Here is a 144,179-nt window from a genome sequence, read left to right as displayed (position 1 = left end):
TAGGTGTCAGCTTCACATGATCCAGCGCGACCAGTTCGAGCGGCCTTTTGGTGATGATAGGCCGCAGGGGAGCCCGCTGACTGTCACGGTCCTTCCTGCGCAGACTACATGGACCACACTCCCGACACCACTTCTCAATGGTTCTCTTCATGCCAATCCAATAGAACCTCCCTCGGAGCAGCTTCTCTAGCTTCCTCCATCCGAAGTGTCCGGCTCCATCATGGTAGGCTCCCAGAACCATGGGCGCATCTCGCCTGGGCACCACTATCTGCCACACCAATTCATGAGTACGTGGGTCAATGCTCCTCCTGCACAGCTTGCCATCATGGATAAACAGCTTGCTTCTCCCCTTCCACAGCTGTTGGGTTTCTTGTGGGTCGTCTGGGCCAGGGTGCAACCCAGCCTGCGTCAAGAGCTCCTTCACCTGACGGACCGCGGGGTCACTATCCTGGGTTTCTGCCCATCCGTGGTGGGGCAGGGGATTCAGCGTGGCATCCGGTTGGTTCTTGTGCCTGTTCTTCACATGGTGAGAGTTCTGAGTGGCTTTGGGGCGATGGAAGGCAGGCAGCTCCACCTCTTCAAGTGCCTCCCGGTCTTCTCCCACTTCTGGTAAATTGGGCATTCGGGACAGAGCATCGGCATTGGCATTCTGGTGTCCTGCCCGATATTTGATGGTGAAATCATAGTTGGACAGCCGGGCCATCCACCGCTGTTCCAAAGCCCCGAGTTTGGCAGTACCCAGATGCGTTAGCGGATTGTTGTCCGTGAAGACGGTGAATTTCGCGGAGGCCAGGTAGTGCTTAAACCTCTCTGTCACTGCCCAGACAAGGGCAAGGAATTCCAGTTTGAAGGAACTGTAGTTGTCAGGGTTCCTTTCCGTGGGACGGAGTTTCCTGCTGGCGTAAGCGATCACTCTTTCCTTGCCTTTCTGGACTTGAGACAGCACGGCTCCTAGTCCCACATTACTGGCATCTGTGTACAGCACAAATGGTTGGTCGTATTCGGGGTAAGCCAGTACCTCTTCTCCCGTCAGTGCCGACTTCAAACAGGTGAAGGATTCCTCCAGCTCTTCGTTCCAATCAAAGGGGGTGTTCCTCCCCTTGGTCTTCTTTGGTTGGCCCACCAACAGGTTTTGCAAGGGTGCGGCCTTCTTGGTGAAGTCCTTAATGAATCTCCGGTAATAGCCTACCAGCCCGAGGAACTGCCGGACTTCGTGGAGGTCACTGGGCTTTGGCCAGTCCTTAATCACTGTGACCTTGTCGGGGTCTGGGGCCACTCCTTCAGCGCTCACCACATGGCCCAGGTACTGCACTTTAGGTTTCAGCAGATGACACTTGGACGGTTTCACCTTTAAGCCAAAGTTGGATAGGGCTTCAAACACCTCGGCCAGGTGCTTCAGGTGGTCTTCGTAGGTCTTAGAGAAGACAATGACATCATCCAAATATAGCAGCACGGTTTCAAAGTTCAGGTGTCCCAGGCAGCACTCCATCATCCTCTGGAACGTTCCGGGAGCATTGCACAATCCGAAGGGCATGTAGTTGAACTCACAGAGACCCATTGGCGTCGTGAAGGCCGTCTTCTCTTTGTCCGCCTCCGCTACAGGAACCTGCCAGTACCCACTGGTGAGATCTAAGGTAGAGAAGTAGTTAGCAGATTTTAAGGCAGCCAGAGACTCCTCTATCCTGGGCAGTGGGTATGCGTCCTTATGTGTAATGCGATTCAACTGCCTGTAATCAACACACATCCTCATTGTACCATCTTTCTTTTTAACAAGGACTAACGGAGCTGCCCAGGGGCTACAGCTGTCTCTCACCACCCCAGCCTCCTTCATTTCCCGCAACATGTCCTTGGCACACTGGTAATGAGCTGGGGGTACAGGGCGATATCTCTCTTTTATGGGTCGGTGATCTCCCGTGGGGATGTGATGTTTGATCCCTTTCACCTGCCCAAAATCTGAGGGGTGTTTGCTGAATATCTGCTCGTACTCGTGTACCACCCTGTAGGCCCCCTGTTTTTGATGGGATGGGGTAGAGTCAGTGCCCACATGCAATTCCCGACACCAGTCCTTCGAGGGCTCTGCAGAACCTTTGTTCTCCGCCAAGTTTGACGGGACCAAGGGTTCAGGTGTCTGTATCACATTATTATTGACAGTGAACAATTTGGCGAGCGTGGTATACTTGGTGAGGTGAACCTCTTCCTCCCCACAATTGAGGACACGTACGGGCACTCTCCCCTGACGGACGTCGACCACCCCCCGGGCTGTCAGAACAGTAGGCCTATTGTCTGAATATACGGGTTCTACCAAGGCCTGGTAGTCCTTACCCCTGAGGCCTATGGCTGCTCGACACCATATTAACATTTCACTCTTGGGGGGTATCGCGATGGGGTTTGAATCACTCACAGTGACACGACCAATCTCACCACCAGTCAGCTCTACCTGCTGTCTCTGCATCAGAGCTCTGATTTCCTTCTGCAGGGCACGTTGCTCACTGTGGCCAGCGGTTTCTGCCACCTGTTGCAACAAAACAATCACTTCTGCAAGACAATTTTCTATAACATTAGTACCAAGAGTCATCATGGGATTACATTCTCGGCGATCAATATCAACAATCACAATCCCTTGGGCTTTCAATTCCACCCGCCCCACTTTGATGGTGACCTCCTTATTCCCCACTTGTGGCAACGGCTGACCATTACTGGCGATTATGGTGAAATCATCGTCAGGGCCACGAGTAATATCAGCGTCCTCCCAATACCGTTTGTAGAGCACGTAAGGTATAGTCGTCACCTGAGAACCGGTGTCCAGCAAAGCATTCAAGGGGATTCCATCAACCACTACAGGGAGAACTGGTCGTCCTCCAATATACTTGGTTCTCCAATGCTGCGGGCCGGACCGTCCTACTCCTGGGGGTTGGCCCTTTGCCCCAGGGGTTGCTCGTTTAAAGGACAGTACCTTGCAAGATGGCCCACCTGGTGACAGCGGCGGCAGATGGGTCGTCCATCCTGGTGGAAGCGATCGTCGGGCCGGCTCCTGGTCGGCGGAGTCCTCCTCTGTCGCATCCAAGGGACATCCTCCGGGCTGGAAGCCAACTGGATCTTCTCTTTGGGGGCCTCCTGTAGGGACTGCACCGTCCGGGCCAGGGCAGCAACGCTCTTGGTTAGCTCTTGCATCTGGAGACGGAGTCCTGCAGGGGAGTCGTCCTCGAAGCTCTGGGCGTCGGCCTCCGCGGCAACTGGGGTATCCGATGCCACCTCCTGGTGGTATGTGAGAGCGGGGCGCCTGGGTGGTACTGCGCGGCTGGGCTGTCGCTCCTGCAATGCCTGGATAGCTTTATCTTTAAACTGTGCAAAAGTCAAGTCTGGATTTTGCATGGCCAGGAAGTGCAATTGGCCCCGCTGGTGACTGCACAGGAGCCCCTCAATGAACCGCTCCTTCAGGATTTTATCCTCATCCTGCACGCTGCCGGGGTCACTCTGCTTAATGGCCCGCATCGCTTCCTGGAGATTAAGGGCATAATCCCGTAAGCTATCCTGTGGCCTTTGTTTGCATCCATAAAAAGTCAGTTTAATTTCCGTAGCAGTGCGAGTATCAAAGGTGGCTTTAAGCTTGGCAAAAATCTGTTGTGCAGTTTCTTTATCCTCAGCGGGCCAGGATTTCAATTCTCTCAGAGCCGCCCCAAAGAGTTGACCGGTTATCATATGGACCTTCTGAGGCTCGGTTAGGGGATAGAACTCGAGCAGGCTGCAGAGCCCCTCTTTAAAGTCAGTGAACGTATGCGACTCCCCAGAGTATCGCGGAAGCCAAGCCGCTCCGGGCAGGTACGGCATAGAGAAGGGCATTATGGCTTTTGTGTTAGCGGCAGCGTCCGGCTGGTTGGGAGGAACAGCGGGTTCTGCGGCTATCGGTGGTGGTATTAGGGCCGCGGCTCCGTCCGCTGCGGGGACCGGAGCTGCCCCTGCGTCCGCGGCTGCGACCGCCACCTCCTCTCCTCCCGACTCAGACATGGCTGTCCCTTCCTCCCACGAACCTGCTGGAGGTCGGAGTTCCTCTTCCGGGATTGGCGCCTTACCGCGCTTTCCGTTCCGCGCTTCTTTTGGCTGATTCCGCCCACGTAGCTAAGGCTCCTCCCTCCGTGCGCGGCAATGGCGAATTTTGGCGGTAAATGGCAATACACAGTCTTTTCAATAAAGTACAATTCAAGCGCAATAAATCACAGTTCCAAGGCACACATGACCTGATTCTTCAGGCTTAAGTAGATCCTGTTCGTGACGCCAAGTTAGAGCGCCCCCACACCGCCGCAGGGCCGAGGGGTACCCGGAGCCGGGCCTCTGGGTCTCAGTCCTGGGGTTGTCACGGTGGCTAGACCCGGTCCGTGGCCCTGTCTGTCAGTGGGGGACGTCCGGTGCAATAAGTGATGATGATGGTGCAGTTGTGGGGTGCAAGTCGCGGTAAATAACGAAGACACCAGGTTACAGTCTCTTTACCTCTTTACTGAAGGTTTTGGAGACCTCAGTCCAGAGCGCTGTTAACTGGGTTGTCAGAGACCGGCCGGTCCAAAGGCACATCAGGAGTTCTCTTTACAGGTGGGAATCAGTGTCTACCTTCTAGCGCTGAGTGTTGTAGTTCTTCCCTGCTGAGCTCCCGGGATAGTCCTCACAACTGTTTCTGTCTGTCTCTGATGTTCGTTTTCTCCGTCCTCCAGATGATATGGTAGGACGCACCCGTATGACGGGGTAGGCCTGGAGTTCTTCCGGGACCCTAGAGTCACCCCTCTCCCACAGCTGCCTCCGTTGTCTGCTTAGGTGTTCAGTGAGACAGCCAACCTATAATTGGCTGTCCGGCCGTGGTTTGCAGTGTACTTAAAGTCTCTTACTTGCTCGGCGTTCCGGCCACCGACTGTTTGCGCCTCAGAAGGATGTTGCCTCGGTCTAACAGCACGACTCCTTCTGGTATTAATTCCTCTTTGCTGTATTCCCGTTGTTCACTGGTTTGTTCTGCTCTGAGGAGTCTGCCAGGATCCCATCCCTGACAGGTCCTCTCACTAGCTCTTCCCAGCTACTTCTCCCTGTCTTCCTGTCCAACCCCCAGTTTTACCATAGTGTGAGGAGTGGCCTACTAGATAGGACCACCCCCCCTGGTGGCCGGAGTGTGAAGTGTAGTGAGGTGTTACCTGGTCAGAGAAACTCCTTTAGTGCAATCAGACGTACCATAGCTCCCCATAGTGGCGGAGCCACAGTACTGCAACAACCAGGACTCTGGGGTGCTGCATGTGCACCATTTGGCGGTGTCTTCTGAGAAGGCTCCAGAAAATATGCAATGTGATAGAATTCTGTCCAGAAGCGAACGGCAGAATTTTAGGCGAAAAAATGGGTTGTGCTTCTATTGTGGTGATTCAACTCATGTTATATCAGCATGCTCTAAACGTACAAAAAAGGTTGATAAGTCTATTTCAATTGGCACTTTACAGTCTAAGTTTATTTTGTCTGTGACCTTGATTTGTTCATTATCGTCAATTACCGCGGATGCCTATGTCGACTCTGGCGCCGCTTTGAGTCTCATGGATTGGTCCTTTGCCAGGCGCTGTGGGTTTGATCTAGAGCCTCTGGAAGTTCCTATACCTCTGAAGGGTATTGACTCTACACCATTGGCTAGTAATAAACCACAATACTGGACACAAGTGACTATGCGTATGAATCCAGACCATCAGGAGACGATTCGCTTCCTTGTGTTGTACAATCTACATGATGTTTTGGTGCTCGGATTGCCATGGTTACAATCTCATAACCCAGTTCTTGACTGGAAAGCAATGTCTGTGTTAAGCTGGGGATGTCAGGGGGCTCATGGGGACGTACCTTTGGTTTCCATTTCGTCATCTATTCCCTCTGAGATTCCGGGATTTTTATCTGATTATCGTGATGTTTTTGAGGAGCCTAAGCTCGGTTCACTACCTCCTCACAGAGATTGCGATTGTACCATAGATCTGATTCCGGGCAGTAAATTTCCAAAGGGTCGTTTATTTAATCTATCTGTACCTGAACATGCTGCTATGCGAGAATATATTAAGGAGTCCCTGGAAAAGGGACATATTCGTCCTTCTTCATCTCCCTTAGGAGCCGGTTTTTTCTTTGTATCTAAAAAAGATGGCTCTTTGAGGCCGTGTATTGATTATCGACTCTTGAATAAAATTACAGTCAAATATCAGTATCCTCTGCCACTGCTGACTGATTTGTTTGCTCGAATAAAAGGGGCTAAGTGGTTCTCTAAGATTGATCTCCGTGGGGCGTATAATTTGGTGCGAATTAAGCAGGGGGATGAGTGGAAAACCGCATTTAATACGCCCGAGGGCCATTTTGAGTATTTAGTAATACCTTTTGGTCTTTCAAATGCCCCTTCAGTCTTTCAGTCCTTTATGCATGACATTTTCCGGGAATATTTGGATAAATTCATGATCGTGTATCTGGATGATATTTTGATTTTTTCGGATGACTGGGATTCTCATGTCCAACAGGTCAGGAGGGTTTTTCAGGTTTTGCGGGCTAATTCCTTGTGTGTGAAGGGTTCTAAGTGTATTTTTGGGGTTCAAAAGATTTCTTTTTTGGGGTACATTTTTTCCCCCTCTTCCATTGAGATGGATCCTGTCAAGGTTCGGGCTATTTGTGATTGGACGCAACCTTCTTCGCTTAAGAGCCTTCAGAAATTTTTGGGCTTTGCTAATTTTTATCGTCGATTTATAACTGGTTTTTCTGATGTTGCTAAACCTTTGACTGATTTGACCAAAAAGGGTGCTGATGTTGCTGATTGGTCCCCTGCTGCTGTGGAGGCCTTTCGGGAGCTTAAGCGCCGCTTTTCTTCCGCCCCTGTGTTGCGTCAGCCTGATGTTACTCTTCCTTTTCAGGTTGAGGTCGATGCTTCCGAGATCGGAGCTGGGGCGGTCTTGTCGCAGAAAAGTTCCGATTGCTCCGTGATGAGACCTTGTGCGTTCTTTTCTCGAAAATTTTCGCCCGCCGAGCGAAATTATGATATTGGTAATCGGGAGCTTTTGGCTATGAAGTGGGCTTTTGAGGAGTGGCGTCATTGGCTTGAGGGGGCTAGACATCAGGTGGTGGTATTGACCGATCACAAGAATTTGATTTATCTTGAGTCTGCCAGGCGCCTGAATCCTAGACAGGCACGCTGGTCGTTGTTTTTCTCTCGGTTTAATTTTGTGGTCTCATACTTACCAGGTTCTAAAAATGTGAAGGCGGATGCCCTTTCTAGGAGTTTTGAGCCTGATTTCCCTGGTGATTCTGAACCTACAGGTATCCTTAAGGATGGGGTGATATTATCTGCTGTTTCCCCAGACCTGCGACGGGCTTTGCAGGAGTTTCAGGCGGATAGACCTGATCGTTGCCCGCCTGGTAGACTGTTTTTTCCTGATGATTGGACCAGTAGAGTCATCTCGGAGGTTCATTCTTCTGCGTTGGCAGGTCATCCCGGGATCTTTGGTACCAGGGATTTGGTGGCTAGGTCCTTCTGGTGGCCTTCTCTGTCTCGAGATGTACGAGTTTTTGTGCAGTCTTGTGATGTTTGTGCTCGGGCCAAACCTTGTTGTTCTCGGGCTAGCGGATTGTTGTTATCTTTGCCTATTCCAAAGAGGCCTTGGACTCACATCTCTATGGATTTTATTTCTGATCTCCCTGTTTCTCAGAAAATGTCTGTCATCTGGGTGGTGTGTGACCGTTTTTCAAAGATGGTTCATTTGGTGCCCTTGCCTAAGTTGCCGTCCTCTTCCGAGTTGGTTCCTCTGTTTTTTCAAAATGTGGTTCGCTTGCATGGTATTCCGGAGAATATCGTTTCTGACAGGGGGACCCAGTTCGTTTCTAGATTTTGGCGGGCGTTCTGTGCTAGGATGGGCATTGATTTGTCTTTTTCGCCTGCGTTCCATCCTCAGACTAATGGCCAGACTGAGCGAACCAATCAGACCTTGGAGACTTATTTGAGGTGTTTTGTGTCTGCGGATCAGGATGACTGGGTTGCCTTTTTGCCGTTGGCGGAGTTTGCCCTCAATAATCGGGCTAGTTCTGCCACTTTGGTTTCTCCTTTCTTTTGCAATTCGGGGTTTCATCCTCGCTTTTCTTCTGGTCAGGTGGAGTCTTCGGATTGTCCTGGAGTGGATACTGTGGTGGATAGGTTGCATCGGATTTGGGGACAGGTGGTGGACAATTTGGAGTTGTCCCAGGAGAAGACTCAGCATTTTGCTAACGGCCGTCGTCGTGTTGGTCCTCGTCTTCGTGTTGGGGACTTGGTGTGGTTGTCTTCTCGTTTTGTCCCTATGAGAGTTTCTTCTCCTAAGTTTAAGCCTCGGTTCATCGGCCCGTATAAGATTTTGGAGATTCTTAACCCTGTGTCCTTTCGATTGGACCTCCCGGCATCTTTTTCTATCCATAATGTCTTCCATCGGTCATTATTGCGCAGGTATGAGGTACCGGTTGTGCCTTCCGTTGAGCCTCCCGCTCCGGTGTTGGTTGAGGGTGAATTGGAGTACGTTGTGGAGAAGATCTTGGACTCCCGTGTTTCCAGACGGAAACTTCAGTATCTGGTCAAGTGGAAGGGCTACGGTCAGGAGGATAATTCTTGGGTGACAGCCTCTGATGTTCATGCCTCTGATTTGGTCCATGCCTTTCATAGGGCTCATCCTGATCGCCCTGGTGGTTCTTGTGAGGGTTCGGTGCCCCCTCCTTGAGGGGGGGGTACTGTTGTGAATTTGGTTTTTGGGCTCCCCCGGTGGTCGCTGGTGGTACTGGACTTGTGTGCTTCACTTTCTCTGTTCACCTGTTTCCATCAGGATGTGGGAGTATCCTATTTAGCCTTGCTGCTCAGTTATTCTAGTGCCGGCCATCAATGTAACCAGAGCCTTTCTGTTGCATGTTCCTGCTTCTAGACTACTATCAGCTAAGTTGGACTCTTTGTCCTAAGTTTGTTTGCATTTTTGTTCCAGTTCACAGTTATGTAATGTTTCTGTAGCTGGAAGCTCTTGTGGGCCGAAATTACCACTCCGGTGTCATGAGTTGACACATGAGTCTTAAAGTAATTTCTGGATGGTATTTTAATAGGGTTTTCAGCTGACCGTGAAGTTCCCTATTGTATCTTCTTACTATCTAGTAAGCGGACCTCGCTTTGCTGAACCTACCTTCATACTGCGTATGTCTTTTCCTCTGAACTCACCGTCAATATATGTGGGGGGCTTCTGTCTCCTTTTTGGGGGAATTTCCCTAGAGGTAAGCCAGGTCTGTTTTTTCCTCTATTAGGGTTAGTTAGTTCTCCGGCTGGCGCTGGGCGTCTAGGGATAAAACGTAGGTACGTCACCCGGCCACTGTTAGTTGTGTGGTAGGTTTAGCTCACGGTCAGCTCGAGATTCCATCACCCAAGAGCTAGTCTGTTATTTAAGTTCTCTGACGTTCCCTTGCCATTGGGGATCATGACAGGGACCCACACAGCGACGGCGGTTGGCAAAGAGCTGAGCCCTCTCTTGTGACAACTTCAAATTGTCCACCACATGATTCCAAATCTGATGCAACCTATCCACCACAACATCCACTCCAGGACAGTCAGAAGGCTCCACCTGACCCGAGGAAAAACGAGGATGAAACCCCGAATTACAAAAAAAAGGAGAAACCAAAGTAGCAGAACTAGCCCGATTATTAAGGGCAAACTCGGCCAACGGCAAAAAAGTAACCCAGTCGTCCTGGTCAGCAGAAACAAAACATCTTAAATAAGTCTCCAAGGTCTGATTAGTTCGCTCGGATTGGCCATTCGTCTGAGGATGGAAGGCCGACGAAAAAGACAATTCAATGCCCAACTTAGCACAAAAGGTCCGCCAAAATCTAGACACAAACTGGGATCCTCTGTCAGAAACAATGTTCTCAGGAATGCCATGCAAACGAACCACATTTTGAAAAAACAGTGGAACCAACTCGGAGGAGGAAGGCAACTTAGGCAAGGGCACCAAATGAACCATCTTAGAAAAACGATCACACACCACCCAGATGACAGACATTCTCTGAGAGACAGGGAGATCTGAAATAAAATCCATGGAAATGTGCGTCCAAGGCCTCTTCGGGACAGGCAAAGGTAACAGCAAACCACTGGCACGAGAACAGCAAAGCTTAGCCCGAGCACAAATTCCACAAGACTGCACAAAGGAACGCACATCCCGCGACAAGGAAGGCCACCAAAAAGACCTGGCCACCAAGTCTCTGGTACCAAATATTCCAGGATGGCCCGCCAACACCGAAGAATGAACCTCGGAGATGACTCTGTTGGTCCATCTATCCGGGACAAACAGTCTCTCCGGTGGACAGCGGTCAGGTCTATCCGCCTGAAACTCTTGCAGCACACGTCGCAAATCTGGGGAGATGGCAGACAAAATCACCCCTTCTCTAAAAATACCAGCCAGCTCTGAATCTCCAGGAGAGTCAGGCACAAAACTCCTAGAAAGAGCATCAGCCTTCACATTCTTCGAACCCGGCAGGTACGAGACCATGAAATCAAAACGAGAGAAAAACAACGACCAACGAGCCTGTCTGGGATTCATCCGCTTGGCCGACTCGAGATAAATCAAATTCTTGTGATCAGTCAAGACCACCACACGATGTTTAGCTCCCTCGAGCCAATGTCGCCACTCCTCAAATGCCCACTTCATAGCCAACAGCTCCCGATTACCGACATCATAATTCCGCTCGGCAGGCGAAAACTTTCTTGAAAAGAAAGCACATGGCTTCATCACAGAGCCATCGGGGCTTCTCTGCGACAAAACAGCCCCCGCTCCAATCTCGGAAGCATCAAACTCCACCTGGAAGGGAAGTGAGACATCTGGCTGACATAAGACCGGAGCCGAAGAAAACCGACGCTTCAGCTCCCGAAAGGCCTCCACAGCCGCAGAAGACCAATTAGTCACATCAGAACCCTTCTTGGTCAAATCCGTCAAAGGCTTAACAACGCCAGAAAAATTAGCTATGAAGCGACGGTAAAAATTAGCAAAACCCAAGAACTTCTGAAGACTCTTAACAGATGTAGGCTGCGTCCAGTCATGAATAGCCTGAACCTTGACTGGGTCCATCTCAATAGTAGAAGGAGAAATAATGAAACCCAAAAAAGAAATCTGGACTCCAAAAAGACATTTTGAGCCCTTCACAAATAAAGCATTGTCACGCAGGACCTGAAAGACCATCCTGACCTGCTTAACATGAGACTCCCAATCATCCGAAAAAAACAGAATATCATCCAGATACACAATCATAAACTTATCCAGATATTCACGGAAGATGTCATGCATAAATGACTGAAAGACTGAAGGAGCATTAGAAAGTCCAAAAGGCATCACCAAGTACTCAAAATGGCCTTCACGCGTATTAAATGCAGTTTTCCATTCATCACCCTGTTTTATACGCACAAGGTTATACGCACCACGAAGATCTATCTTGGTGAACCAACTAGACCCCCTAATGCGAGCAAACAAATCAGTTAACAATGGCAAAGGATACTGAAATTTGACCGTGATTTTATTCAAAAGGCGATAATCAATACAGGGTCTCAGGGAACCATCCTTTTTAGCCACAAAAAAGAATCCTGCACCAAGAGGGGATGAGGACAGGCGAATATGTCCCTTCTCTAAAGACTCCTTTATATAACTCCGCATGGCAGCATGCTCCGGCACAGATAAATTGAAACGTCATCCCTTAGGAAATTTACTACCAGGAATCAAATTTATAGCACAATCACAGTCCCTATGAGGAGGTAGAGAATTGAGTTTGGGCTCCTCAAATACATCCTGGTAGTCTGACAAAAACGTAGGGACATCAGAAGGAGTGGACGAAGCAATTAACACCACAGGAGCGTCACCATGAATTCCCTGACAACCCCAACTTGACAACGACATAGCTTTCCAATCCAGGACTGGATTATGAGTCTGCAACCATGGTAGACCCAACACGACGACATCATGCTAATTATGCAGTACAAGAAAGCGAATCACCTCCTGATGAACAGGAGTCATGCACATGGTCACTTGTGTCCAGTACTGAGGTCTATTCGTAGCCAATGGTGTAGAATCAATTCCCCTTAGTGGAATAGGGAATTTTAAAGGCTCCAAATCAAAACCACAGCGCCTGGCAAATGACCAATCCATCAGACTCAGGGCGGCACCTGAATCTACAAAAGCATTAACCGGGTAAGATGACAGGGAACAAATCAGGGTAACAGACAAAATGAACTTAGGCTGTAAAGTACCAATGGTGACAGATTTATCAACCTTTTTTTTGCGCTTAGAGCATGCTGAGATAACATGAGCTGAGTCACCACAGTAAAAGCACAACCCATTTTGCCGTCTATAATTTTGCCGTTCACTTCTGGTCAGAATTCTGTCACATTGCATAGATTCAGGTGTCTGTTCAGAAGACACCGCCAAATGGTGCACAGGTTTGCGCTCCCGCAAACGCCGATCAATCTGAATGGCCAGAGTCATTGACTCATTCAGACCTGCAGGCGTAGGGAACCCCACCATGACATTCTTAATGGCTTCAGAAAGACCTTCTCTGAAATTTGCAGCCAGGGCACACTCATTCCACTGAGTAAGTACCGACCATTTCCGAAATTTCTGGCAGTACACCTCTGCTTCATCTTGCCCCTGCGAGAGGGCCAATAACGTTTTTTCAGCCCGGTTCTCAAGATTAGGTTCCTCATAGAGCAATCCAAGGGCTAGAAAAAACGCATCTACACTAAGCAATGCAGGATCCCCTGGCGCCAATGCGAAGGCCCAATCTTGAGGGTCACCACGCAAAAAGGAAATGATAATCTTAACTTGCTGAACGGCATCACCAGAGGAACGAGGTTTCAAAGAAAGAAACAACTTACAATTGTTCCTAAAATTCAGGAACCTAGATCTATCTCCAGAAAACAACTCCGGAATAGGTATTCTAGGCTCTGACATAGGACTGTGAACAACAAAATCCTGAATACTTTGAACCCTAGCAGCAAGATGATCCAGACTGGAAGCCAAGCTCTGGACATCCATGTCAGCAGCTGAACTCAGAGCCACACCAAGATTAAGAGGAGGAGAGAAGCTAGCCACAGCAGCTAGACACACGGCAAAAAAAAATAAATTTCTCAAGGCTTCTTTTCTCCTGCTTCTGCCATGCAATTAACACTTTACGGGCCGGCTGTACTGTTATGATCCTTAGTGGCTGAGGATCACGAATAGACCAGCAAGTGAATAAACTAAGGACAAGCTCTAGGGAGATGGTAACTGGACTGATCGCAAATCTGAACCTATCCAACACAACTAAAGGTAGCCGGTGAACGTGCCTAAATAATTCCTAGATGTCTCGAGCCAGCCTGAGGAACTAGCTACCCCTAAAGAGAAAGAAAGACCTCGCTTGCCACCAGAGAAATAATCCCCAAAGATATAGAAGCCCCCAACAAATATTAACGGTGAAGTAAGAAGAAGGCACATACGTAGGGATGAAATCAGATTCAGCAAAAGAGGCCCACTAGTACTAGAAAGCAGAAAATAGAGCAGGGGTCTATGCGATCAATAAAAAACCCTTACAAAATATCCATCCTGAGATTTCAAGAACCCACGCACCAACTAATGGTGAGTGGGGAGAAACTCAGTCCACTAGAGCATCCAGCAAGCGAGGGAATCACATTTTAGCAAGCTGGACAAGAAAACATGATAAACACTGCTGATCAAAAATGAGCAAACAAAACTTAGCTTGTCCTGGATGGACTGGGAGCGAGGTAGTCAGAAGGAATCTGAGTAGCACTGATTACATCGACAGCCGGCAACAAGTGGAAGTAAAACAGAGCTATATAGGAACCTCCCAGAGGATAACGAACCAGCTGATAGCCAGAGACCAGCAGGATAACAAACAAAGCCACCAGGGGGAGCCCAAAGCAAAAGTCACACCATACCACCAGTGACCACAAGAGGGAGCCTGAAAACAGAGTTCACAACAGGATCCGTCGCGTCCGTCATTCCATAGAATGGCCGCCTATGGGCGACGGATCCGTCGTTACCGTCATTTCGGCGGATCCGTCGCCCCAATCCGCTTTTTCAATTGCGCATGCTCCAAAAAGTAGATACTTTTCCCAGACAACCCCCAAGTAACGGATCCGTCAAAAAAACTGATCCGTTAGAACTGTTTTCTCAACAATTGTGACGGATCCGTCGATCCGTCACTATGTCGGAGCTGACTGACGCCAAACAACCGAAGTGTGAAAGAAGCCTTAGGGGTGTGTTGGGGTTAGGGTTGGAGTTAGATTTGGGGGGTTTCCACTGTTTAGGTACATCAGGGGGTCTCTAAACGCCACACCCAATTTTGCGCTCAAAAAGTCAAATGGTGCTCCCTCCCGAGCTCTGCCGTGCACCCAAACAGTGGTTTACCCCCACATGTGGGGTATCAGCGTACTCGGGATAAATTGGACAACAACTTTTGGGGTCCAATTTCTCCTCTTACCCTTGTGAAAATAAAAACTTGGGGGCTAAAAAAATCTTTTTTGTGGAAAAAAAAAATATTTTTTATTTTCACAACTCTGCATTATAAACGTCTGTGAAGCACTTGGGCATTCAAAGTTCTCACCACACATCTAGATAAGTTCCTTGGGGGCTCTAGTTTCCAAAATGGGGTCACTTGTACAGGGTTTCTACTGTTTAGGTACATCAGGGTCTCTGCAAATGCAACATAATGCCCGCAGACCATTCTATCAAAGTCTGCATTCCAAAATGGCGTTCCTTCCCTTCCGAGCTCTGCCATGCGCTCAAACAGTGGTCCCCCCACACATGGAGTATCAGTGTACTCAGGACAAATTGGACAACAACTTTTGGGGTCCAATTTCTCTTGTTACCCTTGTCAAAATAAAAATTTGGGGGCTTAAAAATCTTTTTTGTGGAAAAAAAATTTTATTTTTATTTTCACGACTGCATTATAAACTTCTGTGAAGCACTTGGGCATTCAAAGTTCTCACCACACATCTAGATAAGTTCCTTGGGGGTCTAGTTTCCAAAATGGGGTCACTTGTGGGGGGTTTCTACTGTTTAGGTACATCAGGGGCTCTGCAAACGCAACATAACGCCCGCAGACTATTCTATCAAAGTCTGCATTCCAAAATGGCGCTCCTTCACTTCCGAGCTCTGCCGTGCACCCAAACAGTGGTCCCCCCCCACACATGGGGTATCAGTGTACTCAGGACAAATTGGAAAACAACTATTGGGGTCCAATTTCTCTTGTACCCTTGTAAAAATAAAAACTTGGGGGCTAAACAATCTTTTTTGTGGAAAAAAAAAATATTTTTTATTTTCACGACTCTGCATTATAAACTTCTGTGAAGCATTTGGGCATTCAAAGTTCTCACCACACATCTAGATAAGTTCCTTGGGGGGGTCTAGTTTCCAAAATGGGGTCACTTGTGGGGGGTTTCTACTGTTTAGGTACATCTGGGGCTCTGCAAACGCATCATAACGCCCACAGACCATTCTATCAAAGTCTGCATTCCAAAACAGCGCTCCTTCCCTTCCGAGCTCTGCCATGCGCCCAAACAGTGGTTTACCCCAACATATGGGGTATCAGCCTACTCAGCATAAATTGCACAATAAATTTTGGGGTCCAATTTCTCCTGTTACCCTTGAGAAAATAAAAAATTGCAGGCTAAAAAATCATTTTTGAGGGAAAAAAAAAGGATTTTTTATTTTCACGGCTCTACTTTATAAATTTCTGTGAAACACTTGAGGGTTTAAAGTGCTCACCACACATCTAGATAAGTTCCTTAAGTGGTCTAGTTTCCAAAATGGGGTCCCTTGTGGGGGGGTTTCTACTGTTTAGGCACATCGGGGGCTCTCCAAACACGACATGGTGTCCGATCTCAATTCCAGCCAATTCTACATTGAAAAAGTAAAACGGCACTCCTTCTCTTCCAAGCTCTGCGGTGCGCCCAAACAGTGGTTTACCCCCACATATGGGGTATCGGCGTATTCAGGAGAAATTGCACAACAACTTTTGTGGTCTAATTTCTCCTGTTACCCTTGTGAAAATAAGAATTTGTGGGCGAAAAGATCATTTTTGTGTAAACAAATGCGATTTTTTATTTTCACGGCTCTACTTTATTAACTTCTGTGAAGCACTTGGGGGCTCAAAGTGCTCACCACACATCTAGATAAGTTCCTTAAGGGGTCTAGTTTCCAAAATGGTTTCACTTGTGGGGGGTTTCCACTGTTTAGGCACATCAGGGGCTCTCTAAACGTGACATGGCATCCGATCTCAATTCCAGCCAATTCTGCATTGAAAAAGTCAAACGGCGCTCCTTCTCTTCCAAGCTCTGCGGTGCGCTCAAACAGTGGTTTACCACCACATATGGGGTATCGGCGTATTCAGGAGAAATTGCACAACAACATTTATGGTTAAATTTCTGTTTTTACACTTGTGAAAATAAAAAAAAAATGGTCCTGAAGTAAAATGTTTGCAAAAAAAAGTTAAATGTTCATTTTTGCCTTCCACATTGTTTCAGTTCCCGTGAAGCACGTAAAGGGTTAATAAACTTCTTGAATGTGGTTTTGAGCACCTTGAGGGGTGCAGTTTTTGGAATTGTGTCACACTTGGTTATTTTCTATCATATAGACCCCTTAAAATGACTTCAAATGTGATGTGGTCCCTACAAAAAAATGGTGTTGTAAAAATGAGAAATTGCTGGTCAACTTTTAACCCTTATAACTCCCTAACAAAAAAAAATTTTGTTTCCAAAATTGTGCTGATGTAAAGTAGACATGTGGGAAATGTTATTTATTAACTATTTTTTGTGACATATCTCTCTGATTTAAGGGCATAAAGATACAAAGTTTGAAAATTGCAAAATTAAATTTTTTTTTTGCCATATTTCTGTTTTTTTCATAAATAATCGCAAGAAATATCGAAGAAATATTACCACTAACATGAAGTACAATATGTCACGAAAAAACAGTCTCAGAATCAGCAGGATCCGTTGAAGCGTTCCAGAGTTATAACCTCATAAATTGACAGTGGTCAGAATTGTAAAAATTGGCCTGGTCATTAAAGGGCCACTGTCACCCCCCTCCAGCCGTTATAAACTAAAAGAGCCACCTTGTGCAGCAGTAATGCTGCAGTCTAACAAGGTGGCTCTTTTAGTTTTTGATTCAGTTATTCCCTCAATAAAGCGTTTTAAAATTTGTACAAAATAACCTGTCCTTAGACCTGGAGGCGGTCCGAAGCTTCCTCGGTGAATCTCCCAACGGCCGTCACTCTTCTCTTCTGGGGATGTGGTCGCCGCCCCCTGCGCGCTGTTTCTTCTTAAATCCGGCGCCTGCGCTGTGCGTGCCTGCCTGGGGCAGGCACAGTCTTCATTGTCCGTCATAGGTCAGATCCAGGGTGCCTGACTGCTCCTGTGCCGGCAGTGCGGCCACCCTGTTGCTGAATCCCCGCCCCGCACTGTGTTATTCATTATGCACAGTGCGGGGCTGGGGTTCCTGGGCATGCGCACTGCGCTGTTCAGACGCTCCCCCGGTCCCCCGCCTTCCAGCGTTGCCGTAATATACAGGTTTCCTTGCCAGCGTTTGGAATGAAGCAGCCGCAAATAACAACGCTGGAAGGCGGGGGAGCTGGGGGAGCGTCTGAGCTGGGGGAGCGTCTGAACAGTGCAGTGCGCATGCCCAGGAACCCCAGCCCCGCACTGTGCATAATGAATAACAGTGCGGGGCGGGGATTCAGCAACAGGGTTGCCGCACTGCCCGCACAGGCGCAGTCAGGCACCCTGCATCTGACCTATGACGGACAATGAAGACTGCGCCTGCCCCAGGCAGGCACGCACAGCGCAGGCGCCGGATTTAAGAAGAAACAGCGCTCAGGGGGCGGCGACCACATCCCCAGAAGAGAAGAGTGACGGCCGTTGGGAGATTCACAGAGGAAGCTTCGGACCGCCTCCAGGTCTAAGGACAGGTTATTTTGTACAAATTTTAAAACGCTTTATTGAGGGAATAACTGAATCAAAAACTAAAAGAGCCACCTTGTTAGACTGCAGCATTACTGCTGCACAAGGTGGCTCTTTTAGTTTATAACGGCTGGAGGGGGGTGACAGTGGCCCTTTAAGTACCAAATTGGCTTTGTCACTAAAGGGTTAATAATCCTTCCCAAACTCCACATTCGACAATAAGACAGATTCTTGTCCCATAAGTCTGTTGCGTTTTGTTTACCAGGGACATCAGCACTGCCTTTTGTACCTTGTGGTGAAGCAGCAGTACTATGCCGTGTGGCAGAGGATCCCATACTCGCGGCTCTTACAGCACTCTCGGCTCCTAAGATAAATGAAACTGTATCCAGGGCTCTTACTGTTAAGACCCCATAGTCTCACTGCCTAACAGTAGATAATCTCCCTCTGTGATGAGGAAGAAACCTACCTTTTCTCTAGCCATGGAATATGGTTACTCCCACAATGGCAGTCTGAGTGTATAAAGATCCCTGAGAAGATTGCCTCTTGGGATATGTATGTGCGTATATGCATATATGGACAAATAAGTTGACATACTTATAATGTCTGGACTAATGACTCATATAAATGCAGTTTCGAATAATTTAAAGTGTCGGAAGATTTTTACTAACACCACCACCTTCATCGATTCAGAGTCCAGACTCCCTGTGTCTAACATCAGTAAAACAGGAGTGATGATCCACGTTTCTCTTTCAGCGCTTCTAATGAGAAGCCTGACGTTGGTAATGGCAGGAGATATTACCTGCCGGATGGTGTATTCCTTAGTTTCAATAATATATAACCCTTACTTGGGGTTAGACATCTAAGGGTACCGTCTCACAGTGGCACTTTGGTCGCTACGACGGTACGATCCGTGACGTTCCAGCGATATCCATACGATATCGCTGTGTCTGACATGCAGCAGCGATCAGGGACCCCGCTGGGAATCGTACGTCGTAGCAGATCGTTTGGAACTTTATTTCGTTGCTGGATCTCCCGCTGTCATCGCTGGATCGGTGTGTGTGACACCGATCCAGCGATGTGTTCGCTTGTAACCAGGGTAAACATCGGGTTACTAAGCGCAGGGCCTCGCTTAGTAACCCGATGTTTACCCTGGTTACCATCGTAAATGTAAAAAAAAAAAAACAGTACATACTCACATTCCGATGTCACGTCCCTCGCCGTCTGCTTCCCGCACTGACTGTGAGTGCCGGCCGTAAAGCACAGCACAGTGGTGACGTCACCGCTGCGCTCTGCTTTTACTTTACGGCCGGCGCTCACAGTCAGTGCGGGAAGCAGATGGCGAGGGACGTGACACCGGAATGTGAGTATGTACTGTTTTTTTTTTTTTACATTTACGATGGTAACCAGGGTAAACATCGGGTTACTAAGCGCGGCTCTGCGCTTAGTAACCCGATGTTTACCCTGGTTACCCGGGGACTTCGGCATCGTTGGTCGCTGGAGAGCTGTCTGTGTGACAGCTCTCCAGCGACCACACAACGACTTACCAACGATCACGGCCAGGTCGTATCGCTGGTCGTGATCGTTGGTAAATCGTTTAGTGTAACGGTACCCTAAGGATTTGGAACAGACGTGATGTGCGTACATCCCAATGCTGTGCCATTATCCATGTACTAACTGTTATTGGTTTGATCTTCCCGCAGTCCAGGGCCTCTGTCCTGCAGGTCTCCTTGTAGTACGGTAAGCTGGTCTGTAACCAAGACTTAACCTGAGCCCAGGAGGACCGATGAAGGAACAGTCCTGTGTTATAAGCACATGCAGCTTATTATTGGTCGGTACAGTCCTCATAGTGTGGTGGCTGTGGCTCTCACCATATTTCACAGGGCAATAAGGTTTTCTAACCCTATTCTGGGGCTGTGATGTCTATAAGTATCTATCACAATAAATAACTTGCTGTGGTTCATTATTGGTATTGGACTACAATGGGTGAATTTCATTCTGTTTCTGATGCTTATTTCGTTTACCACATTCATACTGAAATTGGCCATTATAGATGTATATCAGACACTCACTACGGTGATTTTCTTTGCGGATCTCTTTAGATATCTATGGTTTTCTCTTCGCCACGACAGCACCCACTGAGAGAGGGGATCCACCCCTAGGAACAGGAAACCCTATGGAGAGATAAAAGGGGCGGTCCCCCTCGCTCCCACAGTTTGGTTTCCTGTTCCTACGGGAATCCATGGAGAGAAGAGGATACCTATCCTGGATGCCTCTTGCGCAGTTTACCTTGAGGACGGCAAGGGCTCCAGAGCTGGAAGCAGCGTTGGGGGTCCTGGCTCAGCTTCCCCCCTCTGCTGGCAGATGCTGTGAGGCCAGGACGGAGAGGTCGTCTGGCTCACAGAAATTCATCCGGCCGGTCTGCAGGGAGCAAGCGCTCAGGTGGGGTGTCATCGCGCTGTTCTCGGCGGGTGCACAGCGTGGGGCTCCAGTGTATTTTCCCCCGGAAGTAATGCCTAGAACTTCCGGGGTGAACGAGGAGACAGCGCCTGCACAGTCGCACACAGTTTGGCCGCGACCCGGAAGCAGTGGGCACTTCCGGGTCTAACAGGAAGAAGATGGCGGCCCCCATGTTGAAAAGGACGCCGGCACTGATACTCCGGCGTCCAATATGGAATCTGCACAGGACCCTGCGATGTCTTCTGTAGAAGTCTCCGCAACCATTCCACGCAGCCGTACCAGCAGCAGTTGCTCTAAACAGAGCGGATCTTCCAGAAAGAGCACCAAGGAGAAAAGGTCGGACCGAGCTACTCCTCAGCCTATGCCTCAGTCTCCTCCTTATATGAAAAAAACCTGGCACTCAACTTATTATATCTGGAGATATGTTTTATTGTCAGCAACAAAAACGTTTCGGTCCCAAAACGGACCTTCCTCAGTTACGTTAGAAGTAGAGGATTGGAGAAAGATGTGCCCGTGTAGGCAAGTGATAAATGGTTTCCATGAGGATGCAGACCTTAGGTCTGTGTGAGGCTGAGTGGGCAATGCCCTTGCAGAAGTGGCTTTACTGACGCGGTGTACACCGCAAGCAAACGCATGTGCTTAAAAACACATGCGTTTACATAGACAGCAATACATTTTTTTGCCGCGAATAAACTTATGTGTTTTTTTGCGGCAAAAAAACGCCGCTAGAAATTACTACAGGTTGCATTTCTGCAACTAAACGCACATGTCAAAAAACGCATGCGTTGCCGAAAACGCGTCAAAACGCATGCTAAAAAAACGCATGCATTTTTTAGCGCTAAAACGCTGCAGATCAAAACGCAAGTGTGAAACCAGCCTAAGCCAGAGATGTTTTCTTCCAGAAACTAAACAATTAACAATTAGAAATAAGGTACAGTCAGTGATAGATAAACCTCTAATTTCCTTAAGAGAAGGCATGTCCCTTCTTGGCTCCTTCACGTCATGCATTCCGGCTATCCCATGGGCTCAATTCCATTCTAGGTGTTTACAATATACAATTTTACAAGAGGAAGAAAAATTACAGGGTCGTTTAGAGGGTAAAATTTCCCTTTCTGGAGAGGTAATCCAATCCCTGACCTGGTGGCTAGAACCAAATCACTTGGTTAGTGGGGTCCCCTGGGTAGTTAAACCCTCAAACACAATATTCACGGATGCTAGTCCTAGTGGTTGGGGAGCACATTTAGGAGACCGACTCAGGCGACTCATCTAATAAGAGAGAGCTAAAAGCTGTCTATCATGCCCTATGTGAATTCCTTCCGCGGCTACACGGAACACATACCAGAATTTTGTCAGACAACATGACATCAGTGGCTTATATCAATCATCAAGGAGGAACAAGATCGGGAACTCTCATGTCTATAGCCGACGACATCCTAACTATGGCCGAGGAACATGTTCTGTCCCTATCAGCACTACATGTCAGAGGAGTGGACAATTCAAAAGCAGACTTCCTCAGTCGTCGTACCCTCCACCAAGGGGAGTGGGTTCTCAATCATCAAATATTCAAAATGATAACCGTGAAATGGGGTATACCCGAAATAGATCTCTTCGCTACAAGAGACAACAATTAAAAAGATTTGCTTCAATATTCCGAACCGACAATCCCGATATTCTCGATGCCCTCCAAGTTCCATGGACATTCCAAAAAGCGTATGCTTTCCCTCCATTGATACTTCTTCCAACGGTAATCAGGAAGATAAGGGAGGACAGAGCGAATATGATCCTAATTGCTCCATTTTGGCCAAAGAGACCATGGTTTTCCCTGCTCAGGGCCATGTCGATCTCAGACCCATGGATTCTCCCAGAGGATCAGGATCTTCTCTTCCAGGGGCCCTTCAACCACCCTCATGTGAATGGACTACGGTTGACAGCCTGGAATTTGAGAGGCAGCTGTTAAAACTTAGAGGTTTCTCTGATAAAGTGATTAATACTCTATTGTTAAGAAGAAAAAAATCCACTATATCTATATATGTAAGGGTGTGGAAAATTTTTTTCTAAGTCTCTATCCATCGGCCTTGTCGAATGAAATTCCTATTTCTACTATTTTAGAATTTCTCCAGAGAGGACGTGATTTAGGCCTTTCAGTTAGTACGTTAAAAGTACAAGTTTCTGCTCTAGGGGCCTTGTATAGTCACATTGCGGGTGACAGGTGGGTAGCCAGATTTATTTCAGCCTGCCAGAAGTCAGAATCAGTTCAAATTCCCCACTTACCTCATTGGAATGTTAATTTAGTCCTTGAAGCCTTGACAGGTCACCCGTTTGAGCCACTACACTCAGCTCACATTAAACACGTTTCCCTCAAGACTGCTCTTCTTGTCGCTTTAGTGTCGGCGAGAAGGGTAAGTGACATACAGGCATTATCAATAGATCCTCTTTTTCTGTCAATATTTCCAGATAGAATTGTCCTGAAAACAGACCCTTCCTACTTACCTAAAGTATGCACTAAATTTCATAGATCTCAAGAAATTCTTCTTCCTTCCTTCTATAATAACCCTACAAATCAGGAAGAGGAAAGGTACCATACATTAGATGTGAGAAGGGCTGTAATAGCTTATCTGGACAGAACTAGCGCCTGGAGGAAGAGCAGGGCTCTCTTTGTTTCCTTCCAGGTTCAAAGAAAAGGAGCTGGTGTTACAAAAGGCACGTTATCACGATGGATTCGGGAGGCAATATACCTGGCCTATTCGTCTAAAGGGGAGAATCCACCTGAGACTGTAAAGGCACATTCCACCTGGGCGATAGCTATATCCTGGGCTGAACGAGCAGAGGTTCCAATAGAACTAATAGTCTTCTCCTACTACCTTCTATAATCACTATAGACTGGATCTATCTGCGTCCACTGACTTGTGTTTCGGTAGATCAGTTCTTAACAAGATAATCCCTCCCAAATAACTATCTCTGAAAGACTCTCAGTGGGTGCTGTCGTGGCGAAGAGAAAACACCGGATTACTTACAGGTAATACTCTTTTATAGAGCCACGAGAGCACCCCTTCACTTCCCTCCCTAATATATTAGTTTTACATATGAGCACTGTTAGGGGTGATTGGTTCTTGTAGTTAAACATACTTAAGTTAAGTAAAGATAAATTCTGATATAGAATTACCTACTAAAACTGGTGGGCGGTTCCTCGCAATCTCTGTAACCCAAACTGTGGGAGCGAGGGGGACCACCCCTTTTATCTCTCCATAGGGTTTCCTGTTCCTAGGGGCGGATCCCCTCTCTCAGTGGGTGCTGTCGTGGCTCTATAAAAGAGTATTACCGGTAAGTAATCCGGTGTTTTTCTGATCTTTCAGATCATTTATATATCTAGTCTGGTTTTTGCCTGGGTCTTTGATTCCTGGGCTTCTGTACCCACCCTGGAAGAGTTTCTTTGGTATTCTCCATGGTGCTGTCCTGAGGGACGTAATGGAAAAAGGGAAATAGACCTACCGGTAATTCGGTTTCCAGGTAGTCCCCCTCAGGACAGCACCCTTAGTTCCCTCCCTTATGTTTCTCTTTTTAGGCTTGTACGGGATTAATCTATCGGCAGATCGTTCGTCCTTTGGGTCACCATGGCTCGAAATTAAGATGAAGCCATTAAATGTTTATTATGTACAGAAATTTACTGCACACTCTATTCTGGTATGATGCAAAAAAAGGTTTATGCCAAATTTATTCAAAAACAATATACAAAAGGTTGCCACATTGAAATTCGTAGAGAGAACCCAACGTTTCGACCCTCCCGGGTCTTATTCATGGGGTTACTGTGATCCTGGATACATATATATAACAGTGGCAGTGGTAGAGGGTATGCAAACGATCCCTTCCAGGCATAACCTTGTTGCTGGGCCAGATACAGTCTGTGTGTCCCGGGTAGATGGAGCCTGATTGAAAAGGGCCGTCACGTAATGGAATGGCCTGTGGTAACTTGTGTCCTGCTGCGGTGTCAGCGGCGCTCCCGCGCCCTGCTGTAGGAGTTCTCCTGGTTGTGAGGTCTTGGCATTTGGCATAAACCTTTTTTTTTGCATCATACCAGAATCGAGTGTGCGGTAAATTTCTGTACATGATTGACTAGACCACACGGTCTGTTTACCAGCACCTCCTTGTCCCTGACCTGAGTGCACACCATTATGCCTACATTAAATGTTTATTACACATGTGTTTGTAAGGGCATGTTTAGACTATTTATTTCCATCCTTCGGTGGTACTTTGAAAAAACACTGGAGGGTGGAGGTGGGAGGGTCCTTTTAACCTATGATCCTGTCCCGCTATAGGTCAAGGAAGGACGTCCTCCATGGTGCTGTCCTGAGGGACTACCTGGAAACCGAATTATCGGTAGGTCTAATTCCCTTTTTTCTTCAACTCTACCCACTGTGGAGGCCAATCCAGCACCTCCAATGAATAATTTCCTCGCCAATCTCGACATATGGTTTGGGTCGTCATCCTGCTGGTACACGGTCGTCTTTTTCATATGCATAGTACTCGAATGTACAAAATTACTCGTTTTGTAGAATACTCACATATAGCTCATCATTGAGACCACCATCAATCCTGGTCAAGTAACCAATGCTGTGAAACAATCCCAAATCATCAGGCTTCCTCCACTGTACTTGAGAGTTCCTTCAATTTCTCAATCCCTTAGCCCCTTTCTTCCAAACCCATTTGTACCCATCATAGCCTAGTCTATTGACTTTTGTTTCATTGCTCCAAATCACCCGTTTTCAATCGTCTACTGTCCACTTTTTATGTACTTTCACCTACTTGGTTATCATCTCCATCCCTCCTTAACACTGACAGATGTGGCTTCAGAGGCAGAGATGGTGGGAAGGTGTAATTAAAGGTTTGGCAGCACCATGACACACCAAGCACCTGTTCTTTGAACAGTCAGTCTGTGCTGATCCTTTAATTCTGTGTTGAGTCCATTTATTTGGAGGAACTTGAAGGAAGATGTCTGCTGTCTAACACTGTGCAGAAGCGGCGATACATTTGTTACCACCATGGTTGGACTAGTTTAAGGTTTTTTTTTTTAATTTTAAACACCATAAAAAAAAAATTGGATATCTTGTGCTTCACCTATTTGAATTGAACATTTATTGCATCTGCAGGAGCAGAAACTACATGGGCAAGCCGACTTCAGAAGCACGCTGTCGTATATAAAGCCCACCAATTTGTCATTTTGGAGGTATAAGCAAAAGTAGCCACAGAAAGCATGCCATATTCACACATTCATGTGTTTTGGCTGGTGTACAGAGAGACCTCGGGTTGCCCACACGTTTTCTGACCCATGGATGTATTAATGTCATTTAAGTGTAACCTCATGTGGCAGAATTGTATCTACAAACCCCATTTGGACAGCAGCTGCACAAATGTCTACACTTAGAGGACATTTGCAGTGCAAAATCCACACAATTGTGCTAACAGATCAGACCTCATCCTTTACATCACAAAGGGTAAAATACAAGGAATTATCCACAGTAGATATTGACAGACTGTGAAGAGGGAAAGCGCTGGTCACTTCATCCCGCAGGTTTGCTATGAAACATCACCCTGAGATTTCTTAATATCGTGCACAACACTGATGCTGAAAAACAGCAGATTTTTTCCTTATGGATAGGACACTTCACTTTCACCCTGTGGGACCATAGTCTGAATGTACTCTTGAGTTTTACACCGTTTGGCTAATTAGAAGTTGAATTTAGGATATGTTTTATCACCATTTTCACAAGTATGTTGATATTAGGGCAAGCTTTTCCTTGCTGAACCTGAGAGATAAAGCTTCCTATTATGCTACATTCACATGTCTGGATGTAGCAGTCTGGTATACATATATGTATACATATAGGAGGATGGCAGGTTCAGGTCAGGAGCCCCGCGACCGCTCCGTACTCTGACCATGATACACGGATGTGTGACCAAGACCTTAGTTTTTAGCTATCAGGCCTATTGGAAGCAGTTGAGACTATCAGAGTCTGGATCGCTCAACAAAAACTTCAGAGTAGATGTTGAATCTATTACTTTCTTTGCTCTGAAAATACTTTATGTATATTCTCAGAGTTATAAAACATATTTTACATTATACAATTATGAACAGATCACAATCCTCAGTAAAGTCCGTTGTACATCTGCCAACCGATTATTCCAGGCACAATCCTTCCGCTGCTCAACCATTATATTATGTAATGGTCCCGATGAAAGTTCTACAAAGTCCTGGGTACAGAGAGATTCTGCATCACATGGAAATTCTGTCGGAGTGAACGCCAGCTCCACAGCCCTGCATGTGTGACATCCGGTGTGATCATTTCCTGCGATACCTGAGAAATAAAATGTAAATCATTAGAACCCCGACTAAATAAAAAAAGACATTCATCTTGGACATGCGAAATGTATATATAAGGGCTGATTCATTAAGGACTTTAAGCTAAGATTCTGATGTAAAACCTCTTAATAAGCTGGAATATTTTTCAATAATTTGGAAATTGTGCAAATATATTACAGCATTTGGTGTTTTCACACCAGTCCTGACCAGCTATGCCAATATGGGAGTAGAATGGGTGGAAGGCAGTGTGGTTACACCCACCAGTTAAATTTATGAAAGTCACACCACTTTAGTGGCATAACGTCCTCCAGTCACGCTAGTGGAGTACATTTCTGTCAGCGCCTCTCAGTGAATTAGGCCCATAAGTACAGCAGTGAGCCTATTCATTAAGATTCACACAAAGGAATTTTGTGGATATCATCCGTGCTGCTGAACAAATAGAAGTTCGGACGTATTGAAGAAAAAGATTGGTGGCTTTATATCAATGTGTTTCGAAGTCTCTGGAGGGGGGATAGGATCCTGTACAGGATCATCCACGGAAAGTGACTTGCTCATCACAGCAGATCTGCTGCGCTGCGTGGAGTGGCTGCTGGACTGGCATCTCTGCGGCCTGTGGTAGCGATGCTGCCTAGGCTGATAGTCAGTATATATTTATTACACACAAAAACTGACTATCAGTTCCAAACAGAAAACTGGTGTCTACAGGTGCTTACTAGGAGTAACCATATACATACATTGCTAAAAAATAAAGTTGCATTATTATTATTATCATCTTTTCTTTTTATCTAGAGCAGTAATGCAATTCAAATTTCATGTTTACGTGCTATAGCACTACAGAGTGGAATTCCAACTTTATGTAATCTAGCTTGATGCCCCATGGTCCTACCGAGGGCTGGTACAGAGTATACGGCCCCTGGAGGAAGATCCTGTTCCGAGGACAAGACACCAGATTCTTCAGAAACAGAATGGACAGCGGCAAGACGTGACACTTGAGGGAGCGGCGAGATACAAGGTCCGACTGCAAAAGGGCCAAAAGTAATGGTAGAGCAAAAAGCATGGGGGGGGGCATGATTGGCTTCGCACCAGCAGAAGATGGCCTTCAATATATAGTGCTAAAATGTGAGGAGGCGGCGGGTTCCTTGCTCTCATCATGGTCTGGATGACCTGATTGGAGAAGCCACCGGACCTCAGTACCGCGGCTTCAACAGCCATGCTGCTAAAGGGCCCTGCGAAGAGATCTGGAAAATCCTGGATTTTTCACAGAATGTCCACAAGGAGGTTGACTACTGCCGCGTACCAAGGACTTCTGGGCCAACCTGGAGCCATGAGTATGATGGGCGCTTGATCTTCTTGACCAGTCTGTGGATCAACAGCAGAGGAGGAAATCAGTATGGGAGAAAGAACTGGGACCAGGGGATCGCCAGCACGTTGCAAACGACCGCTAGGGGATAATGAGATCTGGATACAACCTGGGGAACTTTGTGGTTCAGTCTGGACTACAGATTGAAGTCGGGAGTTCCCCTTTGGAGGGAGATCTCGTTGAAGACTGTCGGGTTCAGGGACCATTCACCTGTATCGAGGCCCACTTAGCTGAGTAAGTTGGTGAATTAGTTGTCCACTCCAGGGATACGTACTGCTGAGATTGACTGTACGTTCCGTTCGGCCCATGACAGGATCTAAGACATTTCTGATATCAGCGCTCTACTTCCTCCTTAGTGGTTTATGTAGGCCACCGCCATGGCATTGTCGAATTGGACAGCAAGCAAGAAGGTTCTGCCAGTGAACAAGAGCCAGGTAGATTGTTCTAGAGTTCCACAATCGGTAGGTCTTGAAAAACTACTCCCCAACCAAACAATATTCCATCCATTCTTACAACCTCCCAACGCATTGGCAGAAATGATCTTCCAAGTTTCCACCATCCCAGGGACCTCTTGAACCTGAGCGAAGTGTGACAAGCCAGTCCAGAGAACGAGTGGACTTGTCCCATCTTGATAGTAGAAAGGGCTATAGAGGGTTTGTGTGCAACTGAGCAAAAGGGACTGCTTCCATTTAGGCTAGCATCTTGCCCAGGATAATCATGCAGAACCAGAGAGAGAATCCCACATAGTAGTGGGCTGAGTACTTTTCTTCAGGCAGAAAGACTCTTGCCCGTGTAGTGTTGAGAGTGTCCAGAGTGATCTGCAGACTCTTGCGGCAGGCTGCTGTGGATGGAGCTTTGCTCACGATGTCATCCATGATAGTTGCCATTACTTTTGTGAAAACCCTGCTTGCTGTAGCTAGCAAATGGCAGAACTGTGAACTAAGGGAAATCCCTGGACTTTGATTCAGAGGAACCTTGAGTCTCCGCACCTGTATGTCTCACGGCTGTTAGGCAATCCATGCATGTGTTGCGGTTGTCGAACAAGCAGGCAATTCATGCATGTGTTGCGGACCGTGAGACATGCATGCGCGGAGACTCAAACATATTATTCGAGCATGCCAAAGACATTAAGTTAGCACCCGAGCGTGCTCCTTATAAGCGCACGCTCGCCCATCACTAGTAGATAGGCATTTTGAACGTCCACTGAGCATAGGAACTCCTCGGGCTCCATGTAGGCTATTACTAAATGATGAGACTCCATGCTGAAGTGACAGACGAACATGGCTGGTCAAATGATTTGAGGTCCAGGATGAGGCAAACTGAGCCACCCTTCTTTGGGACCACAAACAGGCCTGAATAAAAACCCGAAAAGCGTTATTGCGGGTAAACGGAAATGGTGACATCAACTTTGTGGAGCAAATCGATAGCCTTGAAGAAGCTGGGAATGAGAGAAAGTGTTTTTGGAGGGCGGCACTCAAAAAAAAAAATGTGTTGGGGAGCGTAGCTATAGGGGATGACGTCCAGGACCAAAGCGTCGTCAATGACAGAGAGCCACTTGTCCCGGAACCAAAAGAAGGCAGCCTGCCCACTGTGCGAGGTTTCACAGGTATGGGCGCCCAGTCATACCAAACAGAATCTGTTGGATCAGGGCCTGGAGGACCTACACTGGTGGGTTAAAGCAGAGGTCCCCAACCTTTTTTGCACCAGGGACCGGCTTTAAGCCAGACCAGTTTTCCATGGCCCGGTGGGGGTGGGGCAGGGGCGGGGCTTTGGTCATATGGGGGTGGGGTTATGGAGGGATGGAGCTTAGTGCATACTTATCATATAATTATGACATTTATAATGAGAATGTGATTCAACTTACCATAGGTTCAGGAATGAGTGGGAGCACCATGCTTGTTTCCCTGGTGCTCTGCACCATTATTGCCCCATAGCTGTGCCATATAGTGCTCTGCACCATTATTGCCCCATAGCTGTGCCATACAGTGCTCTGCACCGTTCATAATTGCCCCATAGCTGTGCCATATAGTGCTCTGCACCGTTCATAATTGCCCCATAGCTGTGCCATACAGTGCTCTGCACCATTATTGCCCCATAGCTGTGCCATACAGTGCTCTGCACCATTATTGCCCCATAGCTGTGCCATACAGTGCTCTGCACCGTTCATAATTGCCCCATAGCTGTGCCATATAGTACTCTGCACCATTATTGCCCCATAGCTGTGCCATACAGTGCTCTGCACCATTATTGCCCCATAGCTGTGCCATACAGTGCTCTGCACCATTATTGCCCCATAGCTGTGCCATACAGTGCTCTGCACCATTATTGCCCCATAGCTGTGCCATACAGTGCTCTGCACCATTATTGCCCCATAGCTGTGCCATACAGTGCTCTGCACCATTATTGCCCCATAGCTGTGCCATACAGTGCTCTGCACCATTATTGCCCCATAGCTGTGCCATACAGTGCTCTGCACCATTATTGCCCCATAGCTGTGCCATATAGTGCTCTGCACCATTATTGCCCCATAGCTGTGCCATACAGTGCTCTGCACCATTATTGCCCCATAGCTGTGCCATACAGTGCTCTGCACCATTATTGCCCCATAGCTGTGCCATACAGTGCTCTGCACCATTATTGCCCCATAGCTGTGCCATACAGTGCTCTGCACCATTATTGCCCCATAGCTGTGCCATACAGTGCTCTGCACCATTATTGCCCCATAGCTGTGCCATACAGTGCTCTGCACCATTATTGCCCCATAGCTGTGCCATACAGTGCTCTGCACCATTATTGCCCCATAGCTGTGCCATATAGTGCTCTGCACCATTATTGCCCCATAGCTGTGCCATATAGTGCTCTGCACCGTTCATTATTGCCCCATAGCTGTGCCATATAGTGCTCTGCACCATTATTGCCCCATAGCTGTGCCATACAGTGCTCTGCACTGTTTATTATTGCCCCATAGCTGTGCCATATAGTGCTCTGCACCGTTCATAATTGCCCCATAGCTGTGCCATACAGTGCTCTGCACCGTTCATAATTGCCCCATAGCTGTGCCATATAGTGCTCTGTACCGTTGCCCCATAGCTGTGCCATATAGTGCTCTGCACTGTTTATTATTGCCCCATAGCTGTGCTGCTGCTGCTGCAATAAAAATAATAAAACACATACTCACCTGTCTTGCTTGCAGCTCCTCGGCGCCATCTTCCCGGCGTCTCTCTGCACTGACTGATCAGGCAGAGGGCGGCGCGCACACTATATGCGTCATCGCGCCCTCTGCCTGCAGTCAGTGAGGAGAGATAGACGCCGGGAAGATGGAGACAGCGGCGCCCGGCGTGTGGAACCAGGACAGGTGAATATGAGATACTTACCTGCTCCCGGCGTCCCGCTCCTTCCCCCGGACAGCTGCTCTTCGGTGCCGCAGCCTCTTCCTCTGTCAGCGGTCACCGGCACCGCTGATTAGAGAAATGAATAGGCGGCTCCGCCCCTATGGGAGGTGGAGCAGCCTATTCATTTCTCTAATGAGCGGTCCCACGTGACCGCTGAACAGGGGAAGAGCTGCGGCGCCGCGGACCGGCTGAAAAACCCCAACGGCCCGGTCCCGGTCCGCGGACCGGCGGTTGGGGACCTCTGGGTTAAAGGGGCTGGCTAGAAGACAAGTATCCTCTATCCCTGGCGGGCTGGAGACTTGTAAAATTAAACTTAAAAAAAACCAAAACAATTCTTTATTGATAGAGATTTACAAACATACTGTATATTAAAATCCAGAGATGACGAATTCCAAGATGGAGAACAAAAGGACACTGAAACAGACTGTGTCAAAAATACAGTTTTGAAATTACTTGTCAAATATCGCTGTGCACAATTAAAAATTATTGTAAGAACTCGCTGCTCAAGAGAGAGTCTAGATAGGTTATAATATATATATATATATATATATTTTCAAATCCCACCAAGGACAGCATCTGTAAAGAGTTTGTATGCTTTCCCCGTGTTTGCGTGGGTTTCCTCCGGGTTCTCCGGTTTCCTCCCACATTCCAAATTCTTAAATAGGTATATATCATATAAGAAGGTAAAGAAATAGGTGTGGAGCATTAATATTCTCCTAGCATCAGTAGAAGACTCATATGATTTGAGCACAGAGGCAATCAAACAGTATTGTGCAAAGTAGCAATGAGGTATTTAGTAGACAAGTGCTGAAGGGCTCAAAAATCATCATGCTCATAAGCTGCACAGCTGGAAAGTTTCAAGTGTGTCTGGAGAGGAGGAGCCATGAAAAAGTAAAGAAATCAAATTATTAATTATAGGCAAACCCAATCCAGACATAGTTCACACATGAATGTATACAATGGTAACCTGGCCCACAATGTCAGCAGGGTAGAAATGGAGTATTAAATCAAAGCAGCACGTAATATAAACTGGACAGTCAATGACAAGCATATAGGATATGGTTCTGGTCAGCGTCACCCCTTGACGTATATTTCAATTTATCTTCCTCACAATGAGTCTGATTAACTGCCAGAATCAAACTGTCCACCATATTTTGTAGTTTTGAGATGTGTTCGGAGTCCAGATCAGAGTGACTCGGAGTCTGACTCCAGAAAAGCCGGAGGGTCAGACGAAGGAAAGAGCGAGAGAGGGATGCCATACTGGAGGACGCCAAAGGCTGGTGCGTGCCTGCTCTTGCGTGATTCTACTATATTGGGGTTGAGGAACCGGAGGGTCCGGGTTGCCCAGGAAAGTGGATGGGCTCCCTGTGGCGGTAGCATGATTGGTCTCTGTTATAGGACGACTGCCCTAAGTCTGGAACACTTTGGTTAGGTTGGTGACTGGGAGTGAGCTGTGGCCTACTCAGACGGAGGTGGCATGCTCGCATTGCAAGCAGTGGGAGGCCCCTGTGGGGATAGCATGGCGGATGGACTGCAATCCGGACAAAGGGATGAGGTCTGACCTGAGGGAAACTTCATGTTACAGGAAGAACAGGCAAAGTGTAAGACAATATCCATGTGGTTAGGCATAGAGGAGGAAAAATGTGTCACAGAGTGTTGCTGGGGATAGAGAGCTGCCCCCAGGTGGAAGAGCTTATGCAGGGCCTGGAGCCTGTGACCCTGGAGAACTGGTAGCAATGGTGGCTCAATAGTTTAGAGTGGTGAGCTGCAGATTCTGTGAGCCGAAAAGCCTGCAGAGGTTGAAGGAGAGCTAGTGACAGAAGATGACACTGGGAATGAGGAGGTGGCGTCGCTTTCATAGAGGGGGAAAAATGCCAGGGAAATGGAAAGGCTTAGTTTCTTTTCTCTCGGAACCTCCCTAACTGCCCAGGTAGAAGATACCTGTCCTGGAGATCCCAGGAACCTTCTTTGCAAATCATGAAGAAAGACAGTCATCAGACGTCCCAGATGCGGTCTGCATGGTGCCTGGAAGGTAATGGGTCAGTCTTCCCTCCCTGCACCATCTGAATCTGAGAGAAAGTCAGCAGGGGTATGGAGGAAAGGATCGTCTGCTGGGGAGTCCCAAACACTCTTGCTATCTTAGGGGTCCTACCTCATAGACCAGAGAGGAAACCATAGTGGATGACAGAGTGACAACTCCACTCTGTTGCCATCACAAGCCGTATCCAAACTAAAACAGGGAAAACATCAAACTTAAGGTAGAAATGAGATTGGGTCCAGACCCATGTCTGCCTCCTACTGACACTAAGCTAAAACTGACTAACCTTGTGCCAGTTGGTGAGTGTATACTGCTGAGGAGTTAACCATTTTCACATAGTGGCAGCCCCGTGTCCCCCAAATGAGCACAAGGATGCCATCAGTGTTCTGTCCATTAAACATTCTTAAATCCATCTATAGAACACCTTTCAACAGATTTGTTTTTGTCTGTTAAAGTTAAATGTTTCTCCAGGTAAATTGACTATAGAAACCAAATAAATGTAATACACACCGAGATTTCGACTTGAAATTTCCTTTCTTGTGTTGAATTCCCAGCCTCTTCCTGTCCTCAAATGAGGGTCTAATAGGAGAAAAAAAAAATCATTTCATATTCAGTATCTGGAGGCCATAAGGTACAGAACAATCAATGGAAGGAGAAATTATTACATTGGTTTCTGTCGTTTTATGCCCAAGATCCTAACTGATAGCATGGGGACAACATCTTATCAGGACTAAAACTGCTGTAAGAATATCGCAGGAACAAATGGAAACAAGAGGAGAGGCCATGATATAAGAATGTAATATTTGTCACAGAACTTTCCCTTAAAGGGGTGCTCTCTCTGCATTCATTAGAATAGGACACATGCATAATACTTGCTGATTGTGCACGTAACTTACCCTGCCCTGTACTGTTTCAAAGCTTTACGACTTGTGTTGGTTAGTTCTTCATCAAACACTGTGGATTTCTTCTGCTTCTTTGGTTTTGCTTGCTTGGCTAAAGCTGTATATAAGAACAAACGCATATAAACATACAATATCGGATCTACTAAACCACAAAATGCTTACTGGTGCTGCAGCGATAACTACCCCCTTCAGTACGTACCTGCAGGGTCCTCATCAGGAGGCATTGCTCTAGCCCTCTTCGGTTTGCGGTCTCTCTTGGCTGCTCGCTCTGCATACATCTGAGCTTTCAGCACCTCGAACTGAGAGCGTTCCTCTGGCTGTTTAGGAGAGTAACTTTAATGTCATTTGGGATAGGGCACAATTTTTAGAAAAGTACAGCACCGAGGAGGTCACCTACTGTCAGTTCTCCTTTCTTTTTTGTGTTTTCCAGGAATTTCTTCCTCTTTTTCTTTCCTCTTAGAGCCAGATCAAACTCCTGAAGAGCATGGGACACTGGTGTGGAATCAGAAAAGAACACTAACTCCTGTTTGCTTCTTGGTGTGACAATCAGCTGATTGTAAGAGGGTGCTCATTTAGAAAATGGGTTGTTCAGGCATGGATTCAGAGCAGAGAACAGAACTACAACAGGACTGTAGTATGAAGTTATCAAATCAGCAGAGAATTTTTCTTTGCAAAACCAGGGTGAGGAGAAGGGGGATGTATACTTATTAACTATATAATCAAGCATTGAACTGTAGCCATCTACTTACATTTTTCCTTTTTCCTTTCCTCCCTGGTTTGGAACCAGCTTCTTTCCATACGGTCTGGTTCAGACCCCGGCTCTAACTTCTTTTGTGCTACACTGATCTAAAAAGTGACAGACCAGCATTGTAATATGCTCACTATAGCAATTTTTAGTTGGTTTCCCCAGCAAAATTCCTTGCTGCCCACCGCAGCATTTTTTCCTCATTCTCCCCTCTATTAGCCATCTGTAGTGTGTGTACACTTTGCGCATTAATATACTTATCCATTGCTGTCTAGTGTAGTTTTCAACACTGCAGGAGTGGACTGGAGCAGAGCTGGAAACGGCAGATGGAAGCTGATAAGTATTTTAATGCACACACTTTACTGGTAACTAACAGTGGGGAAAAACCAGCAAGGGTCTGATATGATATGGGAGACCTAAATGAACTCTCAATAGACAATATCCAATACCAGAGGGGAAAGAGAATTTTATAAATGGTACAAATAAAATAACCTAGAATAAAATAAACACACAAGGACGACCATTAATACAATGATATAAAGTGCAAGTGCTCAATAAACCAGTGCTCATATACAAAGATTCAATCTCACCAACGTGCCATGACGAGACAGATTCCTCCAGGCAGGATTCATTTCTATTTTACACTGTCGTGCCCCATGTGTTGCTCCTGCCCTGACAGTACAGAGGATTCATCAGAGGAGTATGTTAACTTTAAGGGTATGATGGGGGGGGGGGGGGTAGGTGGACGTAGCCCACTAACAGGTGTATCATGAAGTACCAAAGCCCGCAATGGTAATGTGGTCATAAGGTGCACCGTAGTGGGATACTTCTAGTGGCGTACTTCTACCATTACACTTTAAGATGGGTTAGTTATTATCCTTACTCCTAAAAAAAGGGACTCCAAAGGGCCAATATCTCAGGCTTAGACGTAATTACTCTTAGAAAAAAAAAATAGGGATTTTTGTGTACTCACCATAAAATCCTTTTCTCCAAGCCAATTATTATGTTATGGTTATGTTATTATTGTGTTATGCTGCCACCAGGAGGCTGACACTAAGTGATACAAAGAAAGTTAGCTCCTCCTCCACAGTATACACCCTCCTGCTGGCTCCCAGAGAACCAGTTCAGTGCAAAAACAGTAGGAGATCAATCTATATTATATATATAATTGTCTAAGGGGTACTTCCATCTGTTTGTCTGTAACTTCCGTAATGGAAATCCCAGCCGCGACCAATCAGCGTTATTGGGGCGGGATGTAAACACCGCTTCACTTTTTACTATTGATGCTGCCTATGCAGCATAAATAGTAAAAACATATAATTTAAAAAATAATAATAACAACAATTAAAAAAAAACAAAAAACACATTATATTCTCACCTTCCGGCGTCCGCGGCACCCTTTCCCGCTCCTCACCCAAGAACGCATTGTGGCAATGACTCGAGATCACGTAGCGGTCTCGCGAGATGATGACATTACGGTGTACGGTGAGTACACAAAAATCCTTACTTCTCCTTCGCCTCATTGGGGAACACAGACCATGGGACATCCCAAAGCAGTCCCTGGGTGGGGACAACATGACAGATCAGGCCCTGCGTAACTGCTGCCTAAAAGCACGCTACTGCGGCCTGCAGAGTCCGCCTGCCAAAACTCACATCTGCTTAAGTCTGGATGTGAATATTATACTGCTTCAAGAATGTGTGCGGGGACTTGACGAAACTGCAGCCTTGCCGGCGTGCTCTGCCGACGCCTGGTGCCTAATGGCCCAAGAAGCCTGTATCGACCGAGTGGAGTGTGTCCTGATCCCCGCTGGTACAGGCTGACCTCTGACGCGGAAGGACTCCTGGATGGTGGAACGAATCCAAGTGTCGATCATATTCGATAAAGCGGCTAAACCCTTTCTGTGACCATCAGGAAACTCGAATAAAGTGTCCGACCTTCAGAAGGATGCCATCCTCGATACGTATGTTCTGAGAGCTTTCTCTTCGTCCAGAGTATGGAGAACCCGTTCCGCTTTGTGGACTGATGCCAAACAAGATGAGGGAAGAACGATATCCTTGACAACAAGGGATGGAAACTGCCTGAGGACAACCTTGCCTTGATGAAAATAAGGAATGGAGTCTGAAAGGATAGAGCGGATAGCTCCAAAAAGTCACCTGAATTACGTGACCGCAGAGAAAAAAGGCGACTTTCCATAACCGTAAAGTCAGTCTGGATCAAAAGGAGTATCCTGTAAGACCCCCAGGACCAATTAAGGGCCCAAAGATCTAGCGGTATGTGATAGGGAAGTACCACATGAGTAACTCCCTCAGGCCAAAATCTGGACTTTCAGCGAAGTGAGCGCCAGGCCTGAATCCTGATTGATTTGAAGGAAAAAAGGCGGAGGTATCCGTGATTCCAGCCCCAAGCAAAATGCGTACCGAGGCAGGCTTACAGCACTAGTTGCTCACAACTTGTTGTGAGAGTCCTGCCTGGGTCAGAACTCGAGTATTTTGGTGCTCAGTCTGGACGCTGTCAGATCTTCATCGGAGTTCCCTAGCGAAGGCAGATCTGTTGGAAGACTCCTGGATGAAGTTCTCACTCGCCTGAGGCGAGACCCTGATGGCTGAGGAAGTGTGCCACCCAGTTTCCTACTCCTGGCATGTGCCCTGCAGAGATCATCGGAAATCGGATGGGGCGACCCGCCAGATGACCGTGGAACTGCTGTAGGGCCCCCCGCCGCCAGGATGGGCCCCCTTATCCAGCGCTGCCCCAGACCACCTTTATGGAGCCCTCCAGCCCCAGCACTTACCCGGAGAAGCTGCTGGGTGGCAGTTAAGCCAGCTCTATGATGCAGGTCCTTCTGCTGGTCTTGGACAGTGCAGGGATAAAGGGGCAACCCTCAATCCACCAACCCTTTAATAGGGAGGTGGAGAGGGACCGTCCGCCTCCTTGTACCACCTGCTTTAACAGCGGTGGTGCAGTGGGGGCTGCTTGGATGCCAAAAGGGGGCCACTGTACATCCAAGGGGTTAAATCCTCTAGGATGGGACATGGCTGAATGTCAAGCTCCATGTGTTCGTCCGATAAGGGTGTGGGGAAATCGGTGCCCTTTTTTTAAGGGGCCCGTCGCCCCTAAAATCAGCTCAGGAGTGGCACGTCGCAGGAGAGGATACGGGGAGCCGACACTCTCCGTGCTCGCCTGTTGATGGTTCGGGGAGATCAGAGCCTTGAAAGGATCTGTTGCCCCTTCATCCTCTTGGAAAAAGTAAAATCAAAAATGTAAAATTAAAATAAAGAGTTTTTGGTCTGAAGACCAGACCCATGTACTAAGAAGAACTGGTTCCCTGGGAGCCAGCACGAGGGTGTATACTGCAGAGGAGGAGCTAACTTTTTTTGCATCACTTAGTGTTAGCAGAATAACACCCATGGTCTGGGTCCCCCAATGAGGCGAAGGAAAAAATAGGTTTCATCAATAAGTGATGATCTCAAGAGAGATTTTTGACTAGGGGTTACCCTGACCAGGTGCTGAGGGAGGCCTTCCACTACTCATTAAGACAGCTATTTGGTACCTTGAGAAAAAACAGTTACTAAGGATAAACCTATCTGCCTTATAGCTACTTTGACAATGGAGCACCATTGGTGAGGGAGATCCTCAACAAACATTGGAGTATATTCAAAATCTATGAAGATGTTACTAAGGTTGTCGGAGCCTCCCCCATGATTACCATAAGAGTCGATCCATAGGTGACCGTGTAGTGCATAGCCACTTCACCACCACCAATGACCAACACGTAGCTACTGGTAAAACCTTCATGATCATGTGTGGCCTGTGATTCCATCCAAACAGGCACAAATTTGCGCAATGATATTACTAGTGGAGTAACGGGTGAAAGATTTTATCAACTGTAAAACTAAAGGCATCACCTACAAGGCCACCTGCAGTTGTGGTCAGGCTTATGTGGGTAGAACAATTAGAGAGTTCAGGAGACGAGTGGAGGAGCATTTGGGGGATACCAGGAACAAACGGTGCACACCTCTGGGCAGACATGAGAATAGTGTACATCAATCCTCTGTTCAAAGGCAGAAACGAGTAGGGAGGGCGATATTTTCTTAGGGGTATTTTTTAGGCAGTGCTAAACTTGGATACTGCCCTCGTCAGGGTAGGAACAACACATGAGGTATGACAAGGTAAAATGGAAACAAACCCAGTTAGATCTTCTCCTGTAAGCCAGCCTGGAGATACCTTTTCTTAGTTTCTCCTACCTGAGCTTCTGATTTCTGCATCTCCTTTTCCTCTCGCTCCAGCTGTAGTACAGCGTAGATCTCTTTTTCCAGCTTCGTAATCTTGTCTCGAAATTTAGAAATGACATCTGAATAAAAGAAAGGTTGCAATGAAGCCAAATCAAAATAGAAGTTCTTTCTCATTTAATTACCTTCCATCTAACCACAGGACAGCCTCCTACCTTGTGGAAGAATCCTCGCCTTTACTGGAGCTTGAGCTTTTTTAACAATTTCTTTCAAAATCTTCCGTTCTTCTTCTCCAACAAGTGACACCGAGCGACCGGCTTTACCGGCACGTGCAGTACGGCCGACTCTGTGCACGTAATGTTTCACTGTGGCAGGCATGGTGAGGTTTATCACCTGCAGGAAGATGGCCACAAATATGTCTTCATAAAATCAGATCTTTTCATACATATTAAATCAATAAAGAAACCTTACTGCGACATCTCCTGTACTAAAACCCATGAGCTAGTTATGACCCACATCCTCCACCCAGCCAGCTTACATGACCCCCCCCCCCCAGACATGGAACTATTACAATGTGGTTCATAGCATTTTATTGTATGCAAAAGTGACCTAAAAAATGCTCTTCATCATGCCTTGCAAGATTTACAGTCTCATGGCATGCTGAGACTTGTGGTCTCCAACACTTGAAGAGATGGGCATTGCCTACAGACATCTGGTATACAAACTAACCCTGCCATAGTTATGTGGCTGGTAGCCGCACCGTCCCCAATGTACTTCTGTCCTAACTAGAGACCCTCTGCACATTCACAGCTGCCTTCTTCCAGACCTGGCCATCAGTCACCTTGAATTGAAAAGGCCTGTACACATGATGCAGATTGTTGCATTTTTTTTCTGAGCAGATTTTACATAAATCCTGAAGGGTATCCCGATGCCAGGAAATCCCAAGCTAGTATTCCCAATGTGCAGCGTTTTCCAACTGGAGGCGGCGGATGGACCTTTCTGGTCACATGCCCCTCCACGAGCAGCAATTTTGAGAAAGCGAGCGCTGCGCTGTGTAGTCTGTGAGGAGGCAAGAGAACCTGTACTACTTGTAGGTCAGTAACAGATACAGATAAATTCAATGGCACCTTTAACACGATTGCATATTTCTACAATAACATAAGAAGGGAATGCCTCTACAATGTAAATAGGACCTCAGCAACACCAATTTGTTAATTTAATATTCAAGGTCAGCCGACTTTACCACCTTGACCATTACTTAACTATTATATCCTATTCTCTCTCTTATTACTCACCGTCTTTACACCGTGAATATCTAACCCTCGGGCGGCCACGTCTGTAGCAACCAAAATGTCTATCTGTTCATCTTTAAATCGGCTGAAAACAAGGGAACAGTGATTAGAAATACATCACAGATACTCAGCTCTTTCCACAGGACTCTAGAGAGGTCTTTACCGAAGGGCCTCTAAACGCTGGGTCTGGGAGAGGTTTCCATGAAGTTCTCCAACTCGTACCCCCATCAGCCCCAAGAGGATATGCATACGATGCGCTTGTTTCTTTGTCTGAGTGAAGAGCATGACGTGGTCCTGAAACGTGCGGGTGAGGAGTGCTGCAACAGAAAGAAAGACGTCAGCTCCATGGTCAGCAACACAATCATTGAGTAGAGAAGGGGCTGAACAAGACAAGCACAGAGATGTGGTCTCAAGACCATGGACCAGGCTTCATACGGCGCAGGGCCACTACTTACTTACAAGAAGAACAGTTATGTCCAGTGGTCAATATATTCGTGCATTTCCAGGAGGAATGTGCGAGGAAGCCACAGGGCATAGATCACAGAAAATATACTCCAGTATTATTTTATAGAGAACACAAGAATTTACTAAATCAGGCGTGGCAAAAGAGAAAATTGGATCCCTTTTAAAAGGAATGACTGTAGACTCACCGCAAGCGATGGCTTCCCGGTCACCCTCCCGATTTGGCCGGATCCTTACAAATTCTTGACGTAGGAAAGGAGCCACATCAGTGTTACTGTTTACAAAGATACGCACAGGGTTTTTCAAGGACACAGAGGCCAAATCTTGCACCTGTAGGAGATCAAAGTATTACAATTGACTTGAAAGACCCTATAGATAATTCCATGCCCGCTTCCCTCAAAAAACAAAAAGGGACAATAATCTGACATTCACGTATATAATCAAAGACTCATCTGCAAGGAGTTTCACATTCGAGGGCTACAACTAGCCCAACATGAGACTTATATGCCTTGGTCTATTGAAAAACATGTAAACTCTGCCATTTCAAGTTATGGAGACTCAGATATAGACAATTACTATGGAGGAATAAAATGCTATTTTCACTGTGATCCTAATGTTTCTTCCCTCAAAATAAAGGCACCAGAGGTGTCTGATAGAATTGGTGCAAATTGATTTGTAGAGCCCGGTCCATCATCATTGTCAGTAACCTGTGGTCCCCTGGATGTGAGACCTAAGAACCTCATACTGACTCCCTAAGTCAACAGCTCTTCTTTTGATTAGCCGGCCTCCTGCTATGTTACCTGTGTGTCATGCCGAAACGATAACATTGCGCCAGACCAGTTAAGTATAAAAGAAAAGCCATGGATACCAGGAGGAGCTTCTCAGGACTCCTGTCCAGCAACCACAGATTAGTGACAGAGCCAAAGGATCTGACATTTTTTTTTTTTTTTTTATATAAGTTTTGAAGAAATCAATTTGCTTTGGCAGCGGCCGGCAACCAGGCAGCGGCCGGCAACCAGGCAGCAGCCGGCAACCAGGCAGCAGCCGGCAACCGGCACTTGCTGCTTGTCAGAATATAAAAAGAGGATAGCAAGATGCAGGAGTTATAAAATACCTGACTTCTGCAGTCTGGCTCAGTTGCATATTTTCTGATGTGTCATACGAAGTGGCAGGCATATACTGAGACATATTGACAGACCGAGTCATTGCCTAAAATACTTTTTTGTGCACGTAGCCTAAAAAACATGCAGAAAACAGCGCCCAGTGGATAAAACTGAATATTAAAAAATGTAGTTATAGCGTTACCTCCTCAGACATAGTTGCTGAGAAAAGCAAAGTCTGTCGCTGATGGGAGCAGAGTCTGATGATCTCCTTCATCTGTTCTTCGAAATACTCATCCAGCATCCTAAACAAGATGGATAGTTAGTGAGCACAATAGTGGTAGAAGAAATATTCTACAAACGCTGTACTCTGGTTCCTAAATGGAACTGGACACCATGGTAAGCACAGCATAAACTAGGGGCAGAGATTTATATTCCAGTGATGTATCACTTACTGGGCATCTTGCTATAGTTTTGATAATATCCTGCCTTAGCTCTGCTAGTCTTCTCAATGATGAGGACTGTATTACCTCGCCCACACCACTGATTCACAGCTTTTCGTATACACTATGAATAGGCAGAAAAGTGCCAGTGATGGAGGTCAGGTATACAGCACTCATGAATATGGAGGAGTACATGGCAACAGGTTCACTAGGCCTCTAGGGATCATCTTCTACTGGAAATATGGTGTTTTATCAAAACTACAGTAAGCAAAACAGTAAGGGATTCATCGCTGCAATCAGGGTCTCTGCCCTCTAACACTGCTGCTGTCAGATGAATTAGCAATTCTTTTTAAGCATCTATTAGGTCATGTCTATTTATGCCCACGAAATCTCAAAAGTGCCAAACTGGTTTGGAGCTTCTTTATAGTAGTATCTCAAGTATGGCACTGGCAAAACTGCAGTACTGGGTGTCTGTATGGCCGTGGTGACAGGGTGTACTTCATATGCGGTTGGAACCCATAAGCCTTTGTAGGTCTATGTGGAAATGCCCTGGCCCTTGTATCTGACTTTTTAAAACTGAAAATTTACCGATCAGCCTCATCCAGAATCAGAACTTCAACAGCATCGAGGCTGAATGAGGGGCAGTTGTGAAGATGGTCAATAAGTCTTCCAGGGGTAGCAATAAGAATATCAGGCCCAGCTCGTAACGCTGCCTCCTGAGATTTGACATCCAGACCACCTGAAAGAACAGACATGGACCTTTGTGTAAAAAAAAAGTAACAATAAAAGTCAAAACATATGGAGAGTCCAATAAATAGATAAAACAAAATGGTCTTCTGCTATGTGCTGAAATACAATTTCACTCTGTCACCCCTCACCAATGTTTGCAGTGATCAATGGTGAGCAGAGACAGGAGATATGAAAAGTGGTGGTCAGAAAGCCCGGTAGTGTACTACTAACACCTGGTCAGACAGCCCGGTAGTGTACTACTAACACCTGGTCAGAAAGCCCGGTAGTGTACTACTAACACCTGGTCAGAAAGCCCGGTAGTGTACTACTAACGCCTGGTCAGAAAGCCCGGTAGTGTACTACTAACGCCTGGTCAGAAAGCCCGGTAGTGTACTACTAACGCCTGGTCAGAAAGCCCGGTAGTGTACTACTAAGGCCTAGTCAGAAGGCCCGGTAGTGTACTACTTACAGCTGGTCAGAAAGCCCGGTAGTGTACTACTAACGCCTGGTCAGAAAGCCCGGTAGTGTACTACCAACGCCTGGTCAGAAAGCCCAGTAGTGTACTACTAACGCCTGGTCAGAAAGCCCGGTAGTGTACTACTAACGCCTGGTCAGAAAGCCCGGTAGTGTACTACTTACAGCTGGTCAGAAAGCCCGGTAGTGTACTACTAACGCCTGGTCAGAAAGCCCGGTAGTGTACTACTAACGCCTGGTCAGAAAGCCCGGTAGTGTACTACTAAGGCCTAGTCAGAAAGCCCGGTAGTGTACTACTTACAGCTGGTCAGAAAGCCCGGTAGTGTACTACTAACGCCTGGTCAGAAAGCCCGGTAGTGTACTACTAACGCCTGGTCAGAAAGCCCGGTAGTGTACTACTAACACCTGGTCAGAAAGCCCGGTAGTGTACTACTAACACCTGGTCAGAGAGCCCGGTAGTGTACTACTAACGCCTGGTCAGAAAGCCCGGTAGTGTACTACTAACACCTGGTCAGAAAGCCCAGTAGTGTACTACTAAAGCCTAGTCAGAAAGCCCGGTAGTGTACTACTTACAGCTGGTCAGAAAGCCCGGTAGTGTACTACTAACACCTGGTCAGAAAGCCCGGTAGTGTACTACTTACAGCTGGTCAGAAAGCCCGGTAGTGTACTACTAACACCTGGTCAGAAAGCCCGGTAGTGTACTACTAACACCTAGTCAGAAAGCCCAGGAGTGTACTACTAACACCTGGTCAGAAAGCCCGGTAGTGTCCTACTAACACCTGGTCAGAAAGCCCAGTAGTGTACTACTAACACCTGGTCAGAAAGCCCGGTAGTGTACTACTAAGACCTGGTCAGAAAGCCCGGTAGTGTACTACTAACACCTGGTCAGAAAGCCCGGTAGTGTACTACTAACGCCTGGTCAGAAAGCCCGGTAGTGTACTACTAACACCTGGTCAGAAAGCCCGGTAGTGTACTACTAACGCCTGGTCAGAAAGCCCAGTAGTGTACTACAAACACCTGGTCAGAAAGCCCAGTAGTGTACTACTAACGCCTGGTCAGAAAGCCCGGTAGTGTACTACTAACGCCTGGTCAGAAAGCCCGGTAGTGTACTACTAACGCCTGGTCAGAAAGCCCGGTAGAGTACTACTAACGCCTGGTCAGAAAGCCCGGTAGTGTACTACCAACGCCTGGTCAGAAAGCCCGGTAGTGTACTACTAACACCTGGTCAGAAAGCCAGGTAGTGTACTACTAACGCCTGGTCAGAAAGCCCAGTAGTGTACTACTAACACCTGGTCAGAAAGCCCGGTAGTGTACTACTAACGCCTGGTCAGAAAGCCCGGTAGTGTACTACTTACAGCTGGTCAGAAAGCCCGGTAGTGTACTACTAACACCTGGTCAGAAAGCCCGGTAGTGTACCACTTACAGCTGGTCAGAAAGCCCGGTAGTGTACTACCAACGCCTGGTCAGAAAGCCCGGTAGTGTACTACTAAGGCCTAGTCAGAAAGCCCGGTAGTATACTACTTACAGCTGGTCAGAAAGCCCAGTAGTGTACTACTAACGCCTGGTCAGAAAGCCCGGTAGTGTACTACCAGGGTGGATAAAAATCAATGTTTTTTTAAAAAAATCAAAAAAATCGGATTTTTTTGATTTAAATCGGATTTTTTTGATTTAAATCGGATTTTTTTCAATAAACTGCTTTTTGAGGAAAATATTTTACCATCCAAAGGTTCTTCCATCATGAGATAAAGCTGAGTTGTTTAACTCAGTAGAATAAAGGCTGTATATGTGTAACATTCACAATGCCATGCTCTTCCAGAGGTTTCTGTAGGATGCTGACTATCCAACAAGTTTGGGCATGTCAACTGAATGGAAAAAGAAACTAAACCAAAAGTGAAACCAAGCTAGAAGTGTGGAATTAAAGGGGCAGTATGAACAAAATGTGGAGGCTATTAATAGTTTATACAATTAAGACATGCTGCTTTTAACCCCTTAATGACAGCCAATACGTCTTTTAACTGACCTTAGATATAAGAGAATAGCCTCCCCATACAGGTGACGATCCAGCAGCTGTTGACTGTGCACTATAGCTGACAACTTGCTATATCAGCCACGATCAGTGTTGTCACCGTACATATCTGTTTAACCCCTTATATGCTGCTGTCAATAGTGACTACATCATTATAAATGGTTAACAGAGTGTGGGGGCTTCCTCTTTATCCAAACTGGGGCCCTCAGATCAGGATTGTGTGGTCCTGATGTTTGCGATGGCACTTCACAACCAAATAGCGGCTTTAGAGTCTGACAGCTCTAGTAATCTGTTCAGAAGTTAGAGGCATTTTAGGTGGTAAAAATACACATTTTCATTTCTGTCATACCACTTTGCATTAATTCCTGTAAAGTACCTGAAGGGTTAATAAACTATTTGACTGCAGATTTCAATATGTCTAGGGGTGCTGTTTTTAAAATGGTATCACGTTTGGGGGTTTCCCAATACATAGGACCCCTAAAGTCACTTCAAACATGGATAAGTCACTAAAAAAATAAATTTTGTAAATTTCCTAGAAAAAATGAAAAATTGCTGCTACATTATTAAACCTCCTAAAATGCTAACAAAACAAAATAACATTTTTCAAATGGTGCTGATGTAAAGCCGACATGTGGGAAATGTTATTTACTAATGGTTTGCTGTGGTATGACCATCTGAATTAAAGAAATAATCATTCAAATTTAGAAAATTGATAATTTTTTAACTTTTTTCTCAAATTTTTGATATTTTTTATAAATAAACACAAAACATATTGACCTAAATTTACCATTATCATAAAGTATAACGTGTCACGAAAAAACAATCTCAAAATCACTGGGATTTGTTGAAGCGTTGCAGAGTTATTACCACATAAAGTGACACTGGTCAGATTTCAAAAATTTGGCTCCGTCACTAAGGGGTTAAACACCTACCTATTGCCATATAGTAAAACAAAAAAGATTTTTACTTACTTTGGGGTCCCCCCCTCACCCTGGCGTTAGATCGTTGCCCCTAGTTTCGTCCGTGTAACTATGGGCGCACTGCTCTCACTTCTCATTTTAATCGTGATTTATATTAAAAAAAACCTTTTGATTTAAATCAGTGATTTAAATCATGATTAAAATCATGATTTAAATCGATCCGATTTAAATAGAAAAAAATCTTTTGATTTAAATCGTGATTTAAATCATGATTTAAATCGGCGTGATTTAAATCAATCCACCCTGACTACTAACGCCTAGTCAGAAAGCCCGGTAGTGTACTACTAACACCTAGTCAGAAAGCCCGGTAGTGTACTACTTACAGCTGGTCAGAAAGCCCGGTAGTGTACTACTAACACCTGGTCAGAAAGCCCGATAGTGTACTACTTACAGCTGGTCAGAAAGCCCGGTAGTGTACTACTTACAGCTGGTCAGAAAGCCCGGTAGTGTACTACTAACGCCTGGTCAGAAAGCCCGGTAGTGTACTACTTACGGCTGGTCAGAAAGCCCGGTAGTGTACTACTAACGCCTGGTCAGAAAGCCCGGTAGTGTACTACTTACGGCTGGTCAGAAAGCCCGGTAGTGTACTACTAATGCCAGGCTACTGAGCCGTTTTCTCAGCTGTAAGACATTACCCTTTGCTCTGAGCGGTGAGAATAGGACTGCAGTGACTTCTTCCAGTGGTGAGAACAGGTCAGTAACCTTGTATTAGTACAATGTAAGACTGGCCAGCCTGTTCTCACCAATGCAGTGTTCACAACACAGCAGTACAATTGTCATGCTGCAGAACTCTGCACACGGACTGAATTCTTCTACGTCAGCGTAAAGCCCCATTCAGGCATCAAAAGAGAGGACTGTCACTTTGACTGATCTCTGTAGAGTGAAGTTGAACGCAATGTATTTTGACACTTACGGTAAATGCCATAAACAGAAATATTATCAAAGTGCCAGAATTGTGTCTTTTTGTTCACCCAACTCCATAAAAGAAGCAAGCAGATCATATGTACCCACCACTCCAGTGGTATTTTTATTTTTTAAAGTTTACTGTTGTAATAGTAACACTAATCTAAGCTCCCTGACCCTAATCTTATACTTACCGGCCAAAACTTTCTTCTGTTAGGTGACGTTCTGGTCAGTTTCCAACAGTTTGTGACTTGCCAAATTGCTCCAGTATTTGCTGGAGCGAGAAGGTCACTACTCAATGAAAGTCTATGAGTCAAAACGAAGAACTTCCACTGAGAGGTTGTGACTAGAGATGGGCGAACACGAACAGTAAAGTTCGGCGTCCGTGCCGAACACCTACTGTTCAGGCACGGACACCGAACACGGACTTCACCAGGAAGTCAGTGTTACTGTACGGGTTCAGCCCCTGAACACCGTATGTTTGTCGTGCTGTCAAGTGCATGACAGCGCGGCAAACACGGCTTCTGATCAGCGGTAATATCACCACCGCGGGTCAGACAGCCATGGTTCCTACGCTGTCAAATGACAGCGTGAGCCCGCAGCTGTGATTGGAGGTATAAAGTTTACCTCCGGTCACTGTGTTGGCTGATGGGACCACTGCTCCCATCAGCCAACGCCTGCTGCCGCTAATAACAGCGAGAGCAGGAGATGCTGATGGGAGTATTCATCAGCCGGCACCTGCGCTCTACATTAATAAAATAAAAACAAACAAACATGTGGATTCCCCTGCATATATAACCAGCAAGGCAAAGCTCACAGATGGGGGCTGCAATCCTCAGCTGTCAGCAAGGCTGGTTATCAAGAATAGAGGGGTTCGCACACCAAATTTTTAAAATTATACATAATATATATATATATATATATATATATATATATATATATATATATATATATATATATATATATATATATATATATATATATATATATATATATATATATATATATATATATAAATAATTTTTAAACCACGGACGTGGGGTCCCCACCATTTTTGACAACAAGCCAAACTAAAGCAGACAGTTGGGGGGCTGGTATTCTCAGGCTGGTAAGGGGCCATGGAAATTCCCCCCCCCCAGCCTAAAAATATCAGCCTGCAGCCGCCCAGAAAAGGCACATCTATATGATGCTCCAATTCTGGCACTTTGCCTGGCTCTTCCCACTTTCCCTGTAGCGGTGTCAAGTGGGGTTCACATTGGTGGGGTTGATGTCACCTTTGTATTGTCCGGTGACATCAAGCCCACGGATTACTAATGGAGAGGCGTCTATTAGACACCTCTCCATTACTAATCCTAGAGTTACATGGTAAATAAAGACACAGCCAGAATAAAGTCTTTCATTTGAAATAACATTTTTATTTTATTACAGGAGATAACGGCTTTGGTGGAATTAGGTGTTATACTCACTTGTGTTTATTATTTTTAAATAAAAAAGTGTTTTGTTTTATTTCAAATAAAGGGCTTTGTTCTGGCTGTGGCTTTATTTACCATATAACTATAGGATTAGTAATGGATAGATGCCTTATATAGACGTCTCTTCATTAGTAATCCGTGGGCTTGATGTCACTGGGCAATACAAAGGTGACATCAACACCACAAACACGAACCTCACTTTCCACCACTACAGGACAAGTGGGAAGAGCCGGGCAAAGCAGCAGAATTGGCACATTGTTTTCTGGGCGCCTGCGGGCTGCTATTTTTAGGTGGGGAGAGGGGGAGCAAAATCCATGGCCCCTTACCAGACAGAGTACCAACCCCCAGCTGTCTGCTTTAGCTTGGCTGATTGTTAAAAATGGGCGGATCCAACAGTTTTTTAAAATTATTTATTAAAATAATTAAAAAATACTCAGTGGGGACCCCTCTTTTTCTTTGATAACCAGCCTTGCTGAAGCTGACAGCTGAGGATTGCAGCCCCCAGATGTGAGTTTTGGCTGGCTGGTTATCAAAAATACAAGGGAACCCATGCCAGTTTTTTTTTGTTAATTATTTATTTACAGCGCTGGCTGATGGGAGCAGTAGTCTCATCCGCTAACACCAGTGACCGGAGGTAAACCTTATATCTATAATCACAGTGAGCTCTCATGCTGTCTTTGGGATTTGCATTTATTTGCTGCATGTTTTATTACACGGTGGGAAAGGAGCGGCATTTCAGTTCTCACTTCAGCTAGTAGAAAAGCCAAAATCAGCACTGCCAGCCATCCTCTGTGATACTGTGCACATCTCAGTATCACATTGCAGACACCAACAAAATGTCCCTGCACAGTGATGCTAAACCTTATCCTCCTTTATCCTTTTCCACACACACCCAGAAGGGACAAGAGTGATGTCACACACATTAAGATCTTGGTCACTTTTACGGCAGCCACAATGTGAGCCAGCCGTACACTAAGTTTTCATGGCAAATGTCAGGAGCTGCTCCCTCTAGTGTTTAAAACTTGAAAATATCAAAACTTAATTTAAAAGAATTTTTCATTTTGCATACCATTAAAAATTAAATACCGTATATACTTTAGTATAAGCCGACCCCCCTAATTTTGCCACAAAAAACTGGGAAAACAATAACTCGAGTATAAGCCTAGGGTGGAAAATGCAGCAGCTACCGGTAAATTTCAAAAATAAAAATAGATACCAATAAAAGTAAAATTAATTGAGATATCAGTAGGTTAAGTGTTTTTGAATATCCATATTGAATCAGGAGCCCCATATAATGCTCCATACAGTTCATGATGGGCCCCATAAGATGCTCCATATTAAAATATGCCCCATATAATGCTGCACAAAGGTTAATAATGGCCCCATAAGATGCTCCATAGACACATTTGCCCCATACAGTACTGCATAAAGGTTAATAAGGGCCCCATAAGATGCTCCATAGACATTTGCCCCGTATAATGCTCCACAAATGCTGATTATGGCCCCATAAGATGCTCCATAGAGATATTTGCCCCCATATAACGCTGCACATGGCCCCATAAGATGCTCCATACAGACATTTGCCCCATATGATGTTGCTGCAATTAAAAAAAATAAAAAATTTACATACTCACCTAGCAGGCCCCCAGCACTTGCTATATTCACTGGTCCACGTTCCACCGCTGTGTCTTCCCTGTCCTTTGCACGGACTGTTCAGGCAGAGGGCGGCGCGCACACTAATCGCGTCACCGCGCCCTCTGACCTGCGTCAATGCAGAGGACGGGAAAGACGCAGCGGCGGCCGTCGGTGGAAAGGGGAGCAGGTGAATATCGCGCACTGTATTATACTCACCTGCTCCTGGCACGGTCCCTGCAGGTCCCTGGTTCTCCTGCGCTGGCAGCTTCTTCCTGTATTGAGCGGTCACATGGTACCGCTCATTACAGTAATGAATATGAGGCTCCACCCCTACAGGAAGAAGCTGCCGGCACCCGGAGAAGCGGGGATGTCCAGGGACCGCGCCAGCAGCAGGTGAGTATTATTAGACAGGTGCAGCTCCCCCTTCCCTGCTGACCCCCTGGGTATGACTTGAGTATAAGCTGAGAGGGGAAATTTCAGCCTAAAAAAATGGGCTGAAATTCTCGGCTTATACTCGAGTATATACGGTAATTAAAAAAAAAAAAAGTCAAGAATTGAAATGTTATTAAAAGTAATGCTGTTTTAATAATACATTGACTTTAAATGTGTCAACGCTTAAATACTAGTGTATAAACCTAAATGCAATTAGCGCCCCCTAGTGGTGGTTGGCAGCAACCCTATAAATTATGAAGTTAAAAGAGCTTCCATATGTATTTATTTTACTCATATAGCAACACTACTTTCACACTGCTCTACATGTATCATCATCACTGTCCCCATAGGCAACATAGATTGTGAGCCCCAATCAGTATGTCTTTGGAGTGCGGGAGGAAACCGGGAGAACCCGGAGGAAACCAACGCAAACACGGGAGAACATACAAGCTCCTTGCAGATGTTGTCCTTGGTGGGATTTGAACCTAGGACTCCAGAACTGCAAGGCTGCAGTGCTAACCACTGAGCCACCGTGCTGCTCTATAAATCTATACAATTACGCAACTGGGCCTAAAAAGTATGAAGGTATGAATTTGACTATAAACTCCTATGATTTCACCCCGACGCGAACTTAACAGGTAATCAACCATTACTCTCCCTAGTGACTGCTACATGCACTTACCCACAGTCAGACAGCATGTAACAGTGGTGAACTGGGCAAGCTGCCTGGTGACTGCATGAACCTGGATGCCAAGCTCACGGGTAGGAACCAAAACCAGAACGCGGGTTACAAGAGCCTCTTGTGGTTTGTAGATCAGACGCTCCAGGACGGGAAGCATAAAGGCAGCAGTCTTCCCTACAAAAGAGAACAAAAGAGGATCAGAGGCAGGACCATGAGTATGCCACTTGTGCCCCTACACCGTTATGCACCATACAGGGTAATGTAGTGCAATATGTGTAGTTATGCAAGAAACATGACAATATGGGGCAATTGCATAATTAACAATTCCATAGTCTACAATTATTAAAAGGCTTACTTCAGGAGGCAGCAAAATTGGAGCAAATTTATTTTTAGGTCTATCCTGAAGATAAGCATTAGTAATCAATACCTGATGGGTGAAGATCTTAAGCCAATCACCACTGCCTAGCAGCTGTTTGGGGCTGGGGCACAGCTTGCCTCCTAATTAGTAGCGGCTGTGCTGATTATTGAAGTGCTGTACCACTGAAGTGTATGGGATAACGCTGTAACACCCAGCCAAACTGTAAGGCAAGGTGCCAAAAGTCATCCTCAAGCGGATCTCGATGGCTTAAGAATATACCATCAACATTCTGAACCAGGAAAACTCAATTTCAAAACTATGTTGTGCAAGGTCACGTGTGTGATCTGCCTCTTATTTGGATGATGTGCCATCATACATACATGAGCCCATTACAGCGGAGGATGACCACATGGTCGAACGCAAAGTCATCGGCTTACCTGTCCCGGTAGCAGCACAGGCACAGATGTCTCTTCCCAACAGCCCCACAGGGATGCAGGCCTTCTGGATTGGGGTTGGTTGCGTGAAACTCATTGCCGAGATTGCCTGCACAATGCAAAATGCCAACAATTACAGCTGCATCCATTTAGCAGGACAGAAGGGCTTACAGATTATCAATTTTTGCACAATTGAGGGAGGTGGTTCTAGTAGGGTCATCATACAGTGCATGTGGAGGTATCATGCTGTGTTTGGATCACACTTTATTATCTGTGTTATTCAAGCTTTTTTATCCCTTGTCATTACATATTTAAGTTAGGCCATATGCTTTTTAGTTCTCTTTATTATAAGATCTATTAATGAAAATGTACTACGACCGTGGGACAACCCCTTTAAAGGGAACCTGTCACCACGTTTTTGGAAGATGGGATAAAAATAGCGTTAAATAGGGGCAGAGGTGGGCGTTACATTAGTGTGTGTGTTATGCGTTTATTACCCACCTAAGTTGCCGAAATAACTTTGCAAAGTCTCCGTTTTCGCCTGTCAATCAGGCTGGTCAGGTCGCATGGGCGTTGTCTTCCCCCAGATTTGGCGTAGTTTTCCGTTGGTGGCGTAGTGGTGTGCGCATGCCCAAAGTCCGGAATCCTCTTCCAGGGGATTTAAAATAGCGCGGTGTTCGTTATTGCATTGGTGATCGGTGGGCGCGGCCATCTTCCTTTGGCCGCGCGTGCGCAGAAGCGGCGCTCTGCTGGCCGCGGCTTCAGGAAAATGGCCGCCGCGATATCCATCTGCGCACGCGCGGCATCCCGCGGCCATTTTCCTGAAGCCGCGGCCAGCAGAGCGCCGCTTCTGCGCATGCGCGGCCAAAGGAAGATGGCCGCGCCCACCGATCACCAATGCAATAACGAACACCGCGCTATTTTAAATCCCCTGGAAGAGGATTCCGGACTTTGGGCATGCGCACACCACTACGCCACCAACGGAAAACTACGCCAAATCTGGGTGAAGACACCACGCCCATGTGACCTGACCAGCCTGATTGACAGGCGAAAACGGAGACTTTGCAAAGTTATTTCGGCAACTTAGGTGGGTAATAAACGCATAACACACACACTAATGTAACGCCCACCTCTGCCCCTATTTAACGCTATTTTTATCCCATCTTCCAAAAACGTGGTGACAGGTTCCCTTTAAGTTTGTTTCCATAAGAAAAAGTTCATTGGTATGTTTGATATGGAAAAACGTCCTTAATTGTAGACTTTTTTTTAAATAAATATCAAGGGAGGGGGGGGGGGGGGGGCTTGTGATTTTGTCCAAGCCTTTAATTTGGCCCTCTGTGTATTTCAGTTGAAATCCCTGATTTAAAAAAAAAAAAAAAAAAAAGTGCTGGGGTTGTTTTTACTCCACCCCATAAAGAGTTAATAAAAACGTAAGTAAATGTAGATCCTTGAAAGCTCTGCCACTTACAAATACAGCTCACCCAGGGATAAAAACGAAACTAAAAAACAAGCCCTCATACAAGTACGATGATTTAAAAAAATAAATAAATAAATTTCTCTTGGGATATGATAATGTAAAAAAAAAAAAAAGAAAACAAAAGGACATCAAAAGGCTTGCTTTGTCCTAAAGGTCCCAGATAGGCAAGTCTATTAAAAGGATAGTGTCAAGTTTCCATGTTATCCCCTATCCATGGGATAGAGAAAGACTTCCCGATCCCTGGAGGTCTGACTGCTGGCACCTGTACCGATCCCAAAAAAAAAAAATCAGGGTCCATGTACAGCACCATGGAATTAATAGTGCTATATAGATAAATAATAATAAAAAATGTGGTGGGTGATCATGCGCCTGGCCGAAGAGCAGCTGGGCGGCAGTTCACATCATCGAACTCTGCTCCATTCACACAGGGCTCGTCCAAGCCCAGGTTCTAGGGACTGGTGGGGGCGTTAGTGGTCGGAAAGTTATCCCCTCTAAGGGATTTTACAAGGTTACATCCAATATTGAATATATCTTTACCATCTTTGAAGATATTTCAGTACCTTCAGTAGAGGTCGGGACAGATTCATGTCTTGAAATGTTAGATTTTCATCATACTGAGAAGCATCTTCAAAAAATGAAGAATTCTAGAAAAGAGAGACAGAATTCAGACACGTCAATAAAAACCATGCACAAAAATACAAGTAAATGAAAACTAATCAGTGTGTTGAAAGGAGCACTCCAGGGATGTGTTGTGTCTTTTATTGGTCCCCTGTCACCAATCATGAGTAAGTATACCGAGTGTATTCAAATACTTACCGGTCCCCGTCATCTGCCATTTCCATTACCCATCCGGTATCACGGAGAGACTTGTTCAGAGTCTCATAGAATCACATTGAGAACGTGTCCTCTGGTCCACACAGAAGATGCTGTGTAAGACGGCAGGTCACACCCGTGGTCATGCGATCCCAGAGAGGACCCCAGCGGTGATGGAAATAGCGGATGACGTTGATTACATTTTCTACACATCACTCATGATGGTTAGCAGAAGAGACAACAAAAATGGCCGCAGTGGTCCTATAAGACGACAACGTCTATAAAAGGGTTAAAGCTTAGAGGAAAGGATGCCTGGCCTAAAAAGTGCCCACGTGCACCAAAATTGCAGCGCAAAGTACTGTCATGTATGGAAGCTAACCAAGAAATAGCAGAATATCTAACATGCACCACATCTATCAGAGAAGGCGTGATCAATGTGGTCCATCTTCAACAAGGTCTAGTTTTTGGTTGCCTAAATCTGCCCCAGTGTCTTTAAGGATGTCTTACCCCTGCAGTTTTCTTCTTCTTCTTCTCCTTTACTCTCAGTGTGTCTACAAGTCAAGAATAGGGAGGTAAAACATATTAGAGCATAGGAACAGCAGTGACATATAGTGGAGCAGCATCTCACCAGCTTTTGTCAGCACGGCCTCTTCTGAGGAGGAGAACTCTTCTGGACTCTCCTCGTTTTCTGAAGACTCCTTCTCCTCTTCATCCTCGCTCTTCACTTCTTCAGTCTCTGCCTTGTCAAGAATCTTCTCATTTTTCTCCTGTGTTTCAATGGGGAAGATTTAGTTTTCCCACCAGGAGGTTTGGAGAAACATTCTCTGGTGGATTACTTACCGGGTTCTTCCTCCTCTTTCTAACGGTCTCGATCTTTTCATCCAGACTGGTGGCAACTCTCTGAGGACAGAAGAAGTGATAAAGGAGTATTCTGATCAATACACAAAGACTTCCTCGCATTCCATCTATGTTATGTGTATAGTTGGGCCTCACCTTCTTCAGCTGTTTCATAACATCATCCATCACCCAGCTGTCATCAGCCTGGCCATCCCGCTCACCAAAGAAAAAGTCTGCATTGAAGTCTTCATTGCATTTGCTCTGCTTCTTCTTGCCAAGGACTATAGGCTGCTCCTGTGATACAAACATATAGATAATGGCTTAAAAGGGGGATATTAATCCCAGTACCCCGGAAAAACAACCGATAGAAACTTTCTCCAGCACTATCACCTCATTTGTCCTACATGGGAACAAAGCCAACATGTGATACATGGAGTCCCCCTAAGTCAGCTAGCTGGCTCAGAGGGGATTCCCATGCACAGGACCACCGTCCATGACACTTGTATGCCCTGGTAAGGCATAAGGACGGAGCTGTCCAAATAGGACTGATCACACTGTGTCCCCTTCAGCTTGGCTCTTAAAGTTAAGGCAGAACTCCAGCACGGTCCATGTATTAAAACACTTCCCAATCCGGCCTCCTTTCTAATTATTCTGAGAGCAGAAGAATAAAGAATGAAAAATAATAATATTTATATTATATATTGACATTACATGTTTAGAATTATAATTAATAATAGTAAAGTGATATTATTTCTGAGCCTTCTAAGCCCATTGTAAACTGTGATCAGAGGCAATAAACATTTTTGCGTGCAGCCCCTGCATGGGGACAATTGACGGTTTTACCCCCACACTGTGTCCACCTGTCCTGATCCTGAGATGGACGTACAGGTACAGAACCAAATCATAGATCTCTGCGACCAGAAGAAAGCAATACACAAAGGGCCCGATACATTAAACGGGAAATGATGCAAAGCACTGTTCTTTTTTGACTGTTATCGCTCAGGTTTCTTAGCGGGCCCTTAGTAGATTAACAAGCCCCACAACCTTCCCTGATCCAGCACTGGTTTCCAGTTCCTGGGGTCTACAGTGGGAAGTGATTGTGCCCAGTCAGTAACACCACAGACACGGGCCATCACTGGGAGGGCTCATTATCCGCCCGCTCACAGGACCCTACATGCCCGGCTTCAATATTTACCCATTCCTCAGATTTTCACACTGCCATAAAGGTGGTCGGCAAACGCTGGCAGCCAATTCTACCAACAAATATGGTTACTAGGGTCCTACCCTCCCCCGGTCCATGTGTACTGGCGGCAGACGACTACAGCGCACATCAACACTGCAGCCAATCACTGAGCTCAGCACACTGCGGAGCGGCAGAACTAAGAGATTGGCTGCAGCCCACACACACGGACTGCAGGGGTGGTGAGGGGACTGCAGGGGTGGTGAGGGGACAGCAGGGGTGGTGAGGGGACAGCGCCAGAATCGGAAGAGGCGAGTCACATCTGATTAATAGGAGGAACCTGAAAGTGGGAAAAGCCCTTTAAGGAGATGGCCAGTGCCCTGTGCTGCAGCGGTTCAGTGGCAGACTGAGCTGGAGAGAGGCCAAACAATGTGCTGGGATGTGTAGTTCCCTTAGGGTTATATGTGGGCATGTCCTCAGTGAGAAACTGCTACCTCGTCCTCCTCCTCAGACTCCGCCTCCTCCGGGACATCATCGTCATCCCTTATGGTTCCAATCAGATCCAGATCGGTCCACATGTTCCCGCCGTGTGCAGAGCGCGACCGTACAGCACTGTATGCCGGCAGCGACCTGCTCAGCCCAGGACTACACACGTGTGTGCCGACCACGTGACCCGGAAGTGCTTGTGCGCCAACACCCGCCTCTTCCGCAAGTACGTGGCCGCCCCCCAGTGACAGTGTAGTGAAGTGCGCGGCCAGGGAGGTTGTGTGTGCACGGCTGTCCGAGCAGCTCATTATCAGTGTCATGTGCAGAGACAATGTGCAGAGACAGGGGTGGAAGGAATATTTCATAATGCAGATAAAGGGGATGTCCACCCTTGGGGTTAGTTATACTCGAATGCGTGCACTGAGGTAAAAAATCATTTTTGTCATTGGGTTTCAGTACAGATTTTGCAGCGTTTGGCTGTTACAGGCTTTTTGTTTCTCTGCACATTGAGCTTATAAATCAGCTGAGAGGATCTCGGAGAAAGACCGCCATATAATCCGGACTGGCCGGCAGCGGCGCTCCTGACTTGTCCCCTCAGGTCAGGAGACCCTCCGGCCGTCCGTGCATTGCGGACTGGTGTATATGGCCGTCTGACTGCACCCCAAGAGTTACATGCCCTACCGGCAGTGGCGTAGGAAGGGGGGGGGGCGGGCCGCCCCGGGCGGCACAGTGCGGGGGGGCGGCACAATGTGGGGGTGAGTCAGTGGCGTATCTAGGGGGGCGCAGTCGGGCCGCCTAAAGCGGCGGTCCGCAGTGTCTCCCCCGGCGGCTGCATTCTGCCACCCCCCCCCCCGCACTGGGAGTCAGCTGTTCTCTGTGCCGACTGTCAAGCTGACAGCCGGCACAGAGAAGCTGCAGCGCGCCGGCTCCCTCCCAGTGTTCAATTGTACTCGTATCTGAGATGCGAGTACAATTGAAGCTCTGACTGCCGGGTCAGAGCGACACCAGCAGCGTGATCAGGTCATGTGATCACGCTGCTGACGTCACTCACCTGCGCGGCAGAGCAGGAGATGCAGAGCGGTGGTAAGTGCTCCAGTGGAGCTGAAGACACCGAAGGTGCAGGGGGGGATTTACTGTAAGTGGGAATGGGGGGGCATACATTGTGGGGGGGGGGGATTTACTGTGAGTGGATGGGGGGCATATATTGTGGGGGGAGGATTTACTGTGAGTGGATGGGGGGCATATATTGTGGGGGGGGGGATTTACTGTGAGTGGGGATGGGGGCATATATTGTGGGGGGGATTTACTGTGAGTGGGGATGGGGGCATATATTGTGGGGGGGATTTACTGTGAGGGGATGGGGGGCATATATTGTGGGGGGGATTTACTGTGAGTGGGGATGGGGGCATATATTGTGGGGGGGATTTAATGTGAGTGGGGATGGGGGGATATATTGTGGGGGGGATTTACTGTGACTGGGGGGGATTTAATGTGAGTGGGGATAGTGGGATATATTGGATTGGGGATTTACTGTGAGTGGAGATGGGGGGATTTATTGTGGGGGGAGATTTAATGTGAGTGGAGATGGGGGATTGAATGTGTGTGGGGGGAGATTTGTCATGGGAATGGGGGGATTTAATGTGTGGGGGAGATCTGAGGACACAAAATGAAGAGCAAAGGGGGAGATGAGGGGCATATATGAGGAAACAGTATGGGGGATGGGTGCAGACAGCTTGGGGTCAAACGGGGGAATGTATGCGGACACAGTATGAGTAGCGATGTGAAAAACGTATGTGGACAGAGTACGGGGAGTGAGGGTGTTGGGATGTGTGCATGCGTAGCATGGAGGACAGTGTAAGGGCACAGCAAGGAGGGGACAGTATACCAAGGAGGGGGAGTGTGATGAGAGAGTACAGTATAAATACTGGGCCCTATAGGGGGGACACAGTGTGAGAGGACAGTGTGAAGAGGGGGCCAGTATGGAAAGGGGAGGTCCGTGTAAAGAGCGTGTACCATAAGAGGGACAGTGTGGGGGTCATATTTTGTGCAGACAATATAGTGAGGGGAAATTTTTAATTCAGGAGCATTATAATGACACTTGTATCTTTAAGGGCGTCATGTGGAGATTTTCTGCAAAAGAACAGAGAAGATGGAAGTCTGCAGAGACGGCTGTGGATGAGAAAACTCATCATGGGGTCTGGATAAGATGAAGAAAAGGAGAACGACTCCAGAGACGACGCCATCTATCAGGTACCTGGATGTAAATGTTATTTGTGATACTGACTAACTCTCATGTTTTTATTTATGTTAGGAGCATTAAAGGGGATGTCCTGGTTTGTGATGAGTCTGCAGTCATTCTTTGTGACTGCAGACTTCTGAGTTCTCACAGTGCGCCCTGCACACTGTCAGGATTCTCTGGTGCTGGCGATTTACATACATGCGGCCACGTGCTGACTAGACATGTGTGGCCTCACTCTATGAAAATGAACTGAGCGAGGCCGGGCACGTCTAGTCGGAATGTGGTCAGAAGTATACAAATCGCATGCTTGTGCTGACATGACTGTCCACCGGCCAGGGAGAATCCTAAAAGTGTGCAGTGCATTAGTTGTGAGAATTCAGAAGCTGCGATGTCAGGATTCAGCTCTGCAGGTTCCAGTCGTCGACACATGGACACGTCACTCATATGCGATTTTCATACTCATGGTCCTGTAACAACGAGCTTCTCTTCTGCTTCTCTCAGTTTTTCACTGAACATTGGGAGCTTAAGGGCGAGGAGCTCGTCTTGGGGGGGGGGGGGGCGCCAAACTCGGGAACAGCCCCGGGCGGCAAAAGCTCTAGCTACGCCCCTGCCTACCGGACCCACAGAATGAGCTCACTAAGGCTAGGTTCACAGTTGCGGTTGAGTCCGCACCGTATTGTCTGCAAACGCATGATTACGCAGCGTTTTTTATCCACATCAGCTTACACGTGATGGGAAAAAACAACATTTGCATGCATTCACGTTTTTTGGGCGCATGCGTTTGACAGGAAAAAATTTTTCAAGGAGAATTTCCTTGACACAAACCATGCTGAATGGGCGTGACTCCTGGGATCAGGGGTGGATTAAGGGCAGCCAGGGCCCCAAGCTGTTCAGACACTGTACCCCCCCCCCCCCCCCGGTCATGTGACGGGGTCATGTGATACCCGAACCAGATTATTCCAGAAAAATGGCCGGGCTCTACTGTAACCTATTAAATATTTGTTAAAATCTGCAATACAATTTAGGTATATTTTGATCAATAATATCACATACAAGGAACAAATACCACCGCGCCATGTCAAGACCACATATTACCACCACATAGTGACTGAATACTACAATACTGATCAGTAATTAAAAAAAACCCAAAACAATACTATCACCATAAGTGCCAGTATTCACAGGAGATCTGTACTTAGTATGCAGTGTCTGTGTAGAGGTAATACAGAGATCACTGGTGACATTATACACAGGAGCTCTGTATATACGGTAGTGTATTGGTAATACAAGTGATCACTGGTGACATTGTACACAGGAGCTCTGTATATAGTATACAGTGTATAGTGTCAGTGTATAGGTAACACTGACTCACCAGTGACGTCTCTAGGTGAAGTCCTTCATCTTTCATCCAGCACAGACCGCCATCATTTCTTCCAGCCAGGACTCGTATCTGCAGGAAATAACACAGTTATCTCGAGCTCTGCTTGCAGAACACATTACTTAATTTTTCACAACTTCTACATTACACCATATGGAGAAAAAAAGGCGACATAGTGTCACTCTGCACAGTAACATGACCGCCCCCCCCCCCATTTAAAACAGTATACTCAAAAAATAAAATAAATACATCACTGCAGTAATAATATCCCTTAATTAGCCCCTATGGTAATAATATTCCCCACCCTGGCCCCGTGTGTCTCATCCCTGGCTCCAGCCATATGTTCTCCCATCCTGCAATCATGAGTATCCATTCTACACCATATGATCTCCCCATCTGTCTCCATCGTATTCTCCTGCCCCATGATCCAATCCTGCCCCATGTATTTCATTCTGCCCCATGTCTCCAATCATGCCGAGTGTCTACATTCTGCCCAAGCCTCCAGTCCTGCCCCCAGTGTGTCCAGCAATCTGCCCCAGTATGTCCAGCATATTGCCCCAGTGTGTCCAGCGTTGCCCCCAGACAGTGTCTCCAGCAATCTGCCCCAGTGTCTGATTCCAGCATATTGCCCCCAGTGTGTCCAGCAATCTGCCCCAGTGTGTCCAGCAATCTGCCCCAGTGTGTCCAGCATATTACCACCAGTGTGTCCAGCATTGCCCCAGTGTGTCCAGCATATTACCACCAGTGTGTCCAGCAATCTGCCCCAGTATGTCCATTTGTCCAGCATTGCCCACAGTGTGTGCAGCAATCTGCCCCAGTGTCTCCAGCATTGCCCCCAGACAGTGTGTTCAACAATCTGCCCCAGTATGTCCAGCATATTGCCCCAGAGTATCCAGCATTGCCTCCAGTGTGTCCAGCAATCTGCCCCAGTGTCTCCAGCATATTACCCCCAGTGTGTCCAGCAATCTGCCCCAGTATGTCCAGCATTGCCATCAGTGTGTCCAGCAATCTGCCCCAGTGTCTCCAGCATTGCTCCAGTGTCTCCAGCATTGCCCCAGTGTCTCCAGCAATCATCTGCCCCAGTGTCTCCAGCATTGCCCCAGTGTCTCCAGCAATCTGCCCCAGTGTGTCCAGCATTGCCCCAGTGTGTCCAGCAATCTGTCCCAGTGTCTCCAGCATTGCCCCAGTGTGTCCTCCAGCATTGCCCCAGTGTCTCCAGCAATCTGCCCCAGTGTGTCCTCCAGCATTGCCCCAGTGTGTCCAGCAATCTGCCCCAGTGTCACCACCAGCATTGTCCCAGTGTCTCCAGCATTGCCCCAGTGTCTCCAGCATTGCCCCCAGTGTGTCCAGCAATCTGCCCCAGTGTCTCCAGCATTGCCCCCAGTGTGTCCAGCAATCTGCCCCAGTGTCACCACCAGCATTGCCCCAGTGTGTCCAGCATTGCCCCAAATGTGTCCACCGTTAGCTTATAAAAAAAAAAAAAAAAAAACCCAAACAGTCTCCTCACCTGACCAGCGCTCCAGGTGGCGATCTCCCTCCAGCAGCGCACACTCGCCAGCGACTGACAATGACGTCAGATGCCGGCGACGTGTGTGCTGCGGCCGACTTCAGCTGCCAGCCTCCAATTGGCTGGCGGCTGTTGTTAACTATTGACGTGCGGGTGCGCGCCCGCACGTCAATAGGAAACCGCCGCAGTGCCGGAAGGGGCCCAGTGAGCAGATGAGCATGGGCCCGATGCGGGCCCCCTCTCTCTGCCCACCGGGTCCGGGGGCACATAAATGCTGGCGCCCGGCGGGCATTCACAGCAGTCACACTCCGGCGGATTATCAGAGGGTCAATCTGTGCGGTAGCCCAGGGCCCCCCCCACACCACTGGGCCCTGGGCTACCGCCCATGTTGACCCTCTGATAATCCGCCCCTGCCTGGGATTTCTCTATATACAGTGCCTACAAGTAGTATTCAACCCCCTGCAGATTTAGCAGGTTTAATAAGATGCAAATAAGTTAGAGCCTTCAAACTTCAAACAAGAGCAGGATTTATTAACAGATGCATAAATCTTACAAACCAAAAAGTTTTGTTGCTCAGTTAAATTTTTATAAATTTTAAACATAAAAGTGTGGGTCAATTATTATTCAACCCCTAGGATTAATATTTTGTGGAATAACCTTTGTTTGCAATTACAGCTAATAATCGTCTTTTATAAGACCTGATCAGGCCGGCACAGGTCTCTGGAGTTATCTTGGCCCACTCCTCCATGCAGATCTTCTCCAAGTTATCTAGGTTCTTTGGGTGTCTCATGTGGACTTTAATCTTGAGCTCCTTCTACAAGTTTTCAATTGGGTTAAGGTCAGGAGACTGACTAGGCCACTGCAACACCTTGATTTTTTGCCTCTAGAACCAGGCCTTGGTTTTCTTGGCTGTGTGCTTTGGGTCGTTGTCTTGTTGGAAGATGAAATGACGACCCATCTTAAGATCCTTGATGGAGGAGCGGAGGTTCTTGGCCAAAATCTCCAGGTAGGCCGTGCTATCCATCTTCCCATGGATGAGGACCAGATGGCCAGGCCCCTTGGCTGAGAAACAGCCCCACAGCATGATGCTGCCACCACCATGCTTGACTGTAGGGATGGTATTCTTGGGGTCGTATGCAGTGCCATCCAGTCTCCAAACGTCACGTGTGTGGTTGGCACCAAAGATCTCGATCTTGGTCTCATCAGACCAGAGAACCTTGAACCAGTCAGTCTCAGAGTCCTCCAAGTGATCATGAGCAAACTGTAGACGAGCCTTGACATGACGCTTTGAAAGTAAAGGTACCTTACGGGCTCGTCTGGAACGGAGACCATTGTGGTGGAGTACGTTACTTATGGTATTGACTGAAACCAATGTCCCCACTGCCATGAGATCTTCCCGGAGCTCCTTCCTTGTTGTCCTTGGGTTAGCCTTGACTCTTCGGACAAGCCTGGCCTCGGCACGGGAGGAAACTTTCAAAGGCTGTCCAGGCCGTGGAAGGCTAACAGTAGTTCCATAAACCTTCCACTTCCGGATGATGCTCCCAACAGTGGAGACAGGTAGGCCCAACTCATTGGAAAGGGTTTTGTACCCCTTGCCAGCCTTGTGACCCTCCACGATCTTGTCTCTGATGGCCTTGGAATGCTCCTTTGTCTTTCCCATGTTGACCATGTATGAGTGCTGTTCACAAATTTGGGGAGGGTCTTAAATAGTCAGAAAAGGCTGGAAAAAGAGATAACTAATCCAAACATGTGAAGCTCATTGTTCTTTGTGCCTGAACTACTTCTTAATACTTTAGGGGAACCAAATAGAATTCTGGTGGGTTGAGGGGTTGAATAATAAATGACCCTCTGAAAAGACTTTTCACAATTTAAAAAGAAATAAACAAAGAAATAACATTCTTTTTTGCTGCAGTGCATTTCACACTTCCAGGCTGATCTACAGGCCAAATGTCACAATGCCAAGTTAATTCCAAATGTGTAAACCTGCTAAATCTGCAGGGGGTTGAATACTACTTGTAGGCACTGTAAACCCTTGTACAGATGAAATCCTCACATTTTGCTCCTGTGTCAAGATGGATCTTCGCATGGAGACTTTCAATCTGGATTTGGATGTCAACTTGTTTCTTTGCATTTGCTTGTAAGCAAGAACGAAAAAGAGAAAAACAGAGAAGACGGCGTTGGCGCTTTTGACAGCACCCGATTCTTGAACTCCGACAGCCATGGAGCCTACCACTCCTTATTCATGAGCTCCATGAAAACCCACAGAAATCTTTCAAGTACACGAGGATGTCTCTAGACAGCTTTATGGAATTGCTGGACCATGTACAAGGAGCCATCAGGAGGCATTGAGGAACATCTGGTGACACTAAAGTACGTAATATTTAAACATTAATGTCTGTCATAATTCTTATTGTTCTGCAATGTACTTAATATTTTTCCCTTTTTTGTTTTGCTAAAATACTGTCCTAAATATTGTTATAAAAGCCATGTTCTTTCTCTTTTTTTTTTTTTCTCTGTTTTGCAAAACCCCAGTCATAAATATTATTATTCTGATTTATTTTTTTTCTTTCTCTTTTTGGCAGATTCCTGGCTACCGGAGAGAGCCTATCATCGTTCCACTTCCAGTTCCGGATAGGAATTTCCACACTCTCTGGGATCATCGCAGACACCTGCCGGGCTTTGTGGGATGTTCTCCCCTACCCACCACGGAAATCTGGCAGCAACCTGCAGAAAACTTTTTGAAGTTTTGTAATTTCCCCAACTGTTTGGAAGCAGTGGATGGAAAACATATTAGAATTACCAAACAGGCTGAAACTGGATCTGAGTACTTTAATTATAAAAATATTTTTCTATAGTGCTCATGGCGATTGCAGATGCAGACTGTAGGTTTGTCGCCATGGACTTTGGATCCATGGAAACTCGGACATTGGCCAACGGTTGTATGGGAATCATTTTAATTTCCCCCTGCCATGACCTCTTCCTAAGACTGAAGGCCTCCAATGCCATTTGTTGTGGTTGGGGAGGAGGCCTTTCAGATGTGTGGAAACCTGAAACCATACTCCAGTCGGGACTTGAACCACACCAAAAGGATTTTTAATTACAGACTGACCAGGGCACGAAGAACTGTTGAGTGTGCCTTTGGTATCCTTGTCTTAAAATGGCGCATTTTAGGGACAGCCATTAATCTAAAAATTCAGACAGTAGATGAGGTTGTCAAGGCGTGTGGTTCTGCACAACTACATAATGGCTAAAAAACGACCCAACTTTGAACTTGATGAACTTGTTTCTAACCTATTGCCAGATTACCATCATAACCCTCTCTGGACAACAGTTGAAGTTGCCCAAATGAGGGATACATTTGCGTCCTACTTTGTTTCTGAGAGTGGACGTCTGTCCTGGCAAGATTAAATGGTTTAGTGTTCTTGTAATGTTATGTACCTGTAATTATTAAAATGTACCTTTTTAATGTTTGACAAAACACCTCGATTTGTATACCTGTTCCAAGTGCCCTCTATATTAGAATAATTTTTTTTTTAAAGATTAATAAGGTGATCACCGGCTCACAACTACAGTTTTTATAAAATCCACTCGCTGTATCATGCAGATTGCATGAGACAGGGATTGGATTATAACCAAATTGGGTTATGTAATCCATGCTTTACGCTACACCTCTTCTCTCTGAGGTTAGTGCTATGGTAGGTGACATTGGATTAGATCCATCGTCTCTTTAGTCTGCATTTCTATATTTCTAGAAATGCAGACTGAAGAGATGATGGAGCAAATCCACCTCATATCTTTACTCACCTGCCCCTGTGTCAAAACTAGTGCACTCAGGATGCAGAAAACACTGCATCCTGAGTGTACTAGAGCTGACAGCTGGGCACGTGAGCATTGTTGACCCCTGACCTTTTTTGCTGTCTTAATATATATTTGGAGGATTTTCAGTCCTCTTTGTGTTTTTGCCACCTCATAGCTCCATGGCAGACACAGAAGCAAAGCTGCAGTGTAAAGCAAATAAAGAAGAGGGGCAGTAGATTGTGTGTCGTGGAGCTATGAGGTGGCAAAAAGTGTGTGTACACGGCAACATGTGTGTTGACGGTGCACAGACTGCAGGGAGAAAAACAGACAGGCAGACATATAGCTTGTATACTCACATTAGGCAGACATATAGCTTGTATACTCACATTAGTCAGAGTCTTCCTATGCTTCCCAAAAAGATGCTGCAATCCTAGTAGAGTCTTGAGAGTAATGGACTTCCACTGCCCACACCTTATTTTATAAGTTTTGTTTGGGGAGTGGCGTAAAACAAGTTCCTTGACATGTTTACTCATAAGAACCAAACGCAATCGTACGCATGTACTTGCGTACGCATGCGTTCCCATAGACTCTAATGCGTTTATTTGATGCACTCCTTCCTCAAGCATCCGCATGCGTACGGTGGCGGAAATTTGCTGCCACAAGAAATGCAACATGGTGCGTTAGCCGCACATTGCGAAAAGACGCATGTGTAAGCAAACGCGGGTGAACGCATACAAATGCATGCACCTGCGTCTACAATGTTAAAGATCGGAAATCAAGACGCCTGTGGATGTATGTGTCAGAAACGCTGTGGACACAACTGAAAATGTCAAACCAGCCTAAGAGTATGTGCAGACTATCAGTAAACACTGCAGGTTGGACGCTGCATACAGATGTGACAAAGTGTTTGCCACCTTCCTAATTTCTTATTCTTTTGCATGTTCATCACACTTAAATGTTTCAGATCACAAAGCTTAAATATTAGACAAAGATAAAACAAGCATTGTAAATGAAGGCCTTTATTATTAAGGGAAAACAAATCCAAGCCTACAGGACCTTGTATGAAAAAGTGATTGCCCCTCTAAACCTAATAACTGGTTGGGCCACCCTTAGCAGCAACAATTGCATTCAAGCGTTTTTGATAACTGGCAATGAGTCTTTTACAACGCTGTGGATGAATTTGGCCCACTGATCTTTGCATAATTGTAATTCAGTCACAGTGGAGGGTTTCTGAGCATTAACCTCTTTCTTAAGGTCATGCCACAGCATCTCAATTGGATTTAGGTCAGGACTTTGACTAGGCCACTCCAAAGTCTTAATTTTGTTTTCTTAAGTCATTCAGAGGTGGACTTGCTGGTGTGTTTTGGATCATTGTCCTGGTGCAAAACCTAAGTGCTCCTCAGCTTGCGTTCACGAAGAGGTGGCAGGACAATTGATTTCATTTTCCACAGCAAGTCTTCCAGGTCCTGAAGCAGCAAAACAGTCCCAGACATCACACTACCACCACCATAGTTTACTGTTTGTATGAAGTTCCTTTTATGAAATGCTGTGCTACTTCTACGCCAGGTGTATACCTTCCAAAAAGTTAAACTTTTGTCTCGTCAGTCCACAGATTATTTTCTCAAAAGTCTTAGGGATCATCAAGATGTATTCTGGCAAAACCGAGACAGGCCTTTATGTTCATATTGCTCAGCAGTGGTTTTTGTCATGTAACTCTGCCTCTGCCATGCAGGCCAGTTTTGGCCAGTCTCTTATGGTGGAGTCATGAACACTGGTTCCTTAACTGAGGCAAGTGAGGCCTGCAGTTCTTTGGATATTGTTGTTGAGTTCTCTTGGATAAGTTGTTGCTGCGCTCTTAGGTTAATTTTGGTCGGCCACTCCTGGGAAGATTCGCCACTGTTTTCATCATTTGTGGATAATGACTCTCACTGTGGTTCGTTGGAGTCCCAAAGCTTTAGAAATGGCTTTATAATATTTTCCAGACAGATAGATCTCAATTACTTTGTTTCTCATTTGTTCCAGAATTTCTTTGGATCACGGAGTGATGTCTAGCTTTTGAGAATCTTTTGGTCTACTTCACTTTGTCAGGCAGATCCTATTTAAGTGAATTCTTGATTGAGAACAGGGGTGGCAGTAATTGGGCCAGGGTGTGGCCAAAGATGTGATAAACCACAGATATTTTATGTTTGAAGGGGGGGCAATCGCTTTTTCACACATAGCCCTGTAGGTTTGCATTTCTTCTATCTTAACGACCACTGATGCACCTTTTAACAGCTGCAGTTAAGAGTACCTATTCCTCAGCGCTGTTTTATTTTTAACGGCGCTGAGAAATAAAGGTATAGCACCCCACAACATCGGAAAATCTACCCACAATAGCTGAGATCGGTTTTTTACGGTCCCCTGTCACGTGATCGCCGTTATTCACCGAATAATGGTGATCACAAAAAAGTCAGATTTACAATTTAGTTCTATCATCTGAAATGATCTAGCATATCAGAGAAGAGATAAATTGGGTTGCCATCCCCAGCATCCTCCCGCTCTGTCCCCCAGCCCTCCGTGTCATCTTCCTGGAAAAAAATGGTGGGCGCATGCAGAGTGTGCCCGCCGAGATCTTCCGGCCAGTATCCTGCAACAATAGGGAATTTTTCCTATTGGTTCCTTTTGATCATTGAGAGAGACTCTCACAGTGATAAAAATAAAAAATAAATAAAATCCCCCTTTGTCACCCCCTTAGTTAAATAAAAATTAAATTTTTAAATTTTTTTTTCCATTCTTTGGAATAAGGATTGGGGTTAGAGTTATGGTTGTATTAGGGTTGGAGTTTGATGTTTTGGTTTTTTTTTTTCAAAAGTAAAAAAACTCGAGCTTCCATCATTTGTATCAGTATGCACAGAGTGTCACGGATCCCCACATTTGTTTTGGGTGTCTAACAGCCACAAAACATGTGGGGTGTGGTCTCGAGCTTGTGACTCGAGCATCTGCGATATTTGGTACACCTTGTGCAAACTGGAGTAACGAACACATGCACTCAACACTAATGACGCATTCAATATGACGACCTAATGTTATGAAATTCTGTGTTGTACCTATGTGTTTAAAATGCTCACTATACCCTTGGATAAAATCCTTGATGAGTATGATTTCCAAAATGGTGTCACCTGTTTGGGATTTTCACTGTTTAGGCACATCAGGGGCTCTCCAAATGCGACATGGCATCCACTGTCGATTCAAAAAGTCAAACTGTGTTCCTTCCCTTTCTGAGCCCTGCTGTGCACTCAAACAGTGGATTTCCGGCACATATGGGGTATCGGCATACTCAGGAGAAATTGCACAAAAAATCGTGTGGTTAATTTTCTCTTGTTACTCTTGTAAAAAATAAAAAAGTTTGAGTCTAAAATAATTTTTTTGTGAAAAAAGGTAAATGTTTATTTTTTCCTTCCACATTGCTACAGTTTTTGTGAAGCTACTTACGGGTTAATAAACTTGAATGTGGTTTTGAGTTGAGCACCTTGAGTGGTTCAGCTTTTAGAATGACGTGACTTTGGGGTATTTTCTGTCATATAGGTCCCTCAAAGGCCAAATGTGATGTGGTCCCTAAAAAATTAGCTTTGTAAATTTTGTTGGAAAAATGACAAATTGCTGGTCAATTTTTAACCCTTCCAACTTCCTAACAAAAAAAAAAATTCCAAAATTGTGTGTAAATTAGAAATGTGGGAAATGTTATTTATTAACTAGTTTGTGTGACATGACTCTGATTTAAGGACACAAATATTAAAGTTTGAAAATTGTAAAATTTTCTAAATTTGTCAAATTTCCGTTTTCTTAATAAATAAACTCAAGTCATATTGAAGAAATTTCACCACTATCATGAAGTACAATATGTCACGAAAAAAACAATTTCAGAATCAGTGGGATCCGTTGAAGCGTGACAGTGAAAAGTGACAGTGGTCAGAATGGTACAATTTGGCTTGGTCATTCAGGTCAAATTTGGCTCTGCCTCTAAGGGTACTGTTACACTAAACGATTTACCAACGATCACGACCAGCGATACGACCTGGCCGTGATCGTTGGTAAGTCGTTGTGTGGTCGCTGGAGAGCTGTCACACAGCTCTCCAGCGACCAACGATGCCGAAGTCCCCGGGTAACCAGGGTAAACATCGGGTTACTAAGCGCAGGGTCGCGCTTAGTAACCCGATGTTTACCCTGGTTACCATTGTAAATGTAAAAAAAACCAAACACTACATACTCACCTTCTGATGCCTGTATTGTCCCTCGCCGGCGGCTTCCCGCACTGACTGTGTCAGTGCCGGCCGTAAAGCACAGCTCAGCGGTGACGTCACCGCTGTGCTCTGTTTTTACTTTACGGCCGGCGCTCACAGTCAGTGCGGGAAGCAGACGGCGAGGGACGTGACAGGCACCGGAATGTGAGTATGAAGTTTTTTTTTTTTTTACATTTACAATGGTAATCAGGGTAAACATCGGGTTACTAAGCGCGGCCCTGTGCTTAGTAACCCAATGTTTACCCTGGTTACAAGCGAGCACATCGCTGGATCGGTGTCACACACACCGATCCAGCGATGACAGCGGGTCATCCAGCGACGAAATAAAGTTCCAAACGATCTGCTACGACGTACGATTCTCAGCGGGGTCCCTGATCGCTGCTGCGTGTCAGACACAGCGAGATCGTATGGATATCGCTGGAACGTCACGGATCATACCGTCGTAGCGACCAAAGTGCCACTGTGAGACGGTACCCTTAGGGATTAATAATAAAGACCTTCATTTAAAAACTTAATTTTGTGTTTACTTTTGTTAATATTTACATTTTTTGGTCTGAAACGTCCAGGCTTCTTTTACAAACACTGCTTTTTTTGCGGCCCGTTATTGCGGGCCATATCGTCGAAATTTTCACGGGTCTGCCACAATAATGGACCGCAAAAAACTTGCGGATCGCTGTTTTTCGGGTTTCCAATACTATGGAAATGGTATTGCAAAAAAAAAAAACAGCGTTCCGCAAAACCGGAAGTCATGGTGCACTGCAAAAACAAGCTTCTGTTGTTTTTGCGGCCCCATTGATTTTCGAGCACGCTCGATCTTTTTTCACGTCCGTAAATACTGCTGCCCCATAGAAATTTATTGGGGCCGCAAAACAACAGTATGTGTAAAAGAAGCCTCAAGTGTAACAAAGATGCAAAAGGATAGGAAATCAGGAAGGGGGGCAAACACTTTCACACAACTGTATTTATGTCCAGAAGCTGCAAAATGCATTGTTTAACCTGGGAATGAATAGCATGCATTGTTTTACCTGGGAAGTCGGGAGGCACAATAAGGCACACCTCACTTGTCAGACACTCCTGACTCTTTAAAAGGCATGTGCTTCCTTTCCTGTGAGATATCCTGCACCCTTATTTCACCTGACAGGCAGCCAACGCCATCGGCAACCTTCTTCCGCCAGTTGAACCAGCTCACCATCCCGGTTCCTAGCTTGCGCATCTGACCATCAGTGCTGAGGTAAGACGCCTCCCAGCTGGGACTTGTGGCCTACCATGGGCAGCAGAATGATTGCCTGTTCTCTACACACTCCTCTAAAAATAAGTAAACCTCCTCCCTATGTTTAGCCCCTTCATGACCTTGGGATTTTCCATTTTTCCGTGTTTGTTTTTCACTCCCCTCCTTCCCAGAGCCATAACTTTTATATTTTTCCGTCAATATGGCCATGTGAGGGCTTATTTTTTGCGAAACAAGTTGTACTTTTGAACGACATCATTGGTTTTAGCATGTCTTGTACTAGAAAACGGGAAAAAAACTCCAAGTGCGGTGAAATTGCAAAAAAAGTGCAATCCCACACTTGTTTTTTGTTTGGCTTTTTTGCTAGGTTCAAAAATTGCGACATTTTCCGATACCTGTAGCGTCTCCATTTTTCATGACCTGGGGTCGGTTGAGGGCTTATTTTTTGCGTGCCGAGCTGGCGTTTTTAATGATAACATTTCGATGCAGATACGTTCTTTTGATCGCCTGTTATTGCATTTTAATGCAATGTCGCAGCGACCCAAAAAAACGTAATTCTGGCGTTTCAAATTTTTTTCTCGCTAAGCTGTTTAGCGATCAGGTTAATGCTTTTTTTTATTGATAGATCGGGCGATTCTGAATGCGGCAATACCAAATATGTGTAGGTTTGATTTTGTTTTTTTTTTTTTAATTGATTTATTTTGAATGGGGCGAAAGGGGGGTGATTTAAACTTTTATATTTTTTTTTTATTTTTTTCCACACTTTTTTTTATTAAATTTAGCCATGCTTCAATAGCCTCCATGGGAGGCTAGAAGCTGGCACAACTCGATCATCAGATCGCTGCTATGCAACAGAAATGCAGGTGTGCCACAGGGTGGCGCTCACAGCTATCCGGGATCAGTAACCATAGAGGTCTCAAGGACCTCTATGGTTACTCTGCAGAAGCATCGCTGACCCCCGATCATGTGACGGGGGTCAGCGATGCGCTCATTTCCAGCCGCCCGGCCGGAAGTCAAACGCTGACAGCGACATTTAAATAGTTACGAGCGGCGGGTGAATCGCGATTTCACCCGCCGCTATTGCGGGCACATGTCAGCTGTTCAAAACAGTCTGAGGTCAGAAAGGGGTTAAATATACCCCTTGCGGTTCCTGTATTATGCTGAACTCACAAAATTGACGACAAATAGGCTGTTAAGAGGGTGCAGATTTCACAACAAATTGGTGCATAAAGAGAACCTCTGCTTCTTATAGAAGAAAATTTTCTGTTTTTTACATTTCCTCCCCTCTCCCCTCATCCTTTGGCTTCCCTGGGAGACCCTTGAACATTTTAAAACAAGCAAAGTTACAACCTCCATTTCAAACTTGTGGGGTCCTATGTGGTTTTAGCTACTAAGATACACCACAGAAGAAACCCTTTGTCCCTATTCACAAAGGGACATACAGACTGTTTGAATAAAAATAAATAAATGTGAAATGCGTAGGCAGCTGTGATACTTTTTCTAGTGTGAACAATGCATATTTCCAGGACGTCCCTCCTGACAGCACCAAGGAGGTTATCTGTTGTGAACTCTGTTTTCAGGCTCCCTCTTGTGGTCACTGGTGGTATGGTGTGACTTTTGCTTTGGGCTCCCCCTGGTGGCTTTGTTTGTTATCCTGCTGGTCTCTGGCTATCAGCTGGTTCGTTATCCTCTGGGAGGTTCCTATATAGCTCTGTTTCACTTCCACTTGTTGCCGGCTGTCGATGTAATCAGTGCTACTCAGATTCTTTCTGACTACCTCACTCCCAGTCCATCCAGGACAAGCTAAGTTTTGTTTGCTCATTTTTTGATCAGCAGTGTTTATCATGTTTTCTTGTCCAGCTTGCTAAAATGTGATTCCCTCGCTTGCTGGATGCTCTAGTGGACTGAGTTTCTCCCCACACACCATTAGTTGGTGCGTGGGTTCTTGAAATCTCAGGATGGATATTTTGTAAGGGTTTTTTATTGATCGCATAGACCCCTGCTCTATTTTCTGCTTTCTAGTACTAGTGGGCCTCTTTTGCTGAATCTGATTTCATCCCTACGTATGTGCCTTCTTCTTACTTCACCGTTAATATTTGTTGGGGGCTTCTATATCTTTGGGGATTATTTCTCTGGAGGCAAGCGAGATCTTTCTTTCTCTTTAGGGGTAGCTAGTTCCTCAGGCTGGCTCGAGACGTCTAGGAATTTTTTAGGCACGTTCACTGGCTACCTCTAGTTGTGTTGGATAGGTTCAGATTTGCGATCAGTCCAGTTACCATCTCCCTAGAGCTTGTCCTTAGTTTATTCAGTTGCTGGTCTATTCATGATCCTCAGCCACTAAGGATCATAACAGTACAGCCGGCCCATAAAGTGTTAAATGCATGGCAGAAGCAGGAGAAAAGAAGCCTTGAGAATTTTTTTTTTTTATTGTTGTTGCCGTGTGTCTAGCTGCTGTGGCTAGCTTCTCTCCTACTCTTAATCTTGGTGTGGCTCTGAGTTCAGCTGCTGACATGGATGTCCAGAGCTTGGCTTCCAGTCTGGATCATCTTGCTGCTAGGGTTCAAAGTATTCAGGATTTTGTTGTTCACAGTCCTATGTCAGAGCCTAGAATACCTATTCCGGAGTTGTTTTCTGGAGATAGATCTAGGTTCCTGAATTTTAGGAACAATTGTAAGTTGTTTCTTTCTTTGAAACCTCGTTCCTCTGGTGATGCCGTTCAGCAAGTTAAGATTATCATTTCCTTTTTGCGTGGTGACCCTCAAGATTGGGCCTTCGCATTGGCGCCAGGGGATCCTGCATTGCTTAGTGTAGATGCGTTTTTTCTAGCCCTTGGATTGCTCTATGAGGAACCTAATCTTGAGAACCAGGCTGAAAAAACGTTATTGGCCCTCTCGCAGGGGCAAGATGAAGCAGAGGTGTACTGCCAGAAATTTCGGAAATGGTCGGTGCTTACTCAGTGGAATGAGTGTGCCCTGGCTGCAAATTTCAGAGAAGGTCTTTCTGAAGCCATTAAGAATGTCATGGTGGGGTTCCCTACGCCTGCAGGTCTGAATGAGTCAATGACTCTGGCCATTCAGATTGATCGGCGTTTGCGGGAGCGCAAACCTGTGCACCATTTGGCGGTGTCTTCTGAACAGACACCTGAATCTATGCAATGTGACAGAATTCTGACCAGAAGTGAACGGCAAAATTATAGACGGCAAAATGGGTTGTGCTTTTACTGTGGTGACTCAGCTCATGTTATCTCAGCATGCTCTAAGCGCAAAAAAAAGGTTGATAAATCTGTCACCATTGGTACTTTACAGCCTAAGTTCATTTTGTCTGTTACCCTGATTTGTTCCCTGTCATCTTACCCGGTTAATGCTTTTGTAGATTCAGGTGCCGCCCTGAGTCTTATGGATTGGTCATTTGCCAGGCGCTGTGGTTTTGATTTGGAGCCTTTAAAATTCCCTATTCCACTAAGGGGAATTAATTCTACACCATTGGCTACGAATAGACCTCAGTACTGGACACAAGTGACCATGTGCATGACTCCTGTTTCTCAGGAGGTGATTCGCTTTCTTGTACTGCATAATTTGCATGATGTCGTCGTGTTGGGTCTACCATGGTTGCAGACTCATAATCCAGTCCTGGATTGGAAAGCTATGTCGGTGTCAAGTTGGGGTTGTCAGGGAATTCATGGTGACGCTCCTGTGGTGTCAATTGCTTCGTCCACTCCTTCTGAAGTCCCTACGTTTTTGTCAGACTACCAGGATGTATTTGAGGAGCCCAAACTCAATTCTCTACCTCCTCATAGGGACTGTGATTGTGCTATAAATTTGATTCCTGGTAGTAAGTTTCCTAAGGGACGACTTTTCAATTTATCTGTGCCGGAGCATGCTGCCATGCGGAGTTATATAAAGGAGTCTTTAGAGAAGGGACATATTCGCACGTCCTCATCCCCTCTTGGTGCAGGATTCTTTTTTGTGGCTAAAAAGGATGGTTCCCTGAGACCCTGTATTGATTATCTCCTTTTGAATAAAATCACGGTCAAATTTCAGTATCCTTTGCCATTGTTAACTGATTTGTTTGCTCGCATTAGGGGGTCTAGTTGGTTCACCAAGATAGATCTTCGTGGTGCGTATAACCTTGTGCGTATAAAACAGGGTGATGAATGGAAAACTGCATTTAATACGCCTGAAGGCCATTTTGAGTACTTGGTGATGCCTTTTGGACTTTCTAATGCTCCTTCAGTCTTTCAGTCCTTTATGCATGACATCTTCCGTGAATATCTGGATAAGTTTATGATTGTGTATGTGGATGATATTCTGTTTTTTTCTGATGATTGGCAGTCTCATGTTAAGCAGGTCAGGATGGTCTTTCAGGTCCTGCGTGACAATGCTTTATTTGTGAAGGGCTCAAAATGTCATTTTGGAGTCCAGAAGATTTCTTTTTTGGGTTTCATTTTTTCTCCTTCTACTATTGAGATGGACCCAGTCAAGGTTCAGGCTATTCATGACTGGACGCAGCCTACATCTGTTAAGAGTCTTCAGAAGTTCTTGGGTTTTGCTAATTTTTACCGTCACTTCATAGCTAATTTTTCTGGCGTTGTTAAGCCTTTGACGGATTTGACCAAGAAGGGTTCTGATGTGACTAATTGGTCTTCTGCGGCTGTGGAGGCCTTTCGGGAGCTGAAGCGTCGATTTTCTTCGGCTCCGGTCTTATGTCAGCCAGATGTCTCACTTCCCTTCCAGGTGGAGGTTGATGCTTCCGAGATTGGAGCGGGGGCTGTTTTGTCGCAGAGAACCCCCGATGGCTCTGTGATGAAGCCATGTGCTTTCTTTTCAAGAAAGTTTTCGCCTGCCGAGCGGAATTATGATGTCGGTAATCGGGAGCTGTTGGCTATGAAGTGGGCATTTGAGGAGTGGCGACATTGGCTCGAGGGAGCTAAACATCGTGTGGTGGTCTTGACTGATCACAAGAATTTGATTTATCTCGAGTTGGCCAAGCGGCTGAATCCCAGACAGGCTCGTTGGTCGTTGTTTTTCTCTCGTTTTGATTTCATGGTCTCGTACCTGCCGGGTTCGAAGAATGTGAAGGCTGATGCTCTTTCTAGGAGTTTTGTGCCTGACTCTCCTGGAGATTCAGAGCCGGCTGGTATCCTTAGGGAAGGGGTGATTTTGTCTGCCATCTCCCCAGATTTGCGACGTGTGCTGCAAGAGTTTTAGGCTGATAGACCTGACCGCTGTCCACCGGAGAGACTGTTTGTCCCGGATAGATGGACCAACAGAGTCATCTCCGAGGTTCATTCTTCGGTGTTGGCGGGCCATCCTGGAATATTTGGTACCAGAGACTTGGTGGCCAGGTCTTTTTGGTGGCCTTCCTTGTCGCGGGATGTGCGTTCCTTTGTGCAGTCTTGTGGAATTTGTGCTCGGGCTAAGCCTTGCTGTTCTCGTGCCAGTGGTTTGCTGTTACCTTTGCCTGTCCCGAAGAGACCTTGGACGCACATTTCCATGGATTTTATTTCAGATCTCCCTGTCTCTCAGAGAATGTCTGTCATCTGGGTGGTGTGTGATCGTTTTTCTAAGATGGTCCATTTGGTGCCCTTGCCTAAGTTGCCTTCCTCCTCCGAGTTGGTTCCACTGTTTTTTCAAAATGTGGTTCGTTTGCATGGGATTCCTGAGAACATTGTTTCTGACAGAGGATCCCAGTTTGTGTCTAGATTTTGGCGGACCTTTTGTGCTAAGTTGGGCATTGAATTGTCTTTTTCGTTGGCCTTCCATCCTCAGACGAATGGCCAAACCGAGCGAACTAATCAGACCTTGGAGACTTATTTAAGATGTTTTGTTTCTGCTGACCAGGACGACTGGGTTACTTTTTTGCCGTTGGCCGAGTTTGCCCTTAATAATCGGGCTAGTTCTGCTACTTTGGTTTCTCCTTTTTTTTGTAATTCGGGGTTTCATCCTCGTTTTTCCTCGGGTCAGGTGGAGCCTTCTGACTGTCCTGGAGTGGATGTTGTGGTGGATAGGTTGCATCAGATTTGGAATCATGTGGTGGACAATTTGAAGCTGTCACAAGAGAAGGCTCAGCTCTTTGCCAACCGCCGTCGTGTGGGTCCCCGACTTCGTGTTGGGGACTTGGTGTGGTTGTCTTCTCGCTTCGTTCCTATGAAGTTCTCCTCTCCTAAGTTCAAGCCTCAGTTTATCGGTCCTTATAAGATTCTGGAAGTCCTTGGCCCTGTGTCATTTCGTCTGGATCTCCCAGCATCATTTGCTATTCATAATGTGTTCCATCGCTCGTTGTTGCGGAGGTATGTGGTACCTGTGGCTCCTCCGGTTGAGCCTCCTGCCCTGGTGCTGGTTGAGGGAGAATTGGAATACGTGGTGGAGAAGATCTTGGATTCTCGTATTTCTAGACGGAGGCTCCAGTATTTGGTCAAGTGGAAGGGCTATGGTCAGGAGGATAATTCTTGGGTTGTCGCCTCTGATGTTCATGCGGCCGATTTGGTTCGTGACTTCCATGTGGCTCATCCTGATCGCCCTGGGGGTTTTCATGAGGGTTCGGTGACCCCTCCTTAAGGGGGGGGTACTGTTGTGAACTCTGTTTTCAGGCTCCCTCTTGTGGTCACTGGTGGTATGGTGTGACTTTTGCTTTGGGCTCCCCCTGGTGGCTTTGTTTGTTATCCTGCTGGTCTCTGGCTATCAGCTGGTTCGTTATCCTCTGGGAGGTTCCTATATAGCTCTGTTTCACTTCCACTTGTTGCCGGCTGTCGATGTAATCAGTGCTACTCAGATTCTTTCTGACTACCTCGCTCCCAGTCCATCCAGGACAAGCTAAGTTTTGTTTGCTCATTTTTTGATCAGCAGTGTTTATCATGTTTTCTTGTCCAGCTTGCTAAAATGTGATTCCCTCGCTTGCTGGATGCTCTAGTGGACTGAGTTTCTCCCCACACACCATTAGTTGGTGCGTGGGTTCTTGAAATCTCAGGATGGATATTTTGTAAGGGTTTTTTATTGATCGCATAGACCCCTGCTCTATTTTCTGCTTTCTAGTACTAGTGGACCTCTTTTGCTGAATCTGATTTCATCCCTACGTATGTGCCTTCTTCTTACTTCACCGTTAATATTTGTTGGGGGCTTCTATATCTTTGGGGATTATTTCTCTGGAGGCAAGTGAGGTCTTTCTTTCTATTTAGGGGTAGCTAGTTCCTCAGGCTGGCTCGAGACGTCTAGGAATTTTTTAGGCACGTTCACCGGCTACCTCTAGTTGTGTTGGATAGGTTCAGATTTGCGATCAGTCCAGTTACCATCTCCCTAGAGCTTGTCCTTAGTTTATTCACTTGCTGGTCTATTCATGATCCTCAGCCACTAAGGATCATAACAGTTATCTTTCTTTCCTTATAGGGACAGGAAATGCACGAGAGGTTAAAAGACCTTCCCCACACCCATTCACCAGTGTTTTTCCAAGTACCACACCTGGATGGATGCAATTGTTATTTTTTCAAATTCTGTACAAGTTAAATCACACAAATACAAAATTAAGGGAGGGAATTACCTGTGCTGTCAGGATGGACTCCTGGAAACATTACCGTTAGGTCTAATTACGGTTTTTAGCAGGTCTCATTCTCAAATCAGTGTTTTCATGGATGTGTGAATGGATCTATGAAACGCAATGAGTCTGTGTGCCGTCCGGATTTTGAGGATTAGAATAGGACATACTCAGTGCCTCTTTGTGTGAGTATTTGTGTTGTGAAAAAAAAAAAATCGGGCAGCACACCGACACTTCACAGACAGACGAGGAGGGGACTGGAACAGAGTGGATAAATGAGTATAAACGTCAGCATCCCTGCCGGTAGGAGGAAAAGGGATCGTGCACGGACACCAGTGCTTACATAACAGTACCACTCCCTCACGCCGCCTCTTCTTAAAGCCTGCAAGAAATCACTGTAGAAGAAGTAGAGCATGAATATTTTCCTTAGGTTGCAATGATCTTTCTTTGGGACCAAATCCTTTCCAATTTACTAGGAAAAAGGTTTTGCTCTCACTTTCTTCATGGCAAGGATACTTTTCACCTCAAAGACATCTTTGGAGCTGATGGGAGTAGGCGTAGCACTAGGATCCTTGAAGAAGGAGCTCGAGATGACTGATTTGAGGAGAGATACGTGGAAGTAATTGGGTATGCGTAATGTTGCTGGCAGCTTCAAATTATAGGACACAACATTAATTTGCTTAATTTCAAAGGGCGTGATGAAGCGAGCAACTTGTAGGATGGGATTTTGAGACGGATGTACTTACAAGTCAGTCACACCTTATCCCCAGAATGATAGCAAGGCAGATCCAAGTGTTTTTTGTTAGCATTCCTCTTCATATTATTAGGTGATTTCTCTAGAGTGGCTTTATCCTCCCAAATCTTAGAGAAATCCTTTATGAGAGCAACAGCTGCTATTACTACAGAGGCATCCAATACTGGAAGAGGGATTCCTGGCTGTTAACTAAAGAAAGTGAAGATCGGAGACCTTTCAGAAGACTCACGTGATTGTTATGAGAACTCTACAAAGGGTAAGAGCTTGACCCAGGCATCATGGTGCGCGTATGTGAAATGCCGCAGGAAGTTGGCCAGAACCTGGTTGACTATCTCCATTTGTCTGTTGGATTGAGGGTGGTATGCAGAATAGAAGTCCAGTAGCATGTTCAGAAGTTTGCACATAGCTCTCCAGACTATGGATGTGAATTGGACACCTCTATTGGAGGCGGAAATCCGTGAACGTGGAAGATGTGATGATTAAACTTCTCTGCGGGCACACAAGCATACTGAAGGCCCAACAATTGGGTAAAGTGAGCCATCTTCAAGAAACTATCCACCACTACTCAGATAGCGAAGCATCTAGAGGACACAGGGAGGTCAATAATAAAGTCCATGGCGATGTGCTGCCAAGGCGTCGTAGTCACAGGAAGTGGCAGAAGTCACCCAGACGGGAGTTGCCTGGGAGTCTTGTTGCATGCACCGGAAGCAGAAACGAATTCCATGATATCCTTGCTCATGGTAGGCCACCAATAGTGACGGGAGATGAGATGCAAAGTCTTTCTCTGCCCAGCTTGGTCAACCACATTTGAGGAGTGCTCCCATAACAGAACTTGCCTCTTATCTGATTCTGACACTAAAGTCTTCCCTGGAGTAATCTGGGAGAACTTTATCGGAGACACAGTAACCATTTTGGAAAGCTCGAAAATAAGTTGAAGTTCCATCTCTTGGTCAGTGGGTAGGAAGAACTTAGAAAGCACATCAGCCTTGATTTTCTTGCCAGCCATCCAAAAATACAGAACAACGTGAAAATGGGTAAAAAAAATAGGGACCTAACCTGGAGTGGATTCAGTCTGCAGATAAACCAGGTTCTTATTGTCTGTGTATATAATGACCAGATGGACTGCTTCCTCAAGAAGGTACCGCCGTTCCTCTAGAACCATCTTCATCTCCAGCATCTCTCAGTTGCCAATTAACTGGTGGCACTCCGGAACCGAGAAGGTTTTGGAGAAAAAAACACAGGTGACCATTTTTGCGTGAAAACTGCCTCTGTCCCAGAAGATGAAGCATATACTTCCAGAAAGAATTGTTTGTTAACTTCTGGTCTATGTGGTACTAGAGTGGAAGATAAGGCCTTTTTCAGGGAGAAAAATATGTTCTCAGCTTCTGGAGTCCATACCCTGGAGACCATGATTTCGTCTTGAGTGGTCATCCAGGGGGGTTACTGCTACATGGAAAGCCATTGCTAGACTTTTTTGGTGGCTGCCCATTCATAATTTTATTAAAGACTTTGTATCTCTTTGTGAAGTCTGTGCATGAGCTAAAGTCAATCATAGCCAGCCGGCTGGGGAATTGGCTCCATTGACCCATTTGTCCATGGATTTCATTACGGACTTGTCTCTGTCTGGTGGGAAAACTGCTATCTGGCTTATAGTTAACCGATTCAAACAAGCTCATTGTATTCCTTTGTCAGGATTACCTAATGCAGAGACTCTCTCTAGGTGATTTATTTCTCATATTGTAAGGTTACATGGGATCGCTCTTAGCATTGTGTCGGATAGGGGACAATTTGTCTCAAAATTTTGAAGAGCTTTTTGTAGTAAACTTGGGATTGACTTGTCGATTTCATCTGCTTACCAGACTGAAACTAATGGTATGACTGAGAGGACAAATCGATCTTTGGAACAGATTTAAGGGAACCTGTCACCCCGTTTTTTCAATATGAGGTAAAAATAGTGTTCAATAGGGCCTGAGCTGTGCTGTATAATGGTGCCTTTATTATCCCCTGATTCCCCACCTTTGCTGCCAAAATACCTTAGTAAAGAGATGCGAACTCGGCTTCAGGAAAATGGCCGCCGCGATCTCCATCTGCGCACGCGCGGCATCCCGCGGCCATTTTCCTGAAGCCCCGGGAAGCAGAGCACTCCATCTGCGCACGCACGGCCTCAGGAAGATGGCCGCCGCCACCGATAACCAGGGGAATAGCACAGATCGCACTCTTTTTCGGGCGTTGGGCAGTGCATTCGGCTGCTGCGCATGCACGAACCACTACGCCAATGCCGGGAAGAAAAGCAAGAGGTGGGGGAGAAACAGCGATTTCACCACACCCATTTGACCAGACCTGCATGATTGACAGCCGAAAATGGCAACTTTACTAAGGTATTTTGGCAGCAAAGGTGGGGAATCGGGATAATAAAGGCACCATTGTACAGCACAGCTCAGGCATTATTGAACACTATTTTTACCTCATATTGAAAAAACGGGGTGACAGGTTCCCTTTAAGTGCTTTGTGGCAGCTTGGCAGGAGGACTGGTCTTTGTTTTTACCTCTCGCTAAGTTTGCTTTTAATAGTCGAGTAAATCAGCCTACTGGAACCTTGCAGTTTTTCTATATCTATGGTTTTCATCCTCATTTTGGGGAAATTTCTAGGATTAGTTCTGAATGTCTTGAAGTGGAGGTCGCCGTACAGAGACTTGGGGATGTCTGGAGGGAGGTTCAAAAGAATATTGGGACTGCTCAGATTCGCCAAAAATGGAAGACTTATAGAAGACATTCAGTGGGTCATGTTTTTAAGATTGGAGATAAGGTTTGGTTGTCATGTTGGAATGTTAAACTTAAAGTGCCATTGGGGAAGTTGTGTCCATAGTTTATTGGTCCCTATGAGATCCTGTAGGTGGTCAATCCTGTGGCATTTAGATTAAAGCTTCTTCCATCCCTTCACATCCCTAACATGTTCCATAATCCCTATTAAAGGAGTTTGTCCCTTCAGCATTGTCTCCTTCATCCCTGCCTCATCTAGTTTCAATCTTTGGTGGCTTGGAGCAGGGCCGGCTCCAGGTTTTCATGGGCCCTTGGGCGACAGAACCTCAGTGGGCCCCCTTGTGGAGCAAATCATGTGGCGACAGTAAAACAGCAGGGACCACAGAGACCCAAATATTTTATTTAGAAAAAAACTATGTAAACTTTATAAAAACACTAGTGCAAAATAGAGAAAGTGCAATATATCAGGGAAACTTTTGATAAATTTGCTTCTCTGTAAGTTGTAAACTTCTAAACAAATTTAAACAATTTATGCCTTTTGCTAGATCTTTAACAGTAGTTACTTTTCTTAGGTGCTCCTTTAAACCTTTCTTCCCCATCTATTCCCTACCTACAAAAACTCCCCACGCTGTGTGCACCTGCAGTGTGGACCACTGACCCCAATATTTAATCAATTGTGTCATTGCTAGGATTACTCCCACCCCCCAAAATCCCACAGAAAGTAGTAATGCCCCTACTGTGCAACGACATGTATGGGCCTTTGAAGGATATAAATATATAAATACAATTGTAAATGCATTAATTTAAAAAAACCCACAATACTAAGTGCTATTTACATGAACTCTGTATTTACTGTCAGTGTACATGTAACACAGTGATCACTGGTGACATTATACACAGGAGCTCTGTATATAGTGTCAGTGTACAGGTAATACAGGGATCACCAGTGACATTATACACAGGAGCTCTGTAAAAAGTGCCAGTGTACAGGTAATACAGTGATCACCACTGCCAGTGACATTATATACAGGAGCTCTGTATATAGTATACAGTGTATAGTGTCAGTGCACAGGTAATACACTGACTCACCAGTGACGTCTCTAGCTGAAGTCCTTCATCTTTGCTTTTCTCATTCATGCAGCACAGACCGCCATCGCTTCTTCCAGCCAGGACTCGCCTCTGCATAAAAAAAACACAGTTATCTAGAGCACATTCCCCACTTTTTCCCTTTCTTCTACACTACACATCTGAATACAGAGGTCCACCCACAATCAATATATAATTGGTTATTATGCAACCTCATAGATTGCAAGCTTACGAGTCCCCCATCATGTGCAGTCCCCCTTACCTCCCACTTCATGTGCAGTCCTCCTTACCCCCACTTCATCATGTTCAGCCCAACTCCCCCACTTCATCATGTGCAGCCCAACTCCCCCACTTCATCATGTGCAGCCCAACTCCTCCTTCATCATGTGCAGTCCTCCTTAACCCCCAAATTCCATCATGTGCAGCCTCCTTTAACCCCCCAAATTCCGTCATGTGCAGCCTCCTTTAACCCCCCAAATTCCAACATGTGCAGCCTCCTTTAACCCCCCAAATTCCGTCATGTGAAGCCTCCTTTAACCCCCCAAAATTCCGTCATGTGCAGCCTCCTTTAACCCCCCCAAGTTCCATCATGTGCTGCCTCCTTTAATCCCCCCAAACTCCATCATGTGCAGCCTCCTTTAACCCCCCAAATTCCATCATGTGCAGCCTTCTTTATCCCCCCAAATTCCATCATGTGCAGCCTCCTTTAACCCCCCAAATTCCGTCATGTGCAGCCTCCTTTAACCCCCCAAATTCCATCATGTGCAGCCTCCTTTAACCCCCCAAATTCCATCATGTGCAGCCTCCTTTAACCCCCAAAACTCCATCATGTGCAGCCTCCTTTCACCCCTCCCCACTTCTTCATTTGCAGTTACCCACCATTTAATTTAAAAAAAAAAAAAAAAAAAAGGTTTTTTTATACTTGCATCACCACTCGCTCCCTTGCAGCGCCTCTCCGCTAGCGTCCTGGCCGGGACATGTCGGCACGTGCGCGATGACGTCATCGCGCACGCCCGACACCTGACCCGGAAGCATAGAGAGATATCATGGAGCCTGGAGGGAGCAGGAGCTGTGCAGCCGTCAAGCTGACAGCCGCGCACAAAGCTCCCGGACCCGGCGCGGACGTGTGCGCCGACTGTGACTGCTGCCGGCCGCTTCACAGTGCAGCGCACACGGCCGCGCACAATTTGATGCAGCTTTGCACACAATTTGCAGCTTTACAGCCACCACCAGGCGGCCGGCCCTGATCAGCTGCAGGGGGAGCGGCCCGGGGGGCATTTGCATCTTTGCAACCCGGCCCAGTCCGCCCCTGCTAGGGGGGCCCCCAGAAGTCAGGGGGCCCCGGCATCTGCCCGACCCTGCCGTCCGCTGACGCCGGCCCTGGCTTGGAGTATGAGGTTCAGAGGGTTGTGGATTCTCGTAGGGTCTTAAAGTCCCTCCAATACCTCATCCACTGGAGGGGATATGGACCAGAGGAGATATCCTGGGTCCCAGCTCGAGATGTGAAGGCCGATAGGTTAGTCAGGGCCTTCCATCTAAAATTTCAGGGAAGCGTGTGGGTCCTATGGCTCCTCTTAGAAGAGGGGTGACCATCATGGTTACACCCCTCAGTGTGTCTGGGATGCAGTTACTGACAGCTCAGTCATTCAGTCTGGTGCAGGGGCATGCTGAGCTGTCAGTGTGTTGATAGACATTTTGGCCAATATGAGACTGGGAGGCACTGGCTGTTTCCAGGTGTTCATTATCCCAGGTGGTTACCAGGCTATTTAACTGAGCTGTTTCTCCCAGACCTCTGCCAGATATACATTCAGCAACAGTGTGGTTTGTTCCTCTGTGCCTTGTGTTCTGTGTGTTGATCTTTTGTTGCCTGACCTTGGACCTCGTTCTGACCACTGGTCTGTTTAACCTCTTCTTCTCTGGTTATCCTGGTATTCTGGCCTTGGAACGTTATCTAACTATACTTTTGTCTCTTCCTTCTGTTTATGATATACCACATCCTGGTTTCTGACCTTGGACTCCTTGATAGTGATGAGCGAATATACTCGGTACTTGAGATTTCCCGAGCACGCTCGGGTGTACACCAAGTATTTGTAAGTACTCTGAGATTTAGTTTTCAGTGCCGCAGCAGAATGATTTACATTTGTTAGCCAGCATAAATACATGTGGGGATTCCCTAGCAACCAGGCAACCCCCACATGTACTTATGCTGGCTAACAGATGTAAATCATTCAGCTGCGGCACTGAAAACTAAATCTCCAAGTACTTACAAATACTCGGAGGACACCCGAGCGTGCTTGGGAAATCTCGAGTACGAGTATATTCGCTCATCACTACTCCTTGACTATCCTGCCTCATGGCTTGGCCGTGAGAAGTGTCTTGTGTCACAGTAATCCTGGTAGAGTAGATGGCGCTAGTAGAGGCTGGATAGGATGTACAGGTTCAAGGCACCTTTCATGACAAGACTGTCCACAACGTAGCACCTATATACAAAACCACAGAAGGCCCAGGAGCTGTGGATGTGACAGACCAGAAAGCACGTAGAAGGTAAACTTCTCCATGTGCAGCATTCCTATCTGGAGCTCTACTGTTGTGAATTCCGCTCTTGGGCTCCCTCCGGTGGTTGTAAGTGGCACTTTTGTGAGTTCTGCTCTTGGGCTCCCTCCAGTGGTTTTAAGTGGTACGGCTGCTCCTTGGATTTAGCAGTCAACAGCTGCTTCCACTGATTGTCTTTCTGGCTCGGCTATTTAGCCTGGTTCTATCCTTCAGCCTGTGCCAGTTGTCAATGGTTCCTGGTTGGATTCACATCTCTGCTTGGATTTCCCTGATATTCTGGCCAGTTCAGCAAAGATAAGTCCTTGCTTTGTTCTTTTGCTGTCCACATGTTGTGGACTTAATCGTTCAGCACATTCTATGTTTTTTCTTGTCCAGCTTGTCAGTATGGATTTATTCAGTTATGCTGGAAGCTCTGGGAAGCAGATTTACCCTCCACACCTTTAGTCAGGTGTGGAGATTTTTGAAAAATCTGTGGTGGATTTTTCTAGTTTTTAATACTGACCGCACAGTATTCTGTCCTGTTCTATCTATCTAGCTAGAGTGGCCTCCTTTGCTACATCCTGGTTTCATTCTGCGTATGTCATTTCCCTCTCCACTCACAGTCAATATTTGTGGGGGGCTGTCTATCCTTTGGGGATTTTCTCTGAGGCAAGATAGCTTTCCTGTTTCCATCTTTAGGGGTAGTTAGTCCTCCGGCTGTGACGAGGTGTCTAGGGAGTGACAGGAACATCCCACGGCTACTTCTAGTGTTGTGTTAAGCTCAGGAACTGCGGTCACTACAGGTACCACCTCCTCCAGAGCTCGTCCCATGTTGCTCCTAAACCACCAGTTCATAACACTCTACCTGCTTTTGTGATAACATGAGAGGCTTTGGATAGGGCCCTTCCATCAACAGATGAAACCATCAAAGGACTCTGGACATGTCGAACTTGGATCTGGTACCGATCTACCACTGCTTGCTGCATGAAGTTCCTTGCTGCTCTGCTGCACTGTAATCCAAGTTTTCTCAATGAACCGAGAACCTCCACATTATGAACACGGTCCAGGTCAATGGTGGAGAGGAATTACTCATGCCTCTCCTGCAGACCCTAGGCTTGGGAATTTTCTGGCCTCTCGGGACAAGAACAAATAAGACGTACAGTGTTACCACAATAAGTGCACAACCACTCGATGGATCTCCTGCCATTCAGCTAGTTTTATGAGGTCAACCTGCATAGTTTCAGTAGAAACTGCAGCCTCAGAAGGCTGAGGAACATCTGGAAGGATGGAGCCAGACAAAGCAGTTTTCTATCATGCGCTGTCTCTCTGGAGCTCTTTTGGAACTGAAGGTCAATATGGGTAGCCAGGGAAATAAGGTTATCCAGAGTAGAGGGAATGTCTCGACCTGCCTGCTTGTCCTTGATCCTACCAGACAATCCTATCCAGAAGGCTGCCATCAACACCTCGTTGTTCTAGCCGAGTTCAGAAGCCAGAGTGCAGAATCGGACAGCATATTGTCTTACAGTCAGATTTTCCTGTCGCAGTCTGAGGAGGGAGGATGCAGCAGAGGTGACATGACCTGACGTCCAACACCTTGCGGAACACCCCCATGTAGGCCTGCAGATCAGATGTTTCAAGGTCTCTGATGGGTCATCTCCTGAAATAACTCAGAGGGAGGAGGGGTATTGGGATCAGGGGCTCCATGGCCTGAACAAACTGTCACGACTGGTGGTTGTGGACTGTGGAGAGCCTGGAGGGGCAAACAAAGCGACCACCTGGTTCTTCACTAGTGCTCCCGATGATGGGGTTAGACTTGAGCCGCAGGTGAACGCCAGGTGCTACTCAAGGATTATGCCCGGACAGTCAGGCAAGCCAAAAACTGGTTAACAGGAGGATACCAGAACAGGTACAGACAGCACAGGTTCAGGAACGGAGGACAGACTCAGGTATGGGATCACAGGGGCAGGTTCAGACTGGACATGAGAGGGTAGGAATACAGGAGAAGACTAGGTAGATCAGGATCCAGACTAGGTATTGGCAGGATGGGTTTAGAATGAGGTTCAGACAAGATGTTCAGGGTCAAGTTCAAGGAGCACAAATATGGGGACCTTACAACTAAGACAGTAGTGAACACACTAAACCCTAAAGTTGCTCAGGCAACTCCCTATAGGGGAGGGTGCCTTAAATATCTGTTGTCTCTCAGCTATTGGCTGGGGGACATTACAGAAGTATGTGTGCTGTCCCATTTAAAAGTTGCTGTTTGTGACTGGACAATGAGCTAAGTTGTGGCCTTGCATTTCAAATATCCTGTCTCTTCCACTCCTCTCTATACAGTCAATAGGAAATATTCTGCCTAGTTACAAACCATCTGCTAGCTCCTTTGAAGCTCGGGGTCCAGGAGGCGGGGTGCTATGTTTGCAAGCTCCTTTGTGTTTGCAATACTGGTATATCCATTTCACCCTTTTGTTTACCAAATGTAACTTTTACTGCTGTCATACTTTTCCCTTATTGATTATATATTTCCTCCACTATGCCTATTTACCGATTCGATTAATTTATCTTATATTTTGATAGATCGGAGTTTTTCAAATGTAGCCATACCAAATATGTATTTTTTCTTTTTTCTTTTTTTTTTTTATTGTTCTATTTTTAATGGAGCAAAATGGGGTGATTTAAACATTGAAGCTGCGATCGTCTGATCGCCTGTGCTATTCATACCCATTGTGATGCTGAGTCTACTCTCATGGACAAGCCATGAGATGGGATAGTCAAGGAGTCTAAGGTCAGAAGCCAGGAGGGTATGTCATAAAGAGTAGGAAGAGACAAAGGCGTAACATTCCAAGGTCAGAATAGCAAGAGATAGCAAATCAGAGCAGAAGGGGTTAAACAGACAGATGGTCAGGACGAGGTCCAAGGTCAGGCAGCGAAAGACAAAAAAAAATAGCACAGAGAGATAAACCACACAGTAGCTGAATGTACCACTGGCAGAGGTCTGGGAGAAACAGTTCAGTTAACTAGCCTGTCAATCACTTGGAGCTCCCCTCAGTCTCATGTTGGATGGCCAAGCTGTCAGTCAACACACCGACAGCTCAGCACGCCCCTGCACCACACTGGACCACTGAGCTGTCAAAGTACTGACAGCTTCAGCACGCCCCTGTAGCAGATTGGATGGCTGAGCTGTCAATAACTGCATCCCAGACACATGAGGGGTGGAACCGTGACACCTGTACATCAGAACTGCTAGGAATAGAGAAAATCACTATCTCCTATGAACTCCAGCTAAACGCTGGCTTTCACATGACTATCATAGTGACAGACACGAAGGTCTTCAATAGACCTAAGGCTGTCATGGCAACCCATTGGCATCCCACTATCATGTTACAGGTGCACCAATGGGAGCGTGGAATGATGAGCCGCACTGCTGGCACGTGTTAATTGCCGCTGTCAGAGATTTAACACCCCTGGCTGTTAGAGGCACACGGCTGCTGACTAAATCAGCCATCATATGATGGGAAAAAATCTGGCTCGGTGTGTGAAACTGCATCAAAGTCAGGGAGTCGGCATATGACGTACCACAAGGGGTTAAAGAGTTATTCCTGCTTCGCTCACTTCCATATAGCGAGGCAAGTGGGGCTGGTGATGTGACATCAACTAATATCAGTAGATGTGATGTCGTGGGGCCCGCTCACCTTCCTATACAGAATTGAGTGGTGCAGGAATAACCTCTTAATATGGTTGTCAGCCTCCTTATTCATCACATAGTACAGAAATCAGGCTGTGATCTTGGACAGACCGAAATGTTGTCCGTCTTCACTCTTTCGGTATGCTGATTTATGAATAATTTAGAGATTGTAAGCTTGCGAGAAGGGACCTCGCTCCTCTTGTAACTGTTGAACTATGTGTTACTTTGTAATGTCTTTATTGTCTGTACATGTCCCTACTTAATTTGTAAAGTGCAGCGGAATATATTGGTGCTATATAAATAAAATGATTAATAATTCTTTATAAGGCTACTTTCACACATCAGGTTTTTGGTTTCAGGCTAAATCCGGCAAATTTGCAAAAAAACTGATCCGGCGTAAATTGTGAAAAACTGATGCACCGGATCCGTTTTTTAGCTGGATCCGGCTTTCTTTACTGCGCATGGATAAGGCTGCTTTCACACATCAGGTTTTTCGCCACATGCCGGTTCCGGCGTCGCGCCACAGCGTCGGATCCGGCGTATTTAGCAAAAACCTGATGGAACGGATCCGGTTTGTAGCCGGATCAGGCGTCCGGATCCGGCAAGAAACCGGATCCGTCCCATCAGGTTGTCATCCATTTCGTCCGGTTTTCCATCCGGTTTTTTACAGATCCGATTTCTAGAAACGCCCACCGAAAGGCTAAAAAGATGATTGGCCAGCTGAAAACTATATATACAGTGTTCCTACAGCCCATATGTGACAGGTTTGAGAGGAGCAAGATGGACAGCATTATTGCCAAGATTCTGCAGAACAACGTGGATTTCATTGTGGAGGCGAATCGATTGAAAGCAATTGTTATTGAGAAGGAGTGAGAGAGACAGTGTGTCATGCATCTGCGCCGACGCCGTTTGTGGATCCACCCCATCACGGCACAGAGAATGACGCGGGGAGTCTTTTCTACTTTACATGGAGCTACGAGGAGACCCTGACAAGTTTTTCAGCTATGTGCGGATGAAAGCTGAGAACTTCGATGTATTGGTGGAGCGGGTTGAACATCTAATAAGAAGGAGTGATACCTATTGCAGATTCTCCATTACACCGGCTGAGTGTCTGATGGTCACTCTTCGGTAAGCATTCTTTTTGTATCTACTCTTGTAGCGCACTTTCATTGATTGATATTTTGAATTTGCAGTAATTTCTGCCTTGCTTTTGTTCACAGATTCCTAGCAACTGGTGAATCCCTGTCTTCACTACATTTTCAGTTCAGACTGGGCATTTCAACCATATCTGGAATAGTGAGGCACACTTGCCGTGCTGTGTGGGACTCTCTGCAGGACTAATTCATTCCACATCCCACAATGCAGACATGGTTGGAAGTTGCTGACGGATTCCAGGAAGTGTGTCAGTTTCCCATTTGCTTGGGCGAGGTGGATGGGAAACACATCCGTATCGTGAAACCGGCTGGTTCTGGATCTCAGTTTTTCAACTACAAGAAGTACTTTTCCATCATGCTGATGGCCATCGCCGATGCGGATTACAAATTTGTAGCGGTGGATATTGGGGCGTATGGCCGCTCTAATGATTCTCAAGTTTTCAAACTGTCTTCTATGGGACGGCATTTGTATGGACAAACCTTTCAATTCCCCCCCCTAGACCACTGCCTCAAACCTCTGAGCCACCAATGCCTTTTGTTTGTGTTGGAGATGAAGCTTTTTAGCTTTCAGAACATCTTTTGAAACCCTACTCCAGCCGTGGTTTAAACAATACTAAAAGAATTTTCAACTACAGACTCACACGTGCACGGAGAATGGAGGAGTGTGCGTTTGGGATCTTAACCGCCAAATGGAGAGTTCTCCTGACATCCATTAACTTGAAGACAGACACTGGATGAGGTAGTGAAAGCGTGTGTTGTCCTACACAATTATGTTATATCCAATTAACAGCTTTCCATTGAGGACCACTCTTCCAAAACCACCTTGGCTGATTATAGCAACCAAACGTACAGAAGTTCTGCCACTGTTTCCAGAATACGGGATCACTTTGCAGAATATTTTATTTCACCCGAAGAATACACTGGCAGGATGAGAGAGTTTAAACAATTTGTCTTGAACCTAGTAACTTTTTCACCTTTTGCCCATGTCGTGTACCTGTTTGGTTTTGCCTTTTACCCAAGTTGTGCATCTGTTTGGGTTGTACCCCAAGTATTTTACCTCTGACCAATAAACCTTGTTTATCCAAAGTGTGTCAATCTATACTTTATAAAGAATAAATACAAGATAGCTGTAAACAACTAACTTTTATTAAAAAATTCTTTTTACAATATCCAAACCCAACTTTTATTTGGAAACAAAAATAAATAAATAAATAAATTTCGCAGCGTACAAAACAAACTAAAGATTGGAATAAGTCGGGGTGGAGATAGTGCTGGAGGGGCTGTTGGATAGGGACACTTCGACAGTGGGAGTGTGGAGAGAGGAATGTGTTGGTGGTGGGGAAGGATCAATAGGTAGTGGTGAAGGAGTGGAGAAGGCAATTGACCGGGTGGGCAAGAAAGTGGGATTGGAGTTAGGAATTTGGTAGGATGGAGGGGTGTAGGTGAGGTTTTGGGAGAATTGGGAGGCAGAAGCAGTGATGGGTGGAGAAGAGGGTTGGGAAGGAGGTGAAACAGGCTGGTGGTAGTGGCCAGGGAGAGGAGGCGTGGATGAGAAGTGGTATGGGTCGGGATCATCATATTGGTGGGAAGGGGCACGGGCAGGATGCTGGTAGTGTGGCTGGTGGGAAGGGGCACGGGAACGCTGGAAGTGTTGAGGCTGGTGGAACGGGGCACGGGCACGATGTGGGTGATGGTGAGGTTGGTGGGATGGGGCAAGGGCAGGTTGGTCGTACGGGTCAAAAAGATGGTAGTGGCTGTAGTGATGGACAGTGGCGGAAGGGGGGCAGTTGCAGCATGGGTGGCAAGAGTCTCAGCTCTTGAGGCAATGAGCGCTAGAGTAGACTGGCAGGATTCCATTACTTGCATCCGCTGAGAAGCAGACAGTGTCTCCATTTTCTCAAGTACCGACTGGAAAAAAGTATTGTTCGGTGACTGTCTTGCCTCTGAACGCATCGTTAACAGAAGTGTATGCATCTCGAGTATACTTTTATTTATAAAATTAAAACCTGCAGACATTTGCTCAGACTAAACTTTCAGACAGTTCTAGAATGATGCGTTCAGGTGTAAGAACTCGGGCGCATAACTCTGTACCTGACCCCTCTGCCGAAGGCGCCCCGATGCTACAGGTGTACTAGAGGTGGCTGCAGCAGAGGGGTGGGGTACAGGAAACGCTATATCCTCACCAGCAGATACATGCAATGGAACCGGCCAGGATGCCCCAGCGCTCGTGGATGGGACAGAGGGATCCGATGTGTGGGAAGGTGCAGAGTGGGAAGGTGCAGAGGGTTCCTCACTGTCAAAGTGTAATACTATTGTAGGAACTCTAGGATTCTGATAGCGTGGGGCAATGAACAGACAGAGACGGGTTTCTTTAGTGCAAAAGTGTATTTGTAACACAGCAATAACACACACAAAACAATATACTGATAACCCGCAATGAAATAAGTCCCTTAACCATATACAGCAAAACAGAAGAGTTCTTAGGCCAAAGTCCTTGGCAAGGTGAATGTGACGTGCAGATCCAAAACACAGTTGGTGCAGAAAGAGTCAAATCCGGGTATGTAGTAAACACAGGGAAGTCCAGAAACAAGTCCTCAGGTTAATTCCAGGTATGGCATGAACACGGGTAAGTCCAGAACAAGTTCACATTTAAGTACTATACTGGTGTACTTTCCAGCAGCTCCCACCGGGGGGAGTAAATAAGGATTTAGTAGCAAACACAGTCTAAGTCCAGCAGCAAAAGGTCCAAACACATTTCCAAAACAGAGTTCTTACCCGGAAGAGTGAACCAAGGGTTAAGTTCCAAAGCCAACAGACTGAGAGTGTAACTTACATAGGCAGAGAATGTCCAGAGCCACGGGTAGAAGTACAGCAAACAAGCAGCTGAGCTGATGGAGAAACAAAGCAGAATACTCCAGCAGTGAGGCTGACACCTGACCCGGGTTTTAAACAAATGAACAGGAAGTAGGGCAGACAAAAACAGCAAACTCCATCTTAACAAAGGGCAAAATCATTCACAAGGTAACTTGGAAAACCCGGAATACTGACATTACTCCCCCCCCTAGAAATGGCCTCAGGACGATCCTGGACCAGGCTTGTCTGGGTATCTACGATGAAATTGAGCAACCTTCAGGGGAGCATTGATGTTACTTACTGGTTCCCAAGAATTGTTTTCAGGAGAATAACCCTGCCATCTAACCAGATACTGAAGTCGGTTCCTATGAAGTCTTGAATCGATAATGTCCTGTACAACAAATTGTTCTTCGCCATCAACCAACACTGGTGGAGGAGGAGGTACGATACGTCCCTGAAATGTGTTGAGAGAGACTGGTTTTAATAAAGAAACATCAAATACTGTGTGTACCTTTAGAGTTCGTGGCAGCTTCAGCCGACAAGCAACAGAGCTCACAATCCCAGTGATCTTGAATGGACCGATGAACTTCTGCCCCAGCTTCTGCGAAGGAACACCCAATTTTAGATTCTTGGTAGACAACCAAACCGAGTCTCCTACCTTATACATGGGTGCCGGTTTCCGGAATCTATCAGCCGACTTCTTGTAATGCTCCTGTGCTGTGGTCAGGGAGTCTTTCAAAACTTCAAGATTACGTTGCAACACTGCCACTCTGTCTTGAACTGCTGGTACCGAAGTAGCAACCGGAGACCTAGGCAAAATATTTGGATGATATCCCAAATTGGCGAAAAAAGGCGTTACCTTCGTGGAACTGCTCTGTGAGTTGTTATACGAGAATTCCACTAACGGAAGAAGCTTCAGCCAATCATCCTGCAAATGACTGACGTAACAGCGTAGATATTGCTCCAAGGTTTGATTGGTTCGTTCGGTTTGCCCATTGGTCTGAGGATGGTATGCAGAAGACAAGCAAACATTAATGTGGAGTGCAGAACAAAATCCTTTACAAAACCTAGAGGTAAATTGTATTCCCCGGTCAGAGATGATCTCATCTGGTAGCCCATGCATCCGGAAAACATTCTGGATAACCAGATCCACTGTCTCTGTAGCTGAGGGAAGACCACTGCAAGGTATAAAATGAGCAGCCTTCGTTAGACGGTCCACTATCACCAGAATAGTATTCTTACCGCCAGAGGTGGGTAACTCCACAATAAAGTCCATCGAAATAGACCCCCAAGGACGAGATGGTACGGGTAGTGGCTTAAGAAGGCCAGTAGGTGAAACACGAGGAACTTTGTACAGGGCACAAACCTCACAAGAGCGGACATAGTCATACACATCCTTCAAACAGGTAGGCCACCAGAAAAAACGACTTAAAAATTCCTGCGTCTTCTGTACCCCCCGATGACCAGCCAATACGGAGTCATGGACCAATTTGAGAATTCGAAGTCTCACAGCCTCAGGGACATAAATACAGCGATCTCTAAGCCATACACCATTCTGGAAGACAAGATTCACATTGTCAGGTGGGGCAGCAAGAAATACGTCACCATCATAGGCCAGCTTGATCTCCTCCCACAGGTCCCGGTCCTGGAGCACTCCTATGAAATTGGCATCTGACAAGATGGTCTTAGACAGGGTCCCAGGCACGGAGTCCATCGTGTGGATTCGGGATAGTGCATCGGCTTTCCCATTACGTGAACCTGGGCGGTACGAGATGACAAAATCAAACTGGTTTAGGAACAAACTCCACCTAGCTTGTCGAGGAGAGAGACATCTGGCAGACTTGAGGAATTCCAAATTATGGTGATCTGTGAGCACTACTACCTGTTGAGTTGCTCCCTGCAAATGGTGTCTCCATTCCTTAAAAGCAGAAATGATTGCCAAAAGTTCCTTATCTGCAATATCATAGTTCAGTTCAGCAGATGATAACCTGCGAGAAAAGAAGGCACACGGGTGCAGCAAACCTTTATCTCCGGTTCGTTGTGAGAGGATTGCTCCCAGTGCACAGTCAGAAGCATCCACCTCCACGACAAAAGGCAGTGCAGGATCCGGGTGCGTCAATATCGGAGCCGTGGTAAAACAAACCTTTAGGCGATCAAAGGCTTCCTGGGCTTGCGAAGACCATACAAACTTCTTCCCCTTCTTAGTGAGGAGAGTGATGGGACGGACAATTTCCGAAAAATTCCGGATAAAACGTCTATAAAAGTTAGCAAAACCAATGAATCTTTGTACCTCTTTGACGTTTCCTGGTACCGGCCAATCTATGATCGCCTGGATCTTGCTGGACTCCATATTCAATCCCTGGGGAGAAATAACATAGCCTAAAAATTGAATTTTGGAGCAATGAAATTCACACTTTTCGAGTTTGATATACAGATGGTTATCTCTCAAACGTCTGAGCACGGTCTTGACATGTTCCTGGTGTTCCTGTAGGGAATCAGAGAAAATCAAGATGTCATCCAGGTAAATGACTACATAATGATCCAGTAAATCCCTGAAAATATCGTTGGCCAAGTGTTGGAAAGCAGCAGGAGCATTACAGAGTCCGAATGGCATCACTAAATATTCAAAATGTCCATACCGACATCTGAAAGCTGTCTTCCATTCAACTCCGGGACGTATACGGAGTAAATTATATGCCCCGCGAAGATCTAATTTGGTGAATATTTTAGCTTGGCGAACTCTCTCCAACAATTCAGGAATTAACGGCAACGGGTACCTGTTACGGATGGTTACCTTGTTTAGCTCCCGATAGTCAATACACGGTCTTAGAGTGCCATCTTTTTTCTTTACAAAGAATATGGGAGCGCCCGCTGGTGAAGAAAATGGTCGGATAAACCCCTTGGCTAAATTCTCGTCTATATACTCCCGTAATGTCTTTAATTCTGGTGCTGCCAACGGGTAAACATGGCCGAAAGGAATCGCTGCCCCGGGAAGCAGCTCTATGGGGCAGTCATATGGTCTGTGTGGAGGGAGTTGGTCTGCCTTCCTCTTGTCACAAATGTCTGAAAATTCCTGGTAAACCAGAGGGAGAGTAGATACCTGTTTCGTTTCCTCCAAATTCTGGGTAACTGGAGCCATTACCTGTGGACTGATGGTAGAGCTACACTTCGGAAGGAAAGATATCTCCTTGGTTTCCCAATTGATGTTTGGATTCTGTGACCGTAACCAGGGAATTCCTAAAATTACAGGAAAATGAGGAGAAGATATTAACATAAATGATAGGGTTTCCAGATGGTCTGGTTCCATCTTACACTTCAGAAGCACCGTCTCCCGGTCTACTGGCCCGGAAACTAACGGAGAACCATCCACCGTTTCCATGGTGACTGGTGAGGCTCTTAGCTGTGTCTTAATACCATGTTCCCTGGCAAAAGAAGAATCCATGAAATTTCCACCTGCTCCAGAATCTATCATAGCTAGTGTTGAGCATTCCGATACCGCAAGTATCGGGTATCGGCCGATACTTGCGGGTATCGGAATTCCGATACCGAGATCCGATACTTTTGTGGTATCGGGTATCGGTATCGAAACAACATTAATGTAATAATGTGTAAAAGAGAGAATTAAAATAAAAAATATTGCTATACTCACCTCTCCGACGCAGCCTGGACCTCACCGAGGGAACCGGCAGCGTTCTTTGCTTAAAATTTGCGCGTTTACTTCCTTACGTGAAGTCCCGGCTTGTGATTGGTCGCGTGCCGCCCATGTGGCCGCGACGCGACCAATCACAGCAAGCCGTGACGTAATTTCAGGTCCTTCAGGATTTTAAAATTACGTTCTGGCTTGTGATTGGTCGCGTCGCGGCCACATGGGCGACGCGACCAATCACAAGCCGTCACGTCACGGGAGGCTGGACACGCGCGCATTTTAAAATGCACGCGTGTCCTGCCTCCCGTGACGTCCCGGCTTGTGATTGGTCGCGTCGCCCATGTGGCCGCGACCAATCACAGCAAGCCGTGACGTAATTTCAGGTCCTTCAGGATTTTAAAATTACGTTCTGGCCGCGACGCGACCAATCACAAGCCAGAACGTAATTTTAAAATCCTGAAGGACCTGAAATTACGTCACGGCTTGCTGTGATTGGTCGCGTCGCGGCCACATGGGCGGCACGCGACCAATCACAAGCCGGGACTTCACGTAAGGAAGTAAACGCGCGAATTTTAAGCAAAGAATGCTGCCGGTTCCCTCGGTGAGGTCCAGGCTGCGTCGGAGAGGTGAGTATAGCAATATTTTTTATTTTAATTCTTTCTTTTACACATTAATATGGATCCCAGGGCCTGAAGGAGAGTTTCCTCTCCTTCAGACCCTGGGAACCATCAGGGATACCGTCCGATACTTGAGTCCCATTGACTTGTATTGGTATCGGGTATCGGTATCGGATTGGATCCGATACTTTGCCGGTATTGGCCGATACTTTCAAGTATCGGACGGTATCGCTCAACACTAATCATAGCAGAACTTGGTATCCACTGTCCCTCCCACAGAATCTGAATAGGAAGAGAACAATGTGAGTATTTCTCCCCTTGATCCTTAGGGGAAGTCGACATCACTGTTAGGGGAACCACAGCATCTAGATGTAAACTGGTCTCCGAAACTTCTGACTCAGTGTCCGTATTGTCATAATCCCCTACTGCCGCCAATACCTTGTTAGGTCGCCTGGGACATTTAGGACAATTAATAAGGAAATGATCTGATTGGCCACAGTAAAAGCATAAGTGTTCTCGAAAGCGATATTCACGGCGTTCATTACTCTCACGTTTTTGTAGTGAGTCCACTTGCATAGGCACTTCCTCAGCTTCCCGCAGGTTCTTGCTGGTAGTTTCCCTAGACGGAAGAGTAAAATTAGTGATGCGATTTACAGCTGCCCATTTCTCCTGTCTGCGTCCAGTTAGGCGGATATCAATACGCACACAGTGTTGTAAGAATAACTCATACTCCTGTGGAGATTCTGAGCGAGCTAGCTCATCCTTGAGTGTACTGGACAACCCTTTCCTGAAAATTGGTAATAAAGCATTTTCATCCCAGTTGGTATCCACTACTAACCTCTTAAATTCTGTAATATACTCTATGACTGAACGTTTCCCCTGGTGTAAGGAAAGCAAGGATTTTTCAGCGGAGGCATGGCGGTTGGGATCATCAAACATTTGCGCCATAGCTGCCAGAAAATCAACCAAATTATTTAGACGGACATCGCGACTTTCTACCATAGGATTTGCCCAAGCCAGTGCCCGTGATGTCAACAACATAATAATACATAGTACCTTAGATCTATCAGACTGATAGTAGGAGGCATGTACATCAAAAAAATAATATACATTGATTAACAAACACACGGAATTGACTTCGGTCACCATTAAACCGAAAAGGAGGCAATTTAGGCATACTGGTGGGTGGTGCATGCTGAACAGGTGGTGTGACCTGAGCCTCTACCAGAGTACGTAAATCTTGGAGAGCCTGACCAAACACCTGCGCATTATGGTTAGCCCGAGAGTCCATGTCTCTGATCTTATTTTGTATAGCCACCACCTCCTGCTGCAAGGAGTTAATCATAGCAAACATCTTGTCTACCCGTGTCTCTGTCATTGCCCCAGCAGAATCCTTTTTAGGGCTGGAGTATCCTGTAATACTATTGTAGGAACTCTAGGATTCTGATAGCGTGGGGCAATGAACAGACAGAGACAGGTTTCTTTAGTGCAAAAGTGTATTTGTAACACAGCAATAACACACACAAAACAATATACTGATAACCCGCAATGAAATAAGTCCCTTAACCATATACAGCAAAACAGAAGAGTTCTTAGGCCAAAGTCCTTGGCAAGGTGAATGTGACGTGCAGAGCCAAAACACAGTTGGTGCAGAAAGAGTCAAATCCGGGTATGTAGTAAACACAGGGAAGTCCAGAAACAAGTCCTCAGGTTAATTCCAGGTATGGCATGAACACGGGTAAGTCCAAAACAAGTTCTCAAGTTTATCTCAGTTGTGGCATAAACACGGGTAAGTCCAGAACAAGTTCACATTTAAGTACTATACTGGTGTACTTTCCAGCAGCTCCCACCGGGGGGAGTAAATAAGGATTTAGTAGCAAACACAGTCTAAGTCCAGCAGCAAAAGGTCCAAACACATTTCCAAAACAGAGTTCTTACCCGGAAGAGTGAACCAAGGGTTAAGTTCCAAAGCCAACAGACTGAGAGTGTAACTTACATAGGCAGAGAATGTCCAGAGCCACGGGTAGAAGTACAGCAAACAAGCAGCTGAGCTGATGGAGAAACAAAGCAGAATACTCCAGCAGTGAGGCTGACACCTGACCCGGGTTTTAAACAAATGAACAGGAAGTAGGGCAGACAAAAACAGCAAACTCCATCTTAACAAAGGGCAAAATCATTCACAAGGTAACTTGGAAAACCTGGAATACTGACACAAAGTGTCCCTCGGTGGGGGCCTCCTGAGGGATCGCCGCAGATGGGTTCAACTGTGCTGCAGGCTCCCGAGTGCTCCAGATGGTGCTGTGGAACAAAAGAGAAAAACAAACAATTAATATACTGTCATACCATGGCCCTGGCTGAAAGAGCAAAAGAGGTTTAGACATTTGTTAGTGCATGTGGTGGGTAATATTTACCTTCGTGTCACCATCGTTGACCTGAGGAACGACAGGGCTCGGGCATACTTGTATTTGCTCCTGCGTCCTCCAAATCCACTCGGGAACCGCATCTCTTTGTTGAACTTCTTAAAGCGATCCCTGATCGACCACCACCTTTTCACAATCCTCTCACCTGTTAAAAAAGGAGTATTGTTCGGTGACTGTCTTGCCTCTGAACGCATCGTTAACAGAAGTGTATGCATCTCGAGTATACTTTTATTTATAAAATTAAAACCTGCAGACATTTGCTCGGACAAAACTTTCAGACATTTCTAGAATGATGCGTTCAGGTGTAAGAACTCGGGCGCATAACTCTGTACCTGACCCCTCTGCCGAAGGCGCCCCGATGCTACAGGTGTACTAGAGGTGGCTGCAGCAGAGGGGTGGGGTACAGGAAACGATATATCCTCACCAGCAGATACATGCAATGGAACCGGCCAGGATGCCCCAGCGCTCGTGGATGGGACAGATGGATCCGATGTGTGGGAAGGTGCAGAGTGGGAAGGTGCAGAGGGTTCCTCACTGTCAAAGTGTCCCTCGGTGGCGGCCTCCTGAGGGATCGCCGCAGATGGGTTCAACTGTGCTTCAGGCTCCCGAGTGCTCCCGACGGTGCTGTGGAACAAAAGAGAAAAACAAACAATTAATATACTGTCATACCATGGCCCTGGCTGAAAGAGCAAAAGAGGTTTAGACATTTGTTAGTGCATGTGGTGGGTAATATTTACCTTCGTGTCACCATCGTTGACCTGAGGAACGACAGGGCTCGGGCATACTTGTATTTGCTCCTGCGTCCTCCAGATCCACTCGGGAACCGCATCTCTTTGTTGAACTCCTTAAAGCAATCCCTGATCGACCGCCACCTTTTCACAATCCTCTCACCTGTTAAAAAAGGAGAAACACAACGTGGTTAGAAACAATACTTAGAATGCATCAACAAAACTGAACTGTGGATACTTACGATCTTGATTCTGGGCCTCAACATCAAGGTCATCCCATCTTGATATAAGTTCTTTGCAGATTTGCTCCCAGAGTCGACGGGTCACTGTGACATCAGCATGGCGGCGGTCACCCATATTCCACAGCGGCTCCCTGTCTATCAAGGCCGACCTCCTCACCGTCAGAATCAGGAGCACGCTGTGAAACCTGTTATAAAAAAGGGAAAAATAAATTATCACAAAATTGTAAACATAGAAAACCTCCAAAAAAGGAAGTAAAATAAAATAAAATCTTACACGACGACGGCCGCCACGACTCTCACGCCGACGACCCTGGGAGCCACTGGAAGGACCTCTCGATTGAGCACCAGAATCCGAACTCTAGAAGAAAAATAACAAAAAATTTGTGCTTGTAGGTAGCCTTTCTATGTGTTGTGTGCCATGTGATATCTATAATGATAAGTTTTTTATGTGTTGTGTGATGTCTGAATGTATCAGTTTGTATGTGTTGTGTTCCATCTGTAAGTATCTAGTGTTATGTTTTGTGTGTAGTGTTAGGTTGTGGTTCCGCAATACATGAAAGAAACATACCAATTGTGAACCCTCTCCTTGTCTTTCTCCACCCCTTCCCTCTTCTTTGGGGAGCACCTCTTGGACTATGGCAGCAGCTTCAGCAGCTTCCTACAAAGATGCAAAATGACAAAATACATTAATATACACACACAGACATGCATTCACAGACACACACAGACACACACAGACACACGACAGCGAGGGAGTAAGAGAGCAAAATCATGTAACATATTTACCTCAGTGCGCTGCCGACGGGGAGGAGGGCTCCCAGAAGAAGACATGTCTGCTCTGGTATGGCTAGCTGGCAGGCCTCTGTGGCAGGAGAACTGGCAGGCCTCTGTGGCAGGTAGCTGGCAGGCCTCTGTGGCAGGCAGCTGGCAGGCCTCTGTGGCAGGAGAGCTGGCTGGGCTCTATGGCAGGTAGCTGGCAGGCCTCTGTGGCAGGAGAGCTGGCTGGCCTCTGTGGCAGGAGAGCTGGCTGGGCTCTGTGGCAGGAGAGCTGGCAGGCCTCTGTGGTAGGAGAGCTGGCTGGGCTCTGTGGCAGGAGAGCTGGCAGGCCTCTGTGGCAGGTAGCTGGCAGGCCTCTGTGGCAGGAGAGCTGGCTGGGCTATGTGGCAGGTAGCTGGCAGGCCTCTGTGGCAGGCAGCTGGCAGGCCTCCGTGGCAGGAGAGCTGGCTTGGCTCTGTGGCAGGTAGCTGGCAGGCCTCTGTGGCCGGAGAGCTGGCAGGCCTCTGTTGCAGATAGCTGGCAGGCCTCTGTGGCAGGAGAGCTGGCTGGGCTCTGTGGCAGGTAGCTGGCAGGCCTCTGTGGCAGGTTTATAGCTGGCTCCGCTCTCTCTTGTGGTCTCTCTGGCTGACAGTATGGCTGGAAATGAGTTAATGCCTCAATGGCATTGCTTTATATATAGTCCTGGGGGCAGGCCCATAGTTTATGAGCATGCTCAGTGTAAAAAGCCGGATCAGGCCGCCGGATCGTCCATTTTCCGGATCCGGCGCTATCTGGCGTCCATAGACATGCATTGGTGAAAAATGCCGGAAGGGCCGGATGCGGCCCTTCCGGCTTTTTCGCCGCAGATAAAAAACGCTAGAGTAGACATTTTTTCCAGATGCCGGAATCGATTGTCCACCGGATCCGGCATCAAACCGGAAGGAACGCTAGGCCATACGGCGCAATCCGGCACTAATACAAGTCAATGGGGGAAAAACCGGATCACACTATTCCGATTCCGGTTTTCCACGGAAGAGCCGGAATTAGCCTGAAAACAAAAAACCTGATGTGTGAAAGCAGCCTAAGGCCTCTTTCACACGTCCTGATATTTCCGGTACTGGAAAAACCGGTACCGGAGATATCCGTGTCCGTATGTCCATGTGCTCAAGTGGCACATACGTGCGGCATCCGTGTGCCGCCCGTGTGCCGCCTGAGGACCACACGGACCGTGCAGGAGAGACAGCGCTACACTAAGCGCTGTCCCCCCCGCATGTGGTGCTGAAGGCAGAATTCATCTCTTCTCCCCCAGCGTTCGTTGGAGAGAAGAGATGAAAGATCTTTTTTTTGTTTTTTTTGGGGGGGTGAAAAATAAAGTTTGCATGTGTGTCCGCGTCCCTCCCCCCCAGTGCGCCGCCTGGCCCCTTGCCGCAGAAATACTCACCAAGCTCCCGCGATGTCTCCTCTGTCCTCTCCGCGCTATATTCACTGACTGTAATAAGCGGCACCACGTGACCGCTCACACAGGAGAAGCTGCCAGCGCGGAGAGGACAGAGGAGACATTGCGGGAGCTAGGTGAGTATTTCTGTGGCAAGGGGCCAGGCGGCGCACTGGGGGGGGAGGTGGGGGCACATGCAAACTTTATTTTTCACAAAAAAAAAACTTGATCTTTCATCTCTTCTCTCCGGCGGGGGAGAAGAGATGAATTCCGCCTTCAGCACCACACGCGGGGGGGACAGCGCTTACTGTAGCGCTGTCTCTCCTGCGGGCGGTACGTGCACACGGAGGAGAGTGCACATTGTTCTCCGTGTGCACGTGTGCTGTCCGTATTGTGGTCCGTGCTGCCGGTAGAAAACGGACATGTCTACGTGTTTTCAGCACGGACATACGGTCCGTGTGAAAACACGCACATGTGCATAGACCCATTCATTTGAATGGGTCTACGTGTGTCAGTGTCTCCGGTACGTGAGAAAACTGTCACTACACGTGCCGGAGACACTGACGTGTGAAAGAGGCCTAAGAGAGAGAGATTCCCATGCCAGAATCGAAAACAAAGCTTCTGGGCATGCTCAATGTGTAAAAAACGGATTCGGTAGCCGGAACCGTTCATTCACACACCCATTCCATGCGTTTATTGCCGGGAACGTCCCTTCAGGCGTTTTCGCCGCACAGAAAATACGTTGCAGTGGACGTTTTTTGTGTCCGGCAAAAAATCCGCCGCTAATACAACTGTATGGGAAAAAAAAGGATCCGTTTTTTTAAAAAAAACTGCCGGATTGTGCCTGAAACAAAAAACCTGATGTGTTAAAGCAGCCTTACATGCCTATGAGTGCCATGGTTATTTGACAATAATATTATTATCCTTTAGGCAATGAGTTGTCTTTATGAAACTATCCATTCTATATCACTTGTAACATTCCCTTTCCTATGAGCTGCAGTTTCACCCCTCCCTTTATGTTATTTCCCTTCTGTAGAAAGCACTTGCGGGAATGGAAACTGAAAGCAATGGAAGGGAGGGTTCTCAGCTCGATTATTTATACCACGGCATGACAGGAACAGTCTGTATATTAGCACAGCGGCAAGAGACAAAACGTCTACAAGAAGATCATCAGAAGAGATCTTAGCCCAGCTATTTACTGAGACTGGCCAAGAGCGCAGGCGGGTAGGTCCCTGACATCACTGCATGCTTAGCAACTGGCTGATAAATCGATTGCATATGCACCACTAGCACAAATCAGTCACACAACGCACTTGTGCTTTATTTTAATGCAAAATTAGGAAATAATTCTTTTGTCTACATGCTAAGTTTCTTTCACCGAAATCCAGAAATAATTCACGGTAAGTATTCACAAAATTGACAATTATCATTTTCTGTATAAGTGATAAGTATCTGATTACTGGGGCCAGTTTGTACGAGCCGATGGGGATAGCTAAGTTCTGTTCTCCATGTACTTGGTATAGAGAAGTGTGCTTCCTTGAGTGCCCCTTCAATAAGGCAATAAGGACCCAGTTCTATTGATTGTTAGTGGTCCCATTGGTAGGATGAAGCTTATCACGTGTCCTGTCGATAGGAGATAATAAGTTTAGATTCTTAGAAAAGCCCCGCGAGCATATGAGTTTTTGTCATCTGATGAAACTTGACTCACCATTTTTGTTTATTGGATTCCATGTAAATCTGCGAGAAAAAAAATCTCTGCATGCTTTTTTAGAACTGTTAGGGAAAAAACATTAGGAAAAAAGATATATAGAAGGGTTTGAGCACACTATGTACTAGTTAATAGAGTTTATTAGATATGGTAAATAAAAAAATATATAATTCATATGGCAGAATAAACAGTATTAAAAGCATTTAAAAATGCTTTACAGCACAATACTAAATATAAAACCCACCACAGTGCCATGATAAGTGCCAGAGGGAAAAAACCCACATTGCTTAAAAAGACAAGTTCTTCTACGAGCTTGTATGTACAAAGTACAAAAATCTAAAACAAAGCCAAACAAATGAGCCGGAACACATGCTGGTAGAAGTACAATAAGTAGGTCCAAGTTCACACTGTGGCTATTAACAGACAGAACCTAGGATAACACAAATTAGCAAATACCCTGTAGTAAGTAAATAATAATAGTACATGTAAGTAAGTACTTAGTAAAAGCCATTCCACTGCGAGAAAGTGTACCCAATCAAGATGGACCCTAACTATTGTAGTTCACCTCGCTGTGTGTCTTCAGACTTCAAAATAGATGGTAGCAGACAGGACTTGGGCCTGACTATTTTGCACCTGTCCGTGTAAAGCTTTGTCTGTTAATTTGTCATAGTGTGAGTGTGCACATTCGCTTTACATTTATACTATCAAGTTTTCCGGCTAATTTTTTTGTTTTGCAAGTTAGTTATATATTTTGTGGTAAAGCTGCTCACTTGGCTGGACACAGAGGTACAAACGGAACTCTGTCTCTTTAAGAACGTGCTTGATTTATTAAGGACAGCATAAACCAATCTGGGAAAAATAAACACGGCCCTCTGGGCAAAACCACAAAACAAAACACAGTCCTAGTGGGGATCAGCCCGCTCACGGTTAGCAATGTCCACAGTTACAGGTCCTTTAAGTAATAACATGGACACAAACACTTTCCTGGAGTGCTTCCTCTCCAGGCATACTAAACACAGCTGCCTTTGGAAGACAGATACTTAAGCCCTTGACTATGTGACTGATCACATGACTGTGACACCACACAGGTCCTGTCAGCACACGGCGGTGCCGGCTCTGCAGGTGGAGATAAGGTGGACACTATCCCACCCACTCTTTGAATGTGCACATAAAACCAGCCCATTTATGCAACTTTAACTTAAAGGGACTCTGTCACCCCCAAAATCGGGGGTGACACCGGCAAGATGAGAAAAAGAGGTTATATTATACTCACCTGGGGAGCGGTCCGGTCCGATGGGCGTCGCAGTCCGGTCGGCGCCTCCTATCCTCATATGATCACGTCCTCTTCTTGTCTTCCTGCCGCGGCTGCTGAGGGCAGAGCAAAGTACTGCAGTGCGCAGGCGCTGGGCCTCTCTGACCTTTCCCGGCGCCTGCACACTGCAGTACTTTGTTCTGCCCTCATCAGGGCAGACAAAGTACGCCTGTGCCGGAGCAAGAAGACAAGAAGAGGACGTCATCGAATGAAGATGGGAGGCATCGGATCGGACCGCCCCCCCAGGTGAGTATAATATAACCTGTTTTTCTCATCTTTCAGGATACATCGGGGGCTTATCTACAGCATTACAGAATGCTGTAGATAAGCCCCTGATGCCGGTGGGCTTACCTCATATACGATTTTGGGGGTGACAGAGTCCCTTTAAGTCTCACAACACTTTAGTGTGCTGGAGGAAAAGCCTCTAGCTTTATATCACTGACGCCATTAAGCGTAGTGACACATATCTCCCTTCCAGTACTTTACCAGTGACTTTGTCACAATTTGTTGCAGGGTATTTACTCATTTGGGGGTGTTTTGGCTACTGAAAAAAATGCAGCAAAAGTGCTGCGTGTGAAAACTCCCTAATGACTGGGGTAAAAAATGCATTAAAAAATACGTAAAAACATAAACTAAATAAATACTGTGAAAATGAGGAGGGATGCCAAAAAGGAAAAGGTGGTGTAAAACAATAATACAAGTTTGTATATTTTTTGTGGCCCCTTTGTGGTGCTTGTATTGTAGGAGTCAGGGGCGTAACGACCGCGGTCGCAGCGGTCGCCATTGCGACCGGGCCCCGCAGGTCAGGGGCCCCGGGCCGGCAGGTCAGGGCAGGGCCGGGCTGGACATCGAGCACTTCTGGCAAATGCCAGAAGAGCCGATGCCAGTAGTGGGCCGCTGCACTGTTCCTCGCCGCCGCCGCCGCCGCATTTAACTATACCGGCGTCTATGACACCGGTATAGTTCAATGCAATGATGGAGGAGAGCGTCACCTGACGCTCCCTCTCCCATCATTCCCCGCTCTGCCTCTGACAGTACACTGCGGGTGCGCGATGACGTCATATCATCGCGCACCTGCAGTGTCCTGGGCAGACTGCAGCCACCAGGAGCAGCGCGGGCAAAAGGAAAGGTGAGGAGAGTTTTTTTTTTTCTTTTTCACCGGACTGTGGGGCCATTATCGGGGGGGGGGGGGGGGGGGATGAGATGCGGGCTGTGCTCTATATACCCCTGTGCTGGCTGTGCTCTATATACCCCTGTGCTGGCTGTGCTGCATATACCCCTGTGCGGGCTCTGCTGTATATATCCCTGTGCGGGCTGTGCTGTATATATCCCTGTGCGGGCTGTGCTGTATATATCCCTGTGCTGGCTGTGCTCTATATACCCCTGTGCTGGCTGTGCTCTATATACCCCTGTGCTGGCTGTGCTGCATATACCCCTGTGCGGGCTGTGCTGTATATATCCCTGTGCGGGCTGTGCTGCATATACCCCTGTGCGGGCTGTGCTCTATATACCCCTGTGCGGGCTGTGCTGTATATACCACTGTGCGGGCTGTGCTGTATATACCACTGTGCGGGCTCTGCTGTATATACCCCTGTGCGGGCTCTGCTGTATATATCCCTGTGCGGGCTGTGCTGTATATACCCCTGTGCGGGCTCTGCTGTATATACCCCTGTGCGGGCTCTGCTGTATATACCCCTGTGCGGGCTGTGCTCTATATACCCCTGTGCGGGCTGTGCTCTATATACCCCTGTGCTGGCTGTGCTCTATATACCCCTGTGCGGGCTGTGCTGTATATACCCCTGTGCGGGCTCTGCTGTATATACCCCTGTGCGGGCTGTGCTGTATATACCCCTGTGCGGGCTGTGCTCTATATACCCCTGTGCGGGCTGTGCTGGATATACCCCTGTGCGGGCTGTGCTGTATATACCCCTGTGCGGGCTGTGCTGTATATACCCCTGTGCGGGCTGTGCTGTATATACCCCTGTGCGGGCTGTGCTGTATATACCCCTGTGCGGGCTGTGCTGTATATACCACTGTGCGGGCTGTGCTGTATATACCACTGTGCGGGCTGTGCTGTACATACCACTGTGCGGGCTGTGCTGTATATACCACTGTGCGGGCTGTGCTGGATATACCACTGTGCGGGCTGTGCTGGATATACCACTGTGCGGGCTGTGCTGGATATACCACTGTGCGGGCTGTGCTGGATATACCACTGTGCGGGCTGTGCTGGATATACCACTGTGCGGGCTGTGCTGGATATACCACTGTGCGGGCTGTGCTGGATATACCACTGTGCGGGCTGTGCTGGATATACCACTGTGCGGGCTGTGCTGGATATACCACTGTGCGGGCTGTGCTGGCACCCAACACCATGTTGCAGTGCAGGAGATTCCTGCAACAGTCCGAGGCGTATCTAGGGGAAGGGGGTGGGGGGGCGTCACGGAGGTGGGGGGGGGGGCCCCATTTGGAAGTTCGCACCGGGGCCCATAACTTTGTAGTTACGCCACTGGTAGGAGTCCATAATCTTTAGGTTACTGGCTTATGGGAATCTATGTGGGACTTCTCTACAGAAAAAATGCATTGTTAGCAAACAAGCAGATGGGAAATTTGCCCAAGGGAAAAGTTTTCAAAGCTACTAAAAACAACCCATGACAATTCATCAGCACCCCCTTCCAAGGGACATTCCTATCTGCTAACACAGCACTTCTCTCCTTTCACTTCCTATTTCATATTATCAGTAACTCTGTAAGTGTATAAGAACTTTTATTTTTATGAGCTGTACATATCTGTTAGTCTAACACAATCCCAATGATTGAATTCACTAACATCAAGCAGACATTTTAAAAACTGGGAAAAAAAATAGCCACAGAGTATATTAAAGAGATGAGAAATGTATTACCGGTCGACACTATGGAGGATTCTGAAGCTAGATTCACACACTGGGAAGCAACTATTGGGGGTGCAAAAGTAGCAGTCGCACCTCGACTATTGTGTCTAAGAAGCCCAAAAGGTACATGGTTGGTGGCGTGCCCTGATACAGATTCTGAATTAGGGCACAACATCTTTACACCCAATACACCCTTTAGGAGTAGCACAGCAGCAATAGTCCAGTGCAGAACTCTGTTTGTGCAGGTATAGTTGTCAAGCTGGTTTCTCACTTCTATTCACCGATGGGAAATCAGCGTGGAGAATAAATAAATGCCTGGAATTTCCCTATGACGGCATGTAATTAAGGTGTGTGTCTCATCTTATTAAAAATTCTTTCTGTTCTCAATAACGGAAGGATTTTTAATTCTATAGTTTACAGCTTGCGTCCAAGGTTACTGACCATTTCATAGGTGCACGATTTCCTAGTAAAGGAGCCAACACTTGCAAGCTGTTTGCTATGCAACAATCAAGCATTGCTATGAAGCTGGCCAAATGGCTGGATCCGTACCCCTTCAGTGTCCCTGAGCTTCTCCGATGATGTAGAGGCAAAGTTGCTTTTGTTAGCAGTATTGGAGAGTCTATCGTTCAGACTAGTGGCTAAGCCATGCCGCCATCCCTGAAATGCCAATCATCAGAAGCACACCGGTCCTTGCTCACAGTGAGGTTTGTTTTGCTACAGTAGTGGCCAAAATGCACTGTTTTGCAGTGATTTTCACAATTTGCGGCAAAATCTCTGCATCATTAGGCACATACATACTCAGGCACATTTACTAATAGTATGTTTAGGAAAGATACATACAAATATATCTGTAAGTCTTTAAAATTTATGTAAATTGTGCAAAATGTATCAAAATGCTATTGCCATGTTACTTTATTTTGGTCTCTTTATTTTTTAAAGCTTTTGAAAACGATCCATGGATCCTGAAAGAAGGCCAAGAGTTGAACCTCCAGATTATCTTCATCACCCCAATCAGAGATGTAAGTTCTATGTTCTATGTCCAGAGCCCCAATAGTGTAAAATATAGGGACACTGGTCATATTAGTGGCTGACCTGTAGAGGATGACATCACACAATTGACAAGCCAACATATTTTTATAACATCTCTCTAACATGACCATATGTCCAAATACACAAATTAAAGCTTTCCATTTGTGCTGTTGAAACATCTGTTTGTTTACAAAGAATAAATCTGAGACAAAGTGAAAAGAAATAAACATATTGTGACATTTACTGATTTTTGTTCCAGACAGAGGCGGTCAACATCATCAGCATATAAATCAAGGTGGAAGACAAGAACTAGGGGAAGGACCGCATGTTCAAAGAGGTGGAGGCAGAAATGCGCAACCACCTGGTAGAATGTGGGAACACAGAGCTGGTGGTCAACATGGACAACGGGGTGGTGGAAGAGGCAATCCTGGAGCTGAAAGAAGAAATGAACAACGTGCTGGAGATCAAAACCAACATGGTGGTAGAAGAAATGAACAAGGTGTAAGGGGACAACATCAGCCTAGGGGTGGTGGACAGAATATGCCTGGTGCTGGCAGGAGAAATGAAGTAAGAGCTGGTGGTCAGATTGAGCTTAGACAAGGAGCACAAAATGAACAAAGAGCTGGTGCACCACAAGGCATTATTTTGAGAAGAGGAAACTACAATCAGGAAGCTAATCATGGGCATAGACAGCAGAGGCAAGCACAAGATAGAGAAAATGGAAAAGAGAAGCAAGTTAGATATTTAGGCTACAAAGCTCTTGAAGGACTGCTTGATAAGGAACCCTCAGAAGTGGTAATAACGCTAACAGCACACTCTGGTCTCAATAATTTGCTGTCAGCAGCAGAAATGAGGCCAGATTTTGTGGAATTGCTTTGCAAGGTGCTTTGTAGAGCTTGTACAGCTCGGCTAGATAGGCAAAGTGTCCAGTATCTTCTTGGTCAGCTGAAGTCATCTGCATTCCTCTCCATCTGTCTCCCACGCTATATAGTTGGAATGCTAACAGAGACTGTGCCAGAGAGGAGACATCGCTATCCTGAAAATATTCTCAACATACTGTGCCTTCTTCAGGAAGTCACTAGCGTTTTTCCTGCCAGTAGTTTGCAAGAGACCTCATTGTTGGTTTCTCTCATACCTGGCTCTTTGAATACCTTACGTGCATCTGGAGTATATATTGGAGAGAACATAGAGCGAAGCCTAGAGAGAATATCAAATTTAATACATCATCTTCAGGGTAAGAGGCGAGAGGGTACACTGCGAGTGGACACACACATGACTCTTGGACCAGAGGTTCCTGCTGAAGACTTCAGAACCATGAGTGTGTACCCTGGTCATGATGAAATTCACTTGAATGACAATCCTTTTCTTAGGCCCAATACATTAAAGAACAAGTATGAAAGTACAGAACTTTACTTAGACACTCACTTCCGACTTTTGAGGGAAGATTTTGTGCGACCATTAAGAAAAGGAATCCAGGAGATCTTAATGCAAGATGATGATAGAGGCTTACGCAAAATGAGGTTTGATGACATCAGAATTTACTTTGACACTCGTGTGTTGGCTCCCATGTGCACACCGTCAGGTATCATCTACAAAGTGCAGTTTGATATAAAACCATTGAAGATGATACGATGGCAGAATTCCAAACGACTTTTATATGGCTCTCTGGTCTGTTTATCTCAAGATAATTTTGAAACCTTTCTCTTTGCCATGGTTTCTAATCGTGACCTAAAAGAGCTGGAGCAAGGTGAAATCCAGCTACAATTCAGTGACCAGAGCAGAGGACTACTCTCAAGAGTGAGTCCAAGAGATTCCTTTATTATGGTGGAAACAACAGCATACTTTGAGGCGTATCGCCATGTTCTGGAGGGGTTACAGCAGATGAATGTCCAGGATGTACCTTTCCAAAAATATATAGTATCATGTGAGAAGGATGTTGGAGCACCACGCTATCTCAATACTAGGGTGCAGTACAACTTTAGTAGTTTGTTAAATAACGACACAGATTCAACTATTGAGAACAAGGTTAATGTTTTGGATCCCCAAGATTGGCCATCTAAAGAACTTCTTGGCTTTGATGAGTCTCAAATAGAAGCTGTTCGACTGGCGCTCACCAAGGAACTCGCCATCATCCAAGGACCACCAGGCACAGGTGAATATCTAAACTAAATTATACCTGGAAATAGAAAAGCTAAAGCAAAAATTGGGAGTTTATAGACATGCATGTATGAATATATACATAGAAGAGATAGATTACTTATTTTTCTTTCTTTTAGGCAAGACATATGTGGGACTGAAGATTGCACGGGCTTTGCTCACCAATACCAATGTGTGGCAAGTAAATGGACGGTCAGATCCCATTCTTGTGGTGTGTTACACAAATCATGCATTAGATCAGTTTCTGGAAGGTATGTATAGCTGGTAAAGAGTATGTTGCATACAAAATAGTAATGCATTGGGAAGTTACGTAGCTTTTGTGTGGAATAGGTGTCCCTGATGGTCTATGGCATTTGTTAGCTGTATTTTTCTTTCCTGGTGTCTGTTTTGGAGTGGAAGGCATTTTATAGTCCATGTCACCCAGTGGGTGGTAGTGGGCTCTGGTAAATTCTCTGAATTTTACTTCAGGGAGTGTAAGTAGGTTGAAGGTCATCAAGTGGAAATGGTTGGGTTTTAGAAGATTATAAAACCTTAGTACTAAAGTAATGAACCAGCTTACCCAAATGGCTGGGCTTTTCACGCCTATTGCATGGAATAAATTGAGTGGTTTCCAGTTATTTGAGAATGTAAAAAATATCCAGCACTTTCTTGCCTCTTTATTAAAATATTTGTAATAGACTCCAGGCCTACAAAAGCAATAATTAACTTACGTGTTAAATGTTTGTGGTGCCCTTATTCAAAAAGGATACTTGGTGTCCAACGTTGCGGTAGAATGTTTTCTTTTCTACAGTGATAATTTTAAGTTAAAGGGTTTACCTGGGAGTGGAAAAAAATTAGTAACTAAAGGAAATATTATTATAATTAAATTCCTGAACACTTTTAACTAGCAAATCACAATAATTTTGGCTATGGAGTTAATCTGGATAGATTTAAAATGGCTGCTGGAATTTGTACACTTCCAGAACCCTAGTCCTAGATGGTAGGGTGAGTGCCAATGAGCTTCTCCAGTAGGAGGCTCCACTGCTCTGATCTGGAAATAACTATGCCTTGTACTGTCATTCAGAAAGACAGAGTAGACAGCAGTGTGAGCAGTCTCTTCTTATCTTGGCACTCCTGGTATCTACAATACTAGATCAGATAGACAAGGTGGACAGCAGTGAGAGCAGCCTCTTCTTACCTTGGCACTCATGGTATCTGCAATATTAGATTAGATAGGGTGGACAGAGGTGAGAGCAGCCTCTTCTTACCTTGGCACTCATGGTATCTGCAATATTAGATCAGATAGGCAGGGTGGACAGCAGTGTGAGCAGCCCCTTCTTACCTTGGCACTCTTGGTATCTACAAAATTAGATCAGATAGACAGGGTGGACAGCAGTGTGAGCAGCCTCTTCTTACCTCAGCATCACTGGTATCTCCAGTATTAGATAAGAAAGGCAGTGTGGACAGCAGTGTTAGCAGCCTCTTCTTACCTCAGCACCCCTGGTATCTCCAGTATTAGATAAGAAAGGCAGTGTGGACAGCAGTGTTAGCAGCCTCTTCTTACCTCAGCACCCCTGGTATCTCCAGTATTAGATAAGAAAGGCAGTGTGGACAGCAGTGTGAGCAGCCTCTTCTTAACTCAGCATCCCTGATGTTTCCAGTATTAGATCAGATAGATAGGGTGTACAGCAGTGTGAGCAGCCTCTTCTTACTTTGGCACTCTTGGTATCTGCAATATAAGGTCAGATAGACAGGGTGAGCAGCAATGTGAGCAGCCTCTTCTTACTTCTGCACTCCTGATATCTCCAGTATTGTATCAGATAAACAAAGGTGGACAGCAGTGTTAGCAGCCTCTTCTTACTTTGGCACTCTTGGTATCTGCAATATAAGGTCAGATAGACAGGGTGGGTGAGCAGCAGTGTGAGGAGCCTCTTCTTACCTCTGCACTCCTGATATCTCCAGTATTGTATCAGATAAACAAAGGTGGACAGCAGTGTGAGCAGCCTCTTCTTACCTCAGCACCCCTGGTATCTCCAGTATTAGATCAGATAGTCATGGTGGACAGCAGTGTGAGCAGCCTCTTCTTACCTCAGCACCCCTGGTATCTCCAGTATTAGATCAGATAGTCATGGTGGACAGCAGTGTGAGCAGCCTCTTCTTACCTCAGAACTCTTGATATCTCCAGTATTAGATCAGATAGTCATGGTGGACAGCAGTGTGAGCAGCCTCTTCTTACCTCAGCACCCCTGGTATCTCCAGTATTAAGTCAGATAGTTATGGTGGACAGCAGTGTTAACATCATCTTCTTACCTCAGCACCCCTGGTATCTCCAGTATTAGATCAGATAGTCATGGTGGACAGCAGTGTGAGCAGCCTCTTCTTACCTCAGCACCCCTGGTATCTCCAGTATTAGATCAGATAGTTATGGTGGACAGCAGTGTGAGCAGCCTCCTCTTACCTCAGCACCCCTGGTATCTCCAGTATTAGATAAGAAAGGCAGTGTGGACAGGAGTGTGAGCAGCCTCTTCTTACCTCAGCATCCCTGATGTTTCCAGTATTAGATCAGATAGACAGGGTGGACAGCAGTGTGAGCAGCCTCTTCTTACCTCAGCACCCCTGGTATCTCCAGTATTAGATCAGATAGTCATGGTGGACAGCAGTGTTAACATCATCTTCTTACCTCAGCACCCCTGGTATCTCCAGTATTAGATCAGATAGTCATGGTGGACAGCAGTGTGAGCAGCCTCCTCTTACCTCAGCACCCCTGGTATCTCCAGTATTAGATAAGAAAGGCAGTGTGGACAGGAGTGTGAGCAGCCTCTTCTTACCTCAGCATCCCTGATGTTTCCAGTATTAGATCAGATAGACAGGGTGGACAGCAGTGTGAGGAGCCTCTTATTACCTCAGCACCCCTGGTGTTCACAGGCACCTATCATAACATTATTAGGTTTCTGTAGGTGTAACGGGACAGCAGCCATTTTAATTCTGTGGTGTTTATCTCTCTACACAAAACAATTGTGATGTATTAAATTAAAGTATTTAGAAATATATAATGACATTTCCTTTAGCTATTCATTTTGTTTCTATTCCCAGAGAACCCCTTTAAATAATTTACCTGGTGTCCAAATGGAAGGGAAGGTGGGATAGCAAATATCTTTTGGGAAGTTGAGTTTGTAATGTTAGCTATTATCTGGTTAAAAAGTTTGCTAGGTTTAATATAAAATAGTTAGAGGTAAGTAGTAATCCCCGGTGTCTGGTGATCTGGGAAATTGTAGGTAATGTTTTCTGTTGTCTGGATAGGAGGGTATAGTAACAATTGTTTGCAGACTGAAAAGGGGTTCAGTGCTGGCTGTCCATTGTCACAGCAATATATCAAAATATGTTAAGCATATAATATATGTACTTATGTTTTTTAGGAATCCACCAGTTCTTGAGAGATGGAATTGTTCGTGTTGGTGGGCGCAGCAGCAGTGAGATTCTAAAAAAGTTTAATCTTAAAGAACTAAGAGCAGGATCCGGGATGCGCAGAAATAATCCATTACATATACGAAGAGCAATTGGAGAAGTGAGTTGCAATAATATTTGATGCTCTTAAAGGGAATCTCTCACCAGGCTATTTGCCACATAATCTGAGAGCAGGATATTGTAGAGACAGAGACCCTGATCCCAGCGATTTGTCACTTGTTGGATGCTGGCTGTAGTTAGGATAAAGTCAATTTTTTTTTAGTAGCAGGAGATTATCTCTAGAGGACTAGAAAACCTACTGCCATGCAGACCTCCCTATACATGAGCAATGTACAACTTTGCACCACAATGATTGGCAGCATTCTGCCTATGCACAGTGTACACATAGAGCTGCCAATCAGTGGTGTGGGTGGGCTTATAAAGACCTCAGTATTCAGAGAACTGGTAGATCTGCAGCAGATAAAAGAAGGATTTTTTCAAAACTCTCGGATGTTATCCCAGTGCAGTCCGATATCCACTTACTCACAGAATGGAGAAGATGGAGAAATTAACTTTTCCATCTTCTCTGCACCTGTGATCCAATTTTCACATGCGAGAGAATCAGATAACAGTAAAATGTCACTCGGATCACGCTCGCAGCAGAGTTTGAGCCGAGGGTCATTTTCACATAGCAATTGATGCTCTCGCAAGAGAAAATCATCAGATGCTACTCGTCAGTGTGAGCGAGCCCACATAGTAAGGGTATGTTTCCACGTTAAGTAAACGCTGCGAGTTTGACGCTGCGCAGCGCTGCAGCGTCAAACAAGCAGCGTCCAGATGTTCCAGCATAGTGGAGGGGATTTGATGAAATCCCGTCTCCACTATGCGTGGAAACCCGCACGCGGCGGCCCTGCGACTACGGACATGCTGCGCGTCTTTTCAGATCGCAGCATGTCCGTACACCTTGCGGGGACGCAGCGTCCCCGCAAGGCATAACACAGGGCCCTATGGGAGAGCACGATCATCCCGGATGTGAAGAGTTAACACATCCGGCATGATCGCGTCCCATTAAGGGGGCGGGGCTTAGCGCCGAGCGGCTTCGCCGCTGCGGCGATACCGCCGCCCATCCGTAACGTGGAGACATACACTAAGAGTGGTTGTCTGATTGTAACCTCATTTGTTGTTTTCTGTGTTTTTTTTTTTATATCAGGCCATGCAGAAGATGAAGGAATTAGAAATAAAGCTTCACGAGGGGGCGCAGCTGATCCAGTGTTCCATAACTGGCATCATTCACGAAAAGTTCCTTGAAAAGTATATAAAACATGAGCACATGGACAGCTTGTATAGCATCATGGTAGGAAAAAATAAAGAAGGGGGGTATTTATATTGTGATAACGTTGTTGTTGCTTGTGTTACTGGCTTTTCTTTTTTTTGCAACAAAATTATTAAAATGTTTGATAACTTTGTCACATCTTTATAAGTTAGGGTAGGGTCACACGACCGTGTTTGCTTCATCTGAGAAAAAGTCTTATTATGTTTATCAGAGATTGATCAGAGTGGGATCTGTTTCTCTCGGATGTGTGAAAATTGGACTGTACTCAGATGTCAGCAGAGTGCTGTCCGTTTTTTTTTCACAGACCCATAGACTTGAATTGTCGAGAGATATTCGTTTATTGGAGGCAAATTGTGCATGCTATGATCTCTTTTCTTGGACCACTAGGTCCAAGGAAAAAATTAGACATATGCAAGGCCTCATTTAATAACAACTGGCCCAAGTGTGATCCAATGATTTAACTGATAGCACCTGGACCAATAATACGGTCGCCTGCACGAGCTCTAATACTTCTGTATAGAGATGATTTTCAATTTTTTCTGCCCCTCTCCGAGGGGAAAGAGTTTGAGCCTTTTTGTGCAAGTTTTTTAAGAAGCTAAAATTCATACCTGGTTTAAACCTTATTTGCACAGCTAACTACTTCTAGATTACAGTCATTTTTTTTAAACTGTCAACAGTGGCCTAAAAGTCACAAAAAGTCTCAATTTCTGGTGCAAAATCAGCATATGATAAATTTTGTGACATTTCCATACTGGAAAACTGGTCCAAAAACAGTGATAAATTTCCATCATAATCTTATTAAATAGTACAGTTTGGTGCAAATAGTTCTAGGATCAGTTTTACGATCAAATGTGCTTAAACATAAACCTGAACTCTCAACGGAAATGTATTGTGGAAGCTCCCTATCTGACATGGGGTAGCAAATTTCAGGAACAACCTGTTGAGACTATCAGACTTTCAACATGTAACAAAAGACTTAGGGTACTGTCACACAGTGAAATTTCCATCGCTGCGACGGCACGATTCGTGACGTCGCAGCGTCGTATGAATATTGCTCCAGCGTCGTAGACTGCGGTCACACTTTGCAATCACGGCGCTGGAGCGATGCCGAAGTCCCCGGGTAACCAGGGTAAACATCGGGTTACTAAGCGCAGGGCCACGCTTAGTAACCCGATGTTTACCCTGGTTACCAGCGTTAACGTAAAAAAAACAAACAGTACATACTTACATTCCGGTGTCTGTCCCCGGCGTCTCAGCTTCTCTGCACTGTGTAAGCGCCATAGCCGGAAAGCAGAGCGGTGACGTCACCGCTGTGCTCGCTTTCCGGCCGGCAGGCGCTCACAGTGCAGAGAAGCTGAGACGCCGGGGACAGACACCGGAATGTAAGTATGTACTGTTTGTTTTTTTTTAGTTTACGCTTGTAACCAGGGTAAACATCGGGTTACTAAGCGCGGCCCTGCACTTAGTTACCCGATGTTTACCCTGGTTACAAGCGAACACATCGCTGGATCGCTGTCACACACAACGATCCAGCGATGTCAGCGGGTGATCAAGCGACGAAAGAAAGTTCCAAACGATCTGCTACGACGTACGATTCTCAGCGTGATGTCTGATCGCAGTAGCGTGTCAGACACAGCGATATCGTAACGATATCGCTAGAACGTCACGAATCGTGCCGTCGTAGCGATGGAAATTTCACTGTGTGACGGTACCCTTAGGCTAGCGCTACATGGTGACATGAGTCGCGTGACACCTTGCTACATTGGATGTAATGATTTCCCGTGGTTTGGACCTGAGACATAACGCGACACAGTCACAAATGTTTCCGAATGTGTTTGGCTTTTTAGAGAATCGCTGTCTCGCTACACATGTTGTTCCGTAACCTTAAAGTTTACAAGTAGCGGTGCTCTGGTCAGGTGTCGTATGAATACATTTGTAGGCTACATTCAAAAATTAAAATGTACCTATTTTCTTTTGTTTCTCAGAATAGTGAGGATTTCTTTATGCCAACTGGGAAGATCTCAATAATTGTGGAATGGCTTGGTTTGGGTATCCTTCCATTTAACCAAACGACAGATCCAAATGCAGCAGGTAATGTAATTTTGCTGTATACTACCGCATAGATAAAGCATACATCCGCTTTCACAAGAAAACGTTTATCCTGCCTCATGATATGTCAATTTCTTGGAGGAGTGATCCTTCCCTTAAAGGGGTTGTCCGGGCTTAGCCTACTAGTCTGCAGTCACTCTACGTGACTGCAGACTTGTGAATTCTCACATTCACTGTGAAGATCCTTCAGTGCTGGAAGTGACAAGTGCCTGATAGCAAGTATGTGATTTGCATACACGTGGTCATGTACCGAGTAGATGGGAGCGGCCTCGCTCAATGCAAGTGTATGAATGAGGCCAAGCACGGTCTGTTGGGAATGTTGCTGGAAGTATGCAGATCGTATACTTGTGGTCACATGACCGTACGCTCCTAGCGTTGGCACTGGATGATGTAAGGATTCACAAGTCTGCCAACTTATAACCTAAGGCCGGATAAACCCATTTTAACTAAAGTGGTCATAATTTGAGGCTATCCATTTGAGAGAGCATCTGTGGGATTTCCTGATCCACTGTTTGTACTTAAATTCCCAGTGCAGGCTTAAAAGGGTTTTCCACTTTCAAGAAAGTGGACCCCGAACACTGGAAAATGGCTAAAGCAACAGAGTGGACTCTCACCCACCACGCGTCCAGCGCCGACTCCCCGCAGCTGTTCAGTACTGTTATGTTTTGGCTGCAGCGGTGAAGTCGTAAAGTCAGCTCGCATCACCGCAGTAGCAAATCGCTGACATTATCGGCTTGTGTTGTCTACCCCCTCATAACCGCTGAGCTCAGTAATTTGCTGCAGTGGTGATGTGAGCCTTCAACATTATTTCACCCCTGCAGCCAAAACACTGAGAACTGAGCAGCTACGGGGAGCCTGTGCTGGATCTGGAGTTTGTCAGTTTTTGCTCTGTTAGGTTAGGAATTTTACAGCATTTGGGGTACACATTTGTGAAACTCTAAAACCCCTTAGACCTCTTTTAAAGTAATTGTCCCATCACATATAGTGATTGCAGCAACACCAAGGAGAACGCATGGAAGCAGAAAATAATTAAACAGTATTTTTTATTATGGAAAGTGAATCTATCACCAGATTTCACACGCAGATTGCATATATTATTAAATAGATCCTTTAGACCTTATGAAGCTAGTGTAGTTACTTTGAAATTCCATGTCAGAATGGCTCTATACGCCTGATTTTAACTACTTCCCAAGATACACTGCCAGCTAGGTTACACAAATCAGCTCCGATTGCTGCTGTGAACCCCTTAAATGCCGCTGTCAATCTCTGACATCTTCATTTGAAGCACGTGAGCACTGTAAAAACAGAACCTAAAAATCAATGTCAAATTAAAGGTTATTTTTTCTAGTTCAATGAATGGTGAGATTCAAAACTACAACTTGTCCCGCAAAAAAAACAAGCCATCAAACAACTATGTAGACGGAAAAATAAAAAATAAATATGGCTCTTGGAAGGGGAGGTGAGAGAGAAGGAGAACAGTGCAAAGTTAGCCACCGTAAGAGCAAAGATTAGGTATAGAAGATGGGAGCAGAGAGGCTTATTCCTGACTGTTAAGTTTGACACAGAAGAAGAGTCTGAGGTCTGATTGTGAAGAAAATTACTACATCAGAAACAGGCATACTTAAGTGTCTGTGTGTGACGAACTGTTATGTGGTAACTTTGAGTAGACTGAAAGTGAGCAAGCGGCCAAAAAAAGCAATTGGGGGCTGCCAAGAGAGGTGACAATGTGAAGGGTCCTTGAACAGAATTGTGGTGGGTGCTGCTACAAAACAATATGAAGGTGATAGAGAAATTGTGATGGAAGTGCTGCTGAAATGTTTGCCAGCTGATTGTCTCAAGTGTAACTTTCCTTCTCTGTTCAAAACTGTTAACTCTAAAAGAGACATTGAAATTAACAATCTCATTGCCTTCAAGAGAGTCATAGTTAGTTGAACTATCGCTGATGTCTATCTGGATTGTTTTAGTCATTCCTGAGTAGGGAAACCACTTTGTCCATTGAAGGCCAGTGTATCTACAGTGTTTAAAGGCACCACCACACACAATGCCTGGTAACTCTTACATGAGGCACCAAGTGCAGTGAAATAAGATGACTAAAGGAATGTGTATGAAAATATTTTGGTGGTGTACCCAATGGACCCTCAGAGTCATGTGCTTAGGTGGGCCCCCAGAAACCCAGTTTGATAGAGACTATCTTTATAATTCAAAATAAAACCTAAAATGTCTACAATTATTTTAGAACAACCAGAGCCTTATGAAATAGAAGAGGAACCAGAAGAGGACCTGATTGATATTGAAGAAGAGGCTGACTTAATTGAGAGAGAACGTATGCTTGATGATGATCACAATGAAGATGGAAGGCCCAAAAGAAAGGACAAGAAGGCTGAGGAAAATAAATTGGCACAATATGTACAAGCAATGTCATTAGACAGCAAAGAACAAGAAAGCACACAGGATCCTGAGGAGCGTTGGGAAGTAAGTGCTATCAAAATCTACAGTATATAGAGAGCTATAAAAACAAATTGTTTTTAATTCAAATACTTTTTGTCAAGATGTCACGAGAACAGAAAAAAAAGAGAAAGCACAGAGTAAAGACTGAGCTGCGAAAATTAGAAGCAATGACAGAAGCAGAAGCTGACCAGATAAGAGAATTATGGAATCTGGACCTAAATACACGCTGGAGACTGTACAGGTAATACATACTTTTAGGATAACACACATTGGATTATCATGAGTTATCTTATGTCTTAGTCACCCAAATATACTTACAATACAAAAGAGGAAGGAAACACTAACACTGGTACAGTTCTAAGTATATGGCTTGAGGAAGACTAGAATTAGAATATTCTTTTGATAGCACATGCACAAAGACAATGGGGCAACCTTATCAATGCAATTACACAAGTTTTCTGCCATAATTGCAAGCACTATATAAAAGCCTTGTATCACTACTCTTATAATGATGATTTTCATGGAGGCTTTCCTTGCTAGTACAGAATGCAAATATTTCCTACAGATTATGACCTTTTTTACATACAGAAAAATGCAGGTGGCCTATTTCATGTACATCCTTGTGCAGGTTGGTATCTATCACACAATCTTTTTGGTATGCTTAGCTTTTAGAAATGCACAAGAAATTTCATACAGGCATACACTGTAAATCTATAGGGGCAAGCTGCTCTGCTATAGTCTCAGCTCTCATCCTGTGATATGTGTATTAGAGAGGTGGATACACACTTTGGGGCCGATTCATTACTTCCGTATGAGAATTTTGGAGTACAAGACCCTAATAACTTTCAATATTTGTGCAACTCAGAAGCAATGGTGGGACAGGGCATGATTATGCTTTCCCATCAAATTCATGAAAAGTTACACAATTTAACTGTCGTGCATCTCTTAGCGCATTGTTCACCAGTGGCTCTGTTCATTTATACTGGCATGCTCAACACTAGTCTTAATGAATTGGCTCCTTTGTCTCTAAGGGGAAATGTATAGGTGATGAGAAGCAATAGGTATCATCACAGCCTTGGGAGTATATTGATGTACTTTTTTGAGTAGTGGATACATGGCTGACTGATGACTGGCCTGATTAAAGTCAAAGTCAATGGGACCCTTTTCAATCCAGTACAAATGGAACCATCATGGATTCTATTAGAAACAGAAGACTTCTCAACATTGTGTACATAGGCTTGGGGTAGAATTTGTCCGCACCTTACTTGCTATAAAGCCCAATAAGGTAGAAAGGTTATTCGATCTTTAAGAAAAGTGCTCAAATTGTTTACATGCTGTAAGATGAATTAACTGTCTGCATCTAAAATGTCTAAATCAACCAGTCTCACATGACTATGTTCTTGGTGTTAGTTTCCTGCTTGTGTGATGTCTCCCTCACCTCTCCTTGTAGTACAGAAGACATATGCCACTTATCTCCATTGATCGCTGACTCTTAATACTCTCACTGTTCCTGTAGGGATTGTGTTTCACATGCTGGGCAGCAGTTTGTTCAGTAAATTGTAGACCAGCAGTTGTATGTCAGTAGCAAAGCTACTTATCTTAATGTGATAATGGCAACACTACCCCCTGTTACATAGACCTTGTAATAAAGGGGGATACAGGCAGCTGTAAATAGGTGTATTGTTCATGAGAATTAAGGGAAATCATGGGCACTAGTCCTTTCCAGGGTAACCTCACCTAAAACAACCCCTAGCAACAACTACAGAAAGGTGCTGTACACATGTGGGCAACATAATGAGAACAATAATTCTGACTTACTGATGTGGATGCGACTATTGAATGTGCAATATTTTTTTTTTCAAAAATCTAGATATTGGATACAACTCTATCAAATAGATATTCGGCAGAAAATTTTGAATCATGAGCAAAATTATCAAGAGTCGGCAGATCGCTTGTCAGAATTAAGGCAAAGACAAGACTTGCATATTCTCATGGAAGCAACAGTAATTGGCATGACAACTACAGGTCAGTGGTTTGGATGATTTGGTAAATTCAGGGATGTTTGTTACTTGTCCCAGTAAACAGGTGTCATCCTCTGAATAGGTGCTGCAAAATATAGGCGCATCCTCCAGGAAGTGGAGCCACGTATTGTAATAGTGGAAGAGGCGGCAGAAGTTCTAGAAGCTCACACCATAACCACGCTCAGCGCTGCCTGCCAACATCTCATTCTCATTGGGGACCATCAACAGGTAAGTACAAGCACATGTAACCCAATGAGGTTGATGGTTGTTATAAGAGTATGTTAGATGGGGGTTATCAGTAGCACACTAGCTCAGCATGCAAAAGACAAGCCCTCATAGTGGTATAGTCGTGCAAAGTGGTGGATGGTAACTAGTTCCTGGAAACCACCTTGTTTGCCATTCTGAAAAAACAATATTAAATTAAAGGATTTATCATTGATTCTTCTTGGCCAGGGGATATGATAAAATCATTTATACTCACCCGTCAAATCTTCCGCTATCTCAGTGCTGTCGCTTGTCCAATTTTATTGTCCTACATTGATGATGATCCAACTACCTGCAAGTGACTGCTGCCGCCAGTCACTAGTCTTGGTGATTATGTGCCAGCTATGCTAGCATCACAACAGAAGCAAGCGACTGACTGCAGCGGTCACATACGGGTAGTTAAAACGTCATCATTGAGGAAGAGATGACTAAGTACGGTACAATACAACCACCAAAACAGCGTCTCTGGAGCAGCGGGGGATTGACCAGGTGAATATAAGTTATTGTTATTATGTCCACTGCTGTCGGACCATAGGTGGTCTCTGCAGGGGCTGGAAATGAGGAAGTCCCTTTCTTCATTTACCTAACTGCTAAAGCCTTGATTGGTTACAAATATCAACTGTGCTGACCTGAAAATTGAATTTTTACCAAACCGAAAAAACACACACACAGACGGCCTCTGCCAAGGAGTATGCATAGCGCATACTTGGCTGCCATTCCTGGGGCAGACTACAGCGAATTTTAGCAGGACATAGTACGCGCTCTAGGTGGATTCACAAGTCTGCAGTCACACAGAATGACTAGTCTTCTCATTTTAGACCGGACAACACCTTTAAAAATAAAAATTTTTGTGCTATCACTATGGGAGCTTATAGCCTACACATTTTTTTATTATAATGGCAGCTGTTTCTATTTCCAGCTACAGAGAGAATTATATGTTATATATTACTATGGCCCCCATTCATTAAGGCATTCGTACAGAAGCGCATGACACTTTTTGAATTCAGCGTATCTTGGAGGCCAGTTGTGCTTTAGTGATAATTTCCTGCTGATAAAACACTGATTGTATTGAAACCACAAAAAGCACAGTCCAGTAAGTGACAGATCCCTGTAATCAGGCTCTCAGCCCCTACATCTTGGTGCAATCAGATTACATAGTAAAAACCTCTTGACAGATTACCTTTAAGATTTTTGGTTTAGAATTAAAAATTACATTACCAAAATATGTAATGCGGAACCTGACCCTAAACCTTACACCTGTGCAGAACATGCAAGAATACTCATAGTATTCAAGGTACACATGTTTAAACACATTATTCTCACATTTTGTTACAGCTAAGGCCAAGTGCCAATGTGTACGACCTGGCCAAAAACTTTAACCTGGAAGTGTCCCTGTTTGAGCGTCTTATTCAATCTGATCTACCATTTGTTCGTCTCAACTACCAGGTAAGGATAGCACAAAGAGGATGAAACTTTATTGTTTCTGTAGAGTAGTGGTCCCCAACTCCGGTCCTCAAGAGCCACCAACAGGTCATGTTTTCAGGATTTCTTTAGTATTTCACAGGTGATGTGTCGTGATCCAGTTCGGGGTTTGTTTTCTGATATGCTCTCTCTGGACTGGTCATGCGGGGGTTAATCCCCTTGGCCTCGTTTTGGAGCTGGCTGGGCTTTTTCAGTGCTCTGCAGTCTGCTGGCCAGCATCAGTGATAGTTCATGCTTCCAGGCTAGAGCAGCTGACCCGTATACCCTGGTGATCCGTCTGACTCTGACTTCCCGTATTTGTGTGAGACCCATTCCCTGTCCCTGAGATAGTGTTTGTCTAGTTTCCTTACAGTGTATGACTCGGCCTGATCTCTGAACCCCGTCTCTTGCTTTCTGTCTCTAATACCTCGTTCCCCGATCGGCTTTGACATCTGGCCTGTACCCCTACTTCGACTTACGTCTCACGTTTTGGATACCGCACTCCCGTTTGGCTCTGACTTCCGGCTTGTCTCTCACTTCGTGCATGCTGTTACTTTTGCTCCTGACAGTTTCGGACTCTGCTCATCTGACCACTCTTCTGTTACCTGTGACACCTGTGTGGCTGCTCAGTGTTGCTACGCTGTTAGTGTGCAGCCTCTTTTCCCTCACCAGCACCAGGGGGGTTGAGGTTGCGCTAAACTGTACTGCAGCCGCATCACATGATGGAATTCTTGCCTGTGCAGGTGCTGTAATTATCACCAGGGCAATACTAAGGATCACCTGCACAGGCAGGAATTCCATCACCTGTGAAATACCATACCTCCCAACTTTAGGGGAAGGGAAAGAGGGACAAAGTCAGTGGCGCGCGTAGCGCGCCGCGGCAAATTTTAGGCCACACCCATTTCACAACTAGCCACGCCCCAACCACACCCATTTAGCACTTCTGATCACAATGTTTCGTTAACAATAATTATGAACAAAAAAATATGGCCACACACGACGCTCCATACTGTACAATGGCCATTGGCCACATTATGCTCCATACTGTATAATGGCCCCACATGATGCTGCGTACAGTATACTTGCCCCACGTGATGGTCCATACAGTATAATGGCGCCACATGATGCTTTGTACAGTATAATGGCCCCACACGATGCTGGGTATAGTATAATGGCCACACAATGCTGGGTACAGTATAATGGCCCCACACAATGCTGGGTGCAGTATAATGGCCACACATGGTTACCCCACCCCCATCATTGCCTTCTCCATCAGTACACACAAACACCTTTCACCGCGCTCCCTCGCAGCAGCCGGCAGCTTCCACTCCCACGGCGCTGAATGGTGTCATCCAGCTGCGCCGCTGACTGCTGTATCCAGCATTACAGCTCAGTCCCCATAGAATGTAATACAGCACAGCCCCATAGAATATAATGCTGCACAGCCCCCATAGAATGTAACGCAGGCAGGTGGCAGCCCCCATAGAATGTAACGCAGGCAGGTGGCAGCCCCCATAGAATGTAACGCAGGCAGGTGGCAGCCCCCATAGAATGTAACGCAGGCAGGTGGCAGCCCCCATAGAATGTAACGCAGGCAGGTGGCAGCCCCCATAGAATGTAAGGGGTGCTGCACCAGGTTGGTGGAGAATCCGATGGATGGGTACCAGGGGGAGAGTGGGAGCGGGGTGCGCGCACCATGGGGAGACAAAGTTTAGTTTGTCAGTCCTCCTATGCTGTCAGAGTCTCTGCTGTAACCGCAGCAGGGCAGCGCTGCATGGAGAGGGGGAGAGACACATACATTCACTTACAGTCTGGAGATCCGCTCGCTGCTCCCGCGGTCACACAGACACGGAGTGTCTCACAACTCTGCCCCCGTGCCAGAAACCAGTCCGGGTGCTGCCGCTCTGTCCTCAGAGTCCGCCCACGTCTATAGTTGAGGAGGAAGCCGGAGGCGGGCGGTGAGGCAACTCAAGGGGGCGTGGCTACAACGCAGTCCCAGGGAACGGAACGAACAGCGGGTACTAATCGGGCTCTCTCTACGTCCCGGAAGTGGGCGGGGCTTCACCGGCGGCCGCAAATTCGGGATTTTAAATGCCCGAAGCGGGACAGCGGGACACCGGTGCCAAAGCGGGACTGTCACGCTGAAATCGGGACGGTTGGGAGGTATGAAATACTAAGGAAATCCTGAAAAGATGACCTGTTGGTGGCTCTTGAGGACTGGAGTTGAGGACCGCTGCTGTTGAGTAATAAGCATTATTAACGATCATTTTTGCAAATGTGACTGTCATGCAAGTATTTGTAAGGAGGACATTACTTCGATTATTCAATAACACTATATGTCATTCCTCAGCATCGCATGCGACCTGAAATAGCAAGGCTATTGACTCCTCATATCTACACTCAGCTGGAAAATCACCCATCTGTACTCAACTATGAAAATATCAAGGTGAGGGAGACATGACCTTGTGAATTGTATTATGAATGACATCGCTGATTTCAACTATTAATATGGGATTGCATTTTTACTTAAAAAGCTCATTCATTATATAAGAAGTTCTGAAAATGTCTAATATACTTTGTTTTTAGTTCCGCACCATTTTCAGGATCTGTACTTGCTGCTAGTGAGAAGAAACATAATTGCTTTTATCCACAGGCTGAAACTATATCCTGATTATGCCTTCTTAGCTTTAGGGTTCACTCAGACTTCAGGTTATTCATATCCTTGTTTTTCATGGATATACAGTGGGGGAAATAAGTATTTGATCCCTTGCTGATTTTGTTAGTTTGCCCACTGACAAAGACATGAACAGTCTATAATTTTAAGGGCAGTTTAATTTTAACATTGAGAGATTAAATATCAAAAAATAAAATCCACAAAAATCACATTGTATAAATGTATTTGCATTTTGCAGTGAGAAATAAGTATTTGATCCCCTACCAACCATTAAGAGTTCTGGCTCCTACGAATACTTATTTCCCCCACTGTAACTTGTACCTCTTGCAGTCTATGGGGCTGTTCATATGTCTGTTCATTTTTGTGGACTTAGTGGTCTTCACAAAAACATGGAGAAAAGACCAATTTTGAGTCGTGGATCAAACTAACCAATGGAAGTGTATGGGTTTCATGAAAAAAATAAGGTAGTAAAAAGATGCTATCCCTTTGCTGTCCATTTTCATGGATTGATAGAAGATTAAGAAACCTCCATCAGTTGCTTTTTTGTATAGGATGACAAATAGCAATGAAAATCTGATAAAAAAATTGGTCCTTGTTTTGCAAAAAAGAAAAACTACTGTCATCTGAATGAGCCCTTATATGAGGTGTATCAAGGTAAGGTTGTGGGCTAACGCTGCACCTACATGTTAATGGGAATCTGGATTTGTAATCAGACAGCAGCATGATGTAAGGGCAGAAACCCTGATTCCAGTGATGTATGATGTTGGATAGAATCTCTGTTTTGCCTGCTGTAGATGTAGCAGTGGTCAGTATGCTCAGCTGTGTATAACCCTACCCACACCACTGATTGGCAGCTTCCTGTGTGCACTGTGCATTGTCAGCAAGCTGCTAATCAGTGGGGGGCGGGGTTATACAGATTAGCCTGACTGGCCTGCACATGAGACCTAGTCTAGCAGTGATACATCTTCTGCTGATAAAACACTGATTGTGCTGAAATTATAGCACCCGGGCTAATAAGTGATACATCGGTGGAATCCGGGTCCCTGGCACTACACTATGCTTCTTTCAAGTTAGATATAAAAAAACCTGCTGACAAAGTCCCTTTACACAACGCTTAGAAGTCATATTGCAAAACTGCAGCCAGTAGCGTAAATATGGTGTCAAGAGAAGCTGCGCTTGTTGAGTGGGAATCTATTAAAATTAGATAACAGAATATTAATTTGTAATTAGCATCTGATTTACTAGGATAAAAAAAAATTGACACTAACAAGCAATATATGGGTTGTCTAAGATGAGCAAAACTGGTGTTTTCTCTAGAGGAAGCACCACTTTTATTACTATTATTACAGGTCAGCTTAACTAGGACTTTCCACTTGTTTTTTTTAGGTTTACAGGAGGTAAGGTGGCTTATAGCAAAAAGGAACTAGGCATACTTACCAACAGAATCTACCCCCATAGTCTGCTCTGATGGCTCCCGCTGAAACGGAAATGATGATGCCGTCCCAACCACCAGTGACCTGGCTTCTGAGCCAGGCTATTGAGGCCGCTGATTGACTGTAGGGTCGGGACATTATAACTTCCAGTCCAGCTGGGACTCCCGGAACGGCAGTGCTAGAGTGGGGGCAGATTCTCGTGGCAAGAAAGAGGCACTTATATTTGTAAACTGAAAACTAGCAGTAAAACCATCTAATTCAGAAACATTTCCACTTTTTTCTATGGATTATGCCTGGTATTACAGCTCAGTTTAATTTCAAAGATGTTTTACTCTTGTTCATAGACTGTGTATACTTTTGCAGCTAGGCCCTGAAATACAATACCAGACACAGCCTGTGGGCAAGACTGAAGTTCTTTCTAACAAAAAAAATCTTGTTTTTTTTCTCATCACAGACAACCACTCCTACATATGTTAGAAAATATATATTTACAATAATGGAACTTTTTTGTTTTTCACACTTCAGGGCGTTTCAACGAACCTTTTCTTTGTGCAACATGAATTCCTGGAACAAGAGATCCAAGATGGGAGAAGTCACCAGAACAAACACGAGGCTGAGTTCATAGTGGAACTGTGCAAGTACTTTTTGCATCAAGAATATAAACCATCTCAGATTACCATCCTCACCACGTACACAGGGCAGCTTTTCTGTCTTCGCAAACTCATGCCTGCCAAGACCTTCACCGGAGTGAAAGTGCATGTCGTTGACAAGTACCAGGGAGAAGAAAATGATATAATACTTCTCTCATTGGTCCGTAGCAACAAGCAAAAAAAGGTTGGATTCCTTCAGATCTCCAACAGGATCTGTGTCGCGTTGTCAAGAGCCAAAAAAGGACTGTTTTGCATTGGGAATATGAACATGCTGGGCACTGTGTCTCTTTGGAGTCACATCCTTTGTACTTTACGTCAAGGGGCACAAGTTGGTGATCAGCTGATGCTTAGCTGTCAAAATCACCCTAATAACCGTACGCTTGTGAGTAAAGCTAGTGATTTTAAGAAGGTACCAGAAGGAGGATGCACCCAGAAATGTGATTTTAGACTGAACTGTGGACATGTGTGTACACGGGTGTGCCACCCATATGATCTTGAGCACAAAGAATACCAGTGCAACAAAGACTGCCAGAAGGTGTTGTGCGGAGATGGACACCGTTGCAAAAGAAAATGTTTTGAGACCTGTGGAAAATGCATGGAGGAAGTTGAGAAGCTTATGCCACAATGTGGTCACCTACAAATAGTGCCATGTAGCATTTCTGTGAATGATTTCCGTTGCACTGTACCATGTAGCCAGGTCCTCCAGTGTGGTCATCCATGCAAAAAGCTTTGTGGAGAAGAATGTGAAGAACGCTGTCAAGAGACAACTAGAGTCCAGCTAAAGTGTGGGCATAGTCAGGAAGTTCTGTGCTGGCAAAAACGAGACCTAGAGTTTGGCATGCCAATAAAATGCAAACAACCCTGCCGAATTACGTTAAGTTGCTATCACACATGCCGTGGTACATGCGATAGCTGCTTTCAAGGCAGATTTCATGATAGCTGTCGACATCCATGCAAAGCTATTTTAATATGTTCCCATGAATGCAAAGAGCCTTGCACAAATGAATGCCCTCCATGCAAAATGGCATGCAAAAACCGCTGCATTCATAGTCAATGTAAAAAGAAATGTGGGGAACCCTGCGCTCCATGTATGGAGCCCTGTTACTGGAGATGTGAACACTATGCCTGCAGCAAGCTTTGCTCTGAGCCATGCGACCGTCCACCATGCAATGTTCCATGTCCAAAACAGCTGAAATGTGGACACCCTTGCATTGGTTTATGTGGTGAGCCTTGTCCTAAAAAGTGTAGAGAATGCCATAAAGATGAAGTCAATGAGATCTTTTTTGGGTTTGAAGATGATGACGATGCCCGGTTTGTACAGTTGGAGGACTGTGGGCACATTTTCGAAACTGAGGGTATGGATACGTACATGAACGGAGACCATCATTCTGAAGAGCAAACTGCAATCAAACTAAAAGTGTGCCCAAAATGTCAGACTCCCATAAGGAAAAATCTAAGATATGGTACAATCATCAACAAAACTCTGGATGAGATTGAGAAGGTGAAGAAAATGATAAAAGGAGCAGTGGATCTTCAAAATGAAACCAAAAACCGACTCTTAAAGACTTTACAGGAGATAGTGGAAATCAGAAGAAATTTTCCAGATGAATATTCAGTGTTAAAGGATGAAATAGAGAATGTAGAAACACCACTCCGAACATTGCTCAGTTTAGAAAACAAGATATTATTCTATAACAAAATAGCAAAGTTATTCACTAATATCAGCAAAGTAGATGATGGGGAGAGGAAGGCCCTGAAAAATCGCTTGCTAGAAATTAAGAAATGGTTGGAAAAAACACGTACAACTTTCACAGAGCAAGAGCTTTCTGATCTCCAGTGTGAGGTGCTACGTTTCACCTATCTCCTAGATTTGCTCATAAGATGTAAGACTGCCAAAGCAAAAATCACCCCAACAATCAAGATAGAAATAGAAGCCTTAAGAAATGTCTTAGAAAGAAGTAAAACGTTTACAGAGGAAGATGAAAACTTTGTGAAAGCAAAACTAAAAGAGCTGAAAGAAAGCCTTCCACGTTCGGGACTAGACATTTCAGAGAGTGAACGAAAAATGATCGTGCAGGCCATGGGCCTTCAGAGAGGTCACTGGTTTAAGTGTCCCAATAACCATGTATATTGTATTACGGAATGTGGGGGGGCAATGCAGAGCTCTACATGTCCTGAGTGCCATGAAGTCATTGGAGGAGCAAATCATCGTCTTGTGTCAACCAACACATTGGCACCAGAAATGGATGGTGCTCAATATGCAGCTTGGTCAGAAACTGCTAATAACTTGCAAAATTTTGAAGACTTAATTTGATAATTAACTTGTTAGAAATGGAGCCTCATCCTTTCTCCGTGCACTCTGTGTGTGTATGTTGGCACAAAGCAACCTTATTGTAAAACATGGCCAGCTCAGTGGTTAAAACTTTTACCCTGGGGTCCTGGATTCAAATCCCACCAATGACATCTGCAAGAAGTTTGTATGTTCTCCCCGTGTTTGCGTGGGTTTCCTCCAGATACTCTGGTTTCTTCCCAAAGACATTGTGATGGGCAATGTAAATTGTTAGCCCCAATAGAGACTTCCTCTAGACTTTTGTATATAAGTGAGTAAAATAAAATGTGAAATAAGTGTATTATTAGTGAAAGCTGTCTCCATCATAGCCCTGTTATATCACAGGGTCTGAGGGCACAGCACCTACCCACATTCAGCTGCTCTGTGATAATTAGTGCTCAGGTAAAATAACTGATTAATTTACAGTTAATGGCCATGATTTTTCAAATCTTAGACAAAGCATGTCCACCTTTAAAAATAAATATGCTAAAATATTAATGTAAGGATATTTTAAATATGCATAGATCTTGTTTAAAAATGTGAAAAAATAAAATTATTTTTTTCATGAAATCTGCATTTCGGTATTTTCTCTCATCATGTCTGTAGTATAGTTGGCATTGTTGCTTAAGGGCTCATTCAGACTTCAGTTTTTCACATTATTTCTATTGTTTTTTACGGATAGATTCTATACCTAGTACAGTTATTAAAGTCTAAGGGGCTATTCACACAGTTTTGCCAACTGATCTGTTCTCCAATACATGGAGATATGTCTGACATTGACCCAAATCACGGATCAAACTCAGCAATTCAAGTCTATGTGTCTGTGAAAACTCAGACAGCACTTGGATGCCATCCGTGTGCCATCTGTATAATGATAAATTTTCATGCTTTGGTAGGAAAACTTGGAGAAAACGTCTCACACGCAATTAAAAACCTGATTAAACTCTGATAAAAACTGACAAAATGACCAAATACTGATAAAAATCTGATCCAAAACACTGATTGGAAACTGGTCATTTTTTTTTTCACATTGATGTCTGAATTAGCGCCAAAAATTTCTTACCTTGATAGTTTGCAGTTTTCAATTTCAAATCCTTAGAAAGATCACATAATGACAGCCAGATCACCCAATTATTATTATTATTATTATAGCGCCATTTATTTCATGATGCTTTACATTTGAAAAGGGGTATACATAATAAAAATGAGGACAGTAATCGTAAACAATAGAAGTCACTGACTGGTACTGGAGGAGAGAAGGAGAGAGGACCCTACCTGCGAGGGCTCACAGTCTACAAATTCTGTTTCTCCTCCTCTCTGGCCCTATAAAACCAGAGCTGTCAAAGAAGAGGGGAGGGTAGAGATAGAGGGGAAAAACAGGTGGGAAGATATACTGAAAGGGGATATCCAGAACTTTATGAAAAGCAAAAAATGTACCGTATTTAAGTCCCAACAGACAGGTAATTGCAATTTACCTGCCTGTTATGTCCGGCGCCCTTCTTCCCCGCCACAGACTGCTCATGCTGGGGATTTAGCTACGTCTGCAGAGCAGAGGCTTCTTTTCCGGCCCGCACTGTCGACGGGGTGGGACTTCTCACGTCATTCCGATTGATAGCCGGCTCCCCGCTGCCTAACTGGGGGATGCAGCTATTGGTCAAAATAATATCGGAAGTCCCAGCCCGCCGCGTCAGCAGAGGGAGCTGAATCACCGGCAGGAGAGGTCTGTGACCGCTCTGTCTGGGGAAGAATGGCACCGTGCACAACAGTCAGGTAAGGGGCAAGTGCCTTCCTGTTAGTGCTTAGACACATTTTTGTTTTTCCATAAAGTCCCAGATATCCCCTGTAAAGAGACTCTGTCAGCATGGAATGACTGTTCACACGAAGTCCTACTGCTCGGTGAACCCTGGCAAGGCCAATCCTTTATATACACCTGCACTCCTTCTTGTTTTTCCGCTATCTCCCCCCCCCCCTTCTAAGATTGACTGCTCTGGCTTCATAGAGTCAGAGAAGGGTGGCGATAGATGGAAACCAAGCAGGTGGGAAGGTGTATATAAATGATTGGCCGCACCATGGTGCAATGAGTCTCTGTACTTGATTTGAACAGTCATTCTGTGCTGAAAGAGTCATTTAAAATCTCACCTTGGAACCCCCCACTAGACACCCACTTTTGGGTGTGGTTTTGCTAAACCCCTGCTCTCTTGTAAGCAGCAGAGGCGTAGCTAGAGTTTTGGTTTTGGGGGGAGGGAGTGAAGCTTCTGAGTGGGCCCTTAACCAGGTAACCTTCATAAGGCTGGTTTCACACTAGCGTTCGGCAGGGCTACGGAGGGCTGCGGACTTCCTCTGTGAAGCCCTGCCCACTGCCGCGCTTCTTCATTCAGCTCCGCCAACGTCTGCATGCATCCTGTGTACCCTATCTATAACATTGGGTACACAGGTCATGTGGATGTATGCGGATGCCTCAGCATGCGTAGTTTTGAAGCTGCACCGACCGCAACAAAATTCTAACATGTTGCGTTTGATGCAGGTCAGCACAGCATCAAGAAGACGCATGCGGAGGCATCCGCATGGCCTGTGTACCCAATGCTAAAGATAGGGTGCGCAGGATGCATGCCGACGTAGGCGGAGCTGAATGAAGAGGCGCGGCAATGAGCGGGGCTTCACGGAGTAAGTCCGCAGCCCTTCTGAACGCTAGTGTGAAACTAGCCTTACAACTGGGTGACGTACCCTAATAGTGGAGGGGAACCTCAGCAGATGACCGCGCTGTTGCTGAAAATAATCTCTATACAAAGAGCACATTGATATTACCGCCATATGGTCAGTGGTAAATATCAGCCCTGCAAAACATATAAGAGATCACAGCACAGTTGGACCGGCGTCACACCTAACGTATCAAAATACTGTCCGTTTTATACGGCCGAGATACGCAGAAAATTTCCTGAACAGTGATCTGTATTCAATGAGAGGATGTGATATATATATATATATATATATATATATATATATATATATATATATACAGTCATATGAAAAAGTTTGGGCACCCCTATTAATCTTAAGCTTAATGTTTTATAAAAATTGTTTTTTTTGCAACAGCTATTTCAGTTTCATATATCTAATAACTGTTGGACACAGTAATGTTTCTGCCTTGAAATGAGGTTTATTGTACTAACAGAAAATGTGCAATCTGCATTCAAACAAAATTTGACAGGTGCATAAGTATGGGCACCCTTATCATTTTCTTGTTTTAAATACTCCTACCTACTTTTTACTGACTTACTAAAGCACTTTTTTTGGTTTTGTAACCTCATTGAGTTTTGAACTTCATAGCCAGGTGTATGCAATCATGAGAAAAGCTACTTAAAGTGGCCACTTGCAAGTTGTTCTCCTGTTTGAATCTCCTCTGAAGAGTGGCATCATGGGCTCCTCAAAACAACTGTCAAATGATCTGAAAACAAAGATTATTCAACATAGTTGTTCAGGGGAAGGATACAAAAAGCTGTCTCAGAGATTTAACCTGTCAATTTCCACTGTGAGGAACATAGTAAGGAAATGGAAGAATACAGGTACAGTTCTTGTTAAGGCCAGAAGTGGCAGGCCAAGAAAAACATCAGAAAGGCAGAGAAGAAGAATGGTGAGATCAGTCAAGGACAATCCTCAGACCATCTCCAGAGAGCTGCAGCATCAACTTGCTGCAGATGGTGTCACTGTGCATCGGTCAACTATACAACGCACTGTGTTTTTTTGCCGCCATGCATAACCTCTTTTTGTATTACCAAACAACTCAATCTTGGTTTCATCAGTTCACAGGACCTTCTTCCAAAAAGAAATTGGCTTCTCCAAATGTGCTTTTGCATACCTCAGCCGACTCTGTTTGTGGCGTGCCTGCAGAAACGGCTTCTTTCGCATCACTCTCCCATACAGCTTCTCCTTGTGCAAAGTGCGTTGTATAGTTGACCGATGCACAGTGACACCATCTGCAGCAAGTTGATGCTGCAGCTCTCTGGAGGTGGTCTGAGGATTGTCCTTGACTGATCTCACCATTCTTCTTCTCTGCCTTTCTGATGTTTTTCTTGGCCTGCCACTTCTGGCCTTAACAAGAACTGTACCTGTGTTCTTCCATTTCCTTACAATGTTCCTCACAGTGGAAATTGACAGGTTAAATCTCTGAGACAGCTTTTTGTATCCTTCCCCTGAACAACTATGGTGAATAATCTTTGTTTTCAGATCATTTGACAGTTGTTTTGAGGAGCCCATGATGCCACTCTTCAGAGGAGATTCAAACAGGAGAACAACTTGCAAGTGGCCACTTTAAGTAGCTTTTCTCATGATTGTATACACCTAGCTATGAAGTTCAAAGCTCAATGAGGTTACAAAACCAAAAAAAGTGCTTTAGTAAGTCAGTAAAAAGTAGGTAGGAATATGTAAAACAAGAAAATGATAAGGGTGCCCATACTTATGCACCTGTCAAATTTTGTTTGAATGCAGATTGCACATTTTCTGTTAGTACAATAAACCTCATTTCAAGGCAGAAACATTACTGTGTCCAACAGTTATTAGATATATGAAACTGAAATAGCTGTTGCAAAAAAAACAATTTTTATAAAACATTAAGCTTAAGATTAATAGGGGTGCCCAAACTTTTTCATATGACTGTATATGTATATGTATATGTATATATATATATATATATATATATATATATATATATATATATATATTTATTTATGTTTCATACAGAGCTAGATAGCATAAAAGCCGGTAATTCAATTGCTGGCTTTTGCTATCTCCTTCCCAAACCCAACAGGATATGAGACATCGTTTATATACAGTAAACCATTTCATATCAGTTATATTTTTACATATTCCTCACTAATAATGTTAGTAGTGTGTGTGTACAAAATTTGGGAGCTCTAGGTGTTAAAATAAAGGGTTAAAAAAACTGGCGTGGGCTCACGCGCAATTTTCTCCGCCAGAGTGGTAAAGCCAGTGACTGAGGGCAGATATTAATTGCCTAGAGAGGGACCATGGTTATTGCCCCCCCCTGGCTAAAAACATCTGCCCCCAGCCACCCCAGAAAAGGTGTAAGATGCGCCTATACTGGCACTTGGCCACTATCTTCCCACTCCCCTGTAGCGGTGGGATATGGGTTAAAAAGGGATTAATATCACCTTGCTATTGTAAGGTGACATTAAACCAGGTTAATAATGGAAAGATGTCAATAAGACACCTATCCATTTTTAATCCAATAGTAATAAAGGGTTAATTAAACACACACACATTATGAATAAAGTATTTTAATGAAATAAATAAACACATGGGGTTTTAATATCTTTATTGTACTCTCAATCCAACTGACGATCCTCGATCTTCTGAAAAAAAAAGGAAAAATAAAAAAACAACAATATCCCATACCTGTCCGCCATACAGTCATGTCCCACGATGTAAATCCATCTGAAGGGGTTAAATAATTTTACAACCAGGAGCCTGCTAATGCAGCTGCCCCTGGCTGTAAAAACTGGGGAATGAATGGAATGCAGCTTCGTTGACTTGCGGTGCTGCGCCCCCTGATGGCATAAACTCATATGAACCCTAGCGTGGGAATTTTTCTGAATATTTTTTCACGCTAGAGTTCATATGAGTTTATGCCACCAGGGGGCGCATCGGGTTTGATAAGGAGATAGCAAAAGTCGGAAATTGAATTACCAGCTTTTATGCTATCTAGCTCTGTATTAAATATAAATATATATATATGTGTGTGTCAATACTGTACCTATTCTATGTGTACTGTAGACATTTATTCTATCTATTCTATTCTAACCTGTCAGTGTGATTTTACTGTACACCGCACTGAATTACCGGCTTTTCTATAGGACACCGGTGCGTATTTCTCGCAAGTCACACTGCTGGTCCGTGTGTAATCCATATTTTTCTCGCCCCCATAGACTTTCATTGGCGGATTTTTTGCCCAATACGCTGACAAACGCAGCATGCTGCGATTTTCTCAGCCCGTAAAATACGGCCGAGAAATATACGGCTGATGGAAGCTGCCCCATAGAGAAACATTGGTCCGTGTGCAATGTGTTGTTTTTGCGCCTCTCCCTCGTTCATATTCCTCTCTAGTGTGACGCCGGCCTTACAGGTCATGACTTACAGCTAACGTTCTTTCTGATGGAGTTGATCACTTTTCCGGACTTTTTCATCTGGCCGAGACTGACACAACTTCTTGCACCCAGGACTCGTCGGCAGAGATTACAACAAAGACACATTTCACTTCTCATATTTTGAGCACGTCACCATCTATTTCCAACCTGCACAAACTCCTCATCCTACTGGTAAGCCTGGTAAAAGTTCCCACTCTCGAGTTCATATGAGGACATCCAGCAGAGGGCGCCTCACCGCAACTCAAGGTAACTACAGGTCATTCCCCTGCACTCCATTCATTCCCGGGGGTTTTACAACCACGAGCACTGCTTTAGCACAGCTCCTGGCTGTAAAATGATTTAACCCCTTCAGATGGATTTACTTCGTGGGACGTGACTGATCATCGGAAGGTATGAGATATTGTTGATTTTTTATTTTTACTTTTTTACAGAACGAGGGTCTTCAGCTGGATTAAGAGAATAATAAAATATTACAACAACCTGTGTCTTTATTTATTCGGACTCCCATGACAGCCCCACGAGAGAGGGGATCCGCCCCTTTAGGAACAGGAAACCCACAGACACAAAAGGGCGGCACCTCTCCCACGCATCAGTTGGTTTCCTGTTCCTAATGGGACGGGATCCTGCAGATTTTACAAAAGGAACCCAGGCCGGCCGACTCAGGTAGCGAGGGGGTCTCCTACCTCGGCCGGTGCGGTGTTCCTGGAAGATGTTGCGATGGTCCTGGCAGGGCTGCATGTCGGCGGCATTCCAGCAGGGAGCGGTCACCAGTGGTGTCCCGTCTCCAAGGCAGCGCTAGGTGAGTATGTCCCCTGGGTCTCCTCCTTCTGGGGTGGCTGGGGTCTCTGTTTGCGGCGGCGCTTGGGGGCGCAACCCGGGGGGTGCTGCGGCTCTGTCCGGCGTCCTCGCTGCTCTGAGCGCTAATGGAAAGCGCTGGGAGCCCGGGTGACGTCGGGGGGAGGAGCCGGCAGTCACTTCCGGGTTTCTGGGGTCCTGCGCATGCGCAGTGCATCCAAGATGGCGGCGCCCACCGGTATAGCGTCGCCGGCGTTCTGAGCCCCAGAGTTTACCACCTGCACCAGGGGGAGGCCTGTAAAAACCATTAGGGGAGCGCTGGGCACAGCTGCTGACCGGAGGAGGGGCTATAAAAAGAACTCCGGATCGTGATCCCTTGCTTCTGGCCTCATATTTGGTGAAGATGGAGGACGAGCACGTGCAGGTGCTGGAAGAGGTGTCCCAGAAGCCCAAAGGGAAGGATCGCGACAAAAGGAGTAGTGAGTCTGGCCACAAAAGCTCCTCCAGACAGGGGTCTGGAGCATCAGCCAGAAGAAATCCCCCTCGTATTCCGGTACTTTTCTTTGGGCAACGCTGGTAAGTGATCTTCGTGAAAGTTCACCCAGTGATATGATTCCCCTCATATGTTCTATTATAGGGGAAGAAATGTGCCGGGAAGGCGAAACACAGGGAATGTGGTATCTGCGGGGTTCCCCTACCTGATTCGTGCCCTAAAAAGTTATGTGGCCCCTGTATCCAGCAGACGGTGAGGTCTCAGGAAGGGGGAGGGGGTGAGAGCATTATATCTACAGGGATTAGATTGCTTTACTTACCCCCTCAGGTAGCGGAGGAATCCCTTACTATGACCACCAGCTTGAAAGAGATGATCAGAATGGAGGTCAGACAATCCTTAAAGGGTCTTTCTCAAGGAGCAAGTTCTAAATCTAAAGCTCCATTACACTCCGATTCTTCAGTAGAAGAGGATAAGGAGGAAGTTTTCTCCGGTTCTGCTGCATCGTCCTCCTCCTCGGATGAGGACACCGCCCGCTTCTGTCTGCCCCTTGAACGAGTGGATAAGCTGGTTAAAGCGGTCAGAGGAACGATGGGCATAACAGAATCGAGACCCCAACTTTCCAAGGAGGAAATTATGTTTAGTGGGTTGGAGCAGAAAAAACGCAGAGTCTTTCCGCTCAATGAGAAAATCCAGGATCTTATCATTAAAGAGTGGAAAAAACCCGAGAGAAAGGGTTCCTTACCTCCAGCGCAGAAGCGCAGATATCCATTTGATGATCCAGCGGTCACCAATTGGGAAAAAGCCCCCAAGTTGGATGCGGCAATAGCCAAAGTGGCAAAACGGGCCTCTCTCCCTTTTGAGGATATGGGGACCCTTAAGGACCCCCTTGATAGAAAAGCAGACACCTTTCTAAAGAGTACATGGGAAATGGCGGCTGGTGCCTTAAGGCCTGCGGTGGCTTCAACCTGTACAGCCAGATCAATGATGGTCTGGCTGGAACAATTAGAGACCCAGTTGAAAGAAGGTGCATCAAGGGATTCTATTCTGACTGCCTTACCAGTGATCCAAGAAGCAGCTGCTTTCTTATCAGATGCATCCATTGACTCTGTCAAAATGGCTGCTAGGGCAGCAGGTCTCTCAAATGCAGCCAGGAGGGCTCTATGGCTGAAATGTTGGCCAGGTGATATACAATCAAGGTCAAAACTTTGTATCATTCCATGTAAAGGGGAGTATCTATTCGGGCCCACCTTAGATGAACTCCTAGAGAAAGCGGGAGATGACAAAAAGAAATTCCCCAATCTGCTTGGGTCCTACCGTCGTCCCTTTAATAAAAGAAGGTTTGGTCGCGGAGGGAAGCGTACCTTTTCACCTTCAAGGGATCGGTCTAGGTGGGAAGACAGACGTAGACGAGGTACGGGATATATGTTCCGTCGTTCCTCAAAAGAAAGAAAGAAAGAGGACAAATGACTAGGAACCCCGGTGGGGGGTAGACTTTTACATTTCGGTTCGGAATGGTCGGAGATCACGAATAGTGTCTGGGTACAAGATACTATTTCTCGGGGTCTTACATTTGAGTTTTGCCATACCCCACGGGATAAATTTATGTTAACTCCCTTGCGCTCTAATCCCCTAGAACAATCTGCTCTAGAAGAAGAGGTGTGGTCTCTTTGTTCTAAGAAGGTTCTTACACAGGTTCCGGAGGCTGATAGAGGGAAAGGATTCTATTCTCCCTTGTTTCTTATTCAGAAACCTGATAAGTCGTATAGAACCATCATAAATCTCAGGCATCTTAATAGTTATCTGGTTAAGCATACTAAGATGGAGTCCATCAGCTCAACAATAAAGATACTGTTCAAAAACTGCTTTATGGTGGTAGTCGATTTAAAGGATGCCTATTACCACGTACCTATTCATGTGGATTTTCAGCAGTTCTTGAGGGTAGCAGTATTAATGGGAGGAGTGGTTTATCATTTTCAGTACAGAGCTCTTCCTTTCGGTATAACATCAGCCCCTAGAGTATTCACAAAAATAGTGGCGGAGGTGATGGCTCACTTGCGGGAATCTAATGTCCTTATTGTCCCATACCTTGACGATTTCCTCATAGCAGGGAACTCGGTAGAACACTGTTTATCCCAACTAGAACTAACTAGGGTTAAGTTGGAACGCCTGGGCTGGATAATTAATTTTGAAAAATCTCGGTTACAGCCTCAAAACATTCAGAAATTCCTGGGTTTATTATTAGATTCAACTACACAACAGTGTTATCTTCCGGAAAATAAATTAACTCAGATTCAGCATCAGGTATTAAAAGCAATTAATACACCTTCTATGACCCTTCGGCAAGCCATGTCCCTGCTGGGGTCCCTCACATCGTGCATCCCAGCGGTAAGGTGGGCACATTTTCACACTAGATCCCTTCAGAAAGAAATTTTGATTAAGGACAGGATCTTGAGGGGTGTATTGGAGGAAAAGATAACTTTAGAACCAGCGACTCTCGAATCCCTAAATTGGTGGCTGGATAGGGATAATTTGTCGGCAGGTGTTCCCTGGATGATAGATGTATCCCGAGTCGTAACTACGGATGCTAGCTCCTCAGGTTGGGGGGCTCACATGAATAACATTGTAGTTCAAGGCCAATGGGAACCATACTCAACATCTTCATCCAATCAGAGAATTATTGGCAATCGAATTGTCAGTTAAAAAACTCCTCATGTATCTGCAGGGCCACCACGTCAGGATCCTCTCGGACAACCGGGTGGCAGTCTCCTATATAAATCATCAAGGAGGTACACGCTCCGAGACTTTGATGCAGATCACAGATCGTCTTCTCCGGATGGCAGAAGAGAATTTACAATCTTTGACTGCGCTTCACATCACAGGAAAAGACAATATAAAAGCGGACTTTCTCAGTCGCAACGTTCTAAAGCAAGGAGAATGGTCTCTAAATGGAGACATCTTCGAGCAGATTGTCCGCTTATGGGGTCGACCAGTGGTGGACCTATTTGCCACGAAACAAAACAAAAAAGTAAAAAACTTTTGTTCCCTAAATCCCAGGGAAAATCCACTGGCAGTGGACGCATTCCTCATAAAATGGGATTTTTCTCTGGCCTACGCCTTCCCACCACTGAACCTGTTACCCCTAGTGGTGAGGAAAATCAGAGAGGATCGTGCGAGACTTATTCTGATTGCGCCCTTCTGGCCCA

The 144,179-nt window shown here is 45.7% G+C and overlaps 2 protein-coding genes and 1 long non-coding RNA gene across 5 annotated transcripts; 1 reads left to right on the top strand and 2 right to left on the bottom strand.

Annotated features, from left to right (window-relative positions):
- Positions 1 to 26,477: 26,477 nt before the first annotated feature.
- Positions 26,478 to 57,921, bottom strand: DDX27 (DEAD-box helicase 27). 2 transcript variants are annotated; one of them, XM_077251652.1, is made up of 21 exons: positions 57,668 to 57,921; positions 56,156 to 56,290; positions 56,003 to 56,062; positions 55,791 to 55,929; positions 55,670 to 55,713; positions 54,910 to 54,993; positions 52,876 to 52,981; positions 52,081 to 52,254; positions 43,336 to 43,486; positions 42,510 to 42,609; positions 41,393 to 41,534; positions 40,906 to 41,059; positions 40,746 to 40,827; positions 39,666 to 39,843; positions 39,466 to 39,572; positions 35,228 to 35,324; positions 34,876 to 34,970; positions 34,678 to 34,795; positions 34,473 to 34,575; positions 34,087 to 34,155; positions 26,478 to 26,781 (listed from the first exon to the last, which is right to left on the bottom strand). In XM_077251652.1, exons 1-21 carry the CDS (start codon positions 57,755 to 57,757, stop codon positions 26,766 to 26,768), a joined length of 2,244 nt encoding a protein of 747 aa, XP_077107767.1. In that variant the 5' UTR covers positions 57,758 to 57,921; the 3' UTR covers positions 26,478 to 26,765. The 2 variants fall into 2 exon arrangements, with proteins under 2 accessions (XP_077107767.1, XP_077107768.1); XM_077251653.1 differs by having other exon boundaries at positions 56,156 to 56,293; positions 57,674 to 57,920.
- Positions 57,922 to 58,722: 801 nt separating this feature from the next.
- On the top strand, positions 58,723 to 134,097 carry ZNFX1 (zinc finger NFX1-type containing 1). 2 transcript variants are annotated; one of them, XM_077251649.1, is made up of 16 exons: positions 58,724 to 58,748; positions 59,777 to 59,915; positions 105,323 to 105,510; positions 111,136 to 111,215; positions 111,485 to 113,377; positions 113,502 to 113,633; positions 116,778 to 116,926; positions 118,016 to 118,159; positions 120,124 to 120,229; positions 122,484 to 122,719; positions 122,797 to 122,936; positions 124,566 to 124,720; positions 124,799 to 124,944; positions 126,316 to 126,426; positions 128,792 to 128,887; positions 131,074 to 134,097. In XM_077251649.1, exons 4-16 carry the CDS (start codon positions 111,152 to 111,154, stop codon positions 133,510 to 133,512), a joined length of 5,811 nt encoding a protein of 1,936 aa, XP_077107764.1. In that variant the 5' UTR covers positions 58,724 to 58,748; positions 59,777 to 59,915; positions 105,323 to 105,510; positions 111,136 to 111,151; the 3' UTR covers positions 133,513 to 134,097. The 2 variants fall into 2 exon arrangements, with proteins under 2 accessions (XP_077107765.1, XP_077107764.1); XM_077251650.1 differs by lacking the exon at positions 105,323 to 105,510 and having other exon boundaries at positions 58,723 to 58,748.
- LOC143765212 (uncharacterized) lies at positions 105,612 to 114,201 on the bottom strand. The gene is made up of 3 exons (XR_013213340.1): positions 114,132 to 114,201; positions 105,995 to 106,048; positions 105,612 to 105,909 (listed from the first exon to the last, which is right to left on the bottom strand). It is a non-coding gene; the product is annotated as an uncharacterized LOC143765212 (long non-coding RNA).
- Positions 134,098 to 144,179: the final 10,082 nt, after the last annotated feature.

Source organism: Ranitomeya variabilis, chromosome 4, assembly GCF_051348905.1.
Source record: "Ranitomeya variabilis isolate aRanVar5 chromosome 4, aRanVar5.hap1, whole genome shotgun sequence".
Classification (NCBI taxonomy): Eukaryota; Metazoa; Chordata; class Amphibia; order Anura; family Dendrobatidae; genus Ranitomeya; species Ranitomeya variabilis.
The sequence above is the reverse complement of the archived record's forward strand: the minus strand, read 5'-3'. Positions and strand labels throughout refer to the sequence as shown.

Coding starts and splice junctions, on each gene's coding strand:
- DDX27 (XM_077251652.1), bottom strand. CDS start 57,757: ATGTGGACCGATCTGGATCTGATTGGAACCATAAGGGATGACGATGAT. Junction 42,610..43,335: donor ATTCTGGATGAGGCTGATCG/GTAAATTTTCAG, acceptor CATCTTGTTTAG/GATGCTGGATGAGTATTTCG. Junction 39,573..39,665: donor GGCGAGGATTCTTCCACAAG/GTAGGAGGCTGT, acceptor TCTTTTATTCAG/ATGTCATTTCTAAATTTCGA.
- ZNFX1 (XM_077251650.1), top strand. CDS start 111,152: ATGGATCCTGAAAGAAGGCCAAGAGTTGAACCTCCAGATTATCTTCAT. Junction 111,216..111,484: donor TCATCACCCCAATCAGAGAT/GTAAGTTCTATG, acceptor TTTTTGTTCCAG/ACAGAGGCGGTCAACATCAT. Junction 122,720..122,796: donor ATCCTGAGGAGCGTTGGGAA/GTAAGTGCTATC, acceptor CTTTTTGTCAAG/ATGTCACGAGAACAGAAAAA.